Below are 141,915 nucleotides of genomic sequence, written 5' to 3'. Positions count from 1 at the left end.
GAGGAGCTGAACATGATAATACTCTTAGCAGATGCAGTAAGCAGGACTCCGCAACACTCCTACTTAAAAGGGACAGATTTCAAGGAGAAGATCTAGTAGACAATTAATCAGTTTGTTCTAAAAAAATTAATGCTGAATTTCATCCTCGTTGGAGTGGAGGAGATGGAGGCTGAAGCATCAACCTAGCCAGGTGCCATGCAAGCTCCTCTCACCTTGATCCTGACCCCCAAGACCACAAAAGTCACAGCAAGATACAAGTACAGGGGGCAATACAGAGAGAATTTAACTGGCTGGAAGGGAAAAAGAAATACAATCTAAGTTTTGCTCTGTTATATCTTTGTCACTCCATTGAATCAAATGGAGGTCTGACTTCACACCAGGGCACAGTGTAAAGCAATTGCTTCAATCATGAAGTCATCTCTCTCCAGCTGCAACCTCCATTCCAGAACACTTAACTCATTGGCCTACCTGCCATTAAGACCCATTTTTAACTCAACTGTTAGCAATGCCCCTTAGAGCCTTGTCATGTGAAAGCAGTCTGGATTTCCCTTTCTGGGGAATATCAATATAGTCGCTACTAGGAGAGCAGAGCAGTTAGGATTGTTTTGATCTGTCCATTCACCAGGCTCTCACCATAGGAACTGGATGAGCAAAGCCGCACCACTGTGCTACACTTTCAAAACTAGCTTTCCGCACTGGAAGAACATAGCGAAAACAGAAAAGTGAAAGCAAGTGAACTAGCAATGCTCTTATAGACTGCCCCTTCCAGAGTCTTCCTGTTTCTTTCCTCCCCTGGGACTTTGGCCCCAAGTCAAAGTGGCTGCCTGCCATTCTCTATTTCCTGCACCCCCAGTCACAACTGCAAGCAGAGCCAAAGGGCAGATTAGCTTGTCAATATAATCCCCCAATCAAATTGAAAGCAATGTGGCTGGTGGAGATTAGGAAGAAGAGCATAGGGAAAACTCACAGCTTCTCTATGAAGTTCACGCCAGTGTCTTTGGGGGTAAAGGAATGGTTCAAGATTCTCTATTCACTGTGTGCTTAGCAGGCTGCTGGAGCACATGTCAAGTCTTAGCCCTGGTCTACACTAGGACTTTAGGTCAAATTTAGCAGCGTTAAATCGATGTAAACCTGCACCCATCCACATGATGAAGCTCTTTTTTTCGACTTAAAGGGCTCTTAAAATCAATTTCCTTACTCCACAAACTGTCTCGCGTTGCAAGCTTCCACAGGGCTATCGCCACTCATTTCTCAACTGTGAGGTCTGCTCTCATCTTGGCATTCATGTCCTTCAGGGCAGGGGAAAGCAAGTCAAAGTTCTATGAAAGTGCCCTTACGCATGCGAAAGTTTCGCAGCCACTGGGAATCGTCCCAGACCCACAACACTATGCGGTCCCACCAGTCTGTGCTTGTTTTGAGCCCAGAATCGGCGTTCCACCGCATGAACCTGCCCCATTAGCACCATGATGCATGCATTGGCAGGGCCCATGCTTTCAGAGAACTCTGTGTCCATGTCCTGATCACTTATGTGATCGCGCTGACGTCGCCTCCTCGCCCGGTATCGCTCTGCCAGGTTCTGGTGCTGCATATACTGCTGGATAATGCGTGTGGTGTTTAATGTGCTCCTAATTGCCAAAGTGAGCTGAGCGGCCTCCATGCTTGCCTTGGTATGGCATCCGCACAGAAAAAAGGCACGGAACGATTGTCAGTTGTTCCTCTGACTGGGAGGGGTGACTGACGACATGGCTTACAGGGAATTAAAATCAACAAAGGAGGTGGCTTTACATCAAGGAGTATTTCAGGCAGGACTTCAAGGAGGGTTCCAATAAGAAATGGTGCACCTAAGTAATTGTTCTTATTGGAACAAGCAGGTTGGTCTGGCCTCTGATTGATACATGGCTAGATTTACCTCGCTGCACCTTCTCTGTGAGTGATTCCAGTGTGACCTAGAGGAATGAGTCCCCTAGACGGCGGCAGGGGGGAAGCAAATGAGTACAAAACAAATCTGGTCTATTTCTTCTTTTGAGCCACTCCATCTATCTTTTACATCTTTGGCTGGCAGCAGACACTACAGAAGGACTGCAAGCCATCCACATCTCATGGCTGGTTGGCAGAAGATGGTACAATAGGACTGCTAGTAATCCATATCGCCTGCCTGCTCACCATCAGATGGTTCAATAGGACTGACTGCAGGACTAAAGAGAATGACCTGGTCAAGTCACTTCTAATGTAGTCCCTGCACCCATGTCTGCCCAGGCGCTCCTGGCCGATGTGGCCAGGAGCACCTCGGACACGATGATGACGGCTACCAGTCCTATTGTATCGTCTGCTGCCACAAGGCAATGGGTTGCTGCTGCTGTGTAGCAATGCAGTACCATGTCTGCCAGCACCCAGGAGACATACGGTGACAGTGAGCTGAGCGGGCTCCATTCTTGCCGTGGTATGGCGTCTGCACAGCTAACTCAAGAAAAAAGGCACAAAACAATTGTCTACTGCTGCTTTCACGGAGGGAGGGAGGGAACTGGGGCCTGACTATATGTACCCAGAACCACCCACGACAATGTTTTAGCCCCATCAGGCATTGGGATCTCAACCCAGAATTCCAATGGGCAGTGGAGACTGCGGGAACTGTGGGAATAGCTACCCACAGTGCAACGCTCCGGAAGTCGACTCTAGCCTCGGTACTGTGGAAGCACTCCGCCGAGTTAATGCACTAAATGCACTTAGAGCATTTTCTGTGGGGACACACACACCCGAATATATAAAAACGATTTCTAAAAAACCGACTTCTATAAATTCGACCTAATTTCGTAGTGTAGACATACCCTTACATTGCAAGTCCTAAACCACTTGCTCTGCTATAGCTCCTTCCATCCATGGAACTCCAGATGGTGTCCAAGGGGTGAAATAAGCCAGACAAGGCTCCTGTAAGATAAATTATCCCTGTTTTACAGATAGTGGCGAATTGGGGCACAGACTTGCACAAGGTCATAGTGCAAGTTGTCGTGGTATTATGAAAATTAAAGAGTAATTTTTTGCTTACAAGATATCCATAGTCACATTTTTCTACACATGCCCTAACTGCAGAGTGCACTGTATGCATAAATGCTAATGAGGTATATTCAGAATCACATTAGAAAAAGAGGGTACCCAGAAGGGGAAAATGGAGTTCCCTATGGGAAAACTTCAGCAGGACCCATTCCCCTCCTGATGATCAATTGGCAAGGCAGCCATCAGACCTTAGAACATCCTTAAGGATGTGAGTATGACTAGATTTGTAACTTGTGCATAGGTTTTCATAGAATTCCTCTATGCTTGGAAAAAGAAAAGGAGGACTTGTGGCACCTTAGAGACTAACCAATTTATTTGAGCATAAGCTTTCGTGAGCTACAGCTCACTTCACTGGTTAGTCTCTAAGGTGCCACAAGTACTCCTTTTCTCTATGCTTGGGTAATCATAACTTTAATTGAAGATTTAATAAACTTGTAAAACAGACTAGACTTTGTACTTGTGAAATCTGTGTGTGGTCACTATCCTTGGTCTTTGTGATCCCAGGGACTCTAAATCTGAAGCAAGTAGCTAATATGACTTTCATTCTGACCTTGAAACCGTAGCAACCACAGCCAAACCCACAGTGTTTTAATACATTATTAAATTAACTTTACATTAAAATTAAAGGCTACAAGGATAATAATCCAAAATACAAATATTAAAGAAAATGTTTGCCACACAGTGGCCCAGTTGTGTACTGCAATGTTAGAATGGTACTATAACCATAAACTCTCAATCCATGTCTCCAGGGCTAGCCTAGTGGGTTTTTGGGTTTTTTTTGCGGGGAGAGCATGTGCATGCATGTGTACATGGACAATATATACAAGTATATGGCAGAGAGACAGAGGGAGACTTACCTTGTCTATCATTTCACTATCATTTCAGCTCTCCCTGGCATATGGCATTCACTGGCAGCTAAGGAGTTCTTAAGAGAATATGGAAAATAGCTTGTCCCTCTGAATAAAATGGTTTCTTATAGGCATCTTAAATTAGATCAGTGCTACTGGATTCAGAAGAACCCTTACACAGATCTGGTCAGCTGTGTATAGAAAGGAAAGACCCTATGGTTTAGGGGTTTGAGTTGGTATCCTCCATATCTCAAGCCTCACTGTTCTATACAGTGTGGCGGGCTGGTTGGTAGACCTTCCACCCAGGGCTGGACTTTGGTGGTGGTCTACAGTGAGGAAAGAGGGTCTGACTAGTGGTTAGGGCATGGGACTCTGAAGACACCGGTTTAATTCTCTGCTGTGCTATAGATTTTCTAGGTGACCTTGACTTAGGCCCAAATCCTCAGATATTTAGGTATTTAAATATCTTTGAGGATCTGGGCCTTAGTGCTTTGGTGTCCCATCTGTAAAAAAGGATAATACTTCCCTACACCCTCACAGGGATGTGGTGAGGCTAAGTACGCTACAGACTGTAAAGGACTGAGATACTATGGTAATGGGGACCCTGTAAGTACCTGAGGGAGGAATATATAACTGTAAACAGCTTTGGGTTGGGACTCAAAGTATAATTTTAGCATCACCCCAACTCATGCACACACAGATCTATAGTGCTGCATGGTCAGAACCTCATTTTTAAATATTTGATTCAAGTCTGATCTAGTCTTAGAATGAAGAAATTCACAGCTGTCTCACCTGCTATTGTATTCAAAATTGTATGAAGGAACTATTGTGAACCAGCTGTGCAGTGAGCTATGGCAAAACAATGGCCAAATCCTGTGTGCCCTTAAGATTGTGCATGTTCGAGTGCAAGAGAAGGCTTTAACGTTACAAATATTTAAGTAAGTCCCAGAGTGAAACTGGCCATAGTTAGCAAAGACCATCCAAGTATTTTTTTTTAAAAAGTTACATGGTCTAATGCAATCACAGCTAGAATTATTATTTCCAGAGCAAAAGCATTGGTTTTCATTCACTTCACATCATAACTGCCTAACGGCAGGCATTTCACTAGTACTAGGCCTGTTTCCTATCAAGATTTACTCACTAAGCAGAACACAACTCCCGGGGCAACAGTGTTATGTCTTCATTTGGCCAGTTAGATATAAGTGAGCTAGCATAAGATTATGGCAGGAGAATGCAACAGCGCAGTCCTGCAATCAGAGGACAGATGCACTATGCCCCCTTGGAGTATCTGCATATGGAACAGGTGATGGTGGCAGGGTTCTTTTACCTCACCAATGAGAAGGGGCCCCGGTACCTTGTGTTAGTCAGGAGGATACTTTAAATTGGTAGTGCTGGCATAATCATGCTGCAGCCTTGCAGCTTAGCTTCATGTAGGTGAAGTTATTACTATAAAGGAGTCAGACTGGTGGTTCCAAGAACTGCAATCCTCTGGTAACCGGACAGGTACAGGTGAGCAATTTTGAAAAATCCTTCTTGGTGCTTTGCCAACATACCTTGATTTTCAACTGGAAGGGATCACACTTTAGGAAGCAAAAGTACTTCAGTCTCCCTGTCCTATTTGATGAGACTGCTGTCAACAACAGTATCAAATGTGAAGGATGTGAGATACGGACACTTTTCCTTTTGCAACCTGGGTAAGAACCAACAGCTCATGTCATACAGCTCACAGAACTTCTCTCAGCTCATAAGTCTACTGACCTGAACTGAAACAAACACATTGTTGAGAGCATCTCTACTATTCTACCTTATCCCCTGAGCCATCATGGCTCCTGTCTCAAAGTCCATTACTCTCTGCTGTATGACCAACTTTAAGATCTCCCTGCCATGCTTGTGGACTTTTAGTTGGAAGACAACTCTCCTTACTCAGGCACTCACTGCTGAAGTGTTCTCACTCTTGCTTTTGAGATTTTTTTTTTTTTTAAGTAAGTTGGGCAAGTATAATTTCTATGGACTCTTTTAAACCGGTGAAAAGGAAGGGATCTCAGTGCTTTGCAATTAATTTCAGAATGTCTGAGGCCAGGTATATTTCACTCATGTCATTCCCTTTACATTTTTGAAGAGACTGAAGTTTTGAAAGTTAGTTTCATTTCAGCTTTTGCTATGGGCCTGTCTACACTACCACTTAAGTAGATGTAACTTACCTGGCTCTGGGTTTTAAAAAGCCACCTCTTCCCCCCCCGAGCGATGTAAGTTATACAGACTTAAAGCAGTGTCTCCACCACACTGTTGATGGGAGAGCATCATAACTATGTTGGCCCGACACCATAGTTTCTGCCTCTCATGGAGGTGGAGTAACTATGCCAAGGGGAGAGTGTATCTTCACCAGATGTGCTGCAGCTGCACTGATGTAGGGCTAGTCTACACTACCACACTATGACTCCAGACCTCTATAACTCAAAGCCCCACACTGTACCTTTGGACAAGCCTGGTGGGGGAATGAATCATATTTTAAAGAGAGAGTGCCAACACACTCACTCACCACACTTTTTGACCCCTCTTGCTGGAAGCTGTGTTGCCTCCACAGTGCTGACTGACCTTGAGTCTACATTGGCCCTTATCACTTCACCCCCAGCACAGCTCCAGGGGCGGTAACAGCTATGGACGCTATGATGCAGAAAGTACTCGGGGATGGCAGTTTCAGGCATTGCCTCCACTTGTCATCAAACTCTTCAAGTGAAGGTACCAGAGACCTCTCTTCACTACAACTTCCACCAGTGGTGCTGCATGTCATGAATTACAGGTCTCACTTTTGCTAATGTGCCCATACCCTGAATATTAGATTTCAAGCTCTAAGGGCAGGTCAAAGCAAACATACGCACACAGAGTTCAGGGCTGCAACTTGGATGAGGTCCCAAAGCCACGTGTAAAACAGTTTAAACCCTACAACCTGAATCAACATCAATCAATGGAAAGCACCAGTGTTTGGGGAGCTGTGTGTCATACGACAAACCTTGGCGTAGACTCCTGAACCACTTTTTTGGAGGTTTTGCGAACAGAATGTGGAGTGGGGCAGAAAAGGTCAGAAAACATTACTCATTCAGATGCCTTAGTCCAGGGGTAGTGAATGAATCACAACTGGCACAAGTCCATAGACCAAAGTTTATAAAGCTTTATTGAACATTAACAGCTGTGCAGTGAACAAACAATACAATGGTCTGGAAGTTTCACAGCTGGTTTTAGTTCTAACGTCCTGTGAGAGAACAGCAACCATTTCTGCTGTTCTCCAGTAGATGCTTGTGTGGAGACAGGAACATAACTTTGAAAGTTTATAGACCCAGTGTATTTCAAGAACTGGTTAAGTTTCTCACAAGCAAACATTTGCCACAGCAAGGAACACCATTCCCTCTGGGAGCTTCTGCTATGCATTGGAACAGATGAGCAGGAAAGAAAGCAGTACAGCAAGTGCCACTAGGGAAACCTCCCTTAGGCTCCCCAAAACCAGCCTGCCAGGAGAGAACAGAGATCCCAGGACTGCTCACTATCCATTTATTGCTCCCTCCCTCCATTGCACATTCCCAGTGGCTGGTTTGCTTAGGACAAAAGAAAATGCACAGACAGCCCCGGCCTGCAAACACTGTCAGTTAAATGGATACAACCATTTGCTATTTTGAACCACCCCACATCATGCTTACTAAAAAACTTTGAATCCTCCCTCCCTGTTCTCTCCTCATCATTTCAGCTAGGAATGCTGACAGTTTTAAACTAACAGTGAAATTAAAATAACCCCAAACACCACAGCAGAGCATGCTTTGTATCCAAAGAGTCAAGACCTCAAACTGGAAATCCAGCAGAGAGAGGCAGGCTTTGATGCCTGTGAGAAGCGCTTTAAAAGCAGCATCATGACAACTCAAAGTTTTTTCAGTTATGACCTGGGAGAATGCAAGTAGTTCAGAAAACACTTGGCGCTGTGCACAGTTTTCAATTTGGCATGATGAGCAGGAGGAGATGACTCCGCAGTCTCTGGCTCCAGCAGCTTTCAGCTAAGGGCATCTGTTAGCTGTTGCAAGTCCCCTTGAACAGCAGTGCAAAGACAACTAGCTTCCCCGCAAACAGCAACATGGAAACTCTTCTAACTGCTTCAGCAGAATTGGTGGGCCAAGGCTCCCACAGAGACAGCTGTGGCCTTATACAGACAATTGAGAGACGAACACAGATGACCACCACGCAACAGCTGGGCAGGTCCTTCTTCTACCACTTCTCAGAGGGGAGGGCCAGTGTACATTCCCAGAAATAAGGGAAGGGAAAACATAAAACTCTTCTGCTTCTAAAAGCAGGTAGCAGTGCCAGAATTCATACAGTAAACAACTGACATCAAATATCATATGCAAAGTGGGAGGGCTGGTCAGGAATTTGCCGCAGTAGTCCACACACGTTATAGAAAACAGGCTGCTTGTAGTCCAGTCACATGCCTAGCAAGCCCGCCCTCCCCCCAAACCCCCACTCCCCTCTTTAAAAGCAAAACCAGAGCTGGCAGCAAGCTGGAGGAACTTTTAGGTACCAACTATACTGGGATCATGAGCAGACTCAGGCAGCTGGGAGCCACTGCAGTGATACAAGAAGCAGTTCCCCCAGCAGCTGTAGCAGATTAGAAACAAGGCTGCCAGGAAGACCAAGGCACAGATTGTGCATGGCTTCCGCTCCAGGAGGAAACTCAGCAGATAGAAGCCCATGAACATTGAGTGACTGAACCATAAAGCCGGGTTGAGGGGCTTAGGAATGAGGAGGACAGGCAGTAACCACTGAAGACAGTACATAGCGGCTGGCAGGCAGGGACCTAGGGATAGCAGCAATCAGAAGCACTCCTAGAACTTTTTCCTGCAGCTCCTCAGGTGAGCAGGATTCCCAACACTGTTCTGTAACGTGAAGATAAAGCTTTAAAAAGAAAAAAGAAAAATAGTTGGGATTAGAGTAATGTGCTAGAGAGGCCAACACCAATTCTCCTTATACACCGAGTCACTTATTTGCTCCCGATCTACTGTACACTGACAATCATGGCATTGTTTTAACATGGTTTAGTATTAGGAGTTCCTCACACTGAGATCTCAGGCTGCACTACAGTCTCCCGGGGAAATATGGAAACACCACCAACTAGTACATAACATTAGATAAAACATTAAAAAAATGTACAATAGGGAGGCAAGCCTGCATCGACAAGGAGATGGATTTGGACTAACTTCCTGGTCAATGCTTCTCTTTCCCAAAGGCCAGCTGTTATCTGTGTCACTGGCTCAAATTCTAACAAAGTCGTAAAAAAACCCAGTCCCTTCGTGCAGTGTGGGAGGCTAGAGGGAAAGCAAAGGATTCCATGGGGAAAGACTAGAGCAGTTGGTTTTCCTACTAATGTGTATGCTCAGCTGAAACTGTCCAAAGAGATTTGGAAGGTGGTGTCAGCAAGTACACTTTACAAAGATCACCGCACAGGGGTTGTGTGGGAAGTAATGGAAGACAAGGAACAGAATCTAATTTTGCTTCCCAAGGGGAAATCACATCTGTCTAATAGGCACTTCTGGAAAAGTGGTTCAGCATAAGGCTGACGGCATGTGAGAGGGACTGTGATGATTGAAAAGAGCTTCACATCTGAACTGAGGATGGGATCATGGGAATCTCTCCTTTGCCAGGTTGCTTCTTGCTTTCCTGTCTGCACCTAAAGTGCGAGAATTCTATCAAGTCTGCTCTGCAGTCCTGCTCGTCATTCCTTTGCTCAGCAGCTGCAAACCCAGAGTCAATTTCACACAGATTCAGGTACTGCAAAGAAAGCCCTTGGGGAGGAGGTAAAAAGCAACAGTGAAACTCAGTTTCTCTCAGCAACTTCTTAAGATCTTAGAAAAGCGAAAGCTGGGGTGGAGGTCAGAGAAAGATGCCTTTGTGGCATTTGGACACATTGCTGAAACACTCATCTTGAGCCCATCCATGTACCATCTCCTCTCCACACACATGGGTCCATTAAAAAGTCCCCCAACCCCAAACGTAGTATGCATCTTCTAATGCAGCATTCTGACAGCAGAGATCCCAATCATGCAACATGAAATTCAAGCCATGTGTAGCTAAACTCTGAATGATGACAGCATGCACACTATACTACAATGAGAAAGACTGTAAATCCTTCAGGCAGAGACAGTCTAAGCCAGACACACACATTCAGATCAGACAAAATACACTGATGGATCAGATATGGGACAATCTCAAAATGACAGTGTTTATACATAAATATAGGATTGCCTTCCTTGGATTATCATAATAAAACCATGTGAAAGCAGCATGTTTTGAGAAGGCATCTGAATGGAGAGGGTGGCCAACCAGAATACTAAGTTGCACTCCTCCCTTCAACAGATCAGCAGCAACCCCAGTGAGCAATCTAAGCAGCTCAAGCTAGAATACATAGCTCTAGATAGAATTTGTCATCCAAGGATCTCAAAGTACTTTAGAAAGGAGGATATATTTTCAGTTTACTGATAGGGGAAATGGATAGAGAAAGAGGATTTTGAGACTTACCCAAGACCACATAGCAAGTCAATGGTAGGATTAGAGTACTCGTCCTGGTTCTGACTCCTTGTCAGTATCTTGCTGAAACAATACACACAAGGTGCAGTGCTGGTAAAGGGAAAAAGGAAGGCACAGGCAGCAGATCTCTCCACAGGGCTAATGAGAGTATTTATACAGCACCTTTCATCCCACAGTGCTTCATAACTACATTTATACAGCACAGCTGAAGGGGATGGCAGGCAGCCAAGGCACAAAAGGGCAAAGGAAACATGTGACCAAGGACAACAGGACAAGCCCCTCCTCTTAGAGAATTGCAAGGGGTTCTAATGATCATGCAGAGTAAACACGTTCTTGGTTTATAACGGCTTGTCCTAAAGATCCTTCTTCCTTCAAACACTAAGCTGCATGGTTCTCTCTTTGTGTCAGAGGGAAGAAGGGCTGAGCCGAGCCAGGCAGGAATAGAAACTGTAGTTGTAGGGGGACTAGTGGGACAAAGAAGCTGAGAAGATAAACAAGATAAACACATTCCCTTGGCTAAAACTAGAAGAGAAGGATGGGATTTCCTGGCTAGGGGAGCGGGGATGAGGAGGGAAGATGGGGCTGCATGAAAAAGCCAAAACACGCCCACAAAGAACATGGTTTCCTGCCAAAAGAGAGTGAGGTCATAATGAAGATTAAGACGTTCCCAGCCATGTCTGGGTACCTGCTCCTCCAGCAACAGCTGGGAACAGATTCCAGACTCATACGCAACATTCTCCCCAGGCCACCAGCGGGAGGGTGCATTTTAATAGTGATGAAAGAGGAGGCAGCCCATTCATCTCCATCCCAGCAGACAGCACATCATCAGCGTTTTAGATTATTCCTGGAGAAAGCATGGGGTGCTGATCCTGGGAGGGTGTGGTGGAGAGGAGAGAGAGTACTGTCCAGCAGAGAGCAGGGAGGTGGGGGTTATTTTATCAGTAAAACTAATGAGCTTATTTTCAGGCCTCGCAATTACTAAGTTGTTTGTTTTACATGTCAGTATTTTCTAGTGGTTAGAGCCAAGAAATAGAAATCTGACTCCCAAGTTTTTATTCCTGCTTCCAGCTGTGTCCATGGGCCATAGTTAGTTAATAAGATAATACTTACCTATATGACAGAGGTGCAGAAGGGCTGTTAACCTTTGTCAAGCCTGTTGAGATCCTCAGATGAACGTCATTATAGAAGCTAAGTATTAGTTAGCTCCTCCCCAGGGTAAGTGTTCACAGAAGTGAGCCGGTAGCACAGCTCACAGGGAGTGGAGCAGCTAAGTCACTGCTCTTCTCCCTGCTCAGACACTCACTTTTCATTCCTATCCATGCAAACATATGGTACGATAGCAGGCAGTAAAACCATTGTGGCAAGTCAGTGCTCTGCAGCTCTCCCTGAATCCTTCTAAACTGCTCCATATCATATGCACAACATGAATCTTATTGCTACTTATATAGCAATTTTTGTCCTCATGTACCCCCCAAAGCACGTTACAAGCTTAACCGTTATATAAAGTATACGCAAACATCACTATTTCCGCCAATGGACTGCAGTGTAATGAAGCACATGGTACAGCCGTTGTGCCCTTTAAGGCTGAGAGCTGTAGTTGTAGGTCACGTGTTTGCTCCTAGTTATGTGCCTAAAGGCAATCTCATAAGGCTTCTCTCTCTCAGGCAGAGAAGCAGCCAGAGGAAGGGGGCGGTCTCTGTACCTGTCAAGTGGAAAGCATGACAAGACACCTACAGGGAGCAGGAGCTGGCTGGAGAGAAACCTCAGCTGGGTAGGGCTGTGAAGTCCTAGAGATAAATGCTAACATACGACCCTGAGGGGTAGTGAGACTATATTGGGTTGCTTTATTGAGACACCAAGATTCAAAACATAAAAGAGCTCTGACCAAAGGAATTAGAACTATGCATTAGTCTTGGGCATGGATTCCACCTTCCCTGGCTGGTGGATCAGCTGTTAATAGTAACAAGTAGTCTTTTCCACCTTTTTCCCCACCCACCCAAGTCCGATGCAGCTATGAGAGTGTCCCATGGGGACTTCGGTCATCTTAGCCATATCACCTTTCTTTTACTAAAAGGTGAAATACTTATTTTCTTGTGATCTTTGACACACAATTTCTTATCTAGTTACAAGAGTATTTTAGAAGTGTCCAACTCTGCCTAGACTCTTAAGCAATAGTCTGAGGCAGGGACACAGCAAGCACACCAAATCCCCACCCGATTTTCTCTTTTTCCTCAAGGAAACTACAGTTATCTGCTCTTGACCAAGAGGAGTAGATTGCCAGGTACTGACAGCAAGTTATTAACTGCCATACACCAACATTTCATTGTCTGTGCTTCCCCTTCTCACAATGGCATTCTGCTTCTTCCAGACCTGCTGATCTCATTCACCTCTGACTCATCTTTCATTGACTCCTTGGCTAAGATGGTGCACTGTCATCTTTACAGATTGCAATCCTTACAGTCACTCTCATCTGGCTTGTCAGCCAGTCTTGTTAGTCATTCCAGGAACAGTGACTCCTCTGAAACCTTCACAGCTGTTAGGATAACTAAGTTTAACTTTACAACCGAGTCAGAGGCGCACAAAAAACTGCCTTGACATTCTCACTGCACTCAACAATTCACTGTTCCTTTCTATGATCTCCAGGCAGCGCGTTCGAGTCTCCTACCCTAGAGTTCCTGCAATACCCTCAGGGTCTGAGCCACCCAACACATCAGAGCTAAGCAAATACAAATGGTTTTCCACAGTCGCTCATGCTCATTAGTGAATCCACGCCAATCATGCTCACATTCTTTCTACTTGCTCCCATGAACAACATTTAAGCACCAAGAGGATAATGGGGTTATGGGAATAGCCAGCATGGATTTGTCAAGAACAAATTATTCCCAAATTAATCTAACTGCCTTCTTTGACAAGGTTACTGGCCTGGTGGATTGGGAGAAGCAGTAGATGTGATATATCTTGATTTTTGTAAGGGTTTTGACAGTCATACATGACAGTCTCACAAGCAAACAGGGGAAATGTGGTCTAGATGAAATAACTATAAGGGGAATCATAACTAGCTGAAAAACCGTACTCAAAGAGTAGTTATCAATGGTTCTCTGTCAAATTTGGGGGATGTATCTAGTGGCGACCCACGGGGTATGTCCCAGGTCCAGTATCACTCTATTTCATTAATGACATGGATGATTGAGCAGAGAGTACACTTATCAAATTTGATGATACCAAGATGGGAGGAGTTGCAAGTATTTTGAAGAATGATGTTGGCAAATTGGAGAATTGGTCTGAAATCAACTAAATTAAATTCAATAATGACAAGTGTACAGTCCTACACTTAGGAAGAAAAAAGATCGAACGCACAACTACAAAATGGGAACAACAGGCTAAGTGTACTGCTGAAAAAGATCTGGGGGTTATAGTAGACCACAAACTGAATATGAACGTGATGAAGCTGAGAAAAAAAGCTAAAATTCTGGGGTCCACTAACAGGAGTGTCATGTGGAAAACACAGGAGGTAATTGTTCCTCTCTTCTCAGCATGGTTGAGCCTCAGCTGAGTACTGTGTCCAATTATGGGCGCCACACTTTAGGAAAGAGGACAAATTGGTGAGTCCAGAGGAGAGCAACAAAAATTATGAAAGGTCCAGAAAAATCTGACCTATAAGAAAAGGTTGAAAAAACTGGGCATGTTTAGTCTTGAGAAAAGAAAGCTAAGAGAGCACCTGATAATCTTCAAATACATTAAGGGTTGTTATAAAAGGGTGTTCTCCATATCCACTTGAGGTAGGACAAGTAGTAATGGGCTTAATTTGCAACAAACAAGATTGAGGCCTGGTCTACACTACAAAGTTAGGTCAACATAAGCCACCTTGCATCAACCTAGCTGCACATGTGTCTACACTTAAAATTTGTCTCCTACCCATGTAAGCATCTTGTTATAGTAACATAGTAACACCAACTCCATAAGGGGCGCTGAGCCATGGTCAGTGTACTGAGGTCCACACAGTGTGAGTATAAACACTGCTTTACTTAGCTTGACCCTAACAGTCCTTCAGCAGCTGTCCCACAATGACTGACACTGACTGCTCTGGTCACAATTGTGAACTCCACTGCCCACAAGTCATGGAGACCAGAAGGTCCCCCCTTCCCCTTTAAAGCCCTGTGAATTTCTGAAGTGCCTTTTCTTGATTGTTCCAGTTGGCAGGCACACCCAGCAGCTCTCCATTGTTGCATAAAACTCCTCAGCTGATCAGGCTGGCTATGTGCTCCAGGCGCACTTCCGCTTGGAGTAAACAGGAGATATTGGATCTCCTGGGCCTGTGGAGAGAAGCAGCTTTGCAAGCACGGCTATGGACCAACCGTAGAAACATGGACATCTACGAGCAGATTGCTCAGGAGATGGGGTACAACAGGGACCAGCAACAGTGCCACGTGAAAGGGAAGGAACTACAATCAGGCATATCAGAAGGCTAGGGAGGTCAACAGTCAATCCGGTGCTGAGCCGCAGACCTGTCATTTTTACAAAGAGCTACAAGCCATATTTGGCAGAGATCCCACCATCACCCGGCACACCACCACAGATACTTTCAGGGAGCCCAAGCCATGAGGCCCTGGCATGAGCAATAAAGATGATGGGGGACATGCAACATGGGGGTCCTGCTATGCCACAAGATAGGACCTGTTTGAGACTCCACCGCACTCCAGTCAGTCGAGAACGGGCGAGCCTGATGCAGGGAAAGGAACACTGTGTAAGTGTGTACATTACAGTGATGACACCCCCAACTTAACAGGACACAGCCATTGACTTTTCATTAATTTACTAGTACTAGAAGAGGTAGTGGTACAACAAAGAGGTAGCGCTGTTATTTGTTTTTCATTCCCCTGTAAAGTTAGATAAGGGGGGGGCGCTATGCAGAGCATTTTCTCTATGTACAGAGATGTCCCTTGAATCCTCCTGAGAGATCTTGATGAAACTTCCATGGAGGTTGTCAAGGTTCCTTCCCCACTCTGAACTCTGGGGTACAGATGTGGGGACCTGCATGAAAGACCCCATAAGATTATTCTTACCAGCTTAGGTTAAAAACTTCCTCAAGGTACAAACTTTGCCTTGTCCTTGAACAGTACGCTGCCACCATCAAGAGTTTTAAACAAAGAACAGAGAAAGAGCCCACTTGGAGACGTCTTCCCCCAAAATATGCCCCCAAGCCCTACACCACCTTTCCTGGGGAAGGCTTGATAAGAATCCTCACCAATTGGTACAGGTGAACACAGACCCAAACCCTTGGATCTTAAGAACAATGAAAAATCAATCAGGTTCTTAAAAGAAGAATTTTAATTAAAAAAAAGGTAAAAGAATCACCTCTGTAAAATCAGGACAGTAAATACCTTACAGGGTAATCAGATTCAAAACACAGAGAATCCCTTTAGGCAAAACCTTAAGTTACAAAAAGTCACAAAAACAGGAATATACATTCCCTCCAGCACAGCTTATTTTACCAGCCATTAAACAAAAGGAAATCTAACGCATTTTCTAGCTAGATTACTTACTAATTTAACAGGAGTTGGAAGGCTTGCATTTCTGATCTGTTCCCAACAAAAGCATCACACAGACAGAACCCTTTGTTTCCCATCCCCGCCCACCCCCACTCCAGATTTGAAAGTATCTTGTCCCCTCATTGGTCATTTTGGGTCAGGTGCCAGTGAGGGTACCTTAACTTCTTAACCCTTTACAGGTGAAAGGGTCTTGCCTCTGGCCAGGAGGGATTTTATAGCACTGTATACAGAAAGGTGGTTACCCTTCCCTTTATATTTATGACAGAGGTACTCTGCAATCCTCTCCCAAACATTTCTAGGATGGCAGCCTTATTTCTTCCTCTACCATAGGACACTTCTCCCACACTAGTCAGTGCTAACCTCAGCAGGCACCATTGCAGCACACAGACTAGCAGCATACAGGCCTGGGCAACTTTGGGACACCACCAGCACTTGTGCTTTCTGTGCCTTTGTTACTTTCAGGAGTGAAATATCAGCTAAAATCATCACTGCCTGCGGAATGTGGTGCTAGTATTCAGTACCAATACCCTATACTCTTAGTTTCATACAACCAAGCATTTGCCTCCTTGTTTTCCTCACCACTGGAGAGCCATACTCACCATGGCTGGTCCTGAGAGCAGTGGCTTGCCCAAGCACTCCAAAGCAGAAGTGTCAATATACCTGTCTTGTTTAAAACATCGCGGGAACAAGGAAAGAGTTCTGAATCTTAGCTTTCATTTTCCATTGGAACTATAGCTCTGTGTTTTATCTGCAGCTTTTGCCATTGCAGCCTTGAGGGTTTCCCCCTACACACCCATTGAACATCTAAGCCAAATATGGAGGAAAAAGAAGATATGTTCAGGGAGAGTCTCCAAGCTGTGTCACACCATGAGCAAAGAGTTTGGAAGGTGAACGTTGCAGATACCCCAGAGAAGGAAAAAGAGTGGACAAGAGAAAGGCCCAGGGGTCCCAGTACGAAAAGGAGAGGGATATGTACCAGGACATAATGGGGCTTCACTGGCAGCAAACAGATGCTGCAGACTCTTGTGGACCTACAGGTTCAACAATCCTGGGCTCACCTGCTTTGCAGGCCATGGAGAACCTAATTGCAATGTGCACGCACACACCCCTACATACCAGGTGTTTTCAGGGGCCTCTTCCCTACCCAACATTCCACCTGGGTGACATTAAAGGACAACCAACGCTTTACATACACTGATCTGTGAATGCCACAGTTGCTGTATGTGGATATAAAATGGCCATGAATGTTCTTTCACATTGTTAATAAATTAATGGAACAGAACATAAGTTTTTAATGTATTTGCTTTTAAATTCCACAGACTTTTCTTTGCACTGGTTCTATTACTGAATAAAATTCTATTATTTGGAAAATAATTCATTTTTATTAGTTCACAAATATATGCTGCAGAGTGCCAAGCAGTTCTGAAATCACCCACTTGTTACTGTACAGTGTAACAACTCATAGGATCAGTGGCAAACAGTGTAATATCAAATGTATAGCATTTGATATAATAGGTGCACTGACAGTGGTATATTCACAGATGTACACCAAGTGCCACACAATTCTTAACAGGCCCCAAAACAGCAGGGCCAGGTAGAGCACAGTACACCACAACTCATTACTGTGGCTTGCTGCTTAAATGCTCTTTCAAAGCCTCCCTGAGCCGTATAAGTTCCTTGTATCTGGCTGCTCAAACACTGCAGATAGCTACTCCATCTCGACCCTTTGCCCCAGCAGCAACTTTTCCCCCTTTGCTTCACACACATTATCCAGGACACCAGGCAGCTCTAACTGGGACCTACCAAATTCACTGTCCATTTTGATCAATTTCATAGTCATAGGATTTTAAAAACTGTAAATTTCATGATTTCACCTATTTAAATCTGAAATTTCAAGGAGGTGTAATTGTAGGGGTCCTGACCCAAAAAGGAGTTGGGGGGGGGTCCCAAGGTTATTGTAGGGAGGGATCTGCAATACTGCTACCCTTACTTCTGTGCTGCTACTGGGAGTGCTGCTGCCTTCAGAGGTGGGCAGCTGGAGAGCGCCAGTTGCAGGCCAGGAGCTCAACTCTGAAGGCAGAACTGCTGCCAGCAGCACCACAGAAGTAAGGATGGCATGATATGGCATTGCCACCCTTACTTCTGCGCTGCTGCTGGCAGGGCACTGCCTTCAGAGCTGGGCGCCTGGCCAACGGCCACCGCTCTCCGGTTGCCCAGCTCTGAAGGCAGCACAAAAGTAAGGGTGGCAATACCGTGACCCCACTAAAATAACCTTGTGACACCCCCCTGCAATTCCCTTTTAGGTCAGAACCCCCAATTTGAGAAATGCTGGTCTCCACCGTGAAATCTGTGTAGTATAGGGTAAAAGCACACAAAAGACCAGATTTCAGGAGGGGAAACTAGATTTCACGGTCTGTAACATGTTTTTCATGGCCAAGAATTTGATAGGGCCCTGGCTATAACCACTGGGATATTTTTCTCACTGAAATCCAATCTTGAGAGTAAATACCAACATCCCTTCAATCTACCAAAGCGCATTCAACTGTCATTCTGCACCTGCTGAACCAGTAGTTACATCTTTCCTTGGTGTTCTCAAGGTGGCTGGTGTATGGCTTCATGAGCCAGGGAACAAGGGATAAGCTGAGTCTACTAGGATCACTACTGGCATTTCATCATCACCTATGGTAATCTGCTAGTTGGGAAAGAAAGTCCTTCCTTGTAGCTTTCTGAACAGTCCTGTGCTCTTAAAGATGTGAATGTCATGCACCTTCTCTAACCAGCCAACACTGATGTCGGTGAAGCATTCCTTGTGATCCACCAATGCTTGCATAACCGTAGGAAGGGAGCACTGTTATGTACTCTGTGGCAAAGTGGTCTGGTGCCAAAATAGGGATGTGTGCACCGTCTGTCACCACAATGCTGCAAATGCATCCACTGTGTTCTGCACATTGCCACAAGTCACAGTCCCATGTAGCAAGTGATTATTAATGGCCCTGAACACTTTCAGGACAATGGCCCCGACAGTGGATTTTTCAACTCCAAAATGATTTCTCATTGCTACCAGAAGCAATCTGGCAGTGCAAATTTCCACAGTGCGATCACCACTTGCTTCTTCTCTGTCAGTGCAGCTCTCATTTCAGTGCCCTACGCTGCAGAGCTGGGACGAGCTTGGTATACAGATCCAGGAATGCGGCCTTGCACATCTGAAAGTTCTGCAGCCACTGCTCGTCACCCCAAGCCTGCATTACGATGCGATCCCACCAGTCAGTGCTTGTTTCTCAGACCTAGAAATAGCACTCCACCATCTTCAGCTGCTCTGTAAATGGCACCAGTAACTTTGAACTGGTTCTCACTACATCCCACAGCAGCCTATCCTCCAAGAAACTCTCATGTTCCCCGCTGATTCGATTATTCTTACAGCTCTGCAAATACCAGAGAATCATGTGCAACACTTAACAATAGTGCAGAGTTGTGCAAGCTCCATGCTTCTGTCAGATATGGAGTACAGTGAGGAGGGCAGCGCATGTTATACAAACACCTATCAGAGATGGTCTAGGTTTACTTGGTCCTGCCTCAGCGCAGGGACATGGACTTGACTTCTTGAGGTGCTTTCCAACTCTACGTTTCTATGATTCTGTTACTCAAACCACCAAGGTCTAACTTAACAGGAACAATTTTAAGATTCACATGCATAAGTACTTGCACATTCAGGGAGTCAGGAACAAGAACAATATTATGAATTATCTAACCAGCCACAAGTAACCAGCACTGCTCGAATTTTAAGTATTTGCAATGAAGTATTCAAAAAGCTACTAGAATAAATACATTTGAGGAGCCTGTGATCTATTCCTGGATAGTCTAAAGCAGAAAAGGCTTAATTCATCATAACTTTAGTTGTAAGGTATTCATTAACCTATAGTCCCTATATATTTGTCCATGGATACCCATTTTATATCCCCTCTCTTCTGCAGAGAGAGTGTGCCACTCCCAATTACATTAGGGCTCTACTTACCCCAACTAGTGAAAGTCAGCTCTGATTATCCCCACTGAACACCCAAGGAAGTGCTCAGTGGTAATCTTATTCAGCCCTCATTAGGGTTGCTGTTAAGCAGGTGTTGGTCCAGAGAGAAGGCAATACTTAAGTGATTCATGAATCATTCCCTCCCAGCATGGTAGTCAAGCTGACACCCAGTCTGACAGCTGAAAGGCTTTACAGCAAGAGATCACTCATGTACCAGCAAGAAGCTGGTCAACTATTCAGCTTTTTAGAAACCCAAACCTCTCCCTGGAATTTAGAGGCACGAGGTGTCTCGAGTAAATGAGATCTCCCAAGTTAATTCTGCAAAGTTTACATATATTCATGCCAGAACTGCACAATCAAGCACTTACATACAGATTTACATGTTCAAAACATATTATGAACATCAATCCATTCTCATACAGCGCACATTCTCCCCATTTTACAGATGGGGAAAATGAGACTAAGTTACTTGCCCAAAGTCCTGATCGTGTCACTAACTCCCTGCCCTGTGTTCACTATATCAAGTCACTTCAGGGGCTCACTATAAGATCCCTTCCTATACAGCTTACCTACAATACAGTTTCTTTTTACTACAGTTTGGCTGGAATAAAAGCCTTGTCAGGACCATGTTCTAAATTAGATCTCTGCGTAGCACTGGTTTTTCTTTTAACAGAAGGTTTTGTCTCAGGCCATAGAGGCTAGCGCGTGTTTAAGAACAGTCCTTAAATCGGTCCTCATACACAGTTTAGCACCCAAAACACATGGGGCCTACAATTCCTAGTAATGCACACACTGACACCCAAACCACTGCAAGAAAAAATTAAAAGTGAACCCGGGAAGTACAAGTGACAAGTTTCAGGGAGCAGGTTCAGTTTTAGCCCAGTCAGTAGCAGAATGGCTTATCTGGCATTCCACAAGGAGCCCTCCCCCTCTTTTTTTGGCATTGTTGGGGGAAGTGTATTTTTTTTTGTTTTGTTTTTTTAATTCTTCAATCCCTGGAAGATGAGTGATTTCTGGGGGCAGTACTTGTGTTCTTTGGCTGATCCTGACCATAGGTGTCCCTGTCTCCATTCTCCCAGAGGGAATATCTACCACCAAGACTCAAAGTGTTTAGTTTCCAGACAAGGATCGACCCCCATCACACACTCCATTTCTCTGAGCTCTCGAACTCCTAACATTTTAATTGTGCATCTGCACAGACATGCGGCCAGACTCTGTACTAAGCAGGAGAAAGAGTAAAGCATATACTCAATGCAGGTTTCAGATCACAGAATACAGAGAGCTGCCCAGTGTTACCTTCCCCAACACCAAAAATATAGGCTATTTCAATGGCACACACATTATCCAAGGTGCTTAGTTAGGAGAGAAGCAACGCTAGGAGGAAGTTATGCTTCTCCATGTTGAGTGGGTGAGGAAGAACGAAAAAGAAAACATGCATGAATAGAGTTTTGGTACTATCTATACACAGAAGAAACTGTAGTTTTCATAACCAGCATAACCCTCCAAAAAGAGAACATGCCACTAGCGCCTCAAACCATTGGATTACAGGTACTTCTGTTTTGTCAGGTGCAATAAAACTCCACCCCCACATTTCTTTACCTTTTATGAATAATTCTACTGAAAGAATTAGACATGGTCCACACTACAGAGTTAGGTCGACATAAGGCAGCTTACGTCGACCTAACTATATCAGTGCCTACATTACAGCCTTACTCCGGCTGATGTAAGTACCCTACTACACTGAGAGGCATAGGGCTTATGTCAGTGTAGTTAGGGCAATATTGCATTCCTTATATATGGGCTGTTGGCTGTCATTCAACACCTGGCCTCCCCAATCAGGCTGCTGTCAACTCCTCGCCAGAAGCCCTGCTGCCCCCCAGGGTCCCAGCTCCCCACCGGGAGCATGGAAACCAAATGGACTCCCGGTGAGGATCTACCTGCTGGAGGCGAGAGGCCCTGGGTGGCTGCCCAATGCCCCCAGCTCCCGGCTAGGAGGGTGGAGGCGAGAAGCCCTGGAGAACAGCTGGGCTCCCAGTGTGGAGCTGTCCCTGCCCCCACACACACACACATATGCTGCCCCTCTTCAGTCGGTGGAAGTGATCTGGTGAGGACAAGCACTGCGGACAGGAGGGTACCATGGACATCTGCCACTGCAGTAACTACTGCAGTGGCTGTTAAGTCAATCTAACATAGGTCGACTTAAGCCTCTGTACCAGATGACTGGAGGATAGTTAATATAACACCAATTTTTTAAAAAGGCTCCAGAGGCGATCCTGGCAATTACAGGCCCATAAGCCTAACTTCAGGACCAGGGAAACTGGTTGAAACTAGTAAAGAATAGAATTATCAGACACACAGATGAACATAATATGGTGGGGAAAAATCAACATGGCTTTTATAAAAGGAAATCATGTCACAGATTCATAGAGATTTAGGTCAGAAGGGACCATTGTGATCATCTAGTCTGACCTCCTGCACAACACAGGCCACAGAATTTCACCCACCACTCCTGCGAAAAACCTCTCACCTATATCTGAGCTATTGAAGTCCTCAAATCGTGGTTTAAAGACTTCAAGAAGCAGAGAATCCTCCAGCAAGTTACCCGTGCCCCACGCTACAGAGGAAGGCGAAAAACCTCCAGGGCCTCTTCCAATCTGCCCTGGAGGAAAATTCCTTCACGACCCCAAATATGGTGATCAGCTAAACCCTGAGCATATGGGCAAGATTCACCAGCCAGATACTACAGAAAATTCTTTCCTGGGTAACTCAGATCCCACCCCATCTAATATCCCATCACAGGCCATTGGTCCTATTTACCATGAATATTTAATTACCAAAACCAGCAACCTATCAAAATTCTTTGAGGAAGTCAACAAATATGCACACAAGGGTGATCCAGTGAATACGATGAAGTGAGCTGTAGCTCACGAAAGCTTATGCTCAAATAAATTTGTTAGTCTCTAAGGTGCCACAAGTACTCTTTTTCTTCTTCCAGTGGATACAGTGTACTTTGGCTTTCAGAAAGCTGTTGACAAGGTCCCAAAGGCTCTTAAGCAAACTAAGCTGTCATGGAATGAGAGGGAAGGTTCTTTCATGGATCACTAACTGGTTAAAAAAAAGAGATAGGACTAAATTGTCAGTTTTTACAAGTTGAGAAGGGTAAATAGCAGGGTCCCCCAAGGATCTGTGATGTTCCAACACATTCATAAGTGATCTGGAACAGGGGACGAACAGTGAGGCGGCAAGATATGCAAACGATACAAAATTACTCAAGACAGTTAAGTCCAAAGCTGACTGCAAAGAGTTACAAAGGGATCTCACAAAACTGGGTGACAAAATGGCAGATGAAATTCAATGCTGATAAATGCACACTGGATAAAATAATTCCAACTATACATACAAAATAATGGAATCTAAATTAGCTGTTACCACTCAAGAAAGATCTTAGAGTCATCATGCATAGTTCTCTGAAAATGCCCACACAATGCAGTGGCAGTCAAACAAGCTAACAGAATGTTAGGAACCATTAGGAAAGGGATAGATAAGGAGACAGAAAATATAATTATGTCACTATGTAAACCCAAAGTATGCCCAATCTTGAATACTGCCTGCAGTTCCAGTCACCCCATTTCAAAAAAAAGATATATCAGAAGTGGGAAAGGTGCAGAGAAAGGCAAAAAAATTATTAGGAGTATGAAACAGCTTTCATAAGAGGAGAGATTAAAAAGACTGGGACTGTACATCCTAGAAAAAAGATGACGAGGGGGAATATGATAGAAGTCTATAAAAACATGAATGGTGTGAAGAAAATTAAGAGGGAAGTATTATTTACCCCTTCACATAACATAACTAGGGGTCACCCAACTAAATACATAGGCAGCAGGTTTAAAACAAACATGTCACAACACAACAGTATCAACATGTGGAACTCATTGCCATGGGGTGTTGTGAAGCCCAAAAGCATAACTGAGTTCAAAAAAGAATTAGAGAAGTTCATGGAGGATAGGTCCATCAATGGCTATTAGCCAAGATGGTCAGGGACACAATCCCATGGGGTCCCTAAACCCCCAAGTGCCAGAAGCTGGGACTGGATGACAAGCGATGTATCACTTGAAATTGCCCTGTTCTGTTCATTCCCTCTGAAGCATCTGGCACTAGCCACCATCAGAAGACAGAATACTGGGCTAGATGGATCACTGGTCTGACCCAGTATGGCCATTCTTATGTTCTTAGCATGAAGTGCCAATCTTATCTACCTGACTCTGAAAGGAGAGAGAGAAGACTGAGATACGTAGAAGAGAATGACAGCATGGAAAAAATAGCAAATGCATTTTAATTTTTCCACTGTAAGTTACAGATAATCATTGCAGTACTAAAAAAAATTATGTTGAGAGCACACTGAACTACCACACAAATAATTAACCCACCATTGGACTTCAGGTGACAGTACTGTCTCCCTATCACAATCTTAAGGAGAAAGATCAAATCAAATCAGTCATCAAAACAGCTGCACATTTAATCATTTTTCATGGCATCCATCTATGCTTGCACCTCAGTAGCAGGATTAACATATCATCCACTGAAATGAATTATATGTCTGTTATCATTAAAACATAATTTTCTACATATTTGTTCAGTGCAGAGGGCCATACCAACACTGCCTTACCACCCTAAAGAGCAGCCAAGTTACAAGCATGGTCCAGCAATAGCAAAGAAATTGGATGTAATACATAAACAGGAAACAGAGCTACTGCTGTGTGACTGTCAAATTTAGCCCAGACTAGTTTTTATGAGAGAGGTGTGCACAGTTATTTGTAGTTTTTTGTTTTAAAAAAAAAAACCCATAGAAAGCCAAGGAGTGGAATAAGGGAGATCTACAGACCCTAAGGACATGAAGGGGATAAGAAAAGAACTAGATGAAGGGATGATCCAAAGATGGGAAAGTATTTCTATCTAGAGAAATCAGTCAAATGGATCAGCAGAGAAATGGCAACAGAGGCCTCATTCCAAGCCCCTCACGCTGCGCTTCTCTGTGTAAGGATAATCTGCCGGAGCACATTGCTGTGTTCTCCACAGAGACCAACCCCTCGCCAAGCTGTGGGCCACACTTGCACTTCACTCGTCCGTTCTGGGGAAAGCCTCTAACGTGGCCCCACAGTGGATCGTTGCAGAAAACAGGAATCTGCCCCGCCCCCCGTTACAGATCACGGGAGAGCCCACGGCAAAGGAGGCACCGCGGAGTCCGGGCTCCAGAACTCACCACAGCCCTCGAGCAAAGGGAGACCCTCTCGCCGGCTCTGCGAGGCCGAGCCACGGTGCCAGCACGGCGGGGCGGGTGACGGGAGCCGCGCCTCGGGACCCCGGCCCGGAGCCCCGGCGAGGCCAGGCACAGGGGCGGACAGGGCCCCCCTCCGCCCGCCTGCAGCGGGGACCCTGCCTCCTCCGGGCCGCGGGGGGGGGGCGGGGCGCTGCCTCCTCTCGGCCCGGGGGCCGCACTCGGGCTAGGAGAGGCCCCCTGGGGCCCTAGACCTCAGAAGCCCCCGGGCAGGCGCTCGCGACCCCGTTACCTGCGTACTCCGCCATGGCGCTCTCTGCGGCCCGGACCGAACCGTCCTGCTGCGCTGCTCTGCGCCTGCGCCCGTCACTCGCATAGGCCCCAGCTTGCTGCTCTCTGCCCGCGAGTCGGGGGTCTCCTCTGGGGCTGCCGTTCCTACTGCCTGTCTCTATCCCGCGCCGTCTCACCCCGGTGGCCTTGGCTCCCCCCCACCCCCCGCAGTGGTTAACACACTCCTTTACTCCTCCTCAGCGCTCCCTGGGGAAACCTGGCCCCATGTCGATGGTCTGGGCGTATTTTGATCAGGCACCGCCACGGACAGCCCCAGCTGAGGGCCGCCTGGAGATTCCAGGCTCGTGCGTATTGCAGCGTGCGAGGGCCCGGGGGGCGCTGCAGAGATCGCTGGAGCCTGCTCTGGGGCGGGGAGCTGCGGCAGGCTGGCCTCTCTCGAGGGTGTGGGGCGAGACTGCTGGGGGCATTGGAGTGGCCGTGTTAATTGAATAGATCTCTGTGCGTGTCTGGGTTACTACAGCACAACCCTCCTCAAGCACCGTTGCAATGGTGCATTTTTTTAAACTAATAAACACATTTCCCTAGGGATATTAAAGATCCGATTTTGGAAAGCTGGAGGCCGCAGGCTGCCCTCGTGCACGCCCTGCAATGGAGCATGCAGTCGTGCGTGTGGTGTTGGTGGCTAATATCGGGTCAGCTCAGCTGGAGCATCTCTTGATATCCTGTCCCCAGGGATCTCCAGGCTTTAGAAAACCTCATACACAATTCCCCCCCCCCCACACACACACACACACAATTCATATCACTCGTGCAATGCAGTACCTAGGAAAAATCCAAAATAGTTTATAGCCAGAAACATGAGCATTGACTATCCTCGCATAGCTTGCATAATAGATATGGGGATGGATTCTCAGTTGATGCAAATTGGCATAACTTAATTGACTTTAATGAAGGCACACCAATTTACACCAGCTGAGACAGTGTTGCCAATTTCAAATATTCAAAAATCATGAATTAGGCCCCCCAATTCATTAAACTGGCTTAGAAGTCATTATAACTATCTTATACCTTTCTCTTCATAGCAGATTAAATGAAAACACTAGAACCAAACACCCTTGCACTTCAGTTTTAATGGCTTTGACCCATCTCCAGAGCTAGGTAGCAACTGGAGAGCCACGTGGCTGGTTTGTCATCTGTCTGTGGTGGAGAAGCATCATATAATGTGCATAGCAGGGAGAGGTAGAGAACACATTGCTAATGTTTCCAGAATTATAGGCTTCCTGTGCCTTTGTACTGCAGCGGAAATGTTGTTTGTTCATGTATATCTCATTCTGTGTAGCAGCCTCCATTGTAACATGACTGCAATGTGAAAAGGAGGACTTGTGGCACCTTAGAGACTAACATTTATTTGAGCATAAGCTTTTGTGAGCTACAGCTTACTTTATCGGATGCAGTCCACGGAATGCATCTGATGAAGCAAGCTGTAGCTCACAAAAGCTTATGCTCAGATAAATTTGTTAGTCTCTAAGGTGCCACAAGCCCTCCTGTTCTTTTTGCGGATACAGACTAACACAGCTGCTACTCTAATGACTGCAATGTGTCACTTGTGTCTGATCACACTGTGAGAAACCAGTGTTGCCCCTTTGACCTGAATAACTAGCCAACATGGAGGAGGGAGGGGGACCTAGTAGGGTTTTCCAGTTAGGAGGAGAAATCGGTGACAGTGATGTATTTTCTTGGAAGCAGTTTTGTCTATTTACAAAGAATGTACAAAGCCCTGTGTCTCTGAATGCAGAAGGAATCAAATAGATGGAAACAGCTTCTTTTGTTCACAGCACCAAGGGTACTATTTTCAGCCTGCATCACTGACCTCTCCTCAGGTTTCTTTTAGGGTCAGGCACTGTGCTTTTTTCAACTGCTCTTTCAGGCTCTCTGCAGCCCTGTGTTCCTGTCCCCTGCATTGCACCTTGTGTCTTCATTGACACCTGTGCAAAGTGGGGTCGAACAGTATCAGATCAGCATGGTAGCACTTTCTGCTATGCACAGGTGTTGCATAACAACAAGAACTTCACAGTGCCTTACCCAGACTCTCTGTCTAGGAAGCTCAGCCATTAAAGTCAGCCCTACTACCACAGAGAGTTCCTGTTTGACTTTGGGCAATCACTTGATCTTCTGTTGATCAGTTCTCCATAAATGGTGGTAATAATACTTCCTTTCCCCCACCCTTTTGTGTGTCTCGGATATTTAGAGTGTATGTGCTCTGGGGCAGGGACTCTCTCTCACTACATGTATGTACAGTGCCTAGCACGTTGGGTCCTGATCTCAGTTAAGACCTGTGGTGTAATGAAAACTGTGTTACAATTACAGGCTCTCACTTTACATTTTAAGGGGTTTCCTGGCCCTGCTTGCAGGCAAGGGGGCTCTGTTGTGAAGTGTGCGATCTGGAGCAAGGTGGGGTGAGTGGTGCCTCTCTGCCTTGGAGAACAGCCTGTTTTCTCTCTGTGTTTTGTTGTTGTGGGGAAGAGTTCTGGATTCTTAGAAATAAAGTTATGTTGCAACCTTCCAGGAAGGGTATTTGGGGGTGGGGGGGTTTCTTAACACTTTGTATGCACGCTATGAACATAACAGGGCTGTTAGGAGCTTCTGTAATGCAAGTCATAACCCTAATATGACCTAGACTGTAGTGCAGTTTCCTGATACTAACTCATAACTATGCTGTCTTAGTGACATTGCAAACAAACCTCCATGTTAGAGTGCTGATGTCTCTGTCAGATAACTGTGTGCTGCTGATGAGGTCAGAGCTGTAGTATAGACAGGGCCAATCGGGGGGTGGAGGGCCAGGAGGGCCACTTGGCCCGGGCCTCAAGCTCAAAGGGGGCCTCAAATTTAGACACTTATTAATTTTTTGGCATTTGACACGTTTCTAAACTTGTTTTTATGCACATCCCTATCGGACCAAAATGTGACACACTCTTTCAGCTTAGAGCTGCAAATTTAAGCAGGTAAAGAGCTATCACTGTTCAACTATGAGCTTTTGAATGGGCTTGCCATGCTTAATATCAACTGTGACATTGCACAAAAGCTAGATTTTTCCCCAATAATTAGTGCATTTGCCCAGAAAAAGGCTAGAAAAGCATTTGTTAAATAAAAAAGTCTCACTTTTTTTGCAAAAAGAAAAGGAGTACTCGTGGCACCTTAGAGACTAACCAACTTATTTGAGCATAAGCTTTCGTGAGCTACAGCTCACTTCATCAGATGCATACTTCATCATGAAGTGAGCTGTAGCTCACGAAAGCTTATGCTCAAATAAATTGGTTAGTCTCTAAGGTGCCACAAGTCCTCCTTTTCTTTTTGCGAATACAGACTAACACGGCTGTTACTCTGAAACCTGTCACTTTTTTTGGTACCTTATTTTGTTTTCATGTGTCATCATTTTTTATTTTTATTATGGCTAGGGCCTCCAAAGCTTGAAGTGGCCTGGGCCTCTCTGGACCTCAGAGAGGGCCTGAGTATAAGCATGGCGTAGTGAGACTCTGGGGTGAAGGGACAGAGAGGACTTTGTGGAGCACGAAGCTCTCTGTTTCACTGCCCCCAGGTAAATTGCCCATATTCTAATGTGGTTCCCCGCTCCAAAAGGAAGCATTGGAGGCACTTGATCCAGCCTCCCCCATCAATGTCTGTACACCTGCTGTTCGGCATCAGCACAAAGCAAGGATGTCTGTATTTACATACCTGAGACCTCTGCCAAGCCATACAGCAGGTAGTTATCAATGTCAGTTCAATTACAGCTGTTCTACTGTGGTGCCATGCACAATGACATATTCTATTATTGTCTCCTATGCGGATCTCTTATCCCAGGGGGAGCCATGCTGCTGTCAGCGCTAACGTCACAGGTCCCACTATGAATCCTCCTTAGCTCTATGTGGGGACTAATGGCAAATTAGGTAGTTCCCTGCTGGTTCTGTGCAAGGCTGGGGAACTCCACAAACCTGAACTGGCTCCATCACTCCCAACAACTGCTGCCAGAAATGGGACAGTGTGTTTGAAACAGTGCTGAAAAAAGGTAGGGATCAAGCTGGCTTCAGGAATCCTCATGGCCCCTTACAGACTATTTGTGCTCACCTGCAGCCTAAGGTCTGGGGCATGCTCACCAGTTCGTTGATGCTAGTATAACCCAGGGCCTGTAACACATGCTCACTAGTGGGTTACAATAGCCCTAAACTTGTGCCAGGGTTCTTCTTCCATGTTGCAATGCAGTGTGTCAGAGGGTGAATGCGTGTGTTCACCTGTAACATCTGCCCACCTGTGCTTGCATGGATGATACATAGGTGAGTGGGTGTGAAACCACAGCCCTCTACCAGCCTGAATTCATTAACAACTTCACTGAGATGGTGCGAAGATGGTTGCAGCGGCACAATAGGGCTGCCTCCTCTCTATCCCCTTCTGAACCGTGGGACTTCAGAGCCGCATGCTCAAACAGTACCAAACCAAGAAATGTTCAGGTAAGATCTCCCCAGAAGGGATGGTAGTGTGGCAGGAAAAAGCAAGCCACAGGCTCACCAAACACAGGAAGTGCTCAGTTAAGCTGCTGCTTAACACACAACACAACCTTAACTCTGCCCCCTAGGGATGCCAGCACCTTATCGTCTCGCTCTTGTGGGAGTGGGGTAAGACAACAATAATGGACTTGTTTAGGACACACTTTAAGGATGCCACCAACACGACTTCCATGGAAAGCGATAATATGGACACCACCAGGAAAATGCGGGTAACCTAGAGAACCATAACACAGAACCCTAGAGAAAGAAACCAAACTCATCAACATGACACTCAGAAGCCTGAACAGACCAGCACGAGTCTGAAATAAATGGCAGAAACTGGTGGATGTCTAGGCACCTGAGGGTACAGGAGGACATAGAAGATACTAATAGCAAATCAAAATCAAAATGAAGCCGTTTGATCAATCCAAAATGAAATGGGTTTGGGTCAATTTTCAAAGAATTACAGACTGAAAACTGAACATTTTGAATCTTTCAAAATGTTTCAAATGACTCAAAAATTTTAACATTTCAAAATCCTTCACACAACAAAATTTCCGTTCAGTGCACAGCTCTAGTTGTTAGCCATTTGAATGGTGATTGTGTGGCTGAAACGAAGAGGAGAGGCAGCTCTATGTGCCCTGCATGATGTCTGCCAGCTAGCTGCAATTACTCCTGAACCCTTTGTACTCTACAAAGCCTAATAAAGAGACAGTCCCTGGCTCCAGGAGTTGACAATCCTTGTGTCAAAGCTGCTGCACCGAGGGTCCTGTAGGACTGCATTAATAGGGGCCCTGATCTGGAATTGTGATGGGCATAAAGAAAGACACATTATTGATAGGGGCAGGTAAGGCAGCATGATGTTCCCATTACCATAAAGGACAGAATTAAGGCTGTGTGGTTGTGTTAGATTTTTTAAATCTTTCTGTTTTTCAATTCTAATCTGGATGGTCATGTCCAGATTAATGAATAATCTTTTGCATTATTCTCCATCCTCACAGGTTGGATTTCATCAACAAACTGGTCTTTGCAAATATCTGCTTCTAATAATTTCCTCGTGCCCCATTTAGCCACCTTCATCACTTTTACTGTAGACAGTTGCTGGTCCCTGCCATAGGTGCTGGAACTTGGGGTACGGGGGGTACTGCAGCACCCCCTGGCTTGAAGTGGTTTCTGTCCTATACAGGGTTTACAGTTTGGTTCAAAGGCTCTCAACACCTCTCTCAAAAATTGTTCTATCATCCCTGGCCACTGTCATCTGTGCATGCCACAACAGGGTTACCTCAGGACATAGTCCTGGAAACATAACAAAATCATAGAATCATAGAATCATAGAATATCAGGGTTGGAAGGGACCCCAGAAGGTCATCTAGTCCAACCCCCTGCTCAAAGCAGGACCAATTCCCAGTTAAATCATCCCAGCCCGGGCTTTGTCAAGCCTGACCTTAAAAACCTCTAAGGAAGGAGATTCTACCAGCTCCCTAGGTAACGCATTCCAGTGTTTCACCACCCTCTTAGTGAAAAAGTTTTTCCTAATATCCAATCTAAACCTCCCCCACTGCAACTTGAGACCATTACTCCTCGTTCTGTCATCTGCTACCATTGAGAACAGTCTAGAGCCATCCTCTTTGGAACCCCCTTTCAGGTAGTTGAAAGCAGCTATCAAATCCCCCCTCATTCTTCTCTTCTGCAGGCTAAACAATCCCAGCTCCCTCAGCCTCTCCTCATAACTCATGTGTTCCAGTCCCCTAATCATTTTTGTTGCCCTTCGCTGGACTCTCTCCAATTTATCCACATCCTTCTTGAAGTGTGGGGCCCAAAACTGGACACAGTACTCCAGATGAGGCCTCACCAATGTCGAATAGAGGGGAACGATCACGTCCCTCGATCTGCTCGCTATGCCCCTACTTATACATCCCAAAATGCCATTGGCCTTCTTGGCAACAAGGGCACACTGCTGACTCATATCCAGCTTCTCGTCCACTGTCACCCCTAGGTCCTTTTCTGCAGAACTGCTGCCTAGCCATTCGGTCCCTAGTCTGTAGCTGTGCATTGGGTTCTTCCGTCCTAAGTGCAGGACCCTGCACTTATCCTTATTGAACCTCATCAGATTCCTTTTGGCCCAATCTTCCAATTGGTCTAGGTCCTTCTGTATCCTATCCCTCCCCTCCAGCGTATCTACCACTCCTCCCAGTTTAGTATCATCCGCAAATTTGCTGAGAGTGCAATCCACACCATCCTCCAGATCATTTATGAAGATATTGAATAAAACCGGCCCCAGGACCGACCCCTGGGGCACTCCACTTGATACCGGCTGCCAACTAGACATGGAGCCATTGATCACTACCCGTTGAGCCCGACAATTTAGCCAGCTTTCTACCCACCTTATGGTGCATTCATCCAGCCCATACTTCCTTAACTTGCTGACAAGAATACTATGGGAGACCGTGTCAAAAGCTTTGCTAAAGTCAAGAAACAATACATCCACTGCTTTCCCTTCATCCACAGAACCAGTAATCTCATCATAAAAGGCGATTAGATTAGTCAGGCATGACCTTCCCTTGGTGAATCCATGCTGGCTGTTCCTGATCACTTTCCTCTCATGCAAGTGCTTCAGGATTGATTCTTTGAGGACCTGCTCCATGATTTTTCCAGGGACTGAGGTGAGGCTGACTGGCCTGTAGTTCCCAGGATCTTCCTTCTTCCCTTTTTTAAAGATTGGCACTACATTAGCCTTTTTCCAGTCATCCGGGACTTCCCCGGTTCGCCACGAGTTTTCTTAAAAATCTTAAAAAGAAAAGTAGTACTTGTGGCACCTTAGAGAATTGGTTAGTCGCTAAGGTGCCACAAGTACTCCTTTTCTTTTTGCAAATGCACACGAACACGGCTGCTACTCTGAAACCTAACAAAATCTTACTGTCTTGGCCTCCGCGTTTCTAGTTTAGTGCTTTGGGGACACCTTGTGGCTGGAAGGAGCCACAGCAGAAATGGACATAGTTAAAACTTGGAGAGAGAGAAGGGAAAGGAGAGAAAAGTAGAGTGAAACGATGGTTGTGGGCAACTAATGCTTTTTCTGCATTGAGTGGGATGATGCTCCTAGACGAGTGATGACACCAGCCTTCAACTGTGAAACAGCCCAGATGGGTCTTGTAAAATTCTCCTGACTCAGTAGCCTAGGGCAAGCGGGGTTTTCTTTGATGGGAAGAAAAATAGCAACAAGGTGCACTGCTGCATTTTAGTCTGGACTTGATAGGTTTTCATGTTTAGTTTGCAGGGTGCCTTAAATAGAGGAGGTAGAGAAGCAGAGGCTGAGTGAATCTGGAATCTCATGAGATCCATCACAGGGGGGAGTATTCCGGTGGTGAAACACTGACACTTTCATAGTATCTGGTCCTGGTGCTGGGGTTTCATTTGGTTGGAAGCAGTGAAGAAATCTTGGTAATGTTCTCTCACCTGTGTTTGCTGTGGTTCTGTAGAAATGGGGGAAGCCACTGAGGCAGGAGGCTGAATTTAGGGGAAATGCACACAATCTGTTATTTAGGGTAGATGTACACAACCTAGAAAGATGCTGCCCGCAGTGTAGTGCGTGACGTTAAAGAGGCCCTGCCTGGCCTCAAACCTGCCACTGTATAGCAGACAGGTTTCAAAACAAATGTACTGTTTGCTACTAATTACTCTCCCTAGGGCCAGATATTACTTTTTAAAAATGAGAAAAAGAGAGGCGGATGGGATGCTGCATATCTGGAACAAAAGGTGAGCCACATGGCTTGTGTGTCTTTAATTGCACAAGAGTTTGTTCAGCACTGCTACTGCCAGAAAACGCTGTGCCTCTCCAATCTGTTATACTCTTAAGCATAATCACACAATAGTGGATAAAGGAGAACAGGTTGGAATAGTTTATTTGGGCACTCAAGGAGCCTTTGACAGTCCCTCACAAAAGCCTATTAAGGAAGTAAAGTAGTCATGGGATGACAGGCAAAGTATGGTCATGTATTAAAAACTAAGTAATAGAGAACAGAGTAGGGATAAATGGCCAGTTTTCAACATAGCAGAGTGCCCAAGGATCTGCATTAGGACCATTATTATGATCTGGCAAAGAGAGTGAGCAAGGAGGTAGCAAGAAGTCCAGATAGCACAACTATTTGGGTTAGTCAAGACGAGAGAACAATGTGAAGAACACAGCATGAAAGCAGATGAAATTAATTGCTGACAAATGCAAAGTGATGCACACTACAAGGAATAATCTGAGCCATTCATGCACTTTGCTGGGATTTAAAATTAAGCGTCACTCAGAAAACAGAGCTGGTGAAGACCTCTGCTCAATGAGCAAATGAAAAAAAGCAAACAAACTGTTAAACGGATAAAATGGATGGGATAGAGACTCCTACTACAATTAGGTTAGAAGTGGCTCACCCTCACATGGAATACTGGGTTCAGTTCTGGTCACCCCATTTCTAGAAATCAGAAGTAACAGAAATAAAGGGAATTCTGAGAGAGGTACAAAAAATGTCTAGAAGCCTGCAGAGACTTCATAGATAGAGAGACAGAAGAGACTGTGATTGTTTAGTTTGGAAAGGGAACATGGCAGAGGAAAATACAAGCGACAGGTACAGAGAAGGTCAGGAGGTGTTCCTATTTATCTTCCCATTTTGCTAGGGGACAGTTAATGAAATAAGGCAATCTATTTAAAACCGATATAAAGACATCTCCCCTCAACCCCCCATATTTAATCCATGGAACTCATTGCCACAAGATCTCAAGGATACAAAAAAGGGTCAGACCCATGGATAATGAGAGCATCCTCAGTTACACTAGAGAGGGCAACAAAGATAAGGGATCTGAACCCTCATGCCTCCAATTGCTCAGAGTTGGGAAGAAATAATTGCCCACAGCAGCATTTCTTTCTCTAAAGCAGCTAGTTCTGGCCACTGGGAAACAGCATGTAGGAGAAGATGGAGCTCTAGGCTAACACTGTGCAGCTGTTCTTTTGTTACTCTTAAAGGATAAAAAGTTGGCAAGGGCATACTGTCTTTTAACAGATAAACATTCCTGGCAATGACTGAGACATAGGGAGTAGCCCCTGAGGAACCGGGCAAGGCTCATGGGAAGCCCTGCTAACGACACTGATCCCAGATCTGGGCTGGGGAGATGCAGATCCTCTCTAGGTGCATTTATAGTGTGATGTTAATATAGTAGATGAGGCCAGCCTAGCATCCTGGGGTGTAGCAATGACATAATGGAGACGGCTCTTGCTCCAGATGACTGCTCAGCTCTCTGAAATCCTGATCATTTTCCTCCATGTCACTAAACTGCATTTATGGTGAAAAGGGAAACATGGATGTGGGCCCCTAGCAGGTCCCTTCGTGTCACTGTGGGCAGGAAGAAATCATCAGCCTCCAAGTCTGGTTCTCTTCAATGTACTATGATGCCACCCATCCACCACTCCCAGCTCTTATTTGCTCTGCCACTTAGGGGCTGTGCACTTTCATGGGCCTGGCTCCAACTAGAGCAGGATTCCTCTCCTCAATGTCTGTTTAGCATCACTACAGCAGCTGCGGGAGAGAATATTCCCAGGAAGAAGAGGCTGTAAACGGTTTCTGGCTAAACCTCAAAGTAAGGCCAAGGCTCCAGCCCCACCACTGCTATGCCCGTTGCTGCATGGGGAGATGGTGGGTGCCACAAACCCCAGACCAGAGCACCAGAGTGTAGGACTTGTGGCCATATGGGGTTGTGGCTGTTGTGTCTCTCGTTAACCCCCTTCCTTGTTCTGTCTCCAGAATTTTGCTAGCTCAACCCCAAAGTTGGCCCCTGTAGGGTAGTGTTCCCAAGAGATTTCTATAATTCTACGTTCAAGTCCTCTGATGATTATACGAGAGGCTACAAAGGTAACAGTAACAGCTTCATCCTGCTAGAGGAAAGTCTCCAGGCCAATGCAGGCTACTGAATGTGACCCAACCCCCCGCATAAAACCCAGCACTACGTGGCCAATCAGAACCTGCTTCCCGTGTAGAGCTAAATGAATCATTCATAACTTTGTTCTCTATGAATAAATTTTGGTCTGTAGCTGATTCTCCGACTATCACTGTGGAAATTCAAGATCAGTTACACATCAAGTGATACATTTCTGTTCCAACTGGACAAGAGCAACTCTTGGAATCAGGATCCAGGGTAAATCACCACAATTACACTTACATTTTCTTTCCACAAATATTCTCCAAGATTCCATTAAAATTCAGTTTTAGTAACACTCCAGATCAGTTATCTTACTCCTGGCAAGCGAACACCAAAGGAGTGAATCCAACCTCCAAGAAAACATATGGAAAACTTCAAAGTAGTATTTGGGAAAGCTTTTTCAGTACTTTGCCTTGGATAACAAATGCCAAAAACTGAAAGATGCACACATCTGCATTCACATGTTCACATGAGCTGTCTGTGCACAAATCAGATCATTGTACCTTTGCACCCATTTGGTCCTCATGCTCTGGGAGAGGTGCCCTTCTGCCAAATCTTTCAGCCCCTGGGGAACAGAGACCCTCCCCTCCTCCACCCACCACCTCACTCCAGTTCTCCATGCTAAATGCAGTTCTCCATGCTAAGTGAAATATAATTAAATCTCATACTTCAGAACGTAAACTGATCCAAGCAGGGGTCAGGCAAGACTTATGGGAAAGGGACCGAGAGGCTTTTCCCATTGGACCATATGAACTGGAACCATAAACTCACTGAACATTAAATCCCACCAAATGAGGGTAGATCCATCCCCATCATCGTATCCACTCACTATACTCCACACCTGAACATAGCCATTATATGGACAACATACCCCCATATCTCAATGTCTGTACTTTGACCGGTTAAACTTTTACCCCCAATCGGGGAGATTGCAGATTATGTATTCCTTACGCCACCCATTCCTAAACTGAATTTCGCACCCCTTGATAATCTGTACCTTATTCCCTGATAACCAGAAACTTATGCCTAAACTCTGTACTATTTTCTTTTTACTTCAACATTATCTTAATAAAATTATTATATCTATGTGCAGCATTGCCTCATCAGCAAGGGACACAGTGAGGAATTGTTAGCTTCTCCTGAAGTCTCACTGACAGGCACTGACCACTGCTGCATGTGGGGCATACTCATGGCCTGGTTCAAAATGGCAGGCAGTGAGATACTGGAGTAGATAGGATCAGTGCTCTACTCAACTCTGTGCAATTCTTCAATTTTGTCTCCACACTCCCCTATGTTCACTCTCCAGCTGGACTTTGAGTTTCCTGCTTACTCTAGCCCCTGCAACTTTTATGCTGACCTACTCCCACAGTGTCACTACCAAGAAGGGCGGGCAACTGTTCACTTATGGTGGTTGCCAGGGCAACAAAAACAGATCTGCCATTCAAGTGGAACATTTCCAGGCAAGGGGGTAAGAGAGTACTTAACTGAGATGCCCAGCAACACAGCTGGCCCAGGAAAGGAGTCAGGAGTGTGAATGAGTGTCCCTACAGGGGCAGGGCTGACATGGGAGGCTAAACCAGGAGACAGAAGAAGCTGGAACCCTCTGCCTTTCAGCTACAAAAAAAGAACAGCACAGGCCTACAGAACAGCTCAGATTTATTTCTGGTATCTTTTTACAGAACATAAATTACCCTTCCCCAGAACAGGACTATCACACCTCTTTCCTGATCACTTGGCTCTGCACTTCCCTGTGATCATGGAGCTTTGGGACTACAATTCCCAGCAGCCTCTTAACTGGTGGAAGTTATCCCAGCCCTCTTGGCTTCAAGAGACAGAGGTACATGAGGCAGCAGGAGATAAGGCAGCAATGTTTTCCTGTCCTCTCTCAGTCTCCCTGCAAGCCCTGGCTGTAGCCCTCCCACTGAAGCCCACATTACATGCCCACTGCACTGGCTGCATTGGATTCTCTCAGAGGGGTGGAACCCCTCTGACTTTGCGGATGATGTTGGCCAGTCGCTTGGCCAGGCCTCCCCTGTTTGGCTCTTCTACATGGAAGGTTCTGGTCAGTAGGTTGTAGAAGGAGCCGTAGCACACAGCCACCACAGTGCAGGTCAGGCAGATGACGTTATATGGCATGCTGAAGTCAGGCGTTGGCAAGTTCACCAGCAGCGGCTCGGTGTACAGACGCACAAAGTAGCTGGAGCCATCGGAAGAAGGAAATCTGGAGATAGAAGTAGGGGTGGGGGGGAAGAAGATCATCCCATGCAAAACATTCCAACAGGATCCTTTCTAGTGTGATGGTGAGCAATGCTACCCACCTGCTCTGACAGTCACACCAAAGGTGCACTAGTTACACCCTGCTGGGAACCTGGGCCCCACTTTCCAGCCAGCATTAGACACCCCTGCCTGGTCATCTCTGAAGACCCATCATGAACCTGAGCCCCTTGGGAGAAGCTGACAGCACCCGAGGGAAAAGCACACACAGGAGGAATATTCATTTGGGCACAGGACTATCCCAGACCAAGTGGAGGGCTTACAGGGGAAGCCACTCTACAAACTCTGCAGGTTCACATTGAAACTGTGGCTGCCCTGCATGAGAACAAGCACACAGAGATGGTTGTATGCGGCCTTCTCACTCCTCCCACTCCAGGAAGTGGCCATTCCCCTCACATGGGCTCCTAAGGGGTGGACTGTGTGGCTCAGATTCTGAACATGTCACTGAGAAGACTACTGAGTATTCTGACTACTAAATACTGACTACTACTACTCTACAGGGAACGGAGTGCTGGCACATGTAGATTAGCACCTACCATGTGTGAGACCCGTGTGCAGCAAGTGCCTAGGAATTGCAGCCCAAAACAAGCAACCCCTCACTTTCCCCCATGGCCAGAGAAAAGATGCACTTACAGCGAAGTGAAGAGAGGACTCTGCTCTGCATCCTCTGCCTTCATTGCTATGACACTTGGCACCAGGGCACTCAGGACAGATGGACTAAGGAGACAAAAGCAGCAAGAGAGTCTGAAAGATGCAGTCTTCAGTCATGCTAGAAAACAAATGGCAAACAACACACACACCAGGAGCCCAGCGTTATGCGCGGCATTGGGACCAGAACCCGTGATGGGTCTAGAAAGGGAAAGCCCTGCAGAAGTCTGGCCCACAGTATGTAAGTTACCCCAAAGCAGGGGCACATGGCTTTACCTCACATAAAAGCCGTGGTTGGGGTCAGGGGTATACTCTGTCCACTTCAGTAAGGCTCTCTCGAACTGGATGGTGATCTTGGTGACAGAGTTTGCTGGGAGCTGGATCAACATCTCCAGCAGATGGGGCCGCCTTCGGTCCTTAGCCGGCTGGTAATGGATATAACCTAACACCAAAGACAGTCACTTGTCACCCTGCTGGGAACGTTCCCCACTAACACAGACAGCACTGATAGATACTGTTGCCTCCACCCTCCCCTACAAGAGAGGGCACAGGATGACACACACCTCACACAACCCTTCCCATATGGCTTCTGCTCTCCCCACTTAGAGCAAGAGCTCCTCAGGGCAGGGACTGTGCTATGCTCTGTTCTGGACAGTCAGGGTTCAGCATGTAATTCACAGGGATAACAACAGCAAAAGATGCTCAAGTTGACCAGTTCTCACTAACCCAAAAGGACACACAAAGATCAACATGATTCTCATGTCAGAGAGAGGCTCTGTGATGAATACCCAGGATGCCCCTCCCCATCTACTCAGACACCACTGTAAGGGAAGAAGTTCTCATCCACCCCTGCTACAAATCACCACGGGGATAATGGAACACCCAAAGACTGTTCTGTGTGTGTCCATTATCAGCCCAACCTCTTTACTCTTAAAGTGTAATGCTCATAAGAGCAAGGCTGTAACTGAACTGATATGTGCAAGTTTCCTGAACACACAACTCTGCTCAGACACCCCAATGCTGGCTTGCAGTTATTCCAGCCCCGGGACTCTCCTGAGCAGATGCTGCTGTTAGTGCTAAACTTGAGGGTGTGTTTCTGAAGTTAGCTTTCCACAATAGCACAGTGTATATAAGGAGCTCACACTGAATCCCTGGGAACCTGGGCAGGGACTGACTGGTCTCTGGAAAGAGACCCTGGGGCCAGGGGAGTCTGCACAGAGTGTATTCCTTACTTGGTTTGTTTTCCTTTCCCTTGGTGGTGATGACCAAAGTGTGAACGTAGAGTCTCAGGTACCAGGGCACGGTCTCCAGTAGTATCACAGGGAAAGCCCGGTATGGGTGGGTGTTATAAATCAGGGTGCTGATTTCTCCTGTCTGCAGGCCATATCCACTCACATAGCGCTGAGCATGGAGCACAGGTGTTGACAGATCCACTGCAACAGGGAAATCAAACAGGAGCTAGTAACACCAAAGCCCAGCTGTAACTCTGAACACAAGAATAGTGCTATCCACCCAGCAAGGAGCTGAGAGGTCAGGGGCACTCCCCTTTCACATGGTTCCTACTGCCTCCCACCTCACATGGAGCAGAAGAGGGGGCAGTTTCTGCCTCACACCCTGGCACAGAGTGGGATGCAGGAAGAGTCTCCTGAATGTTGCTGCTATATGTCTCTCCCCAGCAAGAAGCATGCAGTTCTCTCCTCCTTCTCAAGGCCCACACAGTGACTACCAGCAGCAGGAGTCTGAGAATCCACATTCCAGGTTGGCATATTAAGAACTGGTTGGGCGGGGAGGAGCTGGAGTTATGCACTGTGCAGGTAAAATGAAGCCACTAGTCACTCACAGCTATCCTGGGGCCGTTTCCATTTCAGCTGCACGTTGAGGCTGCGAGACACATTAAAGAGGAAGGGGCTCAGTAAGTCATAGACTGCATAGGTTCTCCTGTCTCCTTGGACAGATGCTTCATGCACGGACAGTGGAGGTGGGGTCACCTCCAGCAGTTCATTCTCCTGCGAATATAAGCAGAGCACATAGGAGGGAAAGGCAACTCCTACATTAACCAGTAGACAGAATGGCGGTCCTTAGCATTCCCCCGCATGGAAGTGACTGGCCTGTACTCTGTCTAGGAATGCTCCCCCTGGAACAGGGCCAGCTCAGGACCTTCTATAACACTACTGCAGCATCTCCATTTCTGGGCAGTACTATAGTAATTTTACTTTTTCAATAAATAGACATCCGCCCAAATCATAATAGGAATCCTTTCATCAAGAATCCCATCTCTGCAGGGAGCTCGGGTGACGGCATGCCAGGGCAGTTCCATCTCTGCACTCTGGTGCGACTGGAGACAGCAGACAATGCTGCAGGGAATCCAAATTCCTTCTAACAGGATGCTATGTCAGGGTACTAGGCAGGACAATGAACAGAAAGTGTTACCTGGGTCTTACTGGAAATATCAACATAGATTTTGCTCTCAGATGCAAGAGGACAAGCTTCAGTGACAGTGCGTGAGAACATCTTAAAAAGGGACCAGTCTGGAGAAGACAGACACAAAGAGAGGTCAGCCAGGATGTGAGTGAATGAGGCTCAGTACGCCCACAGAACACAACATACTGCAGGTTATTCCAGATACCTCTCTTTCCTTGACCAATGGAGAAGGTGTCAAAGACCACGGTGAGGGTCTGTCTAAGCTCCCAAGAGACACTCAGACACGAAGCATCCTGGAGGACAAGACAAACCAGAGACTGTGTTCAACACAAACCCACCTTCTAGAAGGGTAAGACTCATCACAAGAGGGAGATGGGGCTATAAAAGGGTCATGATACACACTGCAAGGCCCAGATGGGACTCATAAGAGTGGAGAAGGACAACATATGAGTTAAATGTGCGTGGATTAGGTCCCAGCCAGCCTATTTCACAAGGGCCAGGGCAGAGCTGTTCCCTACAGTGTATTCTCCAGGGCTTTGTCTGGTACAGTTTAACAACCCAAATGATTAGGAAATGCTTCTTAGTGTTCAGTCTACATGTTCATTCATTAAAAGACCCATGAAGGGTCTTATCAACTTGTCCAGAAATGCCACCCTGCTCACCAGATTTTGGACGCTAGTGATGGTACTCACCCTGCAGATAGGGCGGATATGCACTGCCTGGGAGTGGTAACTGGTGTGGAACAAACGTTCTGCCTTCAGCAAAACAGCAAGACCAGCCTACAGACAGTGAAGGAGAAAACATGATTGAATCACCAGCCACAAAGGTAACCACCAACAAGCTATCAGGCGCCTCAAACTTTCAAAGAGCCCAGCAGAGGCTTCACCGCTCACCAAGTAACCCAACTCCACCTGCTCTTACTGAGATCGGAGCGGGACTCCAATGGGAGCTATAGCGATGTAGTAACATTTGCTCTTTGGGAACCCCACTCCAAAGACTCTGGCTATGACCTGATCATAGCCAGTGGAAGGCCTGGGATTTGCCCTCACCTTTGAGCCGCATGGCAGCAGCTTTTTCCAAGGTGTGAGGTTCTCAGTGCAGACGACCTCCCGGGGCAAGACGGCATATCTCAGGAGATGGTAATCTGTAACTGGGATGGGGGAGTGGAGGGTTAGGAACCGGGTGTTAGTCTGACCACATGCACCAAAGCAACACTCCTCACTCCCAAAGCTGATCAGTCTCTGAAGGGGTCTAGAATCCCATGAGCTCTGTGGAAAAGGGAGGAGACCACTGCACGGCCACTTTATCAAACAGTGGATCTGAGGGGACATATAGGAAAAAACCTTCTGGTCTAGTTTCTGGAAGAACAGCCTGCAAGCTTCCAGTCCTCTTACTTTCTACAGTTCTTTGCACAGAAGGGCCTGAATAACTTGAGGTATGGAAGCTATTCTATTCAGGTTCTTATCAGAGGGCCTTTACGTCACTGGTTCAAATCGAGCTGAGTTTGGTGGGGACTAGAAGATGCTTCATACTGCCAGTGGCCCGTATGAAGTTACTTTGACATTTCAGTCCAGTTCCTAGTGTGCAGGTATCCGCATCACAATAATCATCACAACTGGCACTAACTGACCCTCTTGTCTCAGAGAAGAGGACCGAATGAGCCAGAGCACTTAAATTCCCGCCCTTTCCCCTAAAAGTGGTCCCTTCAGGTGAGGAATGAGACCCTGGTGGGGGTGAATCTAGCCTGCCTGCTACCCATGCTGTGTATGTCCTGTGAACATAGGTGGTTTCAGTTTCTAGAGCTGTCCGATACCTCACCACTTCCAAATTCACTTAGAAGACCTATACTTAGGATGTTAGCATAACCCAAGAGTTCTCCCAGGACCTGCATCCAAACCCTGTCCTCAGTACCACAGCAACAGTGAAGTGAACCGTCAACAATCAATAAATGTTCCCCCACAGAGCAAAGCCAGCCCTTCCATACAGGTCCTGTCTCACCATTGGCCAAACCCAGAGGTTTGAATGATGCTGTTGGAGTGACGGTGTTGGTGGAATCTATGAAGTTCAGAGAGGCACAGAATATCCCTGAGAGGATGTTACTAAGTTCTTTCCAGGCTTTATCAACACTGAATGAGAAATATAAGAGGCAACAAATTACACAACTGTCTCTCTCCCCCAAATCTATAGGGGTCTGTTTGAAATTAAAAGTTTGTAAAGTGTATTTGATAAATGAATAGATCATTACAAAGAGAGGGCTGTTAATAAATGTGTAAATATCACTACTGGAGCCTTAACCAGACAACAATAAACCAAGGGCATGGGAGATAGACAGAAATTAGGTTATTGAGCACTGACATTGGAAGGATGTCCATGAAAGTAAGCTATAGATGTGTGCTGTGAAATACCAGATTACATGGGTATCACGGTTGGGGTGGAAAGAGGAGAAATGGAATCTTGTCAATGTATAGCCCACAAAATAATTATACTTGCTCCAATAGTGAACACAAATATTGTTTACAGAACATCACAGATGTGCACAGTACATTGCAAACACAGGGCCAGATCCTGGCACCCTTAGAATGAATAGCAACTTATTCCACACTTTCTTCTAGAAATCTATAACATTGCAAAGTCTCCCTTGTGAGTGCAGTTCTCTAACCCAAGGGAGACCACACTGCAGCCCAATCTACAGTGCAGCTAGCAGCCAGACTATAGGTGACAGCAGATGATGGAGAACTATATGTTGGGACCTATAGGGCCAAATTCACCAATAAGATAAATAGATGCAATGCATTTATTTACTGGTATTTCTAAGCCCTCACTGCCATAATATACAAGCATGCCCATTTATGCCAGCAGATGAATCACCCCACAATGTTTAGAGGCTACCGATCAGTATTAAAAACTTGAGTAACTGCAATATATCTGTCCATTGGGTGCCAGTTAGGTGTGGCCCTTGGGCTGCTGGGAAGAGGCCAATGCCACACCACTGGGTGAGTGAAGCTTGGGCATTTCCCCCAGCTGCAATACTTTTATTTTAGAATGGTTATTGTGGTACCACCCGAGACACTTACTCGGTCACAGAGTCCTGGAACCAGACCCAGAGCTCGGCCCCGGCTGGAGCTTGCAAGTAGGGTTGTCCCCAGGTCCGTGTTCGCCAGAAGCCCTGGGTGAGGGACAGGTGCAGCTCTCGCACCAAGTACTTGGAGAGGAGCTGACCCAGAGCCTTGGGGAAGAGCCTGTAGTGAGAGACTGCGGGGAGCAGAGTGAGCGGCCCACCTGCAGGGCGAGGCCAGGAGGTCGTGTGCCCAGTCAGCCCGTACCACCCAGCGCCCCCACAGCCCTGCACCCAGCCTCAGCCCGCCATTCATCCCGCCCCGCGGCTCCCCGGCGCGGCGCAGCCCCAGCCACTGAGGCAGGACAGTAACGGATCAGCCCCAGCCCCAGCCCCAGCCCCGCCCCCCCAGGCCCCGCTCACCATACTCCAGCCCCGCCCCCCCAGGCCCCGCTCACCATACTCCAGCCCCGCCCCCCCAGGCCCCGCTCTCACCTCCCTCCCGGTGCAGCTCCGAGTCCCAGCGGGCCCGGAACTGGAAGGTGGCGGCGAGGTCCCCGGAAGGGAGCGGGCTGAGCAGCAGCTCTTCGCGCAGGCTGTCCCGGGGGGGCGCCGTCGAGCCCCCACAGCCGCCCAGCAGCAGCAGCAGCAAGAGCCCCAGCACCCCAGCAGCCCCCGCCATCCTCTGCACTGCCGCTTCCGGCCCGCTCACCCAATGGGGAGGCACTTCCGGCACAGCCTGGCGGGGGCGGGTGGAGGGGCGGGATCGGGGACTTCAAGCGGACACGGGGCGGGGCCGAACGAAGGCCCCGCCCCAGCAGCGTCCCCGTTGCCGCGGTGACCCTGAGTCCCGCACCGCGCGTGGCGGGGTCCGGCGCGGCCGCGGGGGGCACAGGCGCGTGCCTGTCGCGGGGCGCGCCGCCGCAACCCGTGGGCTTGGCCTCTGGCTCAGGGAGTTGGACCCACGTGGCTCGTCCCCTTCGCAGCCCCCCCCGCCCCCATACACAGCAACACGGGGGGTCGCTGGGAGCTCTGGTCCCGTCGCCGGGGCTGCGCCGCGCCGCTCTCCGCAGCGGGGAGTCCCCGCTCTGGCCTGATCAGCCCCGGGGCCGGGCAGCCCGCTTCGTGCTGCTTGCAATGGGACATGTGCCACCGAGAACTGACAGGACCGCGGCCCGCCAACTGGCCTCCCGCAGGCCAGGGGGCAGCGGCGGAGGGGGGCCTTTGGGTCGCCTCCAGCCTGCTCTGGGACTGGATCTGATGCGGTCACTGCCTTGGGTGCAGGATGCTCCTTATCCTGTTCCCTGGGGCCTGCCCCAAGCTAGCTAGTGGCCCTAACCTAGGGTCACGCTGGAACTTGTACCCTAGAGGTGAAGGCCTCTGTACCCCACTGTCTGACTGCAAAGACAACTTCTCTGGCCTGTGGAGTTGTCACCTTTCTTAGCTATGGGTTTTTTTTGGGTGGGTGGGGGAATATAAATCAACATCTGTTTTTCAAGGTGATAGAACATGGATTATCCTGGGAAAATGAGTATTTTCTGTGAACAGAGGAATTATCATATCAGATCTAACTGGGGTCCATCTAAACCAGTGGCCTGTCTCTGATGTTGGCCTGTAGTACAGGGGTGGGCAAAATTTTTGGCCCGAGGGCCACATCAGGGCTGCAAAACTGTATGGAGGGCCGAGTAGGGAAGGCTGTGCCTCCCCAAACAGCTTGGCCCCTGCCTTCTATCTGACCCCTCCCACTTCCTGCCCCCTGATTGCCCCCCTTAGAACCTCTGACCCATCCCGCCCTGCTCCTTGTCCCCTGACCGCCCCCTCCTGGAAACACCAGCCCCTAACTGTCCCCCAGGACCCACCCTCTATCCAACCCCCCTGCTCCCTGCTTGCCCTGACCCCTGTCCACACTCCACTCCCTGACCGCCCCCCCCGGGACTCTCACACTTATCCAACCCCCCCGTTCTCCCCCCCCCCAGAACCTCCGCCCCATCCAACCGCTCCCTGTCCTCTGAATGCCCCTCAGGACCCCATGCCCCTTATCAAGTCCCCTGGCCCTGGTCTCCTTACCATGCCGCTCAGAGCAGCATGTTCAGCAGCTGCGCCACGCCACCTGGCCGGAGCCAGACTCGCTGCCCTGCAGGAGCTCGCAGCCCCACCGCCCAGAGCGTTGGTGGCATGGCTGTGGGGAGTGGGGGAGGGACAGGAGCTCAAGGGCTGGGCAGGACGGTCCCACAGGCCAGATGTGGCCCATGGACCATAGTTTGCCCACCTCCGCTGTAATGGATACTTTAGCAGAAGTTGCTAAAAACACACAATAGACAGTTATGTAATAATTTGCCCAAAGAGGAATTTTCTTCCTAATACTGAAAGCTAATCATGGTGTATGCTGTGAAACAGGAAGATTTATATTATATAGACATGTTTACCTTAATATTAATCTGGATATACATCCAGCCAAGCACCTCTGAAAGCTGTGTCGGTAACTGAGGGCAGATGCCAGAGTCCATCAGTGGGAGCAGGGTGTACTGATCTCTCCGCTTTGCCTTGCTTTCTTATAAAATTCTTCTACATGAACCTGATGGCATGGAAATTCCAGTTCTAGGAGTCTGTTTGGGCTTTTAGGGCCTTTGTCACTTGCTGTCTCTAACATTCTACTGCTTGCTGCTGTGGCCAATATATCTGTGGTTTAGCACTGGGATTACTTGTCTAATGAATATCCTCCAGGCACCATGTTCCTGGGTTTTGAGGTCTGTTGAAATCTGATCCTGGAGCTGTCAGTATGGATGACAGCAGGCCTGACCACTTCCCTCAGCACTGAACAGATGGAGTGATAAAGCAGATTCTGACCCTGGCGAACTTTCTCTTGTTTGAAGGGCTTGGTTAAAAGGCTTGTTAGCAGTTATTTAATTTCTTGTGGAGCTAGGATGTTGAGTTTGTTGCACTGTGGTTGTTTTTGCTCTCTGTGCCAGTGTGAAACAGTTGTTTTTGCTCTCTGTGCCAGTGTGAAACAACATCTCACCAGGCCTACTCTGCGAGAACAAGTTCTTATTTTCTACAGGGGCTGTGCAGGCAATCAGGTCTAATTCCTGCACTCATTTCTAATGTCTAATTACATTCCCCACTAGAGGGCAGACACGACACACATTTGAACCTGAAATTTTATTGAACCATTAACCCCAGGACTACATTGCAATCTCCTCAGAGTTAATGGATTATACCACACAGGGCAGGTTTAGCATCTCACTAAGAATAGTCTGACCTGCCTACCAGAGCACAGTGCAGCCTTTCAGCAAAGCTTTAACATATGCCAAAGAGCAGGATCTTACATTATAGGGTAGACACAGTGCAAAGAGCTAGCCGTGCAAGGGACCCCCGGTCCTGCCCTGCTTATCCTTAACTAGATATAAAAGCTACGCACATCAGTTTATAGCTCAGTCTCTCAGCCAGACAAGCAACCAAGACAAAGTGCTGTTGTTTTTCCCGGTAATGTGTATGCAAAAAATCATTCCTAAAATAACACAGTCCAAACTTGTATCATTTCTGCCATTTCCAATGTCTGGGGCGTATGCTGAATTCCAGAGTTCCCAAATGTACAAAGATAATGAATAAGGCTGCGAGTCTGTCTCGTTGGTCACGGATTCCACGACTCTCTGTGACTTCTGCAGCAGCTGGTGCTGGCTCAGGGGCTTCCCAAGCCGGGCAGCCCCTAGGCCAGCAGCAGCAGTTTGGGTGTGTGTGAGGGGGGCTCAGGGCTAGAGACAGGCATTGGGAGGAGCGGGGGGTGCTTACCTTGGGGTGGGAGGGCTCCCTGGCTCCAACTGGCATGGCCCTGCAGCTCCTAGGCGATGGAAGAGCCAGGGTGCTCCGCGCGCTGCCCTTGCCCACAGGTCCTGCCCCCGCAGCTCCCATTGGCTACAGTTCCTAGCCAATGGGAGCAGCACAGCCAGCGCTAGTGCTGGGAGCAGCGTGCGGAGCTCCTTGGCCCCTCCGCCACCTAGGAGCTGCAGGGACATGCGGAGCTGGGTAGGGAGCCTGCAAGCCCAACCCTCAACCCACCCAGCACCAGTAGGGGGGTCCCAGGCTGCGCATCGCTGCCCACCCCCAGCACCCACGGCGCCCCTGGACCACCCCGAGCACCAGCAGCCTCCGTCCCAAGTTTTAGTTAGGGGAATATAGTAAAAATCATGGACAGGTCACAGGCCGTGAATTTTTGTTTACTGCCCGGGACCTGTCCATGACTTTTACTAAAAATACCCATGACTAAAACGTAGCCTTAATAATGAATAGTATGATCCACACAAAATGTTCAGAGACAAGTCTCCTATGTTGGAAGTAGAAAAGGAGTACTTGTGGCACCTTAGAGGATAATCTTTAGTGAGCTGTAGCTCACGAAAGCTTATGCTCAAATAAATCTGTTAGTCTCTAAGATGCCACAAGTACTCCTTTTCTTTTTGCGAATATAGACTAACAAGGCTGTTACTCTGAAACCTAAGTAAGTACTGATGGGAGTGCAGGAGAAGTTCCGCTTGATCCTGCAACGTGCAGAGCACGCTGGCTCTGATCCAGTGAAACACTTACATTTAAGGTTAAACACATGCTTGTGAGTAAGCCCATTAACTTCAATTGGCTAGCCACCTGCTTAAATGTTTATGCTTCTCTACATCAGGGCCAGAATGCTCCACACCTTGCAGGAACAAGTGCTTGCTCAGAAGTCCATATAGAATCTAGACACATGAGCGCTGTGCCAGGACTTTGTAAGAGAACGTGAGGGACTCCAGGCCTAGGAGATTGGATGGGAGCTGCAGATGCTGCACAACAGAAGGTCTTGCTCGAGAATGTTTTGAACCAAACCCAACAGCTGGAGAACACCTGCCACCATTCTGACTTGCAAAGCCACAAACAAGAACTCAATGCAGCCCCAAGCAATACCCCAAAACTCACAATGTATGCCCAGCCCTATCCCCAAACAGCTGAGGCCTGGAAGAGCACTCCTGTAATGAACATGCCAAGCTTCTCAGCACAGGAGTGGAGACTTGCAGTGCTGGAATGCTTCAGCTATGCATGAGCCAGGATAGCCAGGGGCACTGGACACAAATTCTCTGGGCTTAGGGAACTCCCTGCACCACCCTGTCCACAGACTGCTGCAAACTGGCTCTGAAATCGGGGTCCTGGGAGCAGTCCTTGCTCAGCAGTGGTCATTCACTTCTTGGATTTTTCCATGAGTTCAGCTGATTGCTAGGATTACATTTATGCTGCCCCCATCTCTCGGGAGTTGCCAATCTGCTGAGTCACTTCCTCTTTTCAGACCTTTCTTTTCCCTTTAACCTCTTTCTCTGGAGAATGCTTTATGAGGCAGTATTATGGACAGAATGTGACTCATCTGCACCTGGCTTGTCATTTGATGATACCTGGGATGTAAATGCTGCAGCCAGGGTCCAACAGCGTCTACTAGTATGTGTCTAGCTATTATGCAGCTCTGAGTGCCCCTGGGAAATGGCCTGGCTCTAGAGCAATACCTGGCCTCTGTTATTTATGTACCAGACTCCCTCTCCTTGAGGCTGCTCCACTTTCATCACAGCAGTGACTTTGTTTTCCCTGTTACATAGTCTCCTGGTGGCCAAAGCTTCCCCGTATTGAGCAGTTGGTAGCAGTTGCACGCCTCTCTAAAATGGTGATGCAGCCGGATCTGTGTGTGGCTACGGCTATGCTCATTCCTGGGAGTAGGAAGAGGGCAAGACAAATAGCCAGCAAGGAGGAGTCAAAGTGACAATCTGTCCTTGTAAGCCAGAGCTCCAGCAGCCATGCTGGGTATTCTGCTGTGCTTAGGGGGCTAGTCTGCGGTGCTAGAAGGGTTGTACAATTCATGGGGAATTGCATTAACACACTCATGGGGTCATGTTACAGATCACAGTGCTCCCACGCCCACCAGCCATGTGGGTTTAGTGTGGGAATCAGTACATTCTCACTGCCGTCTCAGGCTGTGTCCACTGTAAGCACAAATGCAATCAAAGCCCTTTGAAAATGCAAAGCACCATAGAAGTGCTCAGTATTATTATTGGGATGGGTTGGTGATTTGCCCCATTAACCCCCATAGTTCTCCTCAGGGGTGGGTAATGAGGACTATGCCACTTGTATTTATGTTGGGCAGAGGAATGGCCACTGGATTGGGCTGGCGCCTGGTCTGGGAATGACGTTAAGACCCTTGTTCTCCGGCGACTGAGAAATTTTGACTCATCTACCACTGAGGTCTTGTCCTTGGTAGCATGGCTGAAATTGCTTCATCCCCTGCCTTAAGCCTGTCTCCCCTCCCTAAGGCTCTCCTTGTCCTCCTTCTGCAACCCTTTCCTAGCCAGCCTCTCATCCCCACCAAGCACTGGGCTTTCGTGGTTCTCCAATAACACACACCACCCTGACGGCTTATTTGACAGGAGTATAATTTCTCTGTAGGCTTTTGTTACATATTTGCCTTTGGGGGTCCCACTGGGACTGGGGGGGCTGAAATCCTGCGGGGAGGCCTTGCCAGGAATGGGCACAGCTGAGGCCACGGCTCGGGTAGCAGTTCAGGTGAGTGAAGCAGGAGAGTTAGTAGCAAAGCCTGAAGAGTTAATGTCTGAAGCACTACACTACCCCTCTCTTTCTGCCCCACTCTCCTTCTCCTGTGGCTGACTGAAGAACGCGCTGGGGGAAGCCGTCTCTCCGCTCCTTGGGATGGGGAGACGGCTCGGGGTGTACTGAGCAGGAGTCAAACAACCAGCAGCCTTCCTTCCTCTCATGCTGGCAGGTCCATGCGGAGGGTGGATGAGGAGAGAGCAGGGAACCTGCTGCTAGCTTCTGGCCGCCTGCGCTTCAGGGCTGTCCTCCTGGGGCTCCTCCTCATCTGACTGCACCACGGGCGTCTCGGCCCCCTCCTCACTGGTGTCCAGGCTGTTCAGGTCTGTGGAGACGGAGGATGTGGACGAGATCCGGGATTTGATCTCGGACGCATTGGGCACTTGCAGGGTGATTTCCTCCTGGTAGTGGCTGGGCTCTGCCCAAGGAGAAAGGCAAGATTAGCAGAAAAAACACAACATGCTAGCATCTTTGCTGGCCTTGTGCCCAGCCCCCTTCACCTCCACCGTACCCCTCCGCAGGCAGGCTGTGGCTTCATCCCTTTCCCAGCCCATTGCAGGGGCTACATATGTGCAGGACGCCATTTCAGTGGAGCCAGCGACTCTGGCACACAAGGTTTCTAGGCCCTTTAGGAGGAAAGGAGATGAGGCAATGGGCTGGAACTACCCCTGTCAGGAGAGGTGGGGGGTAGGAGGGATTTGGGTGGCAGTTACTGGGCTCAACATTCTTATTGTCCATTGTTGGATCATATTAAAGAAATTCTGTATTAAAATCACAAATGAGTTTGATTCCCCAGAGTTTAAATTCCAGGGTATTACTAATTAAGAGGTCTCTTGGTTTTTGGTACTGTTTCTCTCCCTCTATGTGTGAAACTTGCAAGCTGCTAATTGTGTTAGTACATTCTAAGACAGAGTCTGTTCTCAAAGCAATTCACAGAGAGAGAGACTCAAAGCAATACTCTGTAACAACAGAAACAGCACCCAGAGACTCCCCACCCTTTTGTTGTATTAACAATTGTGATTAAAATAGAGATAGAGGATGTATGTGGATGGATGCTTGGTGTGGATAATAACTGAATGATCAGGGAGGTGCCAGCCTAAGAATCCAGTGTCCATCGGCTGAAGAAGGCGTCAAGTGGAAATAACCAGAGGACCCCCCGCCCCCCGGAGGGCAGACTGGAATCCACCCAACAGCCTCAAGAATGGGAGAACCAAAGAACACGATAACATCTTGGAGCCGTCAGGAATGTGCTATCTGCTGATTGACTCAGCAACAGCATGATGAAGCAATTCCCATAGACTGGCATAGGAAGAAATTCCTATAAAAATAGACTCTAAAAAGTGAGAACTTTGGGGTCTGATTCTGCAAACCAACTTCCAGGAGCATCAGATGAGCATCTGACAAGGCCCTGCTCCCTCCTCATGTCCAGGCCACCTGGCCAGTGGCTTGGCATGAGCAACTCTAAGGCTGGTAACTATGATAACAACCTTGCAGAACCTGTGTGTGTATGTTTGTATGAATGAATGTGTGAATAAATATGAGATTGAATGGAATGTTATAACTATAACTAACTGCTCTCCCAGCACTCCCAGCTACCTTCGAGACACCACTGACTTCCTGAGGAAACTTCAATCCATCGGTGCTCTTCCTGATAACACCATCCTGGCCACTATGGATGTAGAAGCCCTCTACACCAACATTCCACACAAAGATGGACTACAAGCCATCAAGAACACTATCCCCGATAATGTCACGGCTAACCTGGTGGCTGAACTTTGTGACTTTGTCCTTACCCATAACTACTTCACATTTGGGGACAATGTATACCTTCAGATCAGCGGCACTGCTATGGGTACCCGCATGGCCCCACAGTATGCCAACATTTTTATGGCTGATTTAGAACAACGCTTCCTCAGCTCTCGTCCCCTAAAGCCCCTACTCTACTTGCGCTATATTGATGACATCTTCATCATCTGGACCCATGGAAAAGAAGCCCTTGAGGAATTCCACCATGATTTCAACAATTTCCATCCCACCACCAACCTCAGCCTGGTCCAGTCCACACAAGAGATCCACTTCCTGGACACTACAGTGCTAATAAACAATGGTCACATAAACACCACCCTATACCGGAAACCTACTGACCGCTATTCCTACCTGCATGCCTCCAGCTTTCACCCTGACCACACCACACGATCCATCGTCTACAGCCAAGCTCTGCGATACAACCGCATTTGCTCCAACCCCTCAGACAGAGACAAACACCTACAAGATCTCTGTCAAGCTTTCTTACAACTACAATACCCACCTGCAGAAGTAAAGAAACAGATTGATAGAGCCAGAAGAGTTCCCAGAAGTTACCTACTACAGGACAGGCCTAACAAAGAAAATAACAGAATGCCACTAGCCGTCACCTTCAGCCCCCAACTAAAACCCCTCCAACGCATTATTAAGGATCTACAACCTATCCTAAAGGATGAGCCAACACTCTCACAAATCTTGGGAGACAGGCCAGTCCTTGCCTACAGACAGCCCCACAACCTGAAGCAAATACTCACCAACAATCACATACCACACAACAGAACCACTAACCCAGGAACTTATCCTTGCAACAAAGCCCGTTGCCAATTGTGCCCACATATCTATTCAGGGGACACCATCACAGGGCCTAATAACATCAGCCACACTATCAGAGGCTCGTTCACCTGCACATCCACCAATGTGATATATGCCATCATGTGCCAGCAATGCCCCTCTGCCATGTACATTGGTCAAACTGGACAGTCTCTACGTAAAAGAATAAATGGACACAAATCAGATGTCAAGAATTATAACATTCATAAACCAGTCGGAGAACACTTCAATCTCTCTGGTCACGCAATCACAGACATGAAGGTCGCTATCTTAAAACAAAAAAACTTCAAATCCAGACTCCAGCGAGAAACTGCTGAATTGGAATTCATTTGCAAATTGGATACTATTAATTTAGGCTTAAATAGAGACTGGGAGTGGCTAAGTCATTATGCAAGGTAGCCTGTTTCCTCTTGTTTTTTCCTCCCCCCCCCGCCCGATGTTCTGGTTTAACTTGGATTTAAACTTGAAGAGTGGTCAGTTTGGATGAGCTATTACCAGCAGGAGAGTGAGTTTGTGTGTGTATGGGGGTGGGGGGGATGTGAGAAAACCTGGATTTGTGCAGGAAATAGCCCAACTTGATTGTCATGCACATTGTGTAAAGAGTTGTCACTTTGGATGGGCTATCACCAGCAGGAGAGTGAATTTGTGTGGGGGGGTGGAGGGTGAGAAAACCTGGATTTGTGCTGGAAATGGCCCACCTGATGATCACTTTAGATAAGCTATTACCAGCAGGACAGTGGGGTGGGAGGAAGTATTGGTTCATATTCTCTGTGTATATATAAAGTCTGCTGCAGTTTCCACGATATGCATCTGATGAAGTGAGCTGTAGCTCACGAAAGCTTATGCTCTAATAAATTGGTTAGTCTCTAAGGTGCCACAAGTACTCCTTTTCTTTTTGCGAATACAGACTAACACGGCTGTTACTCTGAAACATAACTGCTTACTATGATTCTTTCTGTATTCACAATAAATGTGGTATTTTGCCTTTTTCCCTTTAATAAGATCCTGCTGGTTTTTATTTTATTGGTACAACACCATGAGCCGAGAGACATGAGCTGGCCATAAGCAGGACTGAGCTGCAGACCCACTGACCTCCAGGACAAGCTGAGCTACCGGTCCCCTAGTCCAACTTTGATCCCCAGCACGAGCCAGGCTACTGCTGGAGCCCGGTCTCCTTCCCCAGTCCCAGACTTTGGCAGCAGGGCATGTGCCTCACATTCCTTCTCCATTTTTGGCAGTGGAGCCTTTTCTGTCTCGCTTGTAAAATTCCAGCTTGGGGCCTTCACGTGTGAGGCTGTTTAACTGAAACAGAGAAGAATCTGCCGCTAAATGGCTTGACTCATTCTCAGAGTGACTCATACTCAGAGTCACTGCAAGGAGTGCAGCATGGGGTGATCAGGCTCCTGATTACTCCTCCTCCCCCATTTGGGTTCCCCTCCCCAGGCAATGAGCTCAACACAGGGTAACTGGGTCTGCCTGGCTCCCCACTTCCCATGTGGGGAGCTCCAGCCTAGGGCCACCATGGTGCTGACACCGCCCCCAACAGGGAGCTCAATGCAAGACAGTCAGGGTCTTGGCACCCCCCACACTTTGTGCAGAGAGCTCAGAATGGGCAATCAGGACCCAGGGGAAAGTGAGTGTGGTGAGGAGTGTGGCAGGGTGTGACGGGTAGGGGCTGCTCTAGAGCAGTTTGTGGGGACAAGAATTCAGTCCTACAAACCCTAAAAAGCTAAGACTGCACATCAGCCCTGGAAAATCGCGGATCCATAATTCTCTGCTCCCAGCAATGGTGGCTGTAGTGTAGACAGGGGACAGGTGTTTGTACAACAGCATCCTTCCCTAAGATTAGATGTCATGATGCTGAAAATGCCTGTGCCCTTTCTGCAGGGCAGCCTCCATTGGCCGTATCGCCAATGGAGCTGCATTAGCAGAGCCGTGCTGGTGTGAACTTTTCCAACCCCACAGGCCCAAGCCCCAAGTTTGTTGCCCTTTAGGACTGGAGAGAGTCACAGCAGGGCTTGGACTGGATTGAAGAACTGACCAGCTGGCGTGAAGGTTGCGGGGACAGCAGGGAGCTAACAGGGAGGGTTGCGTATGTACCTGGCAGGAGACCGGCAACATTGTTATCCTCTGTCCCACAGCTGAGAAACACGTCCATGGTGTCCTGGTCAGAAAGGTCCATCATGTCCATCTGCTCCAGCATGTCCACATTCACCTCCATGGAGGAAATGCTGCCCAGCGGAGCTGCAGAGACATGGGCCAGAAAACCAGGGAGGGCCATCACTAATGCCAGCCAGATGAGAACCTATTAGCCCTGGACCAGCAGAACTGAGAAAGCGATGCCAGGGGAAGCCAGCATGTGGGACTAGCCTACTGGCTTGTTTATAGTGTGAATTCTTCAGGGACCTTATCTTTATATCTTTATGGCGTGTTCGGGGCTCATTAAATAACAGGTCATCCCCTCCATACTGCCTTCCATCCCCTTCTGTGTGTGACAAACGTCTCCCCCTAGCCCCAGATGGGCAGCACTTACGTCTTCTGTGCTCTATCTGAAGGTGGGACATGGGGAAGAAGAAATCCACATCATGCTGGAAAACCTCCTCAAAGAACTTCTGCCTGTCACGTAATTTGAGCTGCTGCTGCATCTGCTCTGGCTCCAGTCCCCGCTGCCCATGCTCCATGTCAGCTGTAGAGGAACAAGATGGAAGATCAGGCACAGGCTAGATGCAGTCAGATGGGGCATGGGAGATCAGCCAAGGCCAAGAAGGGCTGCATAAGTCCGCCCTATTCCTTCTGTCAGTGTCCTGCAGGACAGGTATTTCTCTCCTGCTCTACTTTACCTGTGGGGGTGCATTGTGATTTAGTAGCAATGGAAGAGGCATTACAAGCCATCGAGCTTGCTCCAGCAGTGCAGTCTGTGCTGGGGGCCACTGCTACTGACTCCTCTCCTGTGATCCAGCCCAGCCTGGTGTCCACAGCTGCAATGATCGTCCCCTGCTTTGGGCTTTACCACCTTTCTCCCACGGTTCTCAAAGCACTCTACAAACTTTAACGCTCACCCCCTCTGTGAGAGGGGCTTAGTGTTCTGTTATCCCCACTTTCCAGAGAGGGAAACTGAGGCACAGAAAGCAGAAGTGACTTACCCAGGGTCGCCCAGCATTAGAGCCAGGAATAGAACCAGGTCCTCCTGAATCATAGACCTCTGCTCTAGCCACTATTCACTGGTTCTCAAACTGTGGGTCGGACCCCGAAGTGGGTCGCAACCCCATTTTAATGGGGTCGCCAGGGCCAGCATTAGACTTGCTGAGTCCCAGGGTTTGGGCTCCAGCCCACTGTCCCTGCCACCCAGGGCAGTGGGGCTCAGGCTCCAGCCCCCTCTCTTCCCCCACCTGGGGCAACAGGGCTCAGACTCCCGCCCTCCACCCCCGGGGTCATGTAGTAATTTTGTTGTCAGAAAGGGGTCGCGGTACAATGGAGTTTAAGAACCCCTGCACTAGATGACACTCCTGCCTTTCTTGGCGAGAAGAAACATGGCATCCCGGATGTTGAACATTCAGGACTGTGTAACCAGAGAGCTCAGGTGTGTGTGATATGGGGTAGTCTCAGCTCCAGCCTGTCACACACTGGTCTTCCTGCTGCCTAACAAAGGCTTAACCAGAGAGTTGCCTTTGAATATTAATACAGCAGAAATTCTCCCAGGAACAGGAACTGACCCTGAGTGCCAGGGATACTGGACTGAGAAATGTGACAGTAATAAAATGGCATTAACACCCCCACCCCCACCTGCAAACACTCCCCTCCATACACCAGTCTATAATCCCAGTCCCCACCCCCCTCACCACACACACACACAAACAGGCTCCTCCATTCGCCCCACTCCCCTTCATACACAGCCAGCCTGGATCTTTGCATTTGCATTTCTTTCATCCCTCCCACGGTTTAACTCTGCTCCCAAGAGCAATGAGGAGCCACTGAAGGAAGAAGGCTGAGCCCTCCACAGGGAACAAGGCGATGGAGGGCCAGTTCCTCCTAAGCACAGCAGGGCCTGTCTCTGTCCCTCCTGCTTTAGGAACCCAGAGGAGCAAAGAACCAGCAGCCCTTCCAGCTTGGCCAATTGGTTTCCTGGGCCCAGAACCACTAAGGTGTTTGAGTTCAATGGAATTTAGGAGCCTAAATACCTTTGAGGAACTGGGCCTTGCTGGTGTATCCCAGCAGCTGCCTGGATGCTCCCAGACTGGAGTCTCATTCCAGGGTCCATTTCTGCTGCTCTTGGCCAGGCAAGGAAAATGTGACAACCTAGCCGGGCAGGGCAGAAACCAAGGAAACCAAACAAACATCCTAGCCTGTCCCCAGACATCCTAGCACTGACCAAACCCACCTCCTGCTGCTGGAACAGGGGGCGGGAGGATCCCAGCAAAGGGCAGCAATTGCCTGGGATCCCCACCCTGCCTGGCAGGGGCCGTGTCTGTATCAGGACCAGAATGTTATAACATAGGACCCCAGAGGAAACAAACTTCTTCTTCCTTCCCCTCCCACCCCCCAACACCTGCCCCAGGGAAACCCCTCAGGGCTAAACTCCCTGCCCAGACACCTGCCCCAGGGAAACCCAGCAGGGCTAAACTCCTCCATCTGAAATATACCAAACAGGAACCAGCTGCCAATGCTGTGTGACTTATGGCTCCTGGTGACCTGCACATTTCCCCTGGGATTCTGTATTCATTTCTGGTTCTGCTTGTCCCATAACTGCTGGGCCCATTTCCAGGCTCCAACCTGCCTGGCATAAGTTCTGGTTCCAAGATGCCCAGCCCAGATCTAGGCCTTCCCACTTACTGCAACCAGAGAGCTCAGTGCAAGCCCCTGCTGCTGTCTGTCTCCTTGTCCATTGCCAAGGGCTGGGTTGGCAAGGTGCCCATGCAGCCAGGATCTCACACACTTTGCCAAAAGACTAAATCCCATGTTGAAAGCACCTTAACAACATGTCGAGATTAAGCCCATTTTACTTTCCTTGCTGGTCTCACCATCTGCTGCTGCACTGGCAGGAGCTCATTCTCCTCCTTATCCTGGTGCAGGGCCACACAGAATCCAAGCCCCCACCCCTTCGCCCCCACACATACTCGCTAATCCATTGGCAACTCCAGAGCTGTGTCAGAGAAAGTCTGGGAGGCAGAGAAGGGCTGGGGGAACAGCTACGGCACAGAGGAAGGGAGGAGACTGGGGTGGTCTAATTACAAAGCTCTGGGCTGCACAAAGAACAGGTTAACCCTGAAGGATTGTGTCTCCCTCAGTTAGCATTGAGGTAACTCTGGGTCCCTTTGGCAGCCCCTGCAGGGTAGCTAATGACTAAGGCTACAATTTAGTTATGGAGGCCACGGCAGTCATGGATTCCGTGACTTTCCCGGACTTCCGTGATGTCTAGGGCTTCAGGAAGCGGGACTGAGCACCCCTGCCCTAAAACTGGGGCTGGCTGGAACCAGGACCCTGCAGCCCCAGCCCCGCAGCTTCCCCGGGAGGCTGCAGCCAGAGATGCATGCCTCACCTCTGTGGGCTTGGCTGGGGCTGCAGGTGGGGCCATGCGCCCAAACCCTGTGGTGTTCTGGACTTGGCAGGGGCTGCAGCCGGGGGCAGTGCGTCCCCCTCGCAGCTTCCCAGGGCCATGTGCCACCCCCGGCTGCAGCTGAGGCTTGGTGGGAGCTGCAACCAGGGCCACGCACCCCTGTCCCACAGCTGTGACCAGCTTGCGGGGGGCTTGGCCTGTCAGTCCCCCAACATGGGACTTCAGTCTTCCCCCCTACCTAGCCCTGCCCCCAGGTTATTTTTAGTAAAGTCACGGACAGGTCACCGGCTCCATGAATTTTTGTTTATTGCCTGTGAGCTGTCCGTGACTTTTACTAAAAATAACCATGATCAAATCTTAGCCTTACTAATGACACAGCCCAGCTGCATGGAGCCTGCCCTATTGTGCTTTCCCACCAGGGCAGAGTCACCAGCCTCCCACTGCTCCAGGAAAGCTGCAGCTATAGCATTGTTGGAATCCATGGCTAACAGGCTGGATCATCCAGTGGCTTGTCACAATTTTCCCAGGGAAAGTGGCCAGCAAATTCAAGTACCAACAATATGGAGTGGAGAAGTCAAGGTTCAGGTACTGGGGGCGTTAAGCAGCTATAGTGAAACCCCTGAGAGCTGGGGACGCTTTGGAGAAGGTGATCTGGAAGTTCTTGCACATCACACTTCATCCCAAGGTCCCTCATTCCCCATATCCTTGGCATCAACAGCGTCCACAACCACAGGCTGGTTTCTATTTCATCGCTTTGTGCTGCGAATTCCAAAACCACAGCATGACTCTTACTATGTGTTTGTACAGTGCCTAGCACAGCAGGGCCTGTCCTCAGTCAGGGTCCCTAGATACTATTGCACTATCAATATGAACCGAAGAGATCAAAAACACTGCCGTTTGGGGGCCCAAAAGCCAATGCGTTACAACTTCACTTTCCAGCAGAGCAACAAGCACCATGTGATCTACTCGGTGCACCTATTCCAGTGGAACAGGGGACACAGTGGAAACAGGGACACGCTGACCCCAGTCACTCTAGTGTTGGAGGAAAGCACAGTGCCCTGGGTTCCCTTTGATTTGAACCCTGTCTGTAGAGGTGAGCTTCCAACCTTTGCCGGAAGAAGGCACTGTCTGTATGGGGCGGGGAACGCGCAGCTATTCCAGTCTCAGCCCCTCTCTCCAAGAACATTGCAGGATAAAGGATAAGGCCATCCTAAGAGTTTGCATTTTTCTACACTGTTAATGCACACGTCATACATCTCTCTCCCAAAACATGAGAATTACAACCCTGGGATGTTCCAGGCCCCCAGGAGGAGATGCAGGGAGGTGGCATGGGCTGGTACACTATCACTTGGTGCTGGTGTGTTACTCTCACTCACGGGTTGTGCTAGAGCCTCAATGGGGAAGATGTGCCTGGATGTATTAGCAAACTTGTCTGTAAATTCCTTGGCAAGCTTTTCTTAGCCAGCTAGGCAGCCGGCACTGAAATACCATTATATAACTAAGGCAGGCATCAAGCAAGATGTGCAGCGGGGTGACTGACTGGTGACTACAGTGAGAAACTGAGATGGAGCCTTCTTCCCACTCCCTCATCTCAGCTCCCTCTCTCCCCTCCCCTTCGCTCTGTTCCTGTATCTCAGGCACTCTAGGAGGTCAAGAGCTCTGCTCATGTATTTACAGCTAAATAACCGCCATGAAGGAAATAAAAGAGAGTAACATTCCCTGTCTCTGCCCTTCGCCATGTGACTGATGGTCACATTCTCCTCGCTGTCAGTTGCTGTGATTGTCTCATCGGGATGGCATGTTCCCAGCAAGTGACACACACACTCACACAATGCAGCCCCTGTGCGCTGCAGGGAATTCATTCTGAGGTTTAAATACCTGCTGGTGGTCTTTCTTACAAGGCACTCAACCAACGGGCTGAGGCTTATGCACATTCGCAGCTGGGACACAGCACTGCCTTCCCTGGATCGCTGACCCCCCAACACATCAGGTTGTCACTTCCCAAGAGTGTGAAATAGCACCAGGCTCCCTGCTGCCTTCAAATCCTTCCGGCTCTTGCTGCTCATTAGGCACCAAAGCCTACAGAAGAACTGGACCTGAATGCAAGTGTGGGGACTGAAGGAAGAGGAGCCAGCCTACTACAGGCCCATGAGAAGGAAACATATATGGGGATTTCCTTCTACTGCCATTGCTCAGTTTCTTCTGTCCCAGCCTCTCCCAGCAGCAGGAAGCAATGTAAGGAGCCAGGGGAGGTGTTCTGTTTCCAGAGACTCCAGTGCCACCCTGCCTTAGCAAGAGGTACTAAAAGAAACAGGGCAGATTTGCTGGCTGGGTTGCACAGCTGGGATTCTCTGTCTCTCAGCATGAGACCCTGTAGGGTGACTGCAGGAAGGCCAGACATGGAAGGTGCTCATAGCTCCTCTATTCCCCATCTTCCTGCAGGAAGCATAACAGTGAACGGCGCAGGAGTGCCAGCCGCAAGGAGCTCCCAGCTATTCCACACCAGCAGGGAATGGTGCCGAGCGCTGGCTGTGAGTCGCTCCCAGCAACTGAGGGTGACATGAGCCCTGGGGGTGATATGGCTGAATGGATTCTTTGGGACACAGTGAGATCTTTTCATTGATTTCTTGGGCTCAGCGCTGAGCACACGGCAGCTTGTCTGGCCGTGTTTCCGCTGGGAGTGGACATGTTTGTCATTTTCCATTGTCCTGCTGGATCCTAGTACAAACCCCACTCTGTGCACCAGGCAGTATGAATGGCCGGAGGGGGGGGGGGCGGGCTGGCTTGTTAAAGGAGGCACAATCCAAGAGGAGATGGAGAGAGGGTTTTCTTTAATTGATGTCTCTTTAAATCCCTTGAAAACTCCCCAAGAGATTAAAGAAACAGAGTAAGCCATTAATGGGGTATGGACAGGGGGAAAGGGGAGGTTAACAGAGTATAAATGAGGGAAGGGGGTACACTCTGCAGGGTGTGGATCATTTCTCTAGGGAACAACTCCAAGGAACACAGCTTCACACCCGATCTGGCCATGCCATGCCTGGGCATTCCCTCAAAAGCATCACCCCAGTCCTGTGAACCGGAACAGGGACACACTGACCCGGTCCACACTAGTGGTGGAGGAAATCACAGTACCCTGGGCTCCCTTTGATTGGAGTCCTATCTATAGAGGTGAACTCCCAACCCCTGCCAGAAGGGGGCATTACAGTGAACAGGTCGGGGCAGTGACGGTGTGGGGAGCTCGCAGCTACTTCAGTCTCAGCCCCTCTCAGCAAGAACATTGTAGGATAAAGGGTAAAACCACCCTAAGAATTTGCAACTTCCTTCAGTCTTGGGGAGAGGCAGCTAGAGCAGAACCCTTGCAATGATCTGGAAGAGGCCAGTGGCAATAAGCTGACCATAAACTGGATGACTGGAACCTGCCGAATGCTCCTGTACAAACTCTCTGCGCAGCCTCCCTCTCAGATTCTGATTGCAGCAAAAGGAAAAACTTAAACCCAAACCTGCTGGGTGAGAGGGAGTGCACAGGAGGCGGGGAGAGGGAGGGAAGTGGTTTTAGCAGAGACAGAGCAGGAAAAAACAGGAGGGCGGAGAGCAAGAGTGTCAGTAGGGTGAGGAGGTGGCACCTTGTGATCCTGGTTTCTGACATGGATTCTTCGTGAACGGTATTCCAGCCACTCTTCAACTCCTCCGTGACTCCAAACTAAAAATATCCCCACAGCCCAGAGCTCTCTCCCTAGGAGAGTCCGCGTCACAAGACCCTGCTATTTACAGGGCCTGATTCACTTGACATAGAACCCTGAGCAGGATAAAGCCAGGAGAGCATTAGGGAGGATAAGAGGCGGTGGGGAGGCTCATAAGCCACCCAGGGGATGTCTACATAGCCCATGGCAGCGAACCTCCCCACCCAGGTCGACAGACTCGGGCTACAGGAGCTTGCGGTAGTGCTCTGCAATAGCGGTGTAGACAGCGCTGTGAAGTTGGAGCTCGGGCTCTGAAGCCTAGGGATGGGGGCGGGCAGAGCTCCAGCCCAAGCCACAACTTCAAAGCGCTGCCCACACAGCTATTTTTAGAGCGCTAAGGTGAGTCCTGCTATTCTGCGTCTGTCAACCTGGGCTGGGAGGCTCGCTGCTGCGCGCTGCGTGGGCAGGCAGCCTGGGCACCATGTTCTGCCCCACACACTGGAGCTCTTCCAAGTCCTGCAGAGAGACTCCTTAAAGGAGCTGGGATACCACCCCGTCTCTCCTCCCTAGCTTGGCCTGGAGCTGGCCTGGCTGTGCAGAGACCTTCACTGACCCGCTGTCTGCTCGGCTCCATGGAGCTTCTCTATCCGGGACACTTGCTGCTTCAGGGGTTTGCTCCTGTCCTTAGGTTCCACAGGTGACAAGAAGAGATTTGCCGTTCCGGATCAGACAACGGTCCAGCCAGTCCTGGGCCCAGCTTCTGGGAAAGGCCAGTGCCTGGTGCTTCACAGGAAAGCAGCCTGCACCCCCACCAAAAGGAATGCCCCCAGCTGAGGGCACAGAGCTATCCATGCCAGGATAGGGCCAGCCCTTCCTGCCACTCAGCAGCTTGAGAGATCATAGAATATCACAGTTGGAAGGGACCCCAGGAGGTCATCTAGTCCAACGCCCTGCTCAAAGCAGGACCCATCCCCAATTTTTGCCCCAGTTCCCTAAATGGCCCCCTCAAGGATTGAACTCACAACGCTGAGTTTAGCAGGCCAATGCTCAAACCACTGAGTTATTCCTCCCCCGGATGTGACTGCCTGGATCTCAGCATGTAGAACTACTAATGATATTACCACGGATGGAAGGATGAAAAGGATGGAGGCGCCAATCACCACGGGGCGTAAGGGCAGAGAGACTTCAGGGGAGGCTGGTGCCTGGTGACTGCGAGATGGAGGCAGGGGGGTTGGTGGCTGTGCAGAGGTGAGCAGCCAGGAAATAGGGATTGTAGAGCTGAGGGCTTTGGTGAGGAAGCTGCTGCTTGGTCGGGTGGAGAGGTGCACTGCACGGGGAGGGGACGGAGAGGAGCTGGTGGGCGGGTTGTTTGGGGTGCATGGAGGGCCGTGGGAGGGTGCTGGTAGAAGGGCGTGGGGTTAGTGGAGGGATGTGGGAAGGCGCTGGCGGAAGAGCCCTAGGGGGTGTGTGGAGGGATGTGGGAGGGCACTGGAGTATGGGCTGAATTGTCTGGGGAAGGACAGAGAAGGGCTATGCCCGTGGGAGGAGAGGGCTGCAGTGTCCATGGGACCAGTGGTGGGCGGTGCTCTGCCTGGTGCCTGTTGAGAGCACGTTTGGTGGCTGCTGCCTGTGGAGTCTATGCTGCTATAGCCGGGGCCAGAGCTAAAGAATTCACTAAAAAGGGAAAGGGTTCAGAGAGTCGTGTGCCGGGGGCAAGGCCTGGGGCAGCACAGCCCCACTGGGCTAGCACTTCCACACGGACAAAAGCCCAACTCCCCCCGCCAGCCCAAGACGCACGGCTCTCTCCCTTACCCTCTCAGTCAGTTCCCTCCGGTACATGGGCACGCACGGGCACACCCAGAGGGGACTGACTGACAGAACGCAGGGAGGCGGCTAGACAACACGGCTATCTGGCTGAGCAGCAATCGCTCATGTTTGACTAAATTTACAGAGCAAACATTTGGCTGAGAGAGACGCACACAGTGCAAGGCTGATCCAGGTGTGGCTGAGTGGGGGTGCAACGTAAGTGTGTGAGAGAAGGAGCAAGTGGGTGTAGGGGAAAGTTGTGTGAAACAGACGGGAAGTGTGTGTGAGTCACGGGCGACGGCCACTGCCAGTGCCCATGATATATGACACTTTGGGGACGGGGGTGAATCAGCCGCTTTCTGTACAATAGTCAGGATTGTTCTGGGCTGTTGACCGCTACAAGATAATTGTGAATCCCTAAACTCCCTGTTTTAAGTGGCCTGGAAAAAGCCCAGCTGTTCAGGACAATCCCAGCTGCGATAAATGTTCCTGCACTGGTAGGGCAGCACTTGCACCCTTAGTGATCCCACTCAGTTTTAATTTTTTTTTTTGCCAGGACTGTGACCCGTGGCGACCCTGCCCACTTTAAGTCCCCCTGAGCTGGGCCCGCCTAAGAGCTGCAGTGCAGCAGGGTGCCCCCCTCCTGCGGGAGGCTGCCCAGGCAGGAGGCAGCTGCTGTCTGTGCGCGTGGGTGCAGCTGGCAGGCAGGGGGCTGGTCCAAGCCCCGCTCAGTGCAGCGGGCATCAGGAGCGTGCCCTCAGCCTCACGTGGGTCTCAACACCGGGGCGCTGTCCGGGCCAGGGAGGGTCCCTGCGGCGGGGAGCGTTAGAGCCCTGGAGCAGGCGTTGCACGGGAGGGGAAGAGGGCGCCTCCTGCGCGGTCCTGCACATGTCCCCTCCGTGCCTGCTCCCGGACAGTCAGCGGCAGGGTGATCCCACCCACCGAGCCGGGGGGACCCTCGCTGGGAAGCCACCGGACAAATAACCCACCCCCGCACCAGCCTTCCCGAGACGGGACTTACAGGGCAGCCTCCTGCTCTGGCTGTGAGCTCCGGGTCCGGACATGGCCAGGGGCGGGCGGGCGCTGTCCGCTGCAGGCAGCCCAGGGCGCGCTCAGGGCTGGGCGGGGGCAGGGCGCGCTGCAGCCCGGGGCAGGCTGCTCATCCCTCCAGGCAGGGCCGGCAGCGCTCCAGCGGGGCTGGCCCGGCCGAGAGTGCAACTGGGGCTGCCTACCGGGCCGGGCTGGCTGGGGCTCGGCGGACTGTACCAACTGCGTGATCCGCAAAGGGGGTGGGAGTGCGGCTCGCACGGGCTGCGGGCTCCCGCTGGCTGTACCAAAGCCAGGCGCTGGAGCCTGGGGCGGGGGCTGCCTGCCAGGGAGCGCGCGGGCAATCGCCTGTGGCTGCAGGATCAGCGGGGCGGGAAAGGGAGCAGGAGATGCTGAGGTCCCCGTTAGGGCGGCTGGGAAGCAGGTGCAGGCGGGACCCAAGACAGCAGCCTGCACCCTGCACCGGGCTGGAAGGGGGGTGTCTATGGCGAGCGTCTCAGCTCTGACCCTGCAAAGCCTCTGCCCCCTTCCAGGCACTGCAGCGCTGGCAGGCTGGCCCTGTTTGCACAGGATGGGTTCTGGCCAGGGACACAGTGTCCACCCTGAGCTGAGTGGCTCTGGCAGGCACTGGGGAACCCTGCAGTAAGGGGGCACCGTGAACCATGGCACTGGGAGTGGGGGGAGGACAGGTGACCTGCCCGGGAGACCCAGGGGAAGCCAGTCAGGGCCCTTTTCTCACCCCTCCCTGGGCCGCAGCATGGAGCTGGGGTTGCACTCAGCACTGCAGCCTGAGGCCTGCCAGCAAAGGGAGCCAAAGCAGTGCTGAACAGAGCTGGGAAAAGCCAGCATCCTTGCTGCACTTATGGCAGAAGGGGGTGCGGGGAGGATAGGATATCAGCTTCCCTCCATCCCAGTGCAACAGGCTGCAATTGCTGTGGAGAGAGCTCATATATTCAGAGCACAAAAGAACTGGCGCATCTGGAAAACTGCCTCTCCCTGCCTACTTGGTGCTAATGTTAATAATTAATGTCTTATGCTTCTCTATATGCACTGCACATATGATCATCAAGCAGGCAATGGGCTGCAGACTCCATTCTTATCATAACTGATTCCCTGCGTCTCCAGTACACAGATTCCCTTAGAGGCCTCTGTCAGCCTCATATCCAGCATGTTTTCCTCATTAGCTCTTTGGCTATCACTGAAACATGCTGGGCTTGATTCTACTCCTAATGGAGTCAATGGCAGAGCTCTCAGGAGCAGGGCCTCTATTTACTTCCTCCATCTCCACAGAGTGACTCAGTCCCTCCGTAGTGCCAGTCCCTGCTCTGGACAGACAGGATCTGCTCACAGCCAGGATTCACAACTCCTCAGAGCATGATTTGCTCCCCCTCCTCTGCATGAAAGGGAGTTTCCCACAACCAGTGTCAGTCCCACCCAGCCAACTGCCTCAGAGGGTTTGCATCACCACATTATCAGACAAGTGGAGAGGTTGGACTTGTCTGCATCAGCTGTTCCTGACTTGGACACTGTTGCTTTGCTGCCCTCCTGAATTTGGCCCCTTGACATGGTAGTTGTAACAGAAACCCCTTGCCACCAATGGTAGTTAACCTGCTATGTTAGGAGGCTGGTTTGAGGGAGGGAGATGATTCACAGCTCATGCATGGAGGTTTATTTGTGCAGATCTGATGCCACTGGTTCCATCTGATGCAAGTTAAATTAATTCTGAGGTTTCAGTTTAGCCCACATGATTATTTATCCACATCCAAAACCCACCCCAGAGTTCCACATGACTATTTCTGTCCATAGCCTGGGGTCCGGATTAAAGAGCATTGGTAGGGGCACAGGACTGGAAGAGCAGAGGGACTGCAGGTCAATATTATGGGGTCCCAGTAGAGTGTTTGTGAGGGGCTCAAGGTTAGAATAACAGGGCCACTGCCGATCTGGATTGAGGTATATTGGTAATGTACAAAAACCTCTTGCACTGCCCCTATCAGTATTATGAGGGGTTTTAGCCAGTAGTATCACTTCCTCAAATTCCTGTCCCACACCTTCCTTTCTGATCTCCCTGATATACACTCTCAGCTATGGGAGCTAGAGGCCAGGGCCAGGGCCTGGGCCTCAGACCAGATCTCTGCTATAGTACATCTCTTTTTCTAAATTGGCACCAGTCACTAACGTGAGATTTAAGGCCAGATTCTGCTACCCTGATTCACAGTGAGTAGTCCCTTAGTCTGAGTAGTCCTTGATTGATTTTCATTAGATTTTCATTAGAGCTAATTGAAGACTAAGATACTACTCAGTGGGAATACCAGAGGCATAATCTGGCAAATAATAAATAACAACACAACAAACATGCACCCCTCTGCTGTCTCACTCTTTACTGTTTCCATGGCAAAGAGTAAATTAATTCTTAGAATTAAGCAACATCGCCCCCTGCATGTAGCATACATTGAAGCATCCTGGCATTTTACCATAGGGCCCCACTGCCTGTTGAGTATCAGTTTTACTCAAATTAAGTTAATGTAACCCAGCCCTGTAAGTTCCAGCTTGGTCCCCTCTGCTCTTGGCCATGAATGCCTGGCCTGGGGAGAAAGGAGAGAGGCAGAGGTGGAATCGCGCTACACAGCAATCCATCAGGAATGGACACAAGGGGCCAACAGCATGTAGCCCTGCTCAGGTGGAATCTTACTTCTCTCTGACAGATACCTGAAGGGCCTGGCTCTTTTCTTTACACCAGCATCACTTGCGGGGCCAATCAAATCTCCTTGAATTGAACTGTCTCTCTCCAGGTCATCACAGTAACTAGTGCCCAGAATTACTAAGATGACATCATAGTCACAGGTCAGCTGCGAGCCCTCATTGCAAACCTAGGGGGAAAATGGCTCTTCCATCACCATGGCACAAAGTTCAGTTCCTGCCAGAGCTCCTGAGGCAAGCTGGTAATCTGAGCACTCTGATCATCAGAATAAAATGCAACGTGACTTGTTCCTCCTGCATTTCCTGCTCAGGTTTCTTTCTTCTATTATAGATTTGCAGAAAACAGGAGGTTACTCAGGTCCCTGACCACTGGGACAGGGTGGGAGGATTATGGAATAAATCAGCTGCCAAGTGAAAGGTGAACAAGCCCCAGCCAGGCACTGAATCATAAAGCAGTGAAAATAGATCTTATTCTTTACAAGCACCATGTGTAAGAGGCTGTACGTGAGATGCGGCTTGATTTGTTCACTAAGTTGCAGGAGTAAAGATGGAAATTGGCTTTTTGCCATGGACGTCCAGGGTTTCTTTCCTAACAAATTACAGCTGAGCCAGAGTGCAGCCCATCCAGGCTGAAATGCCATCTCTAATCCCTGCAATCTTGCAGTTCCCTTAAAGGGAGATTTTGGTCCAGGATAGATGGGATCCTGAACAGCTCCCATCTATTGAAGAAATATGGCTGCTGTGGAAGTGAACGTGTCTCACGTGGAGCTAGGAAGCTTGGAGGAGAAGCACAGAGACAATGGCAGGGCTGGAGATGGTGGATGATTCCAGGTCCATTAATGCGGCTTCTGAGGCAATGTCAGTGATGTGATGGGAGGTTATACAATGGGGTAAATTAGGCTGTCTCCTGTTTATGCTGCTTCATTAGATGGATGCACCACTCTGACCTGTTCAAACCCCAATGCAAGTCTCCTGCTAAAGTTTCAGAGCAGTTAGCTCCTGTCTTGGGGCAGGTGATAATCACTGCACAGATACATCACTGGCCTAGTTAGTGTTTGCCAGAACTGAGGAGGAGGCTCATAGCAGGAAGTAGCATCTTTATTGTCTTCCCCCCCACCCCGCTCTTCTGCTGGCAGCAAAATGTGCCTAAAGCGTAGATGTTTTGGGACTTGGGGCTCAGCTAACAGAAAGTTGTTGAACTAGGCATCTCAACTGCCCCTGAAATGCTGTCCCATGCATCTCCGCCAAGGAGCCACCTCGCACTCCACAGTTAACATCTGCCCCTGGTGGGTGTGAAGTGGAGAAAGGGAAATGTTTTTACCCTCGTGAGAACTTTGTTTTCTATGACTCTGACCAGCTGCTTTATTTGGGGTCCAAACAGTAAGGAATACGGCCACCAGAGCAAAGGACACTTTGACTTGTCAGTAGAGCTCTGCAGAGAACGGAAATTCCGTTTCATGGAGGATTTTGAGATTTCTAATTTTTTTTTCTGAACAAAATTTGAAATCCTCTGCAAAAGAGAATTCCAAAACAGTTTCATTTCAAATCAAAATGTTTCATTTTGACTTTATTTTATAGTATGACAATAATTCTAATATAGAATATAAAACAAATTAAAAAAATTAAAAGGAAAGGTTATTTCAAAAAGAAAAATCAAAATGTTTCATTCTGAAAATGTTGAAGTGGGAGTGTTTCAACACTATCTGAACTATTTCCCTCTCCTCCCCCCCACCCATTTTATTTTCCTAAATGAAATTTCAGCAAAATCAAAACAATTTCATGAAGCGTTTCATTTTTGCTGGAATTGCATTTTCAGCTGGAAAACTGTTCCAGCCAGGTTCTTCTTACCTGCTCTACTTGTCAAGTTTTCCCCACCGTCACCTGGCCATAGCCCACATCCCTCAAACCAGAGGCCATTCTGTCTGGTCTAACTGTACTCCTAAGTCACTTGGATACATCTGAAAATGCCCTCCACCCCCAATGATAAGTCTTCCTTACTGCTGGATTTCCCATCTTGTGTGTGTCTTTTAGGCTTGGGGCAGGAACTGTCTCTATATTAGGGTGTTCGTACAATGCTAAGCCCACTGTTGGTGTTAAACAAATAAATCAAGGCTAATGACTAGCCAGAGCCCTGACATTCAGGAGCTTTTATTTCCCCCTTGTTTTCACATCAGCATGAACATTCAGTTCACATTTTTAAAGTGTGAATTCAGCACCAACTACCCCAGGATGGGTGTAATCTTTGTTCTGCATGAATGGCCCACAGGGGTAAGAAATGAGTTCTGTGTCCATGGCCCCTTCACACCTTAGCCTCTCCTCTGCTGAGAGCACCAGCCTATGCCATAGTGGAGGATGGATTTTGTGATGTAGGCAGCTGCCCAGAGCCACCAAGTCCCTTCACTCAGGGGCCATCATCAACCACCAGATGGCAGGTTTCAGGGTAACAGCCGGGTTAGTCTGTATTCGCAAAAAGAAAAGGAGTACTTGTGGCACCTTAGAGACTAACCAATTTATTTGAGCATGAGCTTTCGTGAGCTACAGGCAGTGACTTCTCAGGGCTAGCGAGGAACTGATGGTCTATACAAAAAGGGCTGATTTCCTCAATCCCTGAGCCACCTAGTCCATCTCAGTTAAACCCATTATTACTGTAGCACCTGCGGCCTTTGTCATGGACCAGGAGCCCATTGTTCCAGCTGCTGTACAAACACAGAACAAAAAGACAGTCCTTGCCCTGGGTACACTAATCCTTTCATTTTAAACATTCAAAGAGCTGAAACGCAGAGAGGACGGTCTGTGAGCACAGCCACTGGTGGTCTATTTAGTCCATTATCCTGCCTGTATACTCGATGTCCCTGACCAACTCTGCAATGCTGCATATCAGGACAGATAGGGATTTCCCCCTACCCCTTGCCGACCAATCCCTCTACACTGTGAAGCATGAGAGTTCATCACTGCTGTGCCTTTGTACATACCTGCTTTACAGTGCTCTGCCCACATCACTTTCACGAACAGTCAGACACCAGACATGGTCCCCTGGACACTATCATAATCACTAAGGAGAGGAAACTCAGAGCCAGATTCCCAAATGGATGGTGGGGGACCCCTTGATTCCTTCATAACCCTCCTCATCAGCTAGTTCCACTCAGCTGTGGAGTCTGCACTGCGAGCATTTGCCCTTCCTTTGCCCCAGCTATCGTTAAAAGCATCAGAAAATGCTCCACAAATTCTCTAAGTGGTTGATCCAGAGATCCCACAAACAAAGCAGGAACTTCAATCCCTTCTTGACTGCCCATCTACCGAACAGGACAGTGCCCCATGGCCTGAGGTGCAGGGACCCAGTGCCAACACCTCCGAGCTTTACGCAGCATGTTAGCAAGGCAACTTTCACAGATGAGATCAGAGCTGCTGATTTGTTTATCTTGAAAGGACATATCTAAAGCAAAGCCAGGTCCCCCTCCACCCCAGACCTGCAGAATTCAGCCTTTGTGCCGCAGCGCCTCTCTCTTCTATGCCGTACTGATTAATCATACACTTTGACCCCACTGAAAGGCGAGAGGAGGCAGAGAGAGTTGGGAGAAAAGAGGGGGAGCTTCAAACAGGGAAATGCCAGCAGCAGTTTCAAACAGAGCAGTATTGCTAGATGCATACACAGGTACACGTGCCTGCCGGCACACACAAACATACACCCATGGGATACATACGCACGCTGGTAAAGCACTTTTCAATACAGCAGTGTTTTACACACAGAGACATGCTACTAATACGCTGACATGGAGGCAGATGCATTGCTGGATATATATACCCATTTTAAAACACATGCATACACATATAGAGGTCAATCCACACTCACACCCATGTCCACATACAACAGTGCCTTCAACCCAGCAGCATTGCAGGGACACATACTCACACACACACAGGTCCACCATCCCCAGGAGTAACAGGGACAGTAGCAATAGTAACAATCTTTGTTCAGCTAGCCATCCTGGTATTAAAAGGAGAAGCTAGCACTCTCCTTGTACTGTATATTTAATCACGGGCTCTGTGTTTCCAGCCCCATTGGGGCAGCTCCACTCTCTTGGAGATCAATCTACTGAAAGGCACATGCAGTTTCAGCTTTCCTGCCTTGTGTTCTCTCTCTCTTTGGCAGGTTTCCCTCCTTTCCCTCATGTTCTTTGCATCCCAGGCTTGATTTCACCTGCCTGCTTTCTGGGCACTGATTTGATATTTGTAGAAACTGGAGATGGAGAAGGCCTATTCTCTCTACTCTCTCCTGGGGTGGGGGAAGGTGCAAGATTGTTCTCTGCCAGTAGATTTGTTAGTTCATTGTTAAATGCCCCAAGTGATGAGACTCACAGCCTTTGCTCTGGTACCTGTTCTAATCCAGTGGTTCTCAACCAGGGATCTGGGGGGGGGGGGCACGAGCAGGTTTCAGGGGGGTCACCAAGCAGGGCCAGCATTAGACTTGCTGGGGCCCAGGGCAGAAAGATGAAGCCCCACCGCATGGGGCTGAAGTCCGGGGCCCTGAGCCCCGCCACCTGGGGCTGCAGCCAAAGTCTGAGCAATGTAGCTTCACAGGGGCTGAGAACTGCTGTTCTAATCATTCCCCTTGACAGGAAGCTTGCCTCGGATATTCAGACTACACTGTCCTTTTCTGAATTTCATCCCACTCATCTCAGGTGCACCCCCTGTGTATAACACTGAATCATCTCACAGTTTGTTTAGCTCTTCTTACCTCTCCCAGAAATCAGCCCCTCCAGCCCCTAAATGCCCTTCTATCAAGTAGTGAGAAGCCCAGAACTGGACATGATATTCCAGGTGTGCTTACACAGGAGCTGTAGAGAGGTCTGTAGGACAGTTCCTCGCCAGTCTCTACTGGACTTAGAGCTCCCTGTGTCAGATCACTCCAGGTAGCTGGTGCTGGTTAGGGTCAGCAAGTCACAACGTCACAGCTGGAGTCATCTACACTCTAGATCAGTGATACTCAGACTGTGGCTCACGAGACCAAGTGGCTCTTTAATGAGTCTCCTGGGGCTCTTTGCAGGACATGATATTAAAACACTCTGTTATTAACCAGTCAGGATACTTCTATTATGTTATTAACCAATTAAGTTATCAACTTGCACTAAGTTATTAGCTTATTTGCTGTGGTGAATATATACACACACACACACACACACTATTTCCCATCATATTGTTTAATACAAATAGAACTATAGTAAATGAAGCAATGAATTCACACTACTGTGGCTCTTTTGGGTAATCTGGCTCCTGAACAACTGAGGAGTATCACTGCTCTATAGACACAAAGAAATCAGGCCAGGAGCTCTGGAAGCTCAGAATGCCCCAGTCTGCTGGGAGTAGGCCTACAAGGCACAACGCTCAGGTCTGTGAACTTGACTCTCACTTTAGACCCACTCTACGCTGTGGCCCTAGTCACCAGCTGAGGAGAAACAATCACACACCCAGGTTAGTTTGCTGCTTCTTTCTTCAGAGCCCTGTTTATATCACCTTCACAAAGAAAGTAAGGGGGGAGGGGAAAGGTGTGCAAAAAATAATACAAACATCAGCCTAGTCAGCATTCAGACTGGGGTCCTCTGAGCTTCAGTAGCTACCAGGGAGGATCCTTTCCAACCCCTGCAGGTTCCTCAGGGCCAACCAGCCAGCTCTGGTTACTAAAGAAAACATCAGTCCTAGCCACCCCCTTCTTCATGGGTTGAGTTCTCCTTTATGTTGTCCGGCCAATGTCCTTTATGTTGTGTGGGCCAATCATGAGATGCTGATCAGCTGTGTCAACTGCTTCCCAGCACCTGCCTGCTGGTCTTCTCTCTGGGACAGGGTTTGTACTCTTTTTTCCCTGCCCCCCTGAGACTATTAAAGGGGCAGATTGCTCTGTTATACACACTTTTACTTCCCTTCCCTCAAATCTATTCGTCTTTATTATGAATTATTACTATCACAAATACTGGCTCAGGAGAGAGGACACCAGAAACATTCTGTATGTAATAAATCCAAAGCCGGTTCCTTTCACATTTCCCCAACTTTTCTCACCATGAGGACAGCTCTCCGCAGCAATATCCAGAGCAGCTCTCTACAGCAATATCCAGAGCCCCAGGTATTGTGCCAGGAATCATGAGAGCTCCTGATATTTATTTATTTATTCTTAATAATACTTAAATTTGCACTGCTACTGTCCCTTTCATCTCAGGATCTCAGTGGCTTTATAAACATTAATTAACAAAGCCTCAGGACTATTCTCATTTTATGGGTGAGGAAACGAAGGCACAGACTGACTTTCTCAAGGTCACACAGTGAGCTGATGGTAGATTGGGAGTGGACCCCAGGAGTCCTGACTGCCAGTCCCCTTCCCTGAACGTTTGCTGTGCTGTTCCACTTCTTGGTTTCCTATGTTAAATTGGAAATTCTCCTATCTCGGGAAGATAGAATCCCTCACTATTGATGTTACACCCTTCTCTTTATTCTTCCCACAGTGTGCATTACCCCCCACCCCATCTGCAACTCCCCAGCAGGCCCTGTCACCCTCAATATTGACATGTGCTTTCTGGTGTCACAGATAAATGAGGTCACAGCCTCTGTCTGAATTGACATCACCTCAAGACCTCAGACCCTAGGGAGGACCAGTGGCATTTCAGAGAGAGAGAGCTCCCAGGTACCTCTCAGCTATCTTGCCTGTCTGCCACAGAACCTCCCATCAAAGCCCTTATAGAACAATCCCTGAATGACAATGAAGGCCCCAGGGAAGAAGAAAGCCCTCATTCACCAGGTACAGTCAGTCCTTCTTCAGACCCTGTGATGAGTTGTAGTGATCCTCCTCCCTGAACCTCTGAAACTGGCAAAGGGATTGAATTGGTTGGGGGGAGAGAGAATTTGCCCTTAGACTAGAATGATATAGACTGTGAGGCCTTTGGGGCTGGGACCTGGTTTTCCTACATGTTCTGTATAATGCGGAGCACCTTGGTGGGGCTCAACCACTAAAGCAATAACAAACATATCCAGTGGGGAAAGTCCCAGCAAGGCCATGGATTTAAAGAAGTCGAAAGTGATGCTGAACACATACTAGGGTTATCCAGCAGTGGCCTTTTAAATGTGGCACTGACTCATAGGCTCAGAGACATTAGAGATAAGAAAAAGACCTATCAGGTCCCATCTAGACTCTGGTCCCCCAGAGGACAGGGCAGGATTGTCCCCTACAATGCATTTGCTAGTGCTTTGTCCACTCTAGTTTTAAATCTATTGCCTCAAGTGTGCCTGGTCTTTCCCTTTCACAGACTGAAGATGAGGAGACTGGAGCATGTCAGCTGAGTGACATGGAACAAGAGAAGAACCATCTAAAGACAGTAAGGAGCCACCCTGTTTTTTTAAAAAGAAAAGGAGTACTTGTGGCACCTTAGAGACTAACCAATTTATTTGAGCATAAGCTTTCGTGAGCTACAGCTCACTTCTTCGGATGCAGCATGTTTTTTTACACATTTTTTTACACGTACCAGCCCCTGGTAGCTAGGTGTCGCCCTCACTATGAGGCAGTGGACACTGTAAAACTGGACAGTAGTGTGGGGTCTGTGCATGTCAGGCACCTTGTTCCCTACCCCTCTGCAGGCCGAACTGTAGTGCATGGACTCTTCCAGTAGTTGTGTGTTTGTTCGTCTCAAACTCTCCCTGGTTCTTGGCTGGAATTTAAAGGGAGGGCAATGGTGTGCATGTCAACATCTCAGTGTCTCTTTCTTCTATGGGCCAAGGGCCCAGAAGGGATGCACAACTGGGGATCTGTCTGACAGGCTGGCCCAAGGGGCTGGAAAGGATGTGACTGGCCTGTAGCTTCTGCTTCCTTCTCTGGCTGTGACAACCTCATGAGATCAGGGAAGGCAATAAAGTATTTCAGCCTTTCATTCCCATTGTACCCAATCTGGCAGATACTCAAGAAGCTGTCACTGCTGAAGCTGCTGAAGAACGCTGATCACAGGATCCTCCGGCTACGTTCATTAGCTGTCAGCTACTGGAAGTCACTGGCATTCCAGGAGCCTCCCACCCTCACTGCTGCCCCCTCTGGGTGAGTCACTGTATAATGGAATCCCAGGTTCTTTGTGTCCCTGTGACTCCGTCTAATGGGCACGATACATGAACCTGAGGATCGTTACATGATGGTGAGCTTTGTGAGAGTACATTGTGAGATGGGGAGTCTTTGCAGGCTGGGCCAGGAAGTGTGACTGGGGGCATGGGGAAAGCGAAAGGTGGCAGATGGTGAAATTAGCTCATTCAGAATATTTTAGGCCACCTCTCAGCCATGATTCCATGGGGCCACAGACAGTCTGATTTCTGCTGCCAAATGCCTGATTTAAAAAGGGGGAAGTGGTGTCATGCCCAGATTTCTCCAAGAGGCTAGTGCTGGAGGGCTGGAGTCATCAGCGAAGGTACTAGAGGAGATATGACCTATAGTAAGTGGAATAGAGGAATTTCAAATCAAAGAAGGCAATTTTGAGCTGTATCCTGTAACGACCCTAAGGCAAGAGAGCTGCCTGGAGGTGGGAGAGATACGCTTGTACTTTGTATGCTTGGCAAGGGCAGCAGCAGCAGCAGCCCATCCTTCACAGGCTGGAGTCTGGAGAGCTGGGTAGTGGACAAGGGAGGTACAATTGTTGAAGCAGGATGAGATGACAGTCGGGAGGAGGCTGGGAGTCAGACTGTCCCAAGTGCTAATCCTGGCTCTGCCACTGATTCAGGGGGTGGCCTTGGGCTATTTCCCCTTCTAAATCAGGCACTCCGAAACAGAATGATCTGGACAAACAGGAGAAATGGTCTGAAGTAAATAGGATGAAATTCAACAGGGACAAATGCAAAGTACTCCACATAGGAAGAAACAATCAGTATACAAAATGGGAAATGACTGCCTAGGAAGGAGTACTGTGGAATGGGATCTGGGGATCATAGTGGATCCCAAGCTAAATATGAGTCAACAGTGTAACTGTGTTTCAAAAAAACCAAATTTCATTCTGGGATGTATTAGCAGGTGTTGTAAGCAAGACCCAAAAAGTAATTCTTCTGCTCTACTTCACACTGATTAGGCCTCAGCTGGAGTATTGTGTCCAGTTCTGGGTGCCACATGTCAGGAAAGATGTGGACAATCTGGAGAAAATCCAGAGAAGAGCAACAAAAAGGATTAAAGGTCTAGAAAACATGACCTCTGAGGGAAGATTGAAAAAATTGGGTTTATTTAGTTTGGAGAAGAGAAGACTGAGAGGGGACATGGTAACTGTTTTCAAGTTGTTAAAAGGTTGTTACAAGGAAGAGGGAGAAAAATTGTTCTCCTTCACCTCTGAGGATAGGACAAGAAGCAATGGGCTTAAATTGCAGCAAGGGTGGTTTAGGTTGGACATTAGGAAAAACTTCCTAATTGTCAGGGTGGTTAAGCACTGGAATAAATTGCCTAGAGAGGTTGCGGAATCTCCATCATTGGAGATTTATAAGAGCAGATTAGACAAACACCTGTCAGGGATGGTCTAAATCAGTGGTTCTCAACCAGGGATCTGGGGTCCCCTGGGGGGCTGCGAGCAGGTTTCAGGGGGTCCGTCAAGCAGGGCCACTGGGGCCCAGGGCAGAAAGTGGAAGCCCCACTGCATGGGGTAAAGCCTGAGGCCCTGAGCCCCACCACCTGGGGCTGAAGCCAAAGCCTGAGCATCTTAGCTTCATGGGGCTACCTGTGGTATGGGGCCACAAGCAATTTCCCTGTTTGCTGCTCCCTAACGCTGGCCCTGGCTTTTATAGGCAGAAAATCAGTAGTTGGGCAACAGATGGGCCATGGAGGTTTTATAGCATGCTGAGAGGGGCCTCCGAAAGAAAAAGGTTGAGAACCTCTGGTCTAGATAATACTTAGTCCTGCCACGAGTGCAGAGACTGACTAGATGACCTCCCGAGGTCCCTTCCAGGCCTACAATTCAATTGTCTAGTCATTTCAGCTCTCTGTCTCAGTATCGCTGTCTGTCAAAGGAAGATCATATGAGTTCTCTCCCGGACTCATGGGGTGCTGTGAGCCAGATTAATTAGTTAATTTCTGTCCATTGCTCTGAACACAGAAAGCATGATGAAAATGCCACGTATTTGAAATAATGGAGGTACGTGAGGGCAGTCACAGCCCGGATCACCGTGATCATCTCTAAAACATTGTTTTCCTTTCACTCACGTCATTGTTTCCACCTCAACCCTTTGTCCGGGCACGTGAGAGGCAACACACCAAAGTAGCCAGGTCCCTCACTCCAGCCATCTAGCAGGACCACATCCTTCTTTCTTTGCAGTAGCTCCTTTTCAATGCTTGCACCTTGCCCTCTGTCTCTGAGCCACTCAGACTCTTCCTCCTCCTCCTTTTTGTATTGGGGAGGGGGATGTCTTGTGTGAATGGCCCCTGCATGTTTCCTTTTGGCTTCTCTCACTCCTGCACCTTATTGCCAGAATGATCGTTACCATTCCCTGTGGGCTGCATGCTCAGTCAAAAGGCTTGTCTCTGTGGCCAGTTCCAGGACAGCTGGGTTAAGAGGACTGTTTTATAAGCTGTTTTGGAATCTGCAGTTGACTGGAATGGAAAACAATCGTGTTTCGTTTTGGATTTTGTTTTAGGACAAGTGTCTCCTCCAAGGACCCAGACAAGCCTCAAACAGATGCTGGTGCTAATCCTGTCACCGATCCTGAGGACATGGATACAGATGCTGCAGCTGTGCAGAGTAACCTTGAGCTGCCCTTGAAAACCCAGCCTCCTGATCTACATCAGAAGTGCTGGTTCGAAGGCCTGCCCAAGCGGCTCCACGTACCAGCTCCCAAAGTGCTCTGTAGACCTGCGACCCAGCGATGGATCAAACCCTGCTGCACTCGGTCCTGTGGCGAGACTCTGGAGCACACTCTCACCATCCAGTACCAGGAGTGACAGTGTCTACTCCCTGTAAGCTTCCTGGTGCTGGCTTTCGACTGAAGAGAAAATCTCTGGCATCCCCCTGTAATTTTCTCTCCTAGACATTGAGTCACTGCGACTTTCTCTCCCCTAGCCAGGCTGGATCCTTCTAAACCCTGCCAATGGCCAGAGGTGCTTCCCACCCCCACCTTGATGGCCCTGAGAAGCTGGAGATTGAATGAGGGACCTAACCTGGAAACATCTATGTAGCAGCAAAACAAGCGGCAGGGGGACTAGCATGCAGGGCCCCCTCTTCTATAGGTTCTTATACCCCACTCCTCACCACAGTATTGAAGCACCTAGAATTTTCACTCCCCCAGCCATGGTGCCAGAGGGATTTGAACCCAGCCATGCTAGCAATACAAGCAAGAGCCTGAGCCCCGAAGCCACTTTTAATACTTTCCTGTTTTCCTTCCATAGCTAGGCACTCTTGTCTCAGCCACTCAGCACAGACGGGGCAGGACAAATTGGGTTAATCCAGTGCAGAGCTTGTAGGTGTCTCCATGAATTCTTTGATGAGGATATTCCCAATAACAGCAGTGCCTGATCCAGGTCACCAGTTGGTCCTATTCTTAACTGAGTATTCATTATATATGATAACTGCTTTCAACTTTTTGATAGCTGCTTTCAACTACCTGAGAGGTGGTTCCAAAGAGGATGGTTCTAGACTATTCTAAGTGGTAGAAGAGGACAGGACAAGGAGTAATGGTCTCAAGTTGCAGTGGGGGAGGTGTAGGTTGAATATTAGGAAAAACTCTTTCAATAGGAGGGTGGTAAAACACTGGAATGCGTTACCTAGGGAGGTGGTGGAATCTCCTTCCTTAGAGGTTTTTAAGGTCAGGCTTGACAAAGCCCTGGCTGGGATGACTTAGTTGGGGATTGGTCCTGCTCTGAGCAGGGGGTTGGACTAGATGACCTCCTGAGGTCCCTTCCAACCCTGATATTCTATGATTCTATGAACCGTACATACACAGGGCACTTTGCCAGTCTAGTAAAGACGATCCCTGCCGTGAAGGGCTCACATTCAAAGTCTGTTCTCCTTGATTGTGGGTAACACATCGCGCCTAACATAATACATTCCCTCCCCATGGAGGAGGTCACCACTCATTAACAGGACCTTCCCCCCTTTGATGAAGTCCCATCATTCCCATCGACACTAATAGGATTATGACGTATATAATTATCATCCACATTAGCTCAGCCCCAGCATGAAGCATGCAGATTCCAGGGCAGATAAACAGCTACCCTCTTGCTGTGGGTTGGTGTTTCAGCCTCGAGAAGCCCCAATCACTGCACTTGATGATACTTCTCTCTAGAGAAACAGCACTGATGTTTGTTTTCCTTTCAGGGCTTGCAGATGTTCTGAGCTGGGCAGAGACTGAAATGAGGTTTCAAGAAAAAGATCAGCTGAGTGATGCACTGATCCATAATTCTACAAATAAAGGGAATAATCTGCATCCTTCAGACACGAAATGTGTCTCTGGCATGTGTCAAAGTTGGAGCCGATTGGATTGAGTTTGCCAAAGGTGGCCAAAGCTGTAGTTTCCACCTCACTTGCATTCACAGCAATGCAGATCTCTGAAGAGTGGGCTGCAATGGACACTCTGGTTATTGAGGATACTTGCATGTGGACAAGGAATTTGATTTTGCCTCTTTTGTACAATCACTTGAACATCTACTCACTATAATAGGTCACTTTAATCCCCATTGTAACTTTATAACTCCACTAAAGTCAATGGCATTATTTCAGGGATGGATTTAGCTCATTATGCTACCTTTAAATGAAACCCAAAGAGGAGCTCAATAGTTTACCAGCAAATGAGTTCCTTCTCCTAAACGAACAGTCCTAGCAGAAGGTCATTTTTATGATCTCCATCCATGGAGGGTTCTTCTGTCTGGGTCAGGAGGAAGGGCATTTCCTGGGACATCCTTGGCCCAAAAAGCTTTCATTTCCCCTAATCCACAGATCCAGGAGGGAATAGAAAACGACACAATCCTGTGCCCATCTTCAACTTCCAGAAGGCCTTGACACTGGTCACAGGCAGGGTTAATGTGGTTATAGTAACAAGTGAAACATACAGCAATGTGATGTCACAGAGGCTGACCTGTGACACTTCCAGACCATGAAGTGATGTCATCAAAGTGGGCAGGAAAGAGCTCGTGTGGGCAAAGATTAGATTCTGCTCTCATTTCCACCAGTGTAACTGGAAAGTGACCCCCACTCACATCAATAGAGCCTAATGTAAGCAAGAGCAGATGCAGAAGCAGGCCCTAGATATGCAAAATGGTGTGTAATCCCCCAACACACGCAGGTTAGGGTGATGGAAACAACTGTGGGCAGGTTTAGCATGGGAAGATTTATTTCTGTGATAACAGCTAAGGCCTTGATCCTGCGAAGACTTTAAACACATGTGCTTAACGTCATTTACTTCAATTAAGTTAATGGAACTACTTACAGTGCACAAAGTTAAGCATGTGCACAAGTTTTTTCAGAATTGGGACCTAACCCACAGGTCTCCAGGAAAAATCACCTAGACCCTGAGAGATCACTGAGTTATGAATATATGAATTATGAATCATTATGAATGATTGTGTATAAAACTTGGGGTGCTAAAGAATCATTTTTAACAAATAAATACATAATCAGTTTGTTATTGTAGAGTTGCTTATAAGGGCTGGGCTGCACACACTGGTTTATTATTATTATTTGTTTGTTTGTTTGTATTGAGTTAGCTCCTGGGGACCCCAGCCATGGATCAGGGCCCCATTGTGCTAGGCTCTGTACAAAGAAGTGGTCCCTGCCCAAAGAGTTTAGAATCTAAGTTTAAGACAAGAGACAACAGGTGAATGTGATAAACAGGGTGAGCCCAAGGAAACAATGCAACAGTACTGGTCAGCATGATTAACAGTGGTCACAGCTGCCTAGCCCATGCTATTGGCATCAAGGGAAAGCAAAAGTTTGTTACTGTAGGTTGCTTATGAGTGCAGACCCACTTCCATTGTTTTTGTTTTACATAAACATTTGCAGAGGCTTTTAAAACAGTGACAATCTCCATAGAAAACGGGCACTTGCATTTCCTCAACTTTCTAATCCCTTTCAACATTAAACATATGAGAAGAGGCCAGCAGGTGGCGCTAGGACTTTACATTGCAATTCAATTCAATTGGCGTGGTAATTGTGTGGCCAAGAGTGGCCAAGCCTAAGGAAAAAAGACAAGCCACCTCAGGTGGAGGTTGGAGTGGGCACCACCTGCACAGGCTGGGTCACACAGTGTGTTTGGAGTTTGATCCTTGTGTCCATTGGTCATTCTAGATCAGGTGGCAGGTTATCAGCCCGGATGGTTTTTCTAGTAGGGTCTGACCTGAAGTTTGTTGAAGTCAGTAGACTCCCTTTGGATCGGGCCCTTAGTCTCCTATACCCCTTGCCACCTCCATGCTTCAATCACTGCTCCTCCCTCTAGCTCCCTTTCCTGCCTCTGGCTTTGCTGCCCTGTATACTTAACTGAGAACCTCACATGGCAGTTCCCTGCTGCTGCGGAGTGTTCGGATTTCTTCGGTTCATAATTATTACTGTTTCTATGTATTTGTATTGCAGTACAACCAAGGAGCTGCAAACATGGGCCAGAATCCCATTGTGCTTGGTGCTGTACAAGCACAGTACAAAAAGTCCATGCCCCAAAGAGCTTATAATATAAGACTAAAATGAGAGCCATCAGATGGATACAGACAGACAGGGCAGTACGGACAATGAGACCTACAATACTGGTCAGCATGGCAGGCAGTGGTCTCGGCACACCAGCACCCTAACTTTTGTCAAATATGTTGTATGCATCAGGGCAAATGAGAGTTTTAAGGAAAGATCTGAAGGAGGACAGAAGTGGTTTTGCACATGTTTACAGGGAGCTCCTCTTCTCCTTTCATACAACAGTTGGTGGCTCAAAAAATTCCTTCCACAGTCTGCATGAAGCCCCATGTGCCTACCTGTGAACGTGAGGGGAAGGGTGCAGGGAGGGAGAAGTAGGGTGGGTGTGGGTGACTGGGGTGTTTCTGTGTGTGCGGGTGCGTGTTTGGGAGTGTGTGTGCATGATGAGATCTGTATGTTTGTAAGGGAGTGTTTGTGTGTGTTTGGGAGTGTGTGTGTGATGGGATCTGTATGTTTGTAAGGGAGTGTTTGTGTGTGTGTGAGAGAGAGATGGGATCTGTATGTTTGTAAGGGAGTGTCAGCGTGTGTATACATGGGGGGTGTTTGTGTGTGCCACCAGGTGTTTGTACACCAGGTTACACCTTACACCAGGTTTGTAAGGGTGTATACCCAAGTGCTAGGTAGCGTGACCACAGAAGACCCCTATATTCAATACCTTTCTCCTGAGTCTCTCCTCCGGATCATTCTTAGGTGGCTCCCAGTGCTGATCTTTAGAGAAGTTTCCTGCTGCCCATGCCCTGGAAGCCAAAGCCCAACATGCCACCCGCTGGAGACGCCAGGAGGGGCCACATCAGTCTGGGCAGGGGCAGAAGAAAGGGTGAGGATTGTTAAGAACGCCCAAGGCTGGGAACTAATGCACTTTCCAGGGGCTTCTGATGCCAAGTCCCTCTCCACAGAACCTGCAAGAAGCCAGTTCCACCCGCGCTTCACCCGGGATCGATTTTGGGGGGCGTATGTACGTGAGACTATTAATACCGCCCCCCAGTATTTCCTACACCCCCCGCTCCGTCCCTTGAGCTCAGCGCTCACACGGGCTCTGGCTATTCCTCTCCATCCGGAGACAGGTGTGGGGATGGCGGGGCTATGGGAGGGGCAGGGAGCTGGGGGAGGAGACGGGGTTGGAGAAGGAGCTGAACTCTCCAGATGCCTGAGCCGCCCAGCTCTGCAGGATCAGGAAGAAGGGGGCTTCCCATGGCTAGGTGTTAAGGGGACTCCCCGCGGGGTACCCCAACCCCCTGGAAGCTGCCCTGGGGGGCGGGGGCATCACACTGCAGGGACCGAGCGGCCAGGGGGAGAACCCCCGGGGAAATGCAAAGGGCTTGAGAGGCAGCTGGAGCCGGGCGGGGCTCGGGGAAGCGGGAAGAGCGATCGCGGAGTCTTCAGGACCATGAACTGCCCTGGCAGCGGGGGGCTGCCGCTGACCCCGGGCACGGAGCCGCGCCGGAGCCCCTGAGGAGCGAGGCCGCCGGATGAGGCGATGGGCCAGAGGCTGGGCACGGTGCTGCTGCTCCTCACGCTAGGTAAGGAACGGGCAGCCCGGGTCGCCCAGGAGACACGGGGGAGCCAGGGCAGGGACCGGGCCCCCAGCAATAGGGCAGGGTCCCGCTGGGGGGCAGCCGAGCCAGGGGCCGGCACCGCCCCGGCGGGGTGGCGCCCCCTGGCGCTGAGCTGCGGGGCTGCCCCGGCGCGCCCGGAGCCCGCAGGCGTCCCCAGCCCAGGCTGCCCTCGGGGGCGGCTTTTCCCTCGGCTTCCGCCTGGGAGGGGGGATAGGGGGGCGAGTGGCCCGCGAGTTACATCCATCGCCCAGACCCTGGCTGCAGCTTTCCCGAGCTCATCCTTGGATGTGACGGGCCCAACCTCCGGGGGCAGCCGATGGCCCTTCCCATCTTAACCCCGAGCCCAGCCTGGGCAGGGGAGCAGAGGGGGCGGGAACCTCCCCCGGGCCCTTCCTGCTGGGGGAGTGAGTGGGTTGCAATTGCCGTGGAATGCGGAGCTGGCTGCATTTCAGCCGCTCTGAGCTGGGGCACAGAAGTCCCCTTTCCATGGGACTGGGCACGGAGGATGTCATTCCCCTCTGCAGGCACCGCAACTGGCTCTGAGCCCGGCTGCTTAGTTAGCCAGGAATAGGATCTCCTCTCACGGGTCACAGAGGGAGGGGCACACAAGAGAGACACAATAAACTCAGCATCTGTCACCAGAGCAGCCTCTTCGCTCCCATGAATCCTAGATTCCAAGGCCAGAAGGGACCATTGGGATCATTATCTGACCTCCTGTATAGCACAGACCAGAGAACTTCCCCTAAAGAGCAGAGCTTTTAGGAAAACATCCAATCAATTAAACAATGGTCAGGAATGGAGAATTTACCACATACCTTGGTGAATGGTCCCAATGGTTAGTTACTCTCACTGTTAAAAGTGTGCCTTATTTCCTGTCTGAATTGGTCTAGCTACAACTTCCAGCCATTGGATCCTGTTAGACCTTTCTCTGCTAGACAGAAGAGCCTATTATTAAATATTTGTTCCTCATATTGGTACTTATAGACTAGACTAATTAAGTCACCCCTTAATCCTCAATTTGTTAAGTTAACAAAAAGAATGGTAAAATAACCTCTGTACTCTTATGCATCTAAGGATTGCATTAGTCCTTTTGACCATGGTGTCACACTGGGAGCTCATATTCAGCTGATTATCCACCACAACCCCCCAAATATTTTTCAGTCACGACTTCCCAGGGTAGATTCCCTCATCCTATAAGTATGACCTACATTTTTTGTTCCTAGATGAATACCTTTACATTTAGCCATATTCACATGCATACTGTTTGCTTGCGTCCATTTTACCAAGCGATCTTGGTTGCTCTGTATTAGAGAGCTGTCCTCTTTATTATTTACCACACCCCCAGTTATTGTGTTGTCTGCAAACTTTATCTCAGTACTCATCCATGAGAAACCTTCTTCCTGAAATCCTGGGCACAGAGGGCTTGGGAAATATCCCACAGGGATCCAAAAAAAGGGGCAGTGCAGATTTGAATTCTTGGCCATTCTTCTTGCTATCCCCCCTTTGGGCAGAATGGGATTCACTGGGGGCTGGAATGGGAACAGATCCCCACTTTGTGTCATCACTGAGTCCACTGATTTTTAACAAGAAGACACACTGTTTACTAAGGGCTAAAAAGTGCATTTTTCCCTTCCCAGCAGAGCAGAGAATGTTAATGATTCCTTTTTTTCATATTTATTCCAGGGATGGAACGATATCTGTGTAGGGGAAGGCACTCTCCCTAGCTCTTCCCACAAACCAAGCCCTGCCCACCTAAAGCACTAAAATGAGGTGTTGCTGTAGCTTATGCCAAGCTTCCTAATATGATTCTCCCTCTTTTTTTTCCAGCTGTGATCAGCAGTGAAAGAGTTAACATTGCTATTTAAATCATCATTGTTAGGCTTCACTGCTAAAGTCCCATCACAATGAATATGAGCAGTTCCCCTTTTCATAGCTACTACTACAGGCTGCCTGCAAACCCGGGCACATATCACTGCATTGTTTACACATGGTTCATGTTTTGAAACAAGTTTCTTTGCAGTGATGAGGGCTCGAGAGGCTTGTTTTATGCTGAGACTGTGAAGCACAAGATGGCAGCGCCCATGAAATAGCTGCCATAAGCTCGCCCAGTTTGCCCACTGGTTTATGCAGGCATTTCCATGTATGTAGCCCTTCAGAGAACGTGGCCTCTTTTCCCACAGCCCATGCTAGCAGTTGTGGGGAAGTCTATGGGAGGTGACCTTACTGGGTTGACTCAGAGCTGGGTTGCTACACTGTTACATAAATCCCCTTTTTGGTTTATAGGGTATTTGGTCAGCTCACTGGCCACAGAAACTAAATGTGAAAACATTTACCAAGGCTTCTCCAACTGTGTCTTAAAACTGGGCAAAAACATGGCCAGCTACGAAGAGGACAACAGGGATAAGGTGCAGGGGCTGAACACTGTTTGCGGGTGAGTAGCAACCCCCCAGTTCTGGCCCTTCTTCCCTATAAACACATGGCAAATGCACACACTGCTGTGCTCACCCCAACCTCCTGAGATGCAGAACACACACCCAGGCAGACACACACCCTCACACATACAGTGTCACGCAGGTCGAGACAGCAGGGCACCACAGAGACTACAGAGCAGGGAGTCTGCGAACCCTCCAAGGACTCACAATCAAAGCTGAGGACACAACTCATGGAGAGTAGTTTGGGGTATTATTATTATTGTGCATTTTTAGCGACAGAGTGGGGGTCCTCAGGATTTAGGTAATCCCTCCCTCTGGGTTACTCTGGGTGCTCTAACCTTACCTTCCACTCAGCCTCCCAGGCCCCCACTTGCCTCTGGCTGCTCTCTCTGACCAAAAAAAAAAAAAAAAGGTTTCTTTCAAATAGAAGCCCGGCTCTCCTCACCCTCCTGCTTCCCACCTCAGGCAGGAGCTGGGACAAAGGCTACAGTTTGCCAATCCCTGATCATGACTCTTTCCCTGTCCTCAGGAGATCAGTGGAGAAGAAGACTCCTGCACCCAGCTACTGTAGGTGGAGATGGAGATAACTGCCCCTACTAAGCATGGCTCTAGCCTTTAGGGCTGCATGAGGCACATTCTCTTACCCACAGCAAGAAAGGTGTCAAGCAAATCCTGCCAGGCTAGACCATGCCAAGGACTAAGCACACAATAGCCGTTGGAGCCAGACTGCAAACTGCATTTAATCAGGTATCAGCAGCCTAAAAGCAAGCTGAACTCAAGGGTCCTTACTGCAGGCTCAGGGCCCCGTTCATTCCTGGTGAAAGTCCATTGATTTCAGGCCCCTCAATGAGCAGGTGAGCTTCACAGCTGAGTTTGAAAGGTGGAGGAGCCATTCAGTTACCAGGGGTGATAACCTAATCAGGACCAAGGGGAAAACAAGGAAGGGGGTAAAATAGTAAAGTTGCTGGAGTTCACCACAGAGCATGTTCGGGGAAAGGTCTGATTAAAAGAGAATGAGCTAAAGCAAGTGAGGGAAGGGAGACACAGGGAGGAAATGAAAAGTTGGCAGAGATAAATGAAGGTGGCTGAGGGTTCTGAGCAGCCCCAGCAATGAATCCACAGGAGTGAAAAGGCCACGGGGGGAATAAGGAGATGCAGAAAGCAATCAAGGGAAAGACAGATGCACTGGGGAGGTGTAAACCTTCGAGCCCAAGGAGGAGTGCTAAGAAGATTAGAGGAGGAAGAGCATCTGAACTAATAAGGAATCAAAAGGGAAGGGGGAGGGGTGGAAATGACAGGCAGGATCCAAATGAAGGCATTTCTCTTACATCTCAGGGTTAGGGGTTAGTGAAAGGGACAAGCGGTGGGATTGATGGGGCTGCTGAAAATGGAAATGAATTCCTAGCCTTGCACAGGAACAGGAACGAGATGCAACAGGCAACCATTTGCCAGGGAAGAAAGATGCCGGGACTGAGCTGAGAAGCCCACCAGCCCAAGTGATTGGAAAGGAGAACATGACAGAATTCCAGCACCAGTGGAGATTCTTGCCAGCACTCTGCAGGATCCCTGACACTGAGTGCAGGATCCATTTGCCCCAGGTGGAGAGAAGCCAACCTCACTATTGCTGTGTGGAGCAAAGGGGGGCATTGCTTAGAAAGGGGTACAGTTTGCTTCTCTCTTCTTCCTGTCACCTTCTACCCAGGGATCTGAGTGCTTCCCAAACATTGACCTTTTAGCTTTACACTCCACTCCATTTCCTCACGCAGAGAAGAGTCCCTATCCCCAGTTTACAGAAGGTGTACCTGAAGCACAGAGGAGGGAGGTGATATGGCCACGGCCACAAGGCAAGTCAGCGTCGGATTTAAGTAACAGGGGTTACGGATCATTTAAGCTAGCTCTAAGGGAAGTAATGCAATCCAGGAGCCGATATTTATGTATGTATCTCCAGCTTCATAGGGGGTGAGGTCTCGGTTTAGCTGACACCATTGAGTTCACAAGGTCTTTTTCTGGGATAGGACTGCTGCCTTATAACCAACGTAACAATGGACATAGTAACCGGGAAGGGGAGGCGGAAGCTGTGCAGGGGGGTGGATTAGGGTGAACACAGCTTCCTCTAGGCTAAAAGTAGAGGGGGAGCTCCCCCATTTGTCCCTGGATTGAGTGAGCAGTGCTCCCCCACAAACCCCACGCTCTTTGGCTAGTCAGTGAGAGCTGTGCCCTCCTGTTTCTATTGGCTTTAACCACTTCATTGGAATGTCCTGAAATCTAACATTGGGCCTCCCAATGGATTAGAAAGGAGGAAAGACCTTTGTTAAACACTTTACTGAGTTGGTTTAGGGAGCAGATTGGCGTTCCAGAGAGTAGGTACCCTGGAGGAAAAGCTGCCTTTCTATTTTCCTAGGGGATCTTTGGAGTAACCCTTCCTCCAGCCCCAGCTGTACACAATAATATAACCTGATCCAGCCACCAGGTGTGAAGTAAACACTCCCCCACTCCCAGGTGTATGCTGTAATGTAAAGCTGACCTATGTGCTCTTGTTTTCTGACATATCTTCCCCATCACCATTGCACACATGAACTTTCCCAGGTCTGTAGCGTGAACCAAATCTGAAATTCATAGATTAGTAGCGCTGCACGGGTTTAGCTACATTAATTTTAAATTGATCTACTTAAACTAGTGCAGAGCTTTAACGTAGACAAACGCTAACCAGTTTAATCCAAGTGGGTTTTAGCTTGTGTGGCATTAAGCTATACCAATTTAGGCAAGGGTTAAACTGTTTCAAGTGTATGTACATTTGAGGTTTGTGCCAGTTTTACTAGACTGATTTTAAATCAATCTAGTTGAACCAGTGCATCTTTTCTAATGTAGACCAGCTCTGAGGAGGAAAAATATTAGGCCCAAGCCAGTAAATTCACAAATCAGAATTTCCATGCCATGGAAAATTCCAATATTTTCACACGTGCTTTTGTGTTGAACTGGTGCATCATGGGTGAGGCTACGTTTTAGTCACAGGTATTTTTAAAAAAAGTCATGGACAGGTCACAGTCAGTAAACATAAATTCACAGCCCATGACCTCTCCATGACTTATACTATATACCCCTAACTAAAACTTGGGCTGTGGGGCCACAGTGCTCTGGGGGAGCATTCCGGGGGTGCCACATGTAATCGGGGGGTGGCCCGGACCCCTGCTGGTGCTAGGGGTGGTGGGCAGCGGCGCGTGGCCCAGGACCTCTGCTGGTGCTGGGAGGGGAGGGGAGGGTTGGTGGGGATCACAGGCTCCCTACCTGCCTGCGTGTGTCCTGGCAGCTCCTAGAGGTAGGGGCGGACAGGGGGGCTCTGCCTGCTGCTCCCGCTACAAGTGCCAGCTGAGCAGCTCCCATTGGCCGTGAACTGTAGCCAATGGGAGCTTCGGGGGCGGTGCCCCGGGCAGCACAGAGCCCCTTGGCCTAGGAGCTACAGGGACATGCTGATGGGAACCGGGGTCCCCCTCCAGGTAAGTGACGCCGTGCACCCCAACCCCCTGCCCCAGCCCTGAGCCCCCTTCCACACACCCAGACTGCTGCTGATGGCCCAGGGGCTGAGCAGCTGGGCAGCCCCTGAGCCAGCACCAGCTGCTGCAGAAGTCATGGAGGTCACAGAGAGTAACGGAGTCCATGATTTCCATGACAGACACGCAGCCTTAACCATAGGAGATCTTGTCCAGCCAGGGAGCCCAGCCCATAGAGAAGAAAAGGGGCATGGAGCACCTGAACTGCAACTCCCATGACGTACCACGGCAACTCAAACAGACACAGATTAATGTCAAACTGAATGAAATGTTTCAATTTGTTTTGACAAAACAAAATGTTTTGTGCTGGATCCATCTGGCATTAAACAAACTATTTAATTTTGAAAATATAAAATTTTGTATATTTTCCATTTTAAAAATGTCTTAATGGCGAATCCCATGTACAAATTAGAACTTCCAGCAAGGTTAGAAGGAAAAGCCTCCTGGACTGATAATGCTGGGCAGAGATTCTGGTTTGAATTGGGAATGGAAGACAAAGGGCATCTTCGCTAGCAGTAGAAAATAGCCAGGTTCCTTTAAAGGGGCTTTCAGAGGAGTCCATGTGTCATGCTGTGAATTGTAGCCTGTATTTCTTCCTGGCAGCACACAACAGCATATCATACCACTGACCTTTTTGTGGATGCAAACAATTGCCTGTATTTGACTGTTTTACTGAACAGCTTTTCAGTGTTTTTAAAAAACAAAGTTTGTTTGTTTCATTTCTAAAGAAACAACTGATTTTTGCTCCAATTTGCAATAAAGCCTGATTTTCTAGGAAGTTACAGGGCACAGGGCTGAAAACAAATACAGAAAATCAGTAAAACACTGGAACTGCGGACAGTGCTATGTAGCAGCAGAATCCTGACCACACTACCAGGGGTTCTTGCGTAGGTCCTGGTGAATGGACAACCTGCAAGACAACCGGTGCTATTGTGATTGAAGGAAAAAAGTAATGATCCCCTTTCCTTTCAAGGAATATCCTGGGCAGTTATTGGCCTTTAACCCTTAACTCTCCCTATGCCATCTACAATTCCGCTGATGGAGGATGGTTTTCTCAAGCCTCTCCTGTGCCATGTTCTCTCCAGGAGTGAGGTACACAGGTCAGTGACAGATATGGAGATCAGAATAATTGATGCCTTGGAAGGCAGCCTAGTATGAAATCAGCAGCATTTGTTTTTCAGTTCTGCTTGTGCAGTATTTCCCCAGAGTCCAACACTGACAAGTCATTTGATCATAGCTTGTCTGGCTGAACAGATGGAGGCTGTGAAGAGTGAAGCATTGTGGGAATTGTGATCACCCAGCTGAAAGTAGAACCAGGACTAAAAGTTGACATTCTTTCTCCCCTGCCCCACTTAATCTTTTGCCTGAAGAGAGAGAGCATTTTTAACCCCTACCTGACCAAGCTGTGTTTCCCTGTTCAGCTGCTGCAGGGTACTGAGTGAAGCGCTCTAATGAACACAAGAGCTTGCCTTGGTTGGCACCAATGTTTCTGATTATGATCTCAGGACATTTATTCTGCCACACTGGCTCTATTTAATGAACTCTATGCAGCTGGTGTTCTGACATAAATCCTATTAAAAAAGAAAAGCACTAATGTCCATACTTCAAGAAGAAATAGTGTCATCTCCAGAAAAGGAAGGTTTGGACAAAAGTAAAAAGATGTCTTCCCATGCTTGGGGGGCTGACCCCAGCCAAATGGTCTGCTCAATCTCCCAGATTGACATGGGACATCTAGATGTGTGCATCAAATCCCTCCTTGAAGAATATGGCCAGCAAACCATTCTCTCTAGCGTATCTTATTTTTGTCATTGTTTAATTTCCTGTTTCTTCCCCTCACCCCACACCTCATTAACAGCCTCCTTTGATTTAACTCCTTTCACTCAGGCACGATATCAAGCAAATAAACCGAGGCACATTAAAAAAATACTATAGACTTTTCCCTCATTCTGTATAGACACCGGATTAGAGAACGGAAAGTTTTCAGGAGCCAGTGTCCTTACCCCCAGTCTGTGATTACATTGTGCCTATCATTCAGCTTGGACAAAGAAGAGCAATGAAGTCAGTCAAACATTTACTCTTAATCTGTTTCACTTTCAGGGACTCAGAGTTGGAATTCCAAGCACTGAAGGGGGACATCAGTTTATGAAAAACAATGGATTTTATTGGCTTTCAAAAAAATCATAGAAACACTTCAACAAGTTTGGGGTTTTAGTTTTTAGCAAATGAGCTCTGAGAGACCCACAAAGGGGGATTAATGATGCCAGAGCAGGGAGGTAGAAAACTAAACTTCCTGTAAGAAGAGTAGGACAATAGAACAGACTGCCTAAGGAGGTTGTGGAAGCTCCTTCATTGGAGGTTTTCAAAAGGAGACTGGGTCACCATCTATCTTGGATGGTTCAAATCCAACTAATCCTGCATTTTGGCAGGGGGTTGGACTAGATCACCCTTGTGGTCCCTCCTAACCCTATGATTCCACTAACAAAAACCACCACTGGGTCAGTCTCCCTCAGATTTACCAGTGCATCTGGCTTCTGCTCTCTTTAGCGCTTTGATCTTGATATTCTCTCAGTGCAGGTAGAGCCATAAGCCTGTGCAGAATCCAACTGAACTCAAGGAGGTATAAGAGTAACAGCCGTGTTAGTCTGTATTCGCAAAAAGAAAAGGAGTACTTGTGGCACCTTAGAGACTAACCAATTTATTTGAGCATGAGCTTTCGTGAGCTCATTGCATCCGATGAAGTGAGCTGTAGCTCACGAAAGCTCATGCTCAAATAAATTGGTTAGTCTCTAAGGTGCCACAAGTACTCCTTTTCTTCAAGGAGGTATAGGAGTTCTCACTGGAGGAGCTCATTGCAGGATTGGGGCCTTAAACTGTAAGCAATTCAGGACTAAGACTTTCTGTATCTTGAGGCATTATACAATGCTGAACACATAGACATCACATGCCAAACAAGTGCACCAAATGTAAATGTTGGGGCCAATTGAATTGAGAGTTTCTAGTGGGGAGAAAGGTTTTGTCTTGGGTCTTTCTGCTCTGTAGTGTTTTAAATGAACTAACAGCTTCCTTTCTTCCCTCGGCTACAGGTATTGGGATGAATTTCACATGTGCACCATGATTGCTCTTTGGGAATGCCAGAAGGAGGCAGCCAGTATCTGGGAGACTTTGAAAAGGGAATCTAGAAAAATCAAATTCCAAGGCAGCTTGTTTGATCTCTGCAGTCCCAATAGCTCCCAGAGCTTCAGTTTGACAAATGTTTCAAATTTTATTGTCTTAAGCATCTCTCTGATGGTCACTTGGTTTAATTTGTAAATGGAGCAGCTCTGAAAGTATTGGAATGAAGAGGTATTATCAGTGTCATAAGTGTAGTTATGATCAGAAATGTAGTATTTCCAAACCTTTGAGAAATACTGTGTATGGCGCTTGATGGACACTTAATTTTATTATTCCAGATCTGTGAGCTTCAGAAGAGCTTGGCAGCATAGCCTTGGTTGCACTGTCTCTAAGTAACTTACATGATTAATCATAAATTCAGCACTTGCTCTAACTGGACATTGTTCAACTGGAAGTGCACCCACAGCTCCAAAAGATGGTGCAGAGTGCTGGAGGCTGTAGCCGGAGGGCCAAAGGAGTGTGGAGAAATTCAGGATTAGTGCTAAATACTAGATTCTTTTGCAATCTTTTCTATCTATAGTCACTGGAAACGAATCTGTTTATTCAGCTGCCTGTTTCTGCCAGATAAATTCTTGATGTTTTTTCAGTGGTGATGGGCGGGAGGAAGCAATTGTTGGTGGTGTTTTTGAAATGCAGGAAGAACGTACTGAGCCCGTCAAAGACAGGAAGGATTCCTTGTTATGTTGGTAGTAGAATCCTCCCCTGGGGGGATGGTGAAGCCTCCCCTTGCAGAACAATCTCGGATGGGTCTGTTTCTTGTGAGATGCACCTGGCTACCTGAATGACTCTTGCGGTATGTGTAAATCCCTTTCATAAGGAAACAAGAGGGAAAAACGTAATGGGGAAAAGGGGCAGGGTTGGGCTAGTGGCAAAGTAAAGATTTCTAATAACTCTTTTGCTTTAAAAGTATCCCAGGAGGCACTGTGAGCAGCACTGTGACTGACTGTGTAATTCAAGAATATCAAATAATGTCTATTGTATAACCTAAACCTGTCAAATTGGAAATCATTTGTCCTGCTTTCTTGGTCTATAGCACAGTCGCTCCCTGTCTCTTCTTGTGCAGCCCAGACAATTGTTCATGTCACGGCTTCAACACTGCCATTAAATATATTTTCAATACTAGGAGACTCTTGCAAGTGATTTCAGGATATGTTGAAAAACTCAACTGTATTATCTAGCAGTTGAAAGCAGGGCACTAAGAACTATCTCCTGGGCCCTAGAGGCCCCACCTGGGCAAACAAGGGGGTCAAAGACAATAATGTGCATCAATGCAGGCCTGCTCTTCCACACCTATTATAGCATTTCAAAGAGAACAGGAATTTCCAGAATGGATCAAACCCAAGGTCCATCTAGTCCGGTAACCTATCCCTTGACAGTACCAAATGCTTCAGAGGAAGGTACAAGAAATCTGCAGTAGGCAGATGTGGGATAATCTGTGCCCATTGAAGGTCTCAGCTTGATCCCTAATAGTTGGAGATTGGTTCAAGGCCTCAGCATATTGTTTTATATCCTTTCCAAAACGTTTGTTAGCTTTAAGTATAACAACTAGGGATGCTCTTGTCATTGATATTACTCCAATCTGTTTCTGAATCTTGCGATTTACTTGGTCTCACCAACTTCCTGTGGCAATGAGTTCCACAGTTTAATTATGCGCTGGGTAAAAAGGTCTTTCCTTGGATCAGTTTTTAATTTTGCATCATTTAATGGTATTGAAGGTCCTCTTGTTTTTGTATTACGAGACAGGGAGAACAGAAGCTCCTGCTCTACTTTCTCTGTAGCGTTAATTGTATATACTTTTATTATGACACTCATGACCATTGAGCAGGGCACTCATTCCATTTTGAATAGAGGGAAGCAGCAGCTCGCATTGTACAGTATGGATGAGCTGCACAGCTCTGAGGATTCCCATTACCACAGTAGGGAAGAAATTGTTAGTTATCCTAAATGAGAAGCCTGTGTTTATGGTTAGTCTCTCTCACACATCCACAGATTGGTTCAAACCAGCAAGTATGAATTAGAAACAATAGGTATAAAGATTCTAACAACATTTGCAAATCTGGGAACATGTTTTAGAGTATGAACAATGACTTTAATGGGCCAGTAAGCGAGGCACTGCTGGCCCTTGGGATTTAGCCAAGTATATTACAGGCATGTACGCAAGCTTCTCTTTCAGCAAGGAACATCTTTTGGTCTTTCTGCTGATACTGCAGACAAGAGGTCCATTAGTGCCACCCTTGACAAGTCAAGTTCCTTCCTGTGTAACTTCTTGCACTCTGCCAGCTGCCCGAGTTACTATTTACCACCCTGCTCACCACAGCACTGCTAAGCAACCCTGCTCTCATTTTCAGCCGGGAGGGAGTCCTCTACAAAATTAATGAAGTGGCAGCTCCCAAGAAATCAAACAGCTCAGGGGAGGAGAAGCAGGTATTTAAACTCCACTTCCAAGTGGGGCATTCAGAGATTTTGCTGATGAGGAAGACATTAATAACACACTCTTAATGATGGCATATGGATTTCAGGGAGACAAACATCTCTGGCATTGGGCACAATGGTAGCTGGCAGGTGAAGCGGTTAACAAGGATCATTGTAGGATTTAGATGAACTAATCTCAACTCTATATTCAGCTTGGTTCTACTTTCTGCTCTGATACAAAATGCAGTACAGGCTGTGGTTTCATTCCATTCTCTCCTCTCTCCACTATCAGTGTCCCTGCCTATTCCCTACACATTCTCCTGCGGGGGAAAGCTGGAATAGCTGGACACTGCCAACGGCCAAGGCAGAGACTGCTTTGTGGCCACACCTATTTAATTCTGCTTTAAAGGAAGCAATAGTATGGTTTAGAGTAGATAATTATCTAATGCTTTAACAGGCTTCCTCTTCTTAGCTGCTTTAACAGATCGGTATCTTTCCAAGTGTTAAACTTTCAAGCTTTTAAACAGTTCTAGAAGACAGAATGATGTCTTAACAATAAGTACTCTCTGCAAAGCCTCCTTCCTGCCAAACCTTACAGAGCCTGGATTAAAATATCCAGTTTGCTGACACTACTGCAACCCCCAGAAAGGGAGCAGGTGTTGGAGAAAATCTCCCTAGGAGCAAAACCCCTCAGCTCCAATGTACAAAAGAAAAGGTTCATTAAGAAATAGACCGTCTGCCATTGCTCTGGTGTGGAGTTGTAAAAGTTCCAAAGCCAAAGAACTGCTGAGAATTCATCAACTATGTGCAAGTGAAAATTAGACTTTAGGACATGGGAGTGGAGGGTCTCAGCGTTTCCAACTCAATTTTTGATTTAAAAAGACTCTGCTCCCCTCAACCAAGGACAGATAGGCACTGAATTTTCCTATAAAAGGCACTGACATATAGTATAAATTCAAGTGCTCAGAAGCAAAGAATCCAGACCTGTCAACAAACATATTTCAAATCCCACTTTACAGCATTTCATACCAATGCAGCATGGTCTAGTCCAGCGGTTCTCAAACTTCATTGCACTGCAACCCCCTTCTGACAACAAAAATTACTACATGACACCCCCCTCCTGGCAAAGTCGAAGCCCCACTGCCCTGAGCTGAAGCCCTCAAGTTTTGGCTTCTGGGGCCCGGGCTTCAGCTTTAATCCCGGGCCCCAGCAAGTCTAATGCTGGCCCTGGTAATCCTATTAAAATGGGTTCCCGGACCACTTTGGAGTCCCAACCCACAATTTGAGAATTGCTGGTCTAGACCATAAAGAGATAAGTGGTACTGTTTCCAGATAAGAACGAGAATGGGAAACATAACAGTAACACTTAGATCAGGAGGTCTCACAAATATGTATCTGTAGCCAGCAGCTCTTTCCTCTTTAATGAGTGGGACTACTGCAGCTCTCCATTGCTTCTCCCTTGTATCTATTCTAGTCAAGGAGACTCTGATATTTTCCTCAAGAAGATCGACTGTTAAAAATGTGATTGAGAGCCATTGTGAAGTCACTCTCCTGGCAGCATGTTACCGACCCACTAATCAAACCTACAAGACCCTGCAGCTCTTTGTGCATATGGGACTCAGCCTTCCCTCATACTAGTACTGACAGAAAGGAGACATTAAGGTTGAATATCACAAACAGCCTTTCATCTAGAGGCTCACTTGGATGTGGACTATCCCAAATTACCAATATTCTAAGAGTGGAAAGATCGTTTATTCATCCTAGATCTGAACTAATAACTATGGTTTAATGAGATTACTACTGAAGTTGGGGTCACATATACGCAGCAGGCTCTTCACAAACTGTATGGGATAATGTACACTGGAGAAAATTGTAACAGATCATTCTGGTTACGTGCTTCAGCCCTGAAACCACTACGAATGGGATTAGAATTGTTCTGAACATATGCCCGGTCAGCTGAGCCTGCAGTGATGGTGTTTAATAAGGCTACAGCAAAGATTCCCAAACTGTGGTCCGTTCAGCAGTTGCTGGTGGTCTTCAGAGCGTATGGTCACATAGTGCTAGCATTTCTTATTTTCAGCTGCTAAACTGCAATAGGAGATATTTTTAGCTATTACATATTGTACTGATATTAGTTTTCCTTGTAAGCAAGTACAGTATTATGATATCATATTCAGAGGGGAAATTCATCCTACTGTGAATGAGAAGGGAGGTGGCTGGGAGATAGTCTCTCTTCATATGTTATCTATACTAAAAAGTTTGACAACCCAAGGCTACAGCATTGTCTGTTCCAATCTGCGTCTGGGCACTTTCCTCTCCTAGAAAGGAAGGTAACAATGCCACCTCCTGGAAGAAATGGTAATTCACACCCAGGATTGAACATGCCTAAAGGAACAGACACATCCCTAAACAGACCGGGAAGGAGTAGCATTTTGGCCTAGGTAAAACAGGATAAGGGGGATTAAGGCTGGTTGGCTACTGCAGTATTGCACTCTAAACAGCAGGAAAAGGCCTTCTAAAGAGCTCTTTGCTCTATTTAGGAAAAAACTGCCTAAACTATTTCCTCGGGAAAGACTGCTGTACCACAATTGTTTTGCATATTCCCTTCCTCCTTTCTTTCCTAGGATCATTTAATGGAAACAGATTCTTGGTTTCCTAAATCAGAATGGAGTTATTTGGAAAGGCTTGTAATGCAAATAGAAGATTCTGACTTTACTGGAGCAGCAGGGAGCAGTTGAACTCTGAGGAAACTAGGACCCTGTCATCGTAAAAATGCTTCCCCTCCCTATGCCCCCAAAGTAGTAAGGAGAAAAATACAAATTAGCAGAATTGTGCTTAAACAGAAACAGTTTGTGTTCTCCAGACAGCACTCAATCAAGGTCAAATAGGATAAGCTCAAGTCTCACATTGTCCCTACTCACACAGGACAGATGAAAATCAAGAGACAGCAGCCCACAGAATGCCATGATGCTCTGCTCATGAAAACAGCAGCATTCTGTTCACTGATAGTACAGAGAGATTCTCTCCACTCCGTAATACCTCAGGAGAGTTTCAAACAAATATTTTACCCTGGATGAAAACACTATATATGAATATATGAGATGAACAGTTGAAATTTGGCTTTGAAATTAACGAAATAACAAAATCAAGAGACCCATTTTAGAGAGAGTTTATCAAATTCTGCGTCAAATCATCCCAGCAATTCCAATTCTTTACAAACTGCACATTAATTTAGCAAATATAATTTATTCAAACTAATAATGTTCACCAATATTAATGTACAAAGGAAAGAGATTGGCAGCAGCAAGCCACACAGGAAAAAAGGAATTTCAACGTTAAAATCATAGTTTGTCACTAAATTAGAATGACACACAGACAGCACAGACTTAACATCCCTTAGAGGAAACTACACAACTAGAGGTAAGTCTGACCACTTGGAATGCAGGACTCTAGGAAACCATTTGGCCTACTCCTTTAATTGGGAATACTGGGGTCGGTGCCTTATGAGAAGGGAGGTTCTATTTAAATTGCCTATCAGTCAAAGGCACCATCTCGTTAATAAAATAAGAGACAAATAACAGTCCCAAGTATGGCGTCCTGCAGCAAGTCCACCTACCAATTTTGGAAACCAGTCTTTGGTGGCAGCCTTCAGGCAGGAGTAAGTACTGGAACCTGACGATTGGTAGGAAGACGCAGGTTACTACAGAGTGGGAATGATGAAATGGTGCTTGTAACATGCAGCAGAAAGCTCCCCTCAACCAACTCAACATAAGATTCAACGTTTGGTGAATGTTATGGCCAACCCTCCATGCAAGATGAGAATAAACTGATTCATTTTCACTGGCTCCTGGATTGTGGTGTTTAACATTCATTGTGGGAAGATTTACAAACCCTAGAAAGTGACCATTGGTGTTCCTTTCTGGCCAGACCTTACTCCTTTGCTGTGATGTGGACATTCATTGCGTAGCTCAAAGTGCTCAGCTCACCAGAAGGCTTGTAACACACTGACGGCAACTTAATACCATTTTTCCTATTTTGTTAAAAAAGTGTCTTCAAGTCAGCAACATATGTTGCCTTACATCTACTCTAGGAACTAAACACAGGAACAATAACCAAGCCCATATGAGCGTACAGGTCTTATAGGTTCACAACTGGTGACTGAGACAAACACAATTATTTTTAATACTACATCAGTTTAGCTCCTTGATTTTAAAACAAAAACCAACCAAAGGAAAAATGCATTAGAAGATGTAAGAAGCAGCTCCTAGTCAATCCCTGTGCGTTTCTCCCAGAAGGTGTGATCATCCCAGCTCCAACATGCACTCCAAAGACCTTGCACATGTGTTAAATTCCAGTTGCTTCTCATGCTCTAGGTTTTGTTGCCTGACTTTTTGCTGGGCCGTATCACTCGAATGAATAGTGAAAGGGCTCACATAGAATAGTCATGTTAAATGTCTTGTGTTATTAAAATAAAACTTCTGCTTTATTCACTATCTTCTGGCAACAGCAGAGATCGTCACACTCATGCAGCCACCAAGATCTAAAAAAGTCCAAACAGACCTGCTGTGCTTATTTAATGAAGTTTTCTGGCATTGATTTGTGTCACTGCCGAGGTGCTGGAAACGATGGCCTGATGCAACGCATCCCCAGAACAAGTTTATACGCTGGACTTGGGGACTGAATTCAATGGGATTTCTTTGAGTTCTGTTCTCATACAGAGATACTCCCCAATCACAGCCATGAGCGCCGTGCACACAACATGCACTAGCCACCATGTTAGAGCTGTGGGAAAATGTGCATTATAAATCCAGCAACCCAGCAAATGGAAAAAATGAACTGTGACTGTGAAATCCAAACACTGCTTTCCTCGCCGGATAAAGTACAACAAGCCCAAAGCACTGCAAGAAGAAAGGAGAGACAGGTGTAACTATATGCAAACTGCCTTAAACTGGAGTGGCCACAGAGGGAGGAATCTAGCAGCAGCCACCAGGAATTATCTGTACTGATTATTTATCCATTAAAAATAAATCTTAACTGTTCTGAAGTCAGGACTATTCTGACCTTGCTCAATGTTACTGCAGTAAAACTTAAGCAGCTTGTAGCATTTTAAATTATGTGATGGCAGAGCTTTTAGTTTAAAAATTCCTGGCTGGCTCTCTGCATTGTATCTACACTCTTTGGTCACTGGCTGAGACTAAATACTTTGCACCTTTTAGCACCTTATAGATAAACAATTATTTACAAATATTAATTAATTTTCACAAAATACCTCAGGTGCATATTTTATCCCCAGCTAAAAGATGAGGAAACTGAGGCAGTGAGGTTAAATGACTTGTTGAGGGTTCAGAAGAATCAGCATCAGAGTCAGGACTAGAACTCAGGAGTTCCTCATTCCCAGTCCTGTGCTTAGACCTCCTAATTGCCAACTGTCCCATTCAGGAGTCATTATGGATAAATGGAAGGAATTCTCAGATCTCAGCCAACAAGAACAAGATACATTTGTTCTGCAACAACATAGTTCAAGTGACCTTAATGCACACACCTCTACCTAAAACAAAAGAACGATCAAGGAGACACTCAAATCACCAGACCCAAATGACCTCCTGGCTGGCACCTTACGGGGCAAGATCCTTGCTACTGTGGGCTAGTTCTAGCACACAAGACATAATCAGACACAATACCAGCTGTCTGCTTGGACAGCTTGGCAAAGGGGCAGGGAATAGGAACAGCTTTTGAGAGCAGGACCAATGCAGAGTGATAGGAAACTTGTGCTAAGGAAAGAGGGCAATTGTTCCAGAGAGATGTAAAACTCTTCACAGGATGACGTGCCTGGGACTGACGTATGAAGAAAGAATAGAGAGTGACTGGATGGCAAGGAAGGCTCAGGAGAAGATGACTGTCCTAAGGGGGCACTTTCCCCTAGAAGAGCATTTTAGTAAATTGGAATGGAGGGAATTGGGGATACAATATGCGCATGAATGTGTGATCTGGTTTTTACAGTTTTAATTTATAGCCCATCCTCCTATTTCACAACCTATTGTTTGTAGCTTTCACTTGTTGCATCATGTCTACCATTAGCCTGAAAGCTCTTCAAGCAGGGAACTTGTGGCTCTGTATGCTTTGTAAGTGTAGGATACCTAGCACACTGTGAGTGCTATGAACAAAAAAATAATAAAAACAGACTCCCTCACTGGACAAATTTAACTTACAAAGCACCAGGCTCACACTGTGGATATGCAACAGAGGCACTTACATCATTTCCCTTCACACTGCAAGAAACACAATTTCCCACAGAGTTTGCAAGGTCACCAGACTCAGATATCACGTTTCAGGCGGAGTAAGAGGCTTCGGCTAGTTCTGAACCCAGTCCACATTCCTACCATCAATACAGTATAAGCCTCATCAAGAGCAGGGTAACAAGCTGTGTTGTTAGCATGTTAGCTACTGTGTACTAATACATTTGAAAAGTCTAGCATAGACAAGGCAGCAGGGTAGACTTTAACATGTGCTAAACTTGTTGAGTTAAAGCCTAGATTCCCTGCTGTGTTAAAGGCAGTATGTCTTGTATACAGTCAGTAGCCTTTTACAAGGTGTTAGCTAGCACATGCTAACATCACAGCTTTAAATTCTAATTTCAAGACAATGATGGCTAATCCCAGATAGAAGATGTCCAGTCCCAGTATGGATAAACAGAAGCTCAAAATCTCACAACTGATCACTGGAGAGCTGACTTACCAGGTGAGTGCATTGAGGATGAAAGCAATCATGGAAAGTCTTCCAGGTGGGGTAGAGAATCCCAAGATCTATATAGGGTTATAAATAAGACAGACACCCAAATAAATTCAAAACTGCTTTAGCTCTACTCAACTCAGGCTCTTCCCAGTGGCCCAGTTCCATTTTATTTGCCACCTACAAAGCTGACAAACTAATATTTCTAGATTTTAAAAAACAACAAAAAAGCCAAAGATAGGAAAATAAAATGTTTTTGTTGTTGCTAAGTTGTGGATTTGTATTTATAAGGTTAACTCTACCTGGGCATCTGGGAATTTTAGAGCTTGTATGTCAAAACACACAAGGGAGAAATTCACCCTGGATGCAACTGCACTGACTTCAGTAAACTTACTCCAGGGCTGAGTTTGGCCCTGTAGGTCTAAGGAGGGTCTGGAGAACAACAATGATAAGACTAGATCCCATCTCTGCAACAAAGCTCTCTTTAGGTTTCAGAGCAGGGATCTCTCTTATGAGAATTCCCACGGTTGTTGCATGTGATAACTAAATGTAGAATCTCAGTTGCTCTCTGAGATACTGACTCTTCTGGAGCACTCAGAGCACGTGAGGTTTGAGTTGTGGAAGCATAGTCAGCGTGCGCACAGCAAATAGAAACGCTGTATGGATTCCTGTGGTCCTCTTTCTAGCAACAGTACTGCCAGAAGATTAGGTCTGAAGCCACAATCAGCAGCTAAATATTTTCATGCATGAATTTTTTGTTAGACTGAACCCAGATTTCGACTGTGGAATCACCCTAATTCTGTGCTCAGTGGTGCAGGAGACTCAAGATCCAAAATGGTCTGAGGACTCTGCATTTCCAAGTAAGACTGCAGTGTTTTAGTCTCTGAATTTGTGAGACCTTCTCCATGCTCGAGCTAAGGAAAAACTCTTACCTCATAATTGAAAATCTGGTCAAGAGAAGGGCTATTCTGCACCAGGCTGTCGACCAGAGCTAGCCAGAGCCCCAAGGAGCTGTAATAGACTGCCTGCATGAGGACAATCTGCGTCAGAATGAGGACAGGGTCCCAGACATAGCTACGGAACTGTCCTGCCATTCCCACGGCAGCTCGCACACAACCAGGGGAAAGCTGATGCACATCTGCCACAAAAGGAGACACTAGGTGATTTCCTCAGCACCTAGAAGAGAAGGGCAGGGGTAATGCCAACAGCAGCGTCCAGCTCACCCCCTCAGCCCAGCCACACAGACACCCATCTGAGCCCAGCCCCAAGGGGTCTCCGCTATGACACGGAGTCAGCCCCCCTCCCCCAGCATCTCCCTCAGTTCATGAACCCTCCCGCTCCAACCAGCCCAGAACATCTCCTCCCGTCCTCCAACCCCCACAAGCATCTTCCTCATCAACTCCTCCCCCCCCCGGATCTCCCTCAGCTCACGAACCTCTCCTCGAACCTCCACAACCATCTCCTCCCCTCCCCCCTGCATCTTCCTCAGCTCACGAACCCTTCCCCCCTCCAACCCACCCAGAACATCTCCTCCCCTCCCTCCAGCCCCCCACCCGCCCCAGCATCTCCTCCTCCAACCCCCACAACCCTCTCCTCCCCTCCCCCCTGCATCTTCCTCAGCTCATGAGCCCTCCCCCCCAACCCGCCCTTGCATCTCCTCTTCCAACCCCCCCCCCAAGCATCTTCCTCATCAACTCCTCCCGCCCCCGCCCGGTTCTCCCTCAGCTCACGAACCCTCCCCCGCCAGTCTCCCATCGCACTCACGAGCCGCAGCCTCCGATTCCCGACCCAACCCCACCCGGAAAAAGTCCCTCGGCTCAGCCCCGCGCGACGCTCTGGCTCACTCGGGACGAGACAGCACAGGCCACCTCACAGCCAGGCCGGGCTCGGCTTAACAGCACGGACCACGGAGGCCGCAACGCTCGCCTAGAGCGGCACCAACATCTCGGCCAGTTACCATAGAAAAGGCGCCCGACGCCTAGAGCAGCATCACCGGGACCGGATTTCCGGAAATACCACGGAGACGGCGCTCGGGCCTAGAGGGACCTCTCCGACCAGGCAGCCCCGGCGCATGGGCAGCAGCGTACAGTGCTCGGCGCCCTCTCAAGGGGTCGGGAAACCGGTGACCTCTGACCTCGTCAGGGCTGTGTACAAAATGAGGCGTGACCTTGTGAACTTTGGCTCCGGTGCGGCTCCGCTGGGCACGGTGGTGTGACCGCTGACCCCGACTGCCGATCAGGCCTGGGATTACTTTGACACTCTGCAGCAGCAGCAGCAGCAGCAGGAGGAGGAGGATGGCGGCCTTCTGACCTCACCTGCCTAGCCCAGGTGCTGCCAACACGAGGGACATGGGGTATCATAGTGATGTCCTGGCCCTTGACCCAGACAAGGCTCCACAGGATCAGAAGGTGGAACTGAGGGGTAGAATCAGTGGGAAAAGACCTCCCTGGTAACATGATTAGGGTCAAACAAATGATGACCTACAAGTTAGCAGCCTTGGTAGACCAACGGCTTCGTAGAGTCCAAGGCCAGAAGGGCCCACTGTGATCATCTTTGACCTCCTGTATAACACAGACCATAGAATTTCCCCAAAATAATTCCTAGAGCAATACCTTTTAGAAAAAACTTCCAATCTTGATTTAAAAATTGTCAGCGATGGAGAATCCACCACCATGCTCAGTAAGTTGTCCCATTGGTTAATTACTCTCACTGTCTTATTTTGTCTAGCTTCAACTTCTAGCTATTACATCTTGTTATACCTTTTTCTGCTAGACTGAAGAACCCATTATTAAATATTTGTTCCTCATGTAGGTACTTACAGGCTGTGATCAAGTCACCCCTTGACCATCTCTGTTAAACTAACTAGACTGAGCTCCTTGAATCTGTCACTGTTGGCACATTTTCTAATCCTTTAATCGTTCTCAAGGCTTTTTTCTGAACCCTCTCCAGTTTATCAACAGCATTCTTAAATTGTGGACACCAGAACTGGACCCAGTATTCCAGCAGTGGTTGTACCAGTGCCAAATGCAGAGGTAAAATAACCTCTCTATGCCTACTTGAGATTCCCCTATTTATGCATTCAAGGATCACATTAATCCTTTCGACTATTGGGAGCTCATGTTCAGTTGATTATCCATCACAACCCCCAAATCTTTTTTCAAAATTGCTGCTTCCCAGATACATCTTTGTTCCTAGATGTATACATTTATATTCCTCCATATTAAGACACATATTGTTTGTTTGTTTGTGCCACATGATCCAGATTGTTCTGTATCAGCAACCTGTCCTCTTCATTATTTGCCGCTCCCCCAATTTTTGTGTCATCTGCCAACTTTTTCAGAGATGATTTTATGTTTTCTTCTAGGTCAGTGATAAAAAAGTTAAATAGCATACAGGCACAAACTGATCCCTGTGGGACCACACTAGAAACACAGCTACTTGATGATTTCCCCATTTACAATTACATTTTGAGACCTATCATTTAGCCAGTTTTTAATCCATTTAATGTGTGCCATATTAATTTTGTATTGTTCTAGTTTTTTTTAATCAAAAGGTGGTACTGTACCAGGGTGATAATGGACAGCAAGTTAGATAGAAATACAAGTTTAAAAGGCAAGTACAATTTCTGTATGCATTCACAGAGGCATTCTGTCACAAGGCAAAGTGGACAAGGCAGCCCCTCTCCTTACTGATGGGAGACCAGACCTGGACTATTGATTCAGTTCTGGTCACCTTGCTACCACAGATATAGACAAACTGGAGGTTGTTTGAAGAACCGTTACAAAAATGATCAGGGAGCTGGAGGGTTAACAGGAGACAGATGGGACATGGTGACAAAATAACTGTCTGCAAGATCTGAAGGAAAAAACAATGAGGGAGATAAACTGTTCCATGTGTTACACTGGGTTATAACTAAGATTAATAACATGGAATTAAGAAAGGGAAAATTGAGGCTGAATTTCAGGGAAATCTTCTGTCAATGAGATGTATCAGACTGTGGAACAGTTTCCCAAGGAAATGTGGGAATTTTCCTCACTTTGGACATTTTAAACAATTCAGTTTTCCAGAAATGTTTGCTTATACTTGGGGCTGAATTTCTGACGGGGGAGCTATGGAGCTATTTGTCTTGGTGCACTACTGCCAGGTAGTCACTAGGTGGCAGTTATCTTTTGTTATGTATTTGGTGGTTTGGTTTCAATAAAGCAAGTTTTCCTTAAAGGTGACTGACACATACTGTGTGTGTGTACATATATATCTATATCATTTAATGATTTAGATATCCTGAGGGACTATAGATGTAGAATTCCATGCAGATCTGAATGGCCCAAAATAACCAAACTGAGGAGGGGTACTGCACACATTTTAATGTCAAATCTTGATTTTGTGCTGGATTTGTGATCTACAATACTCAGAGCTGTCTTGGATGACATAGTATTCCATCATGCTCTCTACTGATGGCATCCCATCCGCCAGGTAATTCTGCTGAGCCAATCTATGTGGGAAGGTAAATGCTATATTTTGGTTTAGCATATTGTCCCCATTATAGTTAAGATCCTAGTCTCACCCTCTCCATTCTGGGGTTTGATTCTTAAGGCTTGTTTTGATCATCTTCCACATTCCAAAAGTTCATTTGGAAGCTGTGATCAGACCTGGGTAGTCACTGCCCTGCATATGATGATTGAGGGGACCTGGCAGCTTCCTCCCACTACCCTCGCTATCCTCAGTGTTTGGGTAAATATGACCTTTAAGAATTTATAGCGGGTTTACTGTGAAATGTTAAATGGAGATATATAGCAGTTACTTGAAGCTTCCTGGCTTTTCATTATTTATTGCTGGTAGTGCCCAAGCAGTGGGCACTACCAGCGGGGAATTCCAATAGGAACTTTCTAAACAGAAATAAGTCACAATTCCTGCTCAAGTACCTGCCACTCTAAAGTACGACAAAAGAACAGACAGAGATTAGAAGAAAGGGGTACAACATATATGTAGGTCCAGTTTGTGCTTGACTGCACCTAGGAGTAGATAGTATATGTCCATTAGATTCCCCATAGGCATCGCAGCAGAAATGGGTGTTTAGCAAGGACTTAAATACAAGGAGCCTCATGAGAGAGGGTATACCAAGCATTCAAGGCAGTATGGAATACTGGATTTTCCTAGGGAAGGTGATTTACTCCCGATGGGAAATTCCCCAGTTAAGTTTGTTTTTCTCTGGTCAGGTGAGTGATCTAGTTTTTCCAGGGTTTTTTATTTATCCTCTTCCTGAATAATGTGATATTTATTTAAATAATGTATTGAGCTGTCAGGCCAAAAGGAAACCTGGATGCTGTACATAAAAATAATTCAATAGTTCAATTATCCTACCCGTCACTATTTGTTCATTTCCTGTGGACCATGAGTAGTTAGTTCATTAGCTAATGCCCAACAGTGAGATGGTGGAGACACCTCAGGTTCTCTGTGGGACAGGGGAGGGGAAGAATCCCAGGTCTTTGCAGCATGTAGGAGGTAACAAAGGAATTCTAGGTCCATGTGAGATGGAGGAGGATGAAGAAGGCCAGGTCTCTGTGGTGTGAGAAGGTCTTTGAGAGCGGGGGGAATGTTCCTGGTAATAAGAAATTAAGTTTCATTCTCTCTGGCAGATTCTCCCGTGACGCTTGGTTTTTCCCATTGACCCAGCTGGGAAGTTCCTTGTATAGTCTTGATGGTTGCCTTTCCTTCACCATTCTGGGTAACGTCAAGAGCTGAGCTTGCATCATTGTAGTGACAAGTTTCCGCCCTCAGAAGCCAGCTGCTTCCCTCCTCCCTCAGAAGGGCTTGTGCAAGGAAGAGGAAGCTCTTTATGACTGCACCATTTTCAAAAACCTGGCTCAGTGCCCTCGATATAGCTTGATTCTGATGTAATTTCTAGACCTTACAAAATGACTGGGAAAGTCCCAGATTCTGACATGGAGGGTCACATAGTTTCTCTGCTGCCTGCATATCACAGAGAATTGCAAGCCACAGCACTGCCTCATTTAGTACTTTGTACACATTAGTTTTCAGTTTCTGGCTCTGTGGTACTGTGGGAACTGAAAGCCAATGGCTAGACTTTAACTTCCACTTCCTAGTTTCGTTTTCAGTCTTTACAGACTGACTTTCCCTTTAATTATGCAGTTTTTAAGTACAAAATGAAGCACTCAAATACTATGATAGTGGTGACTTTAGAAATGCTTGTATAATAATAATCTCCCATCAATTCACTATAGAAAACCCAGCTAGAACTCTTAGCAACCAGCTCTCTGACTCAACTTGTGACATAAAACCATGTTTCAGAGTAACAGCCGTGTTAGTCTGTATTCGCAAAAAGAAAAGGAGTACTTGTGGCACCTTAGAGACTAACCAATTTATTTGAGCATAAGCTTTCGTGAGCTACAGCTCACTTCATCGGATGCATACTGTGGAAACTGCAGAAGACATTATATACACAGAGACCATGAAACAATACCTCCTCCCATCCCACTCTCCTGCTGGTAATAGCTTATCTAAAGTGATCACTCTCCTTACAATGTGTATGATAATCAAGGTGGACCAAATCACTTGCTGAACTGGTCACTGCTGGGATTCACCACCCCCTGGACAAGCAGGAAGTAATAGACCACTAAGGTGATCTTGGCAGGGAGAAAGTAAAGGGTAGATTTTCAAAAAGCTCAGTATCCACAACTGAGGCCAGATTTTAAGAAGAGCTCAGCTCCCATTTAGGCACCAAAGCAAGTGGTCAGATTTTCAAGAGCTCAGCATGCTGGATGCATGTTAGGTGGGAGGTTTTTTGAAAATACTCAGTAATGGGTTCTGACTACTTCAAAATCCAGGCCTGTGCTCTTTTAAAAATCAGACCCTAGAAATTGTGCTAAGCAAGTCTTGGATGGAAGTTGTCTTTCCCTGGCCAGTCCAGTAGGAACTATGATGGATTTGACTAGAAGTTAGTCTTTGTTGGCTTTATGCATGGCCTCCTGAAGATAACAAAGTCTGTGCTTTATATATGACAAAAGAAAAATGTGGTTTTAGAACTAAAATCTATCCGGAATCATAGTTCCTCCTCCTGGATGTTTTTGTCACAGATTCACAATTACAAGTTAATTAACTTTTCAAGATTTTTTTTTTTTTTTTTTTTTTACCCAGTTATGGTTTGATTTTAAGATTTAATGAACAGGGCATTATTATTAAGTAATGGGACTGAAACAGCAGAGGCTGAGCCAAGCTGACTTTTGTGCAGTTTCCTTGAAAGCTGTAATCTTATATTTTACAAGGGCTGATGTATACCTAAAAATGTCATAATTCAAAAGTCTGATCAAATCACAACATTGAGATGTGACTTTTTATGCTACTTGATGGTAGTGGATTTCAGCAGAGAAAATTTCAGTTACTAATTCTCTCTATGCCCATTTTATCCTGTCACTCTCAGTGAGTGTCATGTACATAAGATTTCTCTTGCATTGTTCTAGTGAGAGTAAAATATAAACATCTTGAAAGGGGACATTTGAAGGGCAAAATGAATTCACAGCACAGTGTTAAATTTTTAGGGTTGTATTTCCTACCAAGCAGTTTCTTTTTGTGACAGTAGAGAGAGAACTTACATTTCAAAAAGAGGAAAGATAATCTACAAAATGTGCTCAGGAAGTCTGTCATTACTGGATTTATGCAAATTTACTCTAAATGTTGGAAAACACATTACAGGCAAGTCTCATTTCCCACTATATTTATGACTGAGCCTGAGCCAAAGATTTTATCAGTTTGGTTACAAAGAGCTAAGGTTCTTGTGTAAAGGGACCTTGTCAGGTTAAAAAGCATAAACAAATTCCCTTACTTGTGTTATGAATACCTTGAGTTGATTAAAATTGAAATATTTAAGTCTTTCTTTTTACCATCTGTGATGGCTATTTGGTCTGTGCACTTGCCTCTGCTTAGATACAGAAAACAGACCAAGCAGTTTTGCTTTCAGGGTCTCATTCAGGAACACAGTGATGTAATGTCCCAGTTTACATTTAAAACTGCCACTGCTGTTTTTGGAAACAGAAAACTATTTTCATTTTTTCATCAAATGTAACAAACATTTGTATTCATGTAAAAGTTACAAAACTTACCTTTTGGACCTACATTACCTATTAATGTTCTTTTATGGATTCCACTTATTTATGGTAATATTTGTTGCAGCTTAAAATATTAAAAACAAAAGCTACCTAAAACCCCAATCCTGCAATGAGCTCCATGCAAGCAGAGCCATACACTTGCATGAGATTCATAGAAGGATCGGGATTGCTGCCTGTCCCAGATATTAACAACATTGAAACACTTTTGTTGTTTTTAAATATCTGACATGAAGGCTGGAAATATTCCTTAAAATTCTATTGCATTAATCAAAAACAGATATGGATTTTAAATGCCTGACTGTGAAGCTTCCAGAAAAAAAATTAAAATATCTGTTTGCTCCTATCATACATGAGTAACAGATTATTTCCATGTTTATCAGAGATATTGTATCTAGGCACCATAGTATCTAAGCACAGTGTTAAAAAGAAAAGGAGTACTTGTGGCACCTTAGAGACTAACCAATTTATTTGAGCATGAGCTTTCGTGAGCTACAGCTCACTTCATCAGATGTTTACCGTGGAAACTGCAGCAGACTTTAGTTGCAGTCAGTATTCAGGTGCAAAATAGATTTTCCTGGAAGTTATTTTGCATAAAGATTGCCTGATTATGAAAACTTGCCCTGGAAACATCACCAGCCTTCACAGCTTAGTCTTAAATGTTGGAGAGAACATTGTCGTCATGGTCTGTGTTGATTGTAATGTTGTTCTGGATTTAGATATTGGCCTGAATCCTGTAATTACATCCTTGTGGCAGACCCTTATACTGGAGTGGTGTCTTATTGAAATCAACAGGGCTCCTCACAGGCATAGGGGTCCAAGTGCATGAATCAGATTACAGGATCAGGGCCTCGTTCCTGTCATAAAACATGTGCCCTGCTTGTTTCAGTAGAATGTCCAGTAGAATATTTTTGGTACCCTTAAAATACAACCTTCTTTAGTTTTCTGGAAAAAAATAAATTTTAAAATAAAATAAAGTGACCAGTCTTTGTTAATTTCATGGTGCACTTTTGTTAACAGTAATTCCCATTGGTCCCTTTTGCAATAATTTATTATTTGTTAATAGCCAATAGTAGGATAAACATTGTATAACACCCAGAAGTACAGCCAGGCATTACCTAGAAGGATTTATAATCCACAGGAGAGACCCAGAGAAGATGGGCAGAAATGGCAAATCTGGAGGGGAGGACAAGAGGAGGATTTAAAAAAAAATCCTATAGTCTCTTAAAAATCAAGGTATGACAGAAACCAGCCTATGAAAATACCATTCTAAATATATTTAGAATGGTATTTTCATAGGCTGGTTTCTCTCATACCTTGATTTTTAAGAGACGTCAAGGTAACATGGCCCAAAATTTGACTTACCATTTCCCTCTCTTCCTATGTGTTCATAAAGTTCTTATTGGTGTAAGAGGGTGGGGGTGTATGGTAAGGTGGTATAGGACTGGGTTGGGGGTGTAAGGGGGATGGTGTGAATGTGAGGGGAGTTCAGGAAGCAGGGTGTAAGGTTGGCAGGGCCTTCAAGGGTGAAGGTGAAGTGTTAGAGTTGCACATGGGGGCATTTGGGAAGGGGATGTAAGGGGGCTGTAAAGTGGTGGTAAAATGTAGGGAGTGGTGAGGGGTTGGAATACAGGGGACCAGGGAAGGAGCTGGGAAGGGGGAACAGGGTGATGTCACACCCTAGAAGGCTGGGGAGGGCGCAGTTAGGTGGAGGGGGGAGAACAGAGTGGTGTCAGGCCCCAGGAGCTTGGGGAGGGAGTTGTTAGGAGGGGGACAGGATGGTGCTGGGCCCCAGGAGGTTGGGAAGGGGGCTGTTAGGTGGAGGGGGGGATGACAGGGTGGTGGCCGGCCCCAGGAGATGGGGGAGGGGGCTGTTAGGTGGGGGGGACAGGGTGGCGTCACGCCCCAGGGACTGGGAAGGGGATTGTATGGGAGCAGAAGGGGACGGGGCTGTGAGGAGAATGGTGGTGGAGAGGGGGCTGCCGGTTTACCCAGAGCCCAGGAATGCCCCTGCCTTGCTGACAGGACTAGGAGAGCGGCACGTCCCGGACTCCCAGCAGCTCCGGGCATTCCCCACCCGCTTTGGGCCTGCGGCTCCGCCTCCCCAGGGCCGGGCCAGCTGAGGCGGGGCCGGGCCGCTTATAAAATGCGCGGCCGGGGGGCTTGTGCTAGCCGCTTGATCATCGTGCCGCCACTGTCACACCCGAGCACCATGCAGCTCCTGTCAGCGAGGCACCCCGGGGCGCTCTGCGCCGCTCTGCTTCTCCTGGTGGCCGCCAGCGCTGCCGAGTCGGTGAGTGCCCGCCCGCGCCGCGGGGTGTCCTGGCTCCGTGCCTCCGCCGGGGGGCGTCGCGGGGCCCCGAGTGCGGGGGGCAGCGCTCGGGCCCGCTTGAGGGCAGGGGGCGGGCTCGGGTCCGGATCCGGACTCCGCTCTTTGCGGGGCGCCGGGGCCGGCTCGGCCTCCTGAGACTCGCTGTGTCCCAGGTGGTGCCCGGCGCCAGGGAAGGGCTGGGGAGCGGCCGCACGCGGGACAGCTCTCCTCGGAGTCTCTGCCTGTCTCCGTCCCTTGCTGACGGGTGGGTCTGTAGGGCAAAGGGCCGCCCCGTCCCGGGGGTGGACAGCGACAGCCCTTGGCCGGACGTTGCTTCGTGCCTGCCCCCCTGCTCCTGCGGCCGCCCCCGGGCTCCAGCATCAGCACATGGCGCAGATAGTGCCCAGCCCTCATAGCTGGGGCATGAGTAAGGCTGCGGCAGTTGCCTCCTGTCACAGGGACCTGTTGAAATCCCCCTCCTACGGCACGCCCCGCAGCTGCGGTTTTCCTTTACCTTGTGCCAACCCCCGATTTCCCCGGGCTGAGAATACTGGGCTGCTGAGGGGAAACCCAGGTAAGCGGCTGAGTTTCCCTCACCAGAGGCCTCCCGCACCCATACTCCAGCTGGGGTAAGAGCGGCATTGCTCCAATTCCATCCTCGCCTCGTGATCTCGAACTCGATCTAACTCCTCCTCAGGGGGAGTAATGGATTATAACCAGCCTTGGAGGAGAAGAGACGTGTGATGCAGACTTGTACCAGAGCTCAAACACCCCATTCCTCCCCAGGGTGACCAGACAGCAAGTGGGAAAAACCTGGTGGGGGATAATAGGAGCCTGTATCAGAGAGACCCAAAATCGGAACTGTCCCTATAAAATCGGGACATCTGGTCACCCGATTCCTTTCTCTACTGTCACCGTCCCCCCCATCTTTCTGAATTTTTAGCTGTGGAGCCAGGACTCCAGGTTTAGCTCCCCCAAATATTCTGTGTGACTTTGTCCTTACCTGACTTAATATTATATGTGCTAGTGGCAGAAACCTGGCTTTTCCCATCAGGAGGGAAACAGGTTTTTCTGAGGGAGAACAGAACGGCCTTTTTTTCCAGATGATTTTGTGCCTGCTCCTGAAGCAATTTATATCTATTATCCAGGGAGGGAATATGCTACTTGGTAGCAGGCTTTGAAGTAAATATGGCCACGATTTTTCCAACTTCCATAAACTTTGGGTAGGTGAAAGGGGCAGAGCTATCTAAGGCTGTCCCTGTCTTGTGGTTTTAAACTATCTCTAGTTTTGACAGCTTGTGTATTGAATGGAGTGGGATGAGGGAGAAGTAGCTGGTTTCCATCTGAATGGAGTGGGATGAGGGAGGAGTAGCTGGTTTCCATCTGAAAATATGCTGGTGATAGGACCGTGTGGCTTGATGGATACTGAACTACTCACCATTATTTATGTATTGATGATGGATTTCTATCTTTTAACTAAAAAGAAAAGGAGTACTTGTGGCACCTTAGAGACTAACCAATTTATTTGAGCATGAGCTTTCGTGAGCTACAGCTCACTTCATCGGATGCATCCGATGAAGTGAGCTGTAGCTCACGAAAGCTCATGCTCAAATAAATTGGTTAGTCTCTAAGGTGCCACAAGTACTCCTTTTCTTTTTGCGAATACAGACTAACACGGCTGTTACTCTGAAACCTATCTTTTAACTGACTAACGCTTACTTGGCTTGCCATTCAAATGGATCTGCCGCCTGCCTGTGCACTGCTATGCTTCCAAATATAATTTTCCTGTCTAACTGACTCTTCCCCCCCACCCCACCCCGGCTAAACTCCTGTCTTGATCACCACTTGCCTGTCTCTACACCAAGTTCCTTGTTCTCTTCTCAATCCTTATCACATTCTTTTCCTCTTTTTGGGTCAGAGACTCCTTTCCTCTCCCTTCTCTGTGCCACCTCCTTCTGATTATTCACAAATCTTCCTCTTTTCTCCTCCCATCAGGTGATACCTCTTCTGATGTTGGCCCGACTTTCTTACCTACCAACCTACCCACCCGCTTGCCCTGCGGGTTCTATTTTATCAGCATTTGCCTTACCCATGCCTTACAGCCTTCCTCTCACTCTACAATTAGTCTACCACAATATATGCTCTTTCTTTTGTGCTCCTTTACGCCTTTGCTCTCCCCTTCTGATTCTGCCTCTGTGACTGCTGTGCCCTTGGATGGGCCCTGCTCTTCTTGCTTGTCTGTACCCCAGTAGTTCTCAAAGAGGCTCAGGAGTGGGCTAACAGGGATGCTGCAGGTTAGGCTTGAGGTGCAGTTGTAGAGTTTAAGAAAGAGGGGGAGTAGAATTTGCATAACAAGGATATAGATTAGGATTGGGGAGCAAAGGTGTATGGAGATCAAAAGTCTGAGGAGGATGGAAAGGAATTCAAAATATGATGATGCTGAGGGATTTTTTAAATTTGTATGGTGCTCAGATACAGTGAGTGCTGGAAAATGTAATCCCGAAGTTTTACAAGTATCTCTAAATGAAGTTCTACTGGTACCTCTCATTTTTATGGGCATTAGATCCTCTCTACCTTTCAAAATGATCCTGGACCCTGTACAAACACCAGGCATGTATGTAACTCAGAGGGGTTTCTGGCTTTTAACTTTTAATTTTAACAAGTATCTATGCTCAAATCAGAAGGTATCCAGCTCTGACTCCTGCTTTGGTACTGGTTAGTAGGGATTGCATTGGGACTGGGGCAATTGCAAGAGATTAGAGTATCCCCAAACTAGGTTTAATCGTCCACATTGTTTCACTTGCACCCTGAGGCTCTGTAGGTAGGTCACCACTTACTACTTTTTGTTCAGTTTCTGTCCTGAAGTTCCATTCCAAGATGCTAGTGGTTTAGCAAGAAAGCTCTCAGGCCAAAATGCTTGAAGTGTCTGGGCAAAGACGTCTTGGGTCAGTACAGCTTTTGGATGCTCTCTGACCACATCTGGTATGAAATTAACATTGCAACCTAGTGTGCTTGGGGAATATAATGGGTTGTGGGTTTGGTAGGCTGTGTCCTAAAGAGTTCAGATGCCTCCAAAGATAACATTTCTGCATAGCTGTATCTATAACCCCTCCTGCTGAGTTTACAGTACACTCAATACAACTTATTGCCCTATGCTTAATTAGTGTGGCTGTATTCTAGTGTTGCAATATTGAATTGATTTATGCCACCAAGTTTACTTTAGTAGAAGTGCTGGTAATGGGCCTAACCCCCACTGAGGAGTGGTCTCTGGTGATGCAGCATCTAGGTTAGTGTGGGAGGAATGGGTCCCTTTTTGTAGTGTTGGTACAATATGCTGGATTACACAGCATGTGGCTTGTAATTTTTGTACACCCAAGATATGGAGAGGGTGCAGACATATTGTTGGAACTCCACAGGACATGGAGTCTATTTTGTGTTTGTGTAAGGGCAGGGCCTTGAGGGCTACGTGATCCTGTATGGTGATGGTCCGACAGAGCCTTTACAATGCAAGAGCCAGAAATTCTTTGGAGCAAGCTCTACTTCTTTCAAGTGGCATGTGATGCCCCATGTGGCTCTCACTGCAGCCAGGTTTTCTCTGACTGAGGCAGCCTTACCACATGTAAAAGGACTGAAAATATTCCTGAAAGCTCCATGGCATAATTCCTATGCTCTGTTAGTTAGGTAACAGACTGGATTATGTTAACGTGATGTAATATTTAAATGTGAGACCGTTCCTATGAGCTCCATTGGTTTTAGTTATGTAGAATCAATCTTTGAGGTGCTGTGCTTCTGCCTTTTAGAGGTTGGCATGCCAGATCATAGCATCATTTCATAGACTAGTCCTGAACTTATGACACCCAGAGTATCTCTAATCAAGCTCTTTTAAATGGGAGATGTGAGAGGAGAGAAGGGGTCTGAGTGAAGCAGGTAGGTAGGCAGGCCCTGCTTTTCTGCTGCAACACCTGTCTGTTTTATTATTAACGCTTCAAAAAAGTGTCAACACTTCCTAGAACTCACTGGGCATCTGACTGGCTGAGTTGATGTTTTGTTGTTCATGATGGTATTTGGAAAGTAGTGCTGCATTATTAATGTTTAAACCGGTTTGGCTTGTCCTGCTACCATCATTCCCCGAGGCCTGTTCTTTCTGCTCTTTGCCCAGTTTCTTATCTGTCCCTCTCAATCAAATCAAGATATTGCTATCTGTATGTATAACTTTATTTTCCATCTGCTTCACCTTCTGACTTGGGGAGGCTCATGGAGTGTGTGGATGCGTTCAATCAGGGTGTGATTTTTAACTTGGCCAGAGCAATACCTGTCCAACATAGAGCAGCAGACTGTATTACAAAGACTAATGTACCTGGAACAGAGTTTTGAAGGAAAAAGAGGAGATGATGGCTCTTGTCACTAAATCAAATGCTTTTTAATGCATCTGCTCAAATTAGCAGCTGTATTGGAGGGAATAGATTAGTGATTTTCAACCTGTGGTCCATCAGAAGTGTTGTCGTTCCCATAGATGCCCACAGTTTAGTGCCCTTTTCACAGTGCAGCAAATGCCATGCAGAGCATGTGCAGCATTTACAGTTGAATTCTGTTCAGTCAGTTTTTAGTCTAAGACTTCTATGGTAGGGGTCCTTGGACCACAGGTTGAATTTCCAAAGAGGTCTGCACCTCCATTTGAAATTTGTTAGGCGGTCTGCAAATGAAAAAAAGTTAGTTTCTTTTAGTTTTTAGCACTTCACAGAAATGTTTCTAATATGCAAATTGGTTACACCCAATAGGGTGGGAGTGATATCTGTATAGTCCCCTCAGTTCAGTACTCTGAATACTCAGAACAAGATCTTCATAGGTAGCTTTTAAGCAGGAATCCCCAGAGCCCTTCCTTGTGTCCCAGAGACTGAAATCCTTTGGAAACTAAGGATTGGCAAGACGAGTCCCTGAGAGGAACTTCTCTTATGAAGTAGTCTCCACAATGGAAGCTGGGGAACAAATCCCTTGCATAAGTCACCTTTCTGAGTCCCCTATTTGAGAAGAGATCACGAGAACTCTTGCGTTCTGAACAGGTGGAGGCAGCCCAGGGCTGAACTCTTCACTTTTTCCAGAGAATTCTAATATTAGAGACTCCCAAACCCACGATGTATAAGAAGACAAGGAGTTAAACATGTTTGTTATCCTAATGCTCTACCTCGTTCTACCTCTGCCACATTACTGCTAGTGCACCAGGCCCGTGAGGTGGCTGGCAATGGCTTGGCAAAGATGTGCGGACTATTTGTCTGCTGAAATCCACCTCCAGTCCAGCAGCTGTGAAAACTGTTGTTTATGGCTAGGATACCATGGACTCTTCTTTCTGGTTTTTGGGTGGGGAGAGAGGACAAGGCCCTTCCAATGTGCATGACTTGAATCCATTTCAGGATATGACTTTGTTCTCTTATCCTGCTGTTCCTGCATAGTGTCTAGTGCCTTGTTTTGCCCTATTTCTCAATTGTAAGGCTGAGCTCTATTAACTTGACTTCTAGCCTAACAATGGGGAGGAGAGTCTGTCTGCCATCACAGTGCGAACTTCTGCAGAATTCCCACAGTCTGTTTTTACCACACTTCAAACTCTTGTTGCTGCTAAATACGCTACTGAAATCTTGCTTGCTGCTAGAATCCACTTGGCTGACTCTGAATTCTCACTATTCTCTCTATTGCTTTAAAAAAAAAAAAGTTTGTCCTCAAATGGGAGAATCTTTGTTTTGCTCTGTACATGGTGCTTCCTAAATGCCTGGTGTGATTTGGGCTGGAACTGCATCTCTGGGAATAGTGTGGTATAGTGGGTGCTAGTATCTGTAAAATAAGTGACCCCTATTGTCAAGGTAGCCCCTGTTTTCACACCTAGATGAGTAGAATTACATTTTTGTGTAGTAACTGACTGCTGGGCAATTCTCTGGTGCATAACCCTGCATATAATGGACTCCCCCAAACTGGAAAATATCTTCACCACAGCAGTGCAGAGATGTATGTGACTTCATGTTAGCTTTATCCTGTCCCTACAGGAGGCTTGCTTTCCTGGCTGATCTGAAAAAGATTTTTATTCCTTTTGGGTACCACTTTAACCATGTTGGTTTAGCAATGGATTGTAGTTAGTGAAGTAGAATCCCCTAGGTTGAAACAGTTATACCAGTGTACAGGTGCTGACAGAAATAAACTATATGGTACACCTTATTTCTGTCATCACCCTTCTACTGCTATAACTGTGTCAAACAATAGAGGGTTGTACACTTCCCTAACTACAATATAGTTAAAGCAGTCAAAAATTGTGTAGGCCAGCTGTGAGTATATCTGACCTCTAAACTGTTTCTATCAGTGAGCGAATGGCTGCTTGCTGAAACCTGGTGGAATGCAGGCCCTTTAGATTAAGGCGTGAAATGATTTGCACTAGAATAGAGCTGTTGTGGTGAGGCAGGGCTGAGTTCATTGTTAGTGAATGGGATGGGGGCAGTGTGCTAAATATTTAACACAAGATGTGGTAAGTTATTGCATTGCTGTGCCATAAAAGATTCTACTTGAATGCAGCTGCCTTGGCTTTTTATTGGATTAAATACTTCAGACTCCCATTTCCAGTTAGGACTGAGTGGGTGAGAATTTTCACTTCTTGTTAGATACATAGCTTAAGTTACACATTTAGAAACCAGTGCCTTTTCGTCATACAGATGAGTTGCTGAATCATTAAAGGTTTCAGAGTAGCAGCCGGGTTAGTCTGTATTCGCAAAAAGAAAAGGAGTACGTGTGGCACCTTAGAGACTAACAAATTTATTTGAGCATAAGCTTTCGTGAGCTACAGCTCACTTCATCGGATGCATCACAAAAGCTTATGCTTAAATAAATTTGTTAGTCTCTAAGGTGCCACAAGTACTCCTTTTCTTTTTGTGAATCATTAAAGCCATAACTGCCTCTGCTCAGAACTTCTCCAAGATCTTCTTACTAATAGTAATATAGAGATTACATTCTGATTTGGACTTGTGGAAGTCACATTTCTAAAACAGAAGCTTGCTGGAGTCTGAAAATTACTTTTTCTAAGACAGAAGTTTACTGTGGTTCTGTAAACCTCTTGTCAGCACTTGTATAATAGTTTTGTTTCTCTTCTGAGAATCAGTGACTCAAACTTTCCTTGATGTTGCAGTTCTGCAATTTTCTAGAGAGGTAGCAATTCTTTAATTAAATACCCCCCCATCCCACTTTTTTTTTTTCTTTTTGGCACAGTGAAGACCCCTTGTATCTAAGGCGATCGCAGCTGGACAGAATTATTATGAGTTCTTTTTTTCAGTCTAGAACATCAGGGTCTAGCTACTTCTGATGACCAGAGACTGAATTATTGGACCAGTGACCTGATGTAGTGTGGTGGGAGGAATCATAGAATATCAGGGTTGGAAGGAACCTCAGGAGGTCATCTAGTCCAACCCCCTGCTCAAAGCAGGATCAATCCCCAATTTTTGCCCCGATCCCTAAATGGCCCCCACAAGGATTGAACTCACAACCCTGGGTTTAGCAGGCCAATGCTCAAACCATATCTCGCATGATGGACCATTGTTCAAATTTGATAAGGCTAAACTGCAACTCCTAAATAGGATTTCTTCTCCCTGTCTGACCTTATGGAATTAGGAATTTGGTCAGTACAGCAAGCCCTCCTGGCACTGTGATTAGAAGTCCCCAGTCTTGTTAGAGCAGGTACCTTTTCTTAAGGTGGTAAGGATTCCAATTTTATTTCTGAGCCCATTTAAAAAGACTGTTTCTATTTGTGGTGGTAGGTGGAGGAGACTTCATTTACTAGAATTAATTTATGAGAGGATTTTTTCCAAGAAAAGAAATATTTATTGCAAATAGAAATGCACACTGGATCCAGAATATTCTCTCTCATGCTCTGAAGCCTCTTATACAGGAGGCTGTTTATACACTCTGTCTTGGCACTAATTCTAACTAAACAAAGGTCAAGCATCAGAAACACTGTCATATAAACATTACTACTGTTAATGGGCCTTGTCATTGCATGCTGGTAACTAAATGCCTTGATAGTGCTGTGGGGTCTATGGATTTCAGAAGCCAGAGAAGGGGTGAATAACAGAACGTTATGGTCTTCTAGATTACTAGCATGCATTTAGAAAGACACCCTGGCACCCAGATGATGGGGGGTTAAGGAGGGTGTGTGTGTCTGTGTGTGTGAAGCTGAAGTATTCCTTTGTCGGAGGAGGGGGAGAAAAACCAAGCCCTAGAATGCTGGGGTGCTGTAAGCATGTTTAACTTTAGTAGGTGACTTGCATGATTCTGGGAAGGTGTGAGTATCTGGAAATAGTTAAGATGTGGGCATTAGCTTCCTGGGCATGGACAAGACCTTAGTGGAGCCTTTCTGAGCTACACTTAAAGGCTTTTCTGGTTTAATTACACATTTTATTTTTTAAATCACATCTATATGAGCAAAACCTTCCTAAACTAACATAGCTAAGTGTAAATCAAACCTAAATCTCTAGTCTCTTGATATGATTAAACTTGCATAGATTGTGGGGAATTGAAACATTTTCAAGATGCAGTATCAGGATCTCAACTGTACAAGGAAGCTTAGATTAGTTGCTTGTCAGGCCATTTTAGCTCTGTATTGGGCCAGCTAGGAAAGGCACCAAAACTTCTGCTGTGTGCCTTATTCTCTTTGAAGTCTGATCTTGCTAACACTGTTACAAAGGAATTTAAAGGTGCAAGACACACAAGCTAGTAATGTAATACACATGTAAAAAAAAAAAACACCCCAAAACCACCACAACAAAAAAAACACCATAGCAATTCTGCAAAATAACTTGGAGGATTGAGTTATGCTCTAGGAAGGATCTCCATATGCCTCCCTCGGGTGAGGGAAGGAGAAGACTAAATTTTGGAAAACAGGTATATTACATTGCATTCTTTGACTCTGGTCTTCTGTATACCAAACTTTGATGTTTGAATGAAAATCCCATGATAAGAGGATCTACTCCTGTTGAGAACCCATTGTGCCTTCACCTCCCTGGGAGAACAGGCATAATGGACTCTTCCCACCCGTACTCTGAATTTGGACACTATGGCTGTCAGTGGCTGGCTTTATTTATCCTGCCTTGAGCTGCTTAACTGAATCGCTCTTTAAAACATGAGTAGATCCCTGTGGTGAAGATGCTGAAATTAGACTTTGTAACCAATAGATACTTACGATTCCAAACACCTATAGCTGGTTCATCAGAAAAGGTTATGATGCTAGTTAATGAGTCCACTTGCTGTAAATAGATCCCTGCATGTGACCGTCTGTCATGGGAACTGTACAACCTCTTTTATGGCTCTGTTTGCTAATATCAGATTATTTAAACAAGAAATTCCTCCCAGTCAATTCTTTGTCTTCCTCTTTGCATCTTCTTCAGGGTTTTTTTTTTGTTTGTTTTTGTTTGTTTTTAAGTGACACACACACCTAGTCTTAAATAAGTGTGGGCTCTGTTAGGCAAATGCACATGGGTCAAAAGCTAACTGATTCCAGAGAGCATGAAACTCGGAATACAATGTTACCTAGAGCTTGCTCTGGATTACATATTGGAACTCACTCTCCTTGGGTTCTGGCTACAGTAAAGCCCTCTTGCTGAACTGGTGATGGCAAATTGACTTCTCTGCTTAATACATTATAATCTATTGCTATGAGATTATCCTTTCACTGCAGGGTTGTCTGATGGCGGGGGTAGGTGGAAGCCCCTCATTGCCACAGTATTTAAAACATCACAATAGGAATGTACAGGAGGAATGACAAGTGATTCTACTCTTACCGCTATCTACCTGCTAAGGTTCTTGGTAGGGAACCCGAGGTGGAAATGCAGAAGGACTGCACTGTAATTTGAAAGTGACTCTCCCAGTCTCAGACAACTAGAATATGCTTGCCAACAGACTTGTTCTTCTTGCTCCAGTCTCACTGCCACCCAGACAGCTGGACGATAACTGTCTGCAGAAATCCTGGCCTGCTGTTCTCTCTTGCTACTTCCTACTCAGCACAGGCTTCAGGATCTAACCTAAAGTTTTGGGTTTATTTTGGCAATTTATGTTGACCTGAGGACACCCTAGCCAAGTAGTTATGTGATAGTTTGGGTGTAAAGGTAGTTTTGCCTAGTGAGAGCTGATGCTGCTCATCAATATGACCAATCACTTGATACTTTAAAGTATATTGAGGAAATGCACAGTAGCACTTTGTCTCTGAAAGCTCCTAGCACAATTGGCTCAGTAGGCTCCAGCCTATTTAAGTGCATGCACTTGCAGGGAAGCCTTGATTAAACTCTCTTCCTTGGCACTAAAGCCAGAAGGGGCCATCTATCCTGTCAATAATTTGGAGCAAGCTGACTAGCAAGCAGTCACCAAAGATGATCAGAGGGCACAGTGAGCCAGCTAATGTGGATTTGTTACAGTACTTGTTATGCAGAGGAATGCTGATATAAGGTGTGACCTGGATTAAAATAAGGTTATTTGCTCTGCTCCCAGGCATAGAAGAGATTTCTTCAGTGTCTGTGCTAAGGAGTTTATGCATCTAAAGAGGAGGAGTTTTGGAGTTAGAAAAAGAAGCAACCCATTTTCTGCTGGTGAGATTTGGGCTTGTCTACTCTCTGGGCGCTACAGTGGCACAGCAGCAATGCTATACTGCAGATCCTTTCTACAGAGATAGAAGTGTTTTTTCCACCATTTTCCATCATTTTTCACACCCCTGAATGACATAACTATGTCAATCTACATTTTAGGTGTAGACCAGGCCTTTGTGCTCACCACATACAGAAATGCTTGTTAACATGGGGGGATAACTACTACCTCAGCATGCAGGACCCCTCACAGGTAGAGTTCAGTCATATGTGACTGGCTTGGTACTATCCAACTTTTTCCACAGTAGTAAGCAGTCACATAAGACAGAAGTCTCTGGAAACTCTTGCTTCTGAAGCAGTGATTTCCTTCTAACAGAGCTCTTCATGGGAGAGGAGGGTATTGTCTCTGCTTTAAAGGGGCAGATGGATGGTGGCATACCCCATGGCGCTACAGTGCGTCCGTGTTAGAGAAGCTGGAAGGGAACAAGTGGCTCTTGTTTTGGAGGTGTTTTGAGTCTGATGTGACTCCAAAGCATCTATAGTAGAGAGCTGACTGGTGGATATTGTAAAATATGCTAAAATGATCTGAGGCTTGGTATCTGAAGATCACTGAGTTCTCTGGAAGACACTTCTTGAGTGCGTGTTAAAGTAACTGTCTACAACAAAGTTAGAGTGGTAGCCATGTTATCCTGTATCAGCAAAAACAACGAGGAGTCCTTGTAGCACCTTAGACACTAACAAAGCTTATGCCCAAATAAATCTGTTAGTCTCTAAGGTGCCACAAGGACTCCTCATTGTTGTTGTTTTTTTAAGAACAGATTTATTTAAAATCCCTTCCAACAGCTAGGAAGAGACAGGAGTCTCATGTAAATAAATCAGATAGAACAAAGGGCAGTGGGTGGAAATTCCCTCCTGTCCCAGGCTTAGCTCCTTTGTTTCTAAGATCACAGTTTTTGCTCTTTTGCCTACCTTATTTTCACAGCTCTCCTAGCACATGGTCTGCAGCTTGCTGGCCTCAGCGCTTCCGTTATAGCATCAGATTTCCAGTGGTTTACACTTAGTTTGACAAGCTGGATCCCAGCCATGTACCATGGTAGGACAAATCCATTTTGGCCAAGATTGCTTCAACAATGGCTTAATTTCTGGGATCTCCTGATACAAGAATGACAACTCTTTGGTGGCCTGGAACTAAGGGCAAAGGGGCAGAAATGAAGTATTTAAGTGAATTCAGTGCTAATGTCAGGACAGCCATGGAGCTTTCAGTCAGTCACATCACAAGCATAAGCAGTGAAGCAACATGTATGTACTCTACCAGTATGCCTCACGTCCCTGCCCTGGAGGGGTTACATCTGGTGCTGACACAGTTCACTTTCCATGGTCTAGTAGTTGGTCCTTGGCCTCTCTGCTGAGACATCCAGCAAGAGGGCTAATTAGTGTCAGTTGTGGTGGCTTTCGTATAGGCATGCTTCTTTTAAACACAGATTCTTAGAGTACAGACTCTAGGGCTGACTTCAGTATTGTGTAAGCCCCATTCTGAGAATCCTTTAACTTGAAATCTAGATGTGCATTTTAGTAATATGACTTCTGCTGCATGTGACATTATGTGTATGCCTGGGGAGGATGGGATTATGCTCTGGTGTCAAGATAAACACATGCCACTCCTTTCCAAGTGCCCAATTGAAGCAACAACAAACACACTAAATGATAGGTTTCAGAGTAACAGCCGTGTTAGTCTGTATTCGCAAAAAGAAAAGGAGTACTTGTGGCACCTTAGAGACTAACCAATTTATTTGAGCATAAGCTTTCGTGAGCTACAGCTCACTTCATCGGATGCATACTAAGTGATTGAATTTTAGGTTGGCTATGTTGTAAGGGCTCTTGTCTCTTTCATGAATACTCCACTAATATAATAGCCCACAATGACTCTGTGCTACTCCCTAAATCCACAAGTGCACAAACTGCTGAAGGTCTCTAGGCTATGAGCTGCATCTTGGAGGAAGTCCCAAATACTCACTGGCTGGATGAGCTTTAGCATATTCTCGAAACCATTCCAGCCTGTCTGGGTAACTGGGGATCCAACAACTCCCTACAACTAAGCTGTGGGTGAGTAGTTTTTCCTTGAGTGGTTATGGCTTAAAAGCCCTAAGCCTTGCTGTGGACAGCTCAATGAAAAAATTCTGCTCAGTGTGCAGCAGAACTACACGAAGCAAGGAATTGGCTGGAGAAGAATACTGAAAAGATTCAATACCATTATTTTAAATCAACGGTATACCCTCACTTGGAGTACAGTGTCAAACCTCAGAACACCAGTGTGTGTTCAGGGATAGCAATGGAAATGACTAGAGGAACAGTGCCGCATTAAGAGACTGAAAAGATCAGGACTACTGAGTTTAGTGAGGGGACAAGATGTTTCTCCATATAGAATGGTATAGAAGGTAGATCAGGAATTTCTAACTTACCCCATGTCTCATAACACAAGAACAAAAGGACATTCAATGAAACTGAAAGGTGGCAAATTCAAAACTAGGAAATATTTTCACTCAATGCACCATTACTGTGTGGAACTTCTTGCTAGAAGAGAGACATAAAGATCAAAGTAGAATTCAAAAGAATTAGATATCTATATTGTGAAGAACTGACTGTACTGAGCAGGATGACTGCTTCAGAGCACAAATCAACAGCTGACAAGATTTGGAAGAAACTTCCCATTTGGGCAGGCTAGTCCATGACTGTTCCAGTATGGAACTTCTCACATCTTCCTCTGTCAGACAGGATACTGGACTAGATGGATCCCTAGTCTGATCCTGTGTGACCGTTCTCAAATTCACTGTGCGGAGGAGGAAACTTGCAGCAGGACTTGTCTGGGTTTGAATCACTTTCCAGTGGTCATATGAATGGATGTGCAGGTGAGACACACATTCTGTTGAGTCTCTCTGATGAAAATCAGTTCTTGATCTCCTGGTGTTGAAATTAAGAATAGAATTTTTACTATCAGTAAACATCTGGAAAGGAGCTGTCAGACCAACTCCCCATACCTCTGTCTTTGCAGGGTGCAAATAGTTAACTAAGTGCTGATTTGCCTCTCTTGTCACTTCCTGCCCTCTCAAATTTGGCTCAGGTCCATATTCTTTTGTCCATGTTCTTTTGACTTTCACCTCACTCCTGTTTACTCCTGGGCTTGTGTACACAGTGCTGGGAAGCAGAGACTCTGAAGCAAATTATAGGGCTCCATTATCTGGCTTGTTGGAAACCCTGTAAAGAGCTCCCTGCACTTCAGATGCCTGGGAATTGGCATGTGCAAGCCCTGTCCAACTCACTTTCTACCAGGCTTCAAAGAAGCGTGGAGTGAATTCAAACATTGGTGTGTTTGATCAGAGACAATGGCCAGCACTAAAAGTTGATCATGTGCATTTCATGCCCTTGCCCTAGAGAATGTTACTTGTTTTCGGCTGCTGTGAAAGGGCACATAAGCTATGGCAGTGGTGTGTGGGCTGGAGGAGGCAGGCTTGGTTAGAGTTTACTGTTTTTCCTTCTCAGAACTAGTCAGTGGCTGTGGAAAGTCACATGTTAGATAGGAATTTTGTGTGCTGCAGTGTGAGCAGATTTCACTGTGAGAAGCAGCTAGTGCTGATCTGGGTTTCTGAAATAGAGCCAAAGCCACTCTGAAATCAGACTCCTCAGCCAGAGAGGGGATCAGGTATCGCAGCCCTGCCAGCTCCTCTGCCTGGAGCCATAGGCTTCTTCTACATGAATGATCCATACACAGGAGGCTGCTACCTCTGCATCTTGGCATGTCTAGTGTGCTAATCCCTGTAATGCCTAAACATTCACTTCCCCTGCGTGGATCCTACTGAAGCAGCATGTGACGATAAAGGCAGAGTATGCATACCTGCACACACTCTGGCTGGCAGCTAAGAAGTAAGCCTCTCTTTTTGCTCCTGCTAAGCAGGGAAAGCTCCTGCCCTCTTTCTCCTCCCTTCTATTCCCCTCCCCCCAATGATGTTTGTTAATCTTACTTGGCATTCACGTCACTGTGGGTAAAAGCTGCTTAACATCCAGAAGAAATCCTGGAGCTGGACTTTAGCAGAAGCGACATCCTTCTGTAGTCAAAGGATTCTATTTGCTAAAGCATATTAGCAGGAAGGCTTGACTTCAGCTGCCAGAAGTAGGTGAGGCTGCACAGTCATTTAGTCTTTCTCCCATCATAAGAGTGGCTGGACTCAGCCCTGAGGCAGTTCCAGCACAATAATAGCAGGTGGCAGAACAACTGGCCACAAGCAGTTTCGATCCGATGCCAGCCTCCAGCTGGTGACTGCCAAAAGTGTTAGGCTGAATGCGGCTGTGGAGGACATTCGGCAAGTGCCAGGTATTTTTGAAAAGGGGAAGTGGTTCTCAACTTATTTACCAACAGTGTTGTGTGCTGTATCCAATACTACCTATATGGCCCTGAGGATGTCACATGGGCCACAGGTTGAAAACCACTGTGTTATTGACTCTGCACCCCATGGACTGCAAATTCCCATTTGGGAGGGAGTCTTCATACCTGGAAACTGCCTCCTAGGGAAGCCTGTAGAATATATATGGGGAAGCGGGGAGACTTTCCTCCTGCTTTAGAAATGCAATGTCCCTAGTAGACAATATTAAAAGAAACTGTAACATTGCACTAAGCCTCTCCCTGAGCCCACAAACCCCATTGGAGTCTCTGAACTGCTCCTCTGTGCCCTTTGCAGGTGTGTATGTGAGGAATGTCACTGTTCCAGATCCACCCGGCACAGAGCACAGATGCTTCACTGTTAACTCTTCCCATTCAGAATGCTCTGCAAGGTGGGATTTACACCTAGCTCCAGGGAGGTGCCTGCTTGTTACGTGGGTGTGTTTTGAGTTTGTGTAGGGAGAAACATGGAATGAATGTCACCACATTTACCCATACAGGAAGGAAGTGAGATGCCCAACAGCACCCCCAGTACCTCAAATAGTCTCAACTCCCAGCCCCTAAGGATACACAATTAATCTTCTGAGGGTAAGTGTGTAGAAGTGTAGGTCCCTCTGCTGCTGCTCACCTCCCCCAGTAGCTGTCTGGATATTTTCCAGAAAGTTACTGTAGATGAAGAGTGAACTTCCCACTTACTTTCTCCTGGGCCCAGGGCCAAACGAGCAATGGCATGGAAAACTCCATATAATCGTATCTACTGCTGTGAGTCAGTAACTTCGTTAGTATTGGACCTCCCTCACTCATACACACAGACAGTGTGTATTTTGATGAATAAGCCCCCTGTGATATCTGAACCTGGTGTATTCCAAAGTATCCAGTAATAGCAAATGTCTACCATTCTTACTCATCCTTGGTTTGATTGAATAAGGCAGGTTACTCAGTCCCTTCAGACTCACTGATCCAGCCTAGTTTTCTCTGTTGAGCCTCCCTTGTTAGGCATTTGCTTTGTGTCTGCCTGATGGTTGTGATTCACCAGTCATGAGTGTACAGTCTGGGTGAGCTGGCACAAAGATGTAATGTAGTACTGACACCTGTCAATATTTGTCTGCTTTTCAAGGGAAAACCTCCTCAACCTGTTGCCATTGCACTACATGAAAGCTACTGTCTGGGGGACACACCTTGACTTGCTGAACAGTGGCCTGGTAGCAAATGGAAATCAAACCCTTTCTGTATCTTAATAAAACATCCGCAGTCTGGGATGGGAGCAGCAGCCTCCTCATTCCAGCTGTGGCTTATGCTGCAGTACCATTTTAGGGAGCCCTGGTGTCTTGGCTAGCTTCAGATGCCTCCTTTCTAATTAAGGTTGGCGCTATAAATGTATAAAAGTTGTCCTATAAATGACCAGTGATGCTGGGAATATTTGTTCCAGGCTGTATTTCTAGCTGTCTTAGTTGGGGCATAATGGGAGGTGAGGAGTCTGGCAGAATCAGGCTCTTCTTGGTTTTTCAGGATGCTCAGTTGAGTGTTTTCTGGTCCCTTTTGACTCTGAAGGGGTAGAATGAACCAGAGCTGCCAGAAAAGCTATTGCGTCACTGTTCTAGCCCCTCGAATTCAGGATGAGGAGAAGCTTCTCATAGCCTGATTGTAGAGCCTGGTGGCTGGGGCAACTGCAATATCTACGGATGTGGAAGTGGATTGTTGGTGTGAGGGGAAAAGACCACTTGTATCTGGCACTGTAATAAAGTTTTTATGGATATATCTGTACTGCAGTTTTTTGGTCTGCAGCCTGTGCCCCACAAGTTGAGCAGGGCTAGCTGTGGCAATGCCACAGGTCTTCTATTGCAGTGGGACCATGCCTGGGGCAAGGCAGCAGACAGGCTGCTTTCTGAACACCCCCCACCCCCTTGAAGCACTGGGAGCGCTTAACACCGATTAAATGGTTCCAGGAGCTACCAGATAAGATGGCATTCCATCTGGGGGAAGGGAGGGTGAGCTGCTTTGGTGGAGAACCAATATTTTGTGTTCCCCTCCTTACTCCCCAAGTCTCCACTTCCCCCCTCTCCAGTTAACCCTGCATCTCCATGCTTGTAACAGGTGGCTAGGCACCACCAGCCACACTAGTGCTCCCAGCATTTCTATCGCTAGCAGAGCAGAACTGGTGATAGCAATGGGAATCGTTAGCCAAACAAGGCCAGTGAAACTGGTGGTGGTGGCGGCGGCGGCGGCAGCTGTCCATTCAGTTTGCATTGTACTTCCAACTGTAAGGAAAGGGTTAAATTCCTTAACAAGCAAATGACTTAATGGCTGTGGAATTGTGAATTGCTGCTGGAATTCCACAGCAAACACTGGATTCTGCCAGTTTGGAAGTGTGGACGGTCCATGATCTCAGAGTTATGGAATCCTCGCCTGGACTGGCCCTAAAGGGTCACTAAAGTTATACAGAATAGTTATGGGAACTTATATAATCGTGGTCTAAATCTTCTGCCTTCACCCTCTACTCTTCAGAGGCCCAAGCAAAAATGCGGTCTGATTTAAACCATTGTCAGGCAGTTTAACATCCAATTCTTTGGCTTGGCTCCTTTGTATGCCCCTGCAGACTGGCTTATATGGGCTACTGCTGCCATGCTAATGCACGTCTGACTGTTTGTCAGATCCCAGTATCCTGGTTTTATTTTGAGAAGGGAACTGCTGAGGTATTTGCTTTTTGAATTGTGTGTGTTGTTGAGGGGACACTTGATACAAATGAGTTACTGTTTATAATGCTTTTGATCTCCTTGTATTGTTCCCCAGAATATACAGATGGGGGGGGGAGCAAACAAATCTCAGTTTTAACCTTTTGTATGATAAAGTATCTGAATTGTAAATGAAATAATGATGCTATTAAACATACTGGGTTTGGGTTCTCACTGTAGCACTGAAACCTCAATCTAGCTCTTGACACAGGCTTGGAAAAGATTCTTTAGGCATAAGTCCCACGACTACTCTCCTGCCTATCACACTGAACTTTATTCCTCCCTTCTACCTCAAGGAGTTCTGCCATGAGCTCTTGCCCAGAAAGCTATTTTCAGTAAATTCAGACCCTAGTCACTTCATGGGAACCTTCTGAACCCACAGTCCTTCTGGAAATCCCCACGCAGGCTGATCTTGGTTCCTGCTCTCAAATACTAGGGGAATTCAGCTGTTTTCAAGAAGGTAAAGATGGTGCTTTTAGGTGGGCTGAATTGAACTTCACCAGTTAGATGGTGAAATATTACTGTGCTGGCTGCACTGCCTAATGTCTAATGCTGGTTTTCCCTTCTCAGGTGAGAGAAACTGAGACCATGGACCCAGAGAAGTATGGAGAAGACTATTTCTCTTCTGGAGCCTTGCCAGATGATGAAGATATCAGTGACCCCAGGCCTGACTTGAGCAGAGAGGGTGACTGGTTTTCTGGTTCTGGAGATGATGGTATGTAGGCAAGAAAGAAATAGCCTTTAAATTGGAGTCTTCCTCTGACTATTACATCTTCATAGCTGTGACCTGGAAAAGCTACATAGTCCCCTGAGTCTCACAGGCTCTTTAATGGAACTTGCAATGGGCTACAAAGTCTGTAAAGCTAAGCTCAGCAAGTCATTCAGAAGAATCAGTAGAGCAGCCTAATAAAATACCTCCTATGTGGAGGCTTGCTTGGATGCAGTACACTGATAGGAACAGCAATAGGGCACCATGCCATGATGTGGGACTCATTCTGTCTTCCCTCTCTATAGGGGCATCCAAGTAGGTCACCCCTGTAATGAGATTACATGCTATCTTCAATGGGTAGACAGTGCATTACTCAAATCATTACCCCCCCACACCCTAATACCATGGGGCTGTAAAGTTTAACTAGTTTTGTTAAATCTCATCTTCCTCCAGCCCCAACATTTCTGAATCTTCCAGCTTTGTCCCTAAAACCAGTGTAGTAGTGAAAGCTAGTTAATTCAGTGTTTTCAGAGAACTCTTTTTGGCTTTCAAAACTCCCAGCATAAACTAGTTTAAACAGCTCCTTGTTCCCTTTTTATGTTCACATTGTGTTCTCAAAAGGTAAAGAACAAGCTCTGAAATTAGTATGTGGCATGTTCAGGCAGATCTGGTGGTTAGTATCGTAGCAAATTATCCTCTAGGGATGGGTGTTCAAAAGAGTGCTCTCCTGAAGCCAGCATAGCACACAAGAGCATATTAGCTTTCTGAGCAAATCCTGGTACCCTGCAGCAAGAGCCACTTGATGGAGCTGAAGATTTCTTCTCTGAATGAGGTAATCTGGAGCTTGCATCATGTGGCTTTGTGTAATCAAAACTATATTTAACTGGTGAAAGTACTTACAGATAAGAGGGCACTTTAATCAAAGCAGAGCCCTAGTTAGACAATAGCAGCTAGTGCTGCTATAGAGTGTGCCTGGGCTTTGGGAAAACACTCTGAAAGCAAAGGGAAACTAATTCTGTATTGTATGTTTGCATGTTATCTAGATGCTGAAGATGACATTGCTTCAACCACTGAAGAGAGTCCTATGGTAGGTGGTGTTTGAGCACTCTCAGAAAAACATAGCCCAACAGCCCTTCTCTGTGTGGTATCTGGCCGGCCCGGCCTGCCTGCCTGTGAAGGCTCTTGTTGCCTTAACCCACTCCCCACCCCCCCATAGCGGGCTTCCATATCCAGTCCACTGGAATAAGGTGCTCACGATGCACCGAACTCTTGAATGACCTCAACTGTCCTGCCATTAAATGGTGTCTGTCCTGTCTCTCCTGTTTTGAAGTGTTTTGTAGCTGCTCATGACAGGGTGTGGTTTGTCTCTGCTTTATTCAGTTCTCGAGTGACAACTATATCCCTGAAGATACCGGTAAGGGGACAAAGGATGTGGATGAAAACCTGGTGGTAGACAATGAAATAACTCCACGTAAAGTCTTGCCCGCTGAGAAAATGGATCCGTCCAACAAGATTTCCATGGCCAGCACAGCCAACGGCAGCCTCTTTGAAAGAACAGAAGTCCTTGCAGGTAACTTCACTGTCCCCAAAGTCTAGTGACTCATCAGCCACGCTGTAAATGTGGGAGGAAGGGGAAATGGGGATGCCAAAAATGGGGTCATATGATTGTTCCCATACTTTAGAGGGCAAGAATGGTGACCAAAAACACACAACCCACAGGTCACTTGAAACTGAGCCAACTGGCTTTGTTCAGGTAAGCTGGGAGGCACAGAGTATTAGGGAAGCTTCTTTCCTGTGTTAATCAAAAGAAACTTTTTTATTAAATGCTGGTTTTTTTAATTATGGATAAACTGCGTGGAAAGTGAGTTCTGGTCTCTAGATGCTGTTTGGACTGAAAATGTCACTTTCAGCAACATGGAAGCTGCCAGTAGAAAGCCCTGAAATGCTGGAACTCTGGGATAGATTTCATAGGTTTATGACTGGTGAGGGTAGCCGTTTCCTCCTAAATGCTATATTCATTCCATATTCTCTTCCAGCTCTTATTGCAGGTGGGGCAGTTGGGCTGCTGTTTGCTGTCTTCCTGATCCTCCTGTTGGTCTATCGCATGAAGAAAAAGGATGAGGGCAGTTATGATCTTGGCAAAAAACCAATCTACAAGAAAGCGCCTACAAATGAATTCTACGCTTAAAGCCACCAGCACCTTGTGCCCCTCTAGGGACAAAAACTGATTGTTAAAGCATTTGGACCTAAGCTAAGATGCTCCCAACAAATGCTCTCTTGGATCTAATTTCAAAGCGATTTAAAAAAAAAAAATCTTTCTGTGCAACCCTTCCATCCTGCTAAACTAACAAGGGCACAACAAATGTAAAGCGTCTGGGAGGGGAACATTGTCATGGCTATATTGGGGGGAGGGGGCGTGCAAATGATTGTCAAATTCCTTATTTTTGGTTTAGGGGAGGGTGTATATATGTGTGTTTGCATCTGGTGTGCAACTCTCCAATTTGCCTTGTTTTGTAGAAGGTTTTTTATTCTATTTCCCCTGTAGTATTGTGCCTGTCCTGCAGCAGGCCAATCATATAAAGCATTTTATAGAGAATTATCTATTAATCTCTTACACTACAGTGTATCATTGCCTTATCAGGGAGTAGCTGTGCCCTTGGCTCAGGATGCCCATATGCCATAAAGGGCCCATGGGAGAAATAACTATGTGGCCTAAATGGCTCTTAGGGAGAAATTTCCTCTTCCTTTTTGGCCCTTGGTAGGTCACAATCTGCAAAATCAGGAAAGCCTCTTGGCTTGCTTGACTCTGAGACTAACCTTTCCCTGCACCTAGCCTCTTACAAGTTGGAGAATTACCTTTTAATGTAGGATTTTATAATTTTTTAAGTAGGAAAAATAGCCTAATGTGTTATGTTTGTAGAAATAGTACTGAAATAAAAAAAAACACACTTTTAAAAAAATTCCTAAGACTTTTTTTTTTTTAATTTTTAAATCCTTTGTTTCCTTTGGCTGGGCATTTCTCTAGATGTATATATTGTGTTTTATACAATTCATATTCTGAACTGAAGCAGGATTGGCTACAGTATGTTACAGGTTTCCCTTTCTATATAGCAGCTACTGTATGCAATTGATATATTTATGGGGATTTTCCATAATTTTTTGATTTGATTTTTATAGGATTATTTATGGTTCCTTCTCATGTTTTGGTTTTTTGGTTATTTTTTCATTTTTATATATAAAACACTAATATAATGAATCTCTTATGATTGTGAAAACTATTTAAGCTTTATTCTGTGAATTTTTAATTATAAACTGAAGGCAATAACTTCTGCTAGAATTACTCTGTATACAAAATTGGATTCTTAAAACATGATTAAAGTATATTATAGGGAAAGATGGGAATTTTTATCCTGTAATATATTGTAATCAGTCCTATAGAGCTATATATTTTATATATATATATATTTTCCAGCAAAGTGTACAAATATTAAGAATACAAAGGCTAGAGGTTTTGGGGCTTGTGCAGCCTTACTGTGTGTAAGGGAAGGGCGTATTGGTCTGTTTATATGCTGCTCTTTGTGCAATGTCTTGTTTATGTTGAATGCAGTAATATTTTCCTTGTTTTGTTCATCACAGCTGGGGGTCAGGCTAATGGTTGCTGAACTAGCCAGGTCACTAACGCTCTGTGTGCCCCCTGAATGCAGCAGCCATCAGATTAACTTCCATGAATTAGAAACAGTTGCTGTGTTGAAAATGCCAGCCTTGCTCCTTCATGTTCAGGAGGTGGAGCTGAGATCCCGTCCCCTTATTTCAAAGTGACACTTCTAATTTGCAGTAGAGCTGCAAACAAAAGTTGGAAGCTCACTGTTCAAAGGAAGTAACCTTTACCTTTTCTCTTGCAAAATTGTTGTTCAGTTTATAGGCTAAGCTATTTAAGAGATTTTGAACTAGTCTCCTTTAGTCCCTTTTGCCTTCAGTAGGATGGCTTTCAGTATTTAGAATATTGTTTGATCATGTCTCTTGCTAAGGGTGGCTCTATGGGAACACTGACTTCCTCAAGCCACTTGCTATTAACTTTTTTTTAAGGGGTTTTAATGCATCATTTAAGCAGATCCTACCTCTGTCAGAGTTGGTCCAGTTCCACAAAACATTCATTGAGTGAATAGAAGATGCATTCCTGTCCTACAGGGTTTTCTGGCAGTCTTTGGCTAGTTCCAGAATTGGTATATAAAACATCCACTTATCTTGGTCCTGTTGCATCAGTCTTACTTGCTAGATCTGAGTCTCTACCTTTCCAGATACAACGAAGATTACAGAATAGCTGACTGTGGGGTGGCTTTTTGTGTGTGGAGAGTGGGGGCAACTGCATACAGTGTAGCTCATAAAAATCATACTGGTTCTGAAGGCCCTGGAGAATCTTTTCATAGACTTTTTAGACCTGATTCTCTTTCCATTTGTAGTTATGCACCTGTTATAACTTAACTGAAATCAGTGCAGTTACACCTGATTCTAGACTGGTGTAAGGAAGAGGATCTCTTCTGAGTTCTATAGCTGTGGGCAAGGGGTCTCCTCTCTGTGGACTCCATGCTAAGGCTTGATCCTGTAGCTTAAGAACCCCTGCAATGAAGTCTCTAGCAGGAGTCCTGTCTCTCCCTCCCCCCTCCTTTTTTTTTTTTTTTTTAAATGGGTACCTTTCAATTCAAAGACCAGCCTGTCCCAGGGCCTAGCTCTGGAATGAATTAATATGTGGAAACTTAATATTTTTTTAATTCTGCTGTTATGGAAATAACCCATTTGCAACTGTTGTCTACAGACCGTGCCACCTGTGAAACATGAATTGTCTTTCTTTTGATGTTTGGAAGAGATTCTCTCATGTAATTGTGCTTTTTTGTTTGTTTTTTTGTTTTTTTGTTTGGGTTTTCCCCCACTGGTACTTTATCAAATAAACTGGTACTTTCTAAAAACGTTCTTTTGGGTTTTTTTTACATAAATGACGCATGGCACTTAGGCCTTACCTGATTCAAATTTGTGAGTAAGCTAGTTTAAATCCATGCAAAGTGTTGTATGGAGATGCACACTGGTTTAAAACTGTTTATGTGGGTTTAATGCATGCAAGTCTACTGACAAGCTAACTGAATAGGTTTAAAACCACACTTTTAGAGCTTGTCTACATGAGGAGTTAATCAGGAGCAGCTATTCTGGAATAACTCCATGTGTGGATGCTCTTATTCCAGAATGAGCACTTTAGTCTAAATTAGCTTAATCCGAATGAGTTCACTTTAGATTCACACTAAGTGCTTGTCTACACATAGAAATTCAACTGGTGCAACTCCAGGTATACACCTGAACCTCAGAGCTACTGTTGCCTTCAGGATCCAGTGCACCTAGTCAGCCTCTCAGAACTTCATTGCCTGCTTTCTAATAGTGTGAGGCTGCTTAAACACAGCTACTCCATGACCATATGGTAAGGGAAAGCTGCAAAACTGCCTGGCACAGGGGGTACAGCAAGACTGCTCTCTATGAAAAGTGCTGAGCCTTCTACGAGGTGCTGTATTTCTCTGGATTAGAGCCCATGTGAGAGTCTTATTCCCTTGTAGCTGGTGTTAGAAGCAGAACACCTGCTCCAGGTGCTTAGTGGGCAGAATTAGCAGATGTCTAGGGAAATGGGATGGGGCTCAAACATTCAGACTCCTACATGGTTATAGCAGAAATGTTTACTTCATTCCTTATTGTTTGCTAATGTTTCATGTCCTGTCTACTGGGCTCTTGAGCAATTTGCTTCTTCTATAAGGCCAATATATCAGCCAACTTCTCTGAATCATGTCTGACCTTTACTCCTCTGGGACTTGCTGTTTGCAGAGGGAACTGAGGCTGATTTATTCCAAGGTTCTCAGTGTTCATTTGCCTCTTGCTACAGTCATGAGGGGTGGGTGGATTTACTTTTCTGAGTAAGCTCTTCTGCCCAGACTTCCTCTTCTGAGCTGAGGAAATTGCCTGAGCTTTCCAAAGTTTCTACCACAATATTCTCACAAATGAAACTGCAAAACACCAAACTTTTGCATTCTTTATTTAAGGGAGCTTGGTGGCTTTTGCCCACATCAGGAACCTGAGCTCTGCTCAGTTTCCCCAGTTTCTGGGGAAAGGGCTTTCTGAGCCCCTGGGTTGAATTTGCAACATCTTGTTGAGCAGAGTAGCAGAACTCTTCGGACTCAACTGTTCAGTTCCAGCATTCACTGCCCTCCCGAGTTTACAGCACAGGGACTCTGTGCATAACAGACTTTAGAAAAAAGGCTGATTATACTACAGCTCTGACCTATGAGATGTAAATTTGTCATTTCACCTGCTGGCACATGAGGTGGTATAAATACGGTACACTTAAAAATAAATCTTAAAGTCCCACTTCACTCAGCTACTACTAACCCCAAACCCTCCCAGATTCTAGTCCAGCCAAGTCACATGGCTTCGGGCAGCTCTGACTTACATAAAAACAAAGAAAAGAAGTACTTGTGGCACCTTAGAGACTAACCAATTTATTTGACCATAAGCTTTCGTGAGCTACAGCTCACTTCATCGGATGCATACTGTGGAAAGTGTAGAAGATCTTTTTATACACACAAAGCATGAAAAAATACCTCCCCCCACCCCACTCTCCTGCTGGTAATAGCTTATCTAAAGTGATCACTCGCCTTACAATGTGTATGATAATCAAGTTGGGCCATTTCCAGCACAAAACCTGAATTTGGGATGAGTGGGGTGGGGGGAGGTATTTTTTTCATGCTTTGTGTGTATAAAAAGATTTTCTACACTTTCCACAGTATGCATCCGATGAAGTGAGCTGCAGCTCACGAAAGCTTATGCTCAAATAAATTGGTTAGTCTCTAAGGTGCCATAAGTACTCCTTTTCTTTTTGCGAACACAGACTAACACGGCTGTTACTCTGAAACCTGTTATAAAAACAAAGCTGCATGGAGGACAAAGTTCAGAGGCATGCCCATCTGCCCCACCAATTGGAATCAGTATAACTATTTTTATCCTCTTAATGAGCTCTCTTGTATTCTGAGCTAAAGGTAACTTCTTTTAATCAAAAAGAAAAATCTGTTAGTGTGCTTCCCCAGATGACCCTAAATATACACAAGTGAAATGACTGTATATCTCATCGGGGCAGGGAAGGGTTGTCCCATTTTTCAAAAATGTTTCTATTTTGGCATCTAAGGGTTTGTCTACACACCAGTTGTGCCAATGTAACTTCAGGTAAATCAATATTCTATTTTGACTGTCTTAGTACTTTTTGAGCTTCCATTAACATGTATTGTAGCTATTTTCGTCCTTGCAACACTGCTGGTGAATTGTGCCTGACTGCTAAAGCAGGGGAAACTGAGAGGGTAAGGCCCACTTAAAAATAAATAAATAAAAAGTAGGCACCTAACTCCCAGTGGTATGGTGTTGGTGTATGCAAGGCCTGCATTGCTTGCAGCAGGACTGGCTATGCCCATGGGCCACTTCAAGGCCAAAAAAAAAAAGGGGGGGGGCACCAAAAATTTGTTTAAAATCTCATTTTTATGCTAATCATGATGGGGGGGGTTGGGTGTCACTCATGATTTTTGACCATGTGGGGTTGGCTCGGCTCTGTGTAAGCTAATGGGAGGTGGGACACACGCACACCTGCCCCTACTTGAGGCCTGATCTATGCTAGAAAATTAGGTCAGTTTAACTTCATCAATGTGAAAAATCCACATTCCTCAGCAGCGTACCTAACCAGACCTAAGTCCCTGCGTAGACAGCACTAGGTGGATAGATATTGGCAGAGTTATGAGAGACCCCCAGCAGAACTGTTCTTTTTGCTCCCAATTTCTGCTTCCATGAGTGAATGAGCTGCAGTACAGTCACTGCACTCTGCCAGTCCCTTCTCTTGGGCTGAGCAGGTTTTCAAAAGCCAGTATTATTGGGATGAAATCTGAAAAGGTTGGGGTGGGAAGCCAGTACCATCCCTTGGAGACAGATGAAACTGGCTGCCATTCTACCTTAAGGGAGTGAGCTCTGGCCCTGGGAGGGAGCGGCTCCCTCAGGGAGCTGCAGGGACATTCCACAGAGGGAGGAGACAGATTGCTTGACCAGACCCAAAGGGTAGCTAGGAGACTTTTTGTAACAAAGTTCAAGTGAAAACAAAAAGCCCCTACGGGTCAAAAGAAAACCTGGCAGAGACTCTCGGGATGTGCTGCTGATCAAAGCAGAGAGAATTTCAGCTCCAGGCAGAAGATTTACCAGGACCCTGCTGCCTGGGAACAGAGATCTCAAGCAAGAGAGGAGCAGTGAGTTAGCCCTGGGCCCAAAGAGAACCCAGGCTGGGCTTTCCCCTCCAGAGAAGGAAGGTAGGAGCTATGTCTACACTTAGGTACTAGATGCATAGCTAAACGCTGCAGGGACAGGTCGGCTGTGTCTACACTTGGCACTTTGATGTGCAGCTATACATTGCATCAGAAAGCTTCGGCCATGGGGAAAAGTTCCTACAGCAGGGAGATGGCAGTGTGTTGTTTTCCTGCTGCCAGAGTCTTTCCCACTGCTGGAGCCTTTCACTGTAGTGGGTACAGGCTCCTTGCAGCGGGGAGGGAGCAGGCCACTGCACTTCTAAAGAGAACAGCATAGATGTGGGAGGCACTGCTTAAGCATGCAGAGAGCCCTGTGGAGTATATACACTCACCTAAGCCATGCCTCACTATCGACACTGCTGTTTATATCCATGTTGGCTGGGCATACAGTGTCTGTACGTGCTGCAGTAAGTGTAGATGGACTCAGAGATGGCAAAGAGGAAGGAGGTGCTGGAGGCTAAATATGTGACCTCTGAACAGCCCCTGGGCCAGAGGGGCTCTAACCTTCCAGGGCTTTAGTGTAGACATCGCCATGGCACTGGCTATGCAGCTGAAGGGCCTGTGCTGAATGCTCCTGCTGGGGATCTCTGACTTCTACCGCTGCCAACACAGGTCCCATGTGCTTAACCTCAAGTGCCAGCCCAGGGCTTTGCAAACTAAGGTCACACCAGCCGAACCAATACACATCCTCCTCTCCTCCCCAGCACAGAAACAAGCCTCCACCCTGGCCAGCTAAAGCACTGAGCTACTGATCTCTTCCCTATCAGCCTGTAATTCTATAGCAGAAAAGAGTCCCCCTGCCTCCCCCAAACACCAACAGTTGCCTAGCTTTGGGGATAGGGTGTGAGCGGAATGGCCTCCACAGTTTCAGGACTTTTGGCTACACTCTGGCCATAGCATCTCAGTGGGGAGAGGCACAGGGACATGAGAGGAGCAGAATAGGGCCTTGTGGGGGCACTGCATCAGTCCTGCAGCCCCACAGTCAGCTGGAGGGAATGGTATTTTTCTGAATTGAGAAACAATGTATTTCCTGTCAGCACTTCCCACACAAACAGCAGAGGGCCCGTCCCTGAGGTGGGTGGCAGGAGGGGAGGCTCACATGTCTAGCTTTCCAATTGCAGGCAGAGCTGGGAAGTTTTAAGGGAAGCAGCAAGCAAAGGGAATCAAGACCCCTTGGCCATGCCCCGTGGGTGCTCACGCATCCTCTCCCTACCTCCACAGTCACCTAAAGGGAAGAGAGCAATATGGTAAGGCACTGGCCTGGGACTCAGGATACCTGGCTGTGTCACTGGCCTGCTGGGTAACCTTGAGCAAGTCACTTGCTTCTCTCTGTGCCCCTTTCTCTTCTCACCTTTGCTTTGTCTTACCTATTTGGATGGTAAGCTCCTTGGGACAAGGACCATCTCTCACGGTGTTTGTACCAAACACCTAGCACAATGGGACCTTGAGCTCTGCTGGGGCCTCTCGGTGCTACCATAATACAAATGATAACCAATGTGCTGAGCTCTGGGATGAGCAGCAGCAGTCCTGCTCAGACCATGCCAGGAACCTTGCATGCAATTTTGGGCCCTCCCAGTATAAGAGAGATGTCAACACATTCAGGGTAGATCGTCAGAAGGGACTGGGTACTT

At 47.0% G+C, this 141,915-nt stretch overlaps 6 protein-coding genes across 14 annotated transcripts; 2 read left to right on the top strand and 4 right to left on the bottom strand.

Annotated features, from left to right (window-relative positions):
• Window positions 1-7,046: 7,046 nt before the first annotated feature.
• BLCAP (BLCAP apoptosis inducing factor) lies at window positions 7,047-25,728 on the bottom strand. 2 transcript variants are annotated; one of them, XM_073309665.1, is made up of 2 exons: window positions 25,598-25,728; window positions 7,047-8,831 (listed from the first exon to the last, which is right to left on the bottom strand). In XM_073309665.1, the coding sequence occupies exon 2, from the start codon at window positions 8,711-8,713 to the stop codon at window positions 8,450-8,452; it is 264 nt and encodes an 87-aa protein (XP_073165766.1). In that variant the 5' UTR covers window positions 8,714-8,831; window positions 25,598-25,728; the 3' UTR covers window positions 7,047-8,449. The 2 variants fall into 2 exon arrangements, with proteins under 2 accessions (XP_073165766.1, XP_073165767.1); XM_073309666.1 differs by lacking the exon at window positions 25,598-25,728 and adding an exon at window positions 25,291-25,591.
• An 11,997-nt stretch (window positions 25,729-37,725) lies between these two features.
• Window positions 37,726-45,186, bottom strand: PIGT (phosphatidylinositol glycan anchor biosynthesis class T). 2 transcript variants are annotated; one of them, XM_073309663.1, is made up of 12 exons: window positions 44,980-45,186; window positions 44,504-44,708; window positions 43,428-43,555; window positions 42,479-42,579; window positions 42,122-42,208; window positions 41,635-41,722; window positions 41,439-41,536; window positions 40,849-41,014; window positions 40,241-40,441; window positions 39,285-39,450; window positions 38,994-39,077; window positions 37,726-38,307 (listed from the first exon to the last, which is right to left on the bottom strand). In XM_073309663.1, exons 1-12 carry the CDS (start codon window positions 45,164-45,166, stop codon window positions 38,055-38,057), a joined length of 1,764 nt encoding a protein of 587 aa, XP_073165764.1. In that variant the 5' UTR covers window positions 45,167-45,186; the 3' UTR covers window positions 37,726-38,054. The 2 variants fall into 2 exon arrangements, with proteins under 2 accessions (XP_073165764.1, XP_073165765.1); XM_073309664.1 differs by having other exon boundaries at window positions 44,504-44,681.
• Window positions 45,187-47,628: 2,442 nt separating this feature from the next.
• Window positions 47,629-103,092, bottom strand: DBNDD2 (dysbindin domain containing 2). 2 transcript variants are annotated; one of them, XM_073309689.1, is made up of 4 exons: window positions 103,023-103,092; window positions 56,261-56,413; window positions 55,828-55,971; window positions 47,629-51,511 (listed from the first exon to the last, which is right to left on the bottom strand). In XM_073309689.1, exons 1-4 carry the CDS (start codon window positions 103,033-103,035, stop codon window positions 51,309-51,311), a joined length of 513 nt encoding a protein of 170 aa, XP_073165790.1. In that variant the 5' UTR covers window positions 103,036-103,092; the 3' UTR covers window positions 47,629-51,308. The 2 variants fall into 2 exon arrangements, with proteins under 2 accessions (XP_073165790.1, XP_073165789.1); XM_073309688.1 differs by lacking the exon at window positions 103,023-103,092 and adding an exon at window positions 65,789-66,023.
• Window positions 56,325-105,068, bottom strand: SYS1 (SYS1 golgi trafficking protein). Of its 5 annotated transcripts, none has more exons than XM_073309695.1 (4): window positions 104,781-105,060; window positions 103,949-104,192; window positions 103,023-103,090; window positions 56,325-56,413 (listed from the first exon to the last, which is right to left on the bottom strand). In XM_073309695.1, exons 2-4 carry the CDS (start codon window positions 104,108-104,110, stop codon window positions 56,410-56,412), a joined length of 234 nt encoding a protein of 77 aa, XP_073165796.1. In that variant the 5' UTR covers window positions 104,111-104,192; window positions 104,781-105,060; the 3' UTR covers window positions 56,325-56,409. The 5 variants fall into 5 exon arrangements, with proteins under 5 accessions (XP_073165796.1, XP_073165794.1, XP_073165792.1 ...); XM_073309693.1 differs by lacking the exon at window positions 56,325-56,413 and adding an exon at window positions 100,443-101,185 and having other exon boundaries at window positions 104,974-105,068; XM_073309691.1 differs by lacking the exon at window positions 56,325-56,413 and adding an exon at window positions 100,443-101,185 and having other exon boundaries at window positions 104,815-105,046.
• On the top strand, window positions 84,296-94,984 carry LOC140897282 (neuritin-like). Its single transcript, XM_073309696.1, has 3 exons — window positions 84,296-84,688; window positions 87,008-87,155; window positions 93,788-94,984. Exons 1-3 carry the CDS (start codon window positions 84,646-84,648, stop codon window positions 94,011-94,013), a joined length of 417 nt encoding a protein of 138 aa, XP_073165797.1. The 5' UTR covers window positions 84,296-84,645; the 3' UTR covers window positions 94,014-94,984.
• SDC4 (syndecan 4) lies at window positions 105,025-136,882 on the top strand. Of its 2 annotated transcripts, none has more exons than XM_073309687.1 (5): window positions 105,025-105,695; window positions 131,780-131,924; window positions 132,962-133,005; window positions 133,299-133,488; window positions 133,955-136,882. In XM_073309687.1, the coding sequence occupies exons 1-5, from the start codon at window positions 105,672-105,674 to the stop codon at window positions 134,104-134,106; spliced, it is 555 nt and encodes a 184-aa protein (XP_073165788.1). In that variant the 5' UTR covers window positions 105,025-105,671; the 3' UTR covers window positions 134,107-136,882. The 2 variants fall into 2 exon arrangements, with proteins under 2 accessions (XP_073165788.1, XP_073165787.1); XM_073309686.1 differs by lacking the exon at window positions 105,025-105,695 and adding an exon at window positions 113,268-113,429.
• Window positions 136,883-141,915: the final 5,033 nt, after the last annotated feature.

Source organism: Lepidochelys kempii, chromosome 13 (assembly GCF_965140265.1).
Source record: "Lepidochelys kempii isolate rLepKem1 chromosome 13, rLepKem1.hap2, whole genome shotgun sequence".
Lineage (NCBI taxonomy): Eukaryota > Metazoa > Chordata > Testudines > Cheloniidae > Lepidochelys > Lepidochelys kempii.
Note: the sequence above shows the minus strand (reverse complement) of the source record. Positions and strands in the feature narration are given on the sequence as shown.

Coding starts and splice junctions, on each gene's coding strand:
- DBNDD2 (XM_073309688.1), bottom strand. CDS start 65,831: ATGTCCGGACCCGGAGCTCACAGCCAGAGCAGGAGGCTGCCCT. Junction 56,414..65,788: donor CCAGAGCAGGAGGCTGCCCT/GTAAGTCCCGTC, acceptor GTTCCTCTACAG/CTGACATGGAGCATGGGCAG. Junction 51,512..55,827: donor TGTTGCCGGTCTCCTGCCAG/GTACATACGCAA, acceptor CTCCTTGGGCAG/AGCCCAGCCACTACCAGGAG.
- SYS1 (XM_073309693.1), bottom strand. CDS start 104,110: ATGGCAGGACAGTTCCGTAGCTATGTCTGGGACCCTGTCCTCATTCTG. Junction 103,091..103,948: donor ACCAGATTTTCAATTATGAG/GTAAGAGTTTTT, acceptor AACCCTATATAG/ATCTTGGGATTCTCTACCCC. Junction 101,186..103,022: donor ATCCTCAATGCACTCACCTG/GTAAGTCAGCTC, acceptor TTCTTCTTGCAG/TGCTTTGGGCTTGTTGTACT.
- BLCAP (XM_073309665.1), bottom strand. CDS start 8,713: ATGTACTGTCTTCAGTGGTTACTGCCTGTCCTCCTCATTCCTAAGCCC.
- PIGT (XM_073309663.1), bottom strand. CDS start 45,166: ATGGCGGGGGCTGCTGGGGTGCTGGGGCTCTTGCTGCTGCTGCTGCTG. Junction 39,451..40,240: donor GGGAAAGGAAAACAAACCAA/GTAAGGAATACA, acceptor CTTTGGTGTTAG/GTTATATCCATTACCAGCCG. Junction 38,308..38,993: donor AGTCCTCTCTTCACTTCGCT/GTAAGTGCATCT, acceptor TTCTATCTCCAG/ATTTCCTTCTTCCGATGGCT.
- SDC4 (XM_073309686.1), top strand. CDS start 113,283: ATGCGCGGCCGGGGGGCTTGTGCTAGCCGCTTGATCATCGTGCCGCCA. Junction 113,430..131,779: donor CCGCCAGCGCTGCCGAGTCG/GTGAGTGCCCGC, acceptor TTCCCTTCTCAG/GTGAGAGAAACTGAGACCAT. Junction 133,489..133,954: donor AAGAACAGAAGTCCTTGCAG/GTAACTTCACTG, acceptor ATTCTCTTCCAG/CTCTTATTGCAGGTGGGGCA.
- LOC140897282 (XM_073309696.1), top strand. CDS start 84,646: ATGGGCCAGAGGCTGGGCACGGTGCTGCTGCTCCTCACGCTAG. Junction 84,689..87,007: donor GCTGCTGCTCCTCACGCTAG/GTAAGGAACGGG, acceptor TTTGGTTTATAG/GGTATTTGGTCAGCTCACTG. Junction 87,156..93,787: donor GGGCTGAACACTGTTTGCGG/GTGAGTAGCAAC, acceptor CCTCGGCTACAG/GTATTGGGATGAATTTCACA.